A 143,539-nucleotide genomic window follows, 5' to 3' on the forward strand; every position below is an offset into this window, starting at 1 on the left:
GAGGAAGTCGGGCGACTTGCAGATCCGCGATCCGTGTAGGTTGAACTGTCGGTTGAACTCCAATCGCTAGTCGCTATGCTATGTTGCATACACGATTTCGGAGATTGATTATCGCTGACCATATTTTCCCGCTTTTATTTTTTACTCATTCCCAGCCTTCCTGCAGGGAAGTTAGGAATCCTGGGAACGAGGTTGGGGCACCATAAGCGTTTATGGTGCCCCAACCTCGTTCCCAGGGTTCCTAACTTCCCTGCAGGAAGGCTGGGAATGAGTAAAAAATAAAAGCGGGAAAATATGGTCAGCGATAATCAATCTCCGAAATGCAACATAGCGACTAGCGATTGGAGTTCAACCTACACGGATCGCGGTTCGCTTCCTCCAATTCTTGTTTCAACGGGATCACCTCTGGACAGTGGAAATAGCTCGCCGAATTCTCCTGCATTTGCTCAAGACGTAAGTCTTTTTGAACTTCTGAGTAAATCTATAAGAGTAATTTTATCAGTTGTCTGTTTTTCGCGGGAATCGAGGAAAGTGTAGTTTTCTAATCTTGATCGATCGAATGGCTTTGTACATTTTCACTTTCACTTTTGACATTATTTAGCTTACATCCGTACTAACACAATACTGTAACAAGTGAGTGATTGCGATCTAGATTTACGCTGAAAACTGGCAAATGATTTAATTTTATCGCCACCGTCCTTTAGCTTATTAAGCTAATACCTTCCTCTTCGTCAATTAATGTTTGTCGCGCTTGATCTGTTAATTTGTTGGAAAGCCAGTTTGTTTAATTAAGATTATGTAAAAAACCTTCATGTTTGATCGGCAAATGAAAACATATGCCAAAAAGTATGCCAACATTCAAAGATGTATTGTTGTACTCTTACAACACTATTATGGTTAAACCCCCAGCTTCCCGGAGGGGAAATCAGATTTAATGTATAAACAATTCAGCACTGGCCCAGTTTACAATTCTTTTTAACTCGTGAATGCGCGTAGCGCAATGAACGAGTTATAGCGATAGCTGACTGTCGACTTGGTTGGTTGGTTGGTCGGTCGGTCGGTTTTGTCGTTAACTTTCAGGCGTGCGCAGTGAATGAGTTTTAAATTCAATTAGTGGAAAAAAACACGCGAACATTTGTTGTTCACTGCGCATCAGGAAATTCTTATTCAATATGTAGAGAATAATTTGACGATCATTTAGTGCAAGAATGGAGATTTTTCGTTCAATCTGAGCAAAGTTACAAGTTTTTTCAGTTTTTCAGAAAGTCCGGGGTCGTAAACTCAATTAGAATTCTCTCATTCATTCTGTAGAGAATAATTTGACAATCATTTTAGTGTAAGAATGGAGATTTTTCGTTGAATCTGAGCAAAGTTATAGGTTTTTTTCGTTTTTTTCTACAGAGTGCGGTTTCTTTTAAGAATTAAAAATAATTTAATTTAGAAATAATTTAATTAAAAAATAATTTAATTTGTCAGTTTTCACGCGAAAGCGGAAAGTGCCATGTCACGCATCATTGACGTCGTGAACAAAATTATGCAAATTTCTGGTGAAATGAACACTTTAAGATCTTGTCAGCTTTCATAGAGGTTTCAAAGGGAAAAATGTTTCATTTTCGAAATTTGCAACTGGTAATTTATGGGGAAGCAAAAGGACGCGGTCGATAAATAATTCTTATTTAGCAAGAGCTTGTCATAGTTCATTATTTTTACTTGAGGATTACGTGGACTGAACTCCAAAGGAAAAATTTCACGCATTTATGTCGGGCATGAAATGTAATGCGATACTTTGTTGAACACATTTTCCTTTGTGAGATCGGCTTGCCCTACAGTAATTTTGTAATTTTAATTCACAAAAAAACTTCACTTGCCCATCGGGCAAGTGATGGTTAGAATCCACTAGCCCCATCGCAAAATCCAGTAGCCCCGTACTATCGGGGACACGAATTTGCATGACGTAGCTGCACATGGCGTGCTTCTATGAACTTTGAATAAAAAAACACGTGATTTTTTTTTAATCGGCGCATCAGAATACAAGAGTACAAGAATGGTTATTTTTCGTTACATAATCGGGCAAAGATATAGTTTCTTTTAGCTTTCAAGGAAGTTTCCGTAGCCATCTAAATTTCAATTACTATGTGTCATCTGCATTCACGAGTTGGCTCACAGGAGCCTTTAATTTTAAACACCTGCCTTTGGCTTCTAGACTGCATTTATAAAAAAACAAAATACATGTATAAAGCTTATATCTGGTGAAAAGACAGTTGAAACCGTTAATTGCATAGTGTATGGCACTGAAGGGCAAATGTGGTATGGAGCAATTTAAAGAAATTTAATTTTTTTGATGTTTTGAGCATTCATTTGACAATTTTAGTCTGAACAGTGATAAAAGGGAAAGGATCTACAACTTGACAATGTTTTTGAACAGGACATCTGAAACTACAATGTGAATTGGCTAAAGCAAAACACATTGGTTTGGTATAATTATAATCAAACAAAACAACCCCCCACAGTGCTGCTTGGCAGCTCGATAGACGTCCACCATTATCCACCTCACCTCCTTAAGGATGATGCCTGCTAATATAGAGGTATTTTTGTGCAGTTTATTACTATGTGGGAAAAGCAGATCTTAGCAAGGGCTATTGGAATCCAAAAAGAAAATATTTGGGGGTAACCATGCTTTTTTTAGGGATAATTAAGCAACAATAATTTTAAAAAGTGCTAAAATACAAAGCAATGTATGGCATTTTTTCCCAAATTAAAGCTTTATTATCTTTGAAAAATGCATGGTTACCCCCAATTTTCTTTTTGGATACCAAGAGCACTTGCTTAGTTCTGCTTTCTCTGCATAGTTTTAAATCATGCAAATGCAAATCATACATCGACACTTTAATAAAGGTTTATTTACTTTACTTTACTTTATCCCTGTATTAGTAGGCTCCACCCATAGTAAACCCGATTATCTTGAGATTCGCAGAACTGTGCGCAGTGGCAAAAGTAGGCATCGTCCTTAAGACGTGTTTCAAAGCCTTGCATAACAGCAACACATGGCCAGGCTATCTTCCGTTGGTAAAAAAAGCAATGCGTCAGGGAATTATGCTCAAGCAGGTCGATGAGACTGGTGGTTCCCACTGAAAGTGGAACTTTCCAGGAGAATGCGTCAAGGCTTTTTGACACTCTCCCAAGATGTATAAGAAACTGTATCAATTATGCAACTTTTTGTAGACTTTCGAAATCTTTCAAGACACCAACATAGACACCAACTAAAATATGATATGTTAGCTTTTCTGTAACAGTTTCATGTATAAATTAATTTAATATTTGTATATCTTGATGTATTTTTAATTAGCTGTTATTTTTTATTATTTAACAGAGAACAGCCACCTGGTGGAACTGTTTTATAGACTGTTATTATTATTATTATTATTATTATTATTATTATTATTATTATTATTATTATTATTATTATTATTATTATTATTATTATTATTATTATTATTATTATTGTTGTTGCTTGTTATTAATTAAGTTTAGTAGTAGGAGGAACAGGAGGGCTTGGAGCTGCCCTCCTCCTCCCCCCCCCCCCCCTTCCCTCTTACTACCCCTCTTTCCAGACACATCCTTTTATTGAGTACATTATTGATTGATTAATTGATTCATTATTTTCATGCATACATACACTACATACATACTGTAACCTGTTTAATGTACATTAGTGCAAATTACAATTACCTTACTGGATTTTAATAGATTAAAATTTAATATGCTGCAACTTGCAGGTAGCTTAAGCTAATCATGGTAGGTTAGTAGCTAGGATGATTGCATTAATTAGCAGAAAGAGAATGAAAACAGGAATTGGTAGGATTAAGTGCTAATTTTTATATACCTAAACAAAAGAAATGATTAAAATGAACAAAGAAACAAAGCAAATGGTTATCCAGCAAATAAACAGATGAAGAGATTAACAGATCCGAGAAAAGTGGGCTAATGAGCATAGTCTTTCTCCTCTCTCAAAATCTGCAGAGTTAGTTTGTGCATTTCTGCTTTGAAGATACGTATTTTAGACATTTTTAACCCATTTCATTATTTGGGGAGAAATGATAAATGTCCATCAAGTTACTTACATTATATTTGTTGTAACACAATGCACATGATCTATACTGTATAGGCTTGATTAAGTTAGTTTCCTTCATGTTTAGAGCATTGAACAGGGTGACGACATGGATGAGATTCCCAGGAACAGTGACCAAGCTGCTAAATACGAGAAAGAATTTCAGGAGCTTAGATGGCAAATCCAACACTTACAGGAGGCTGTAAACATTAAGGATTATTCTGGTAGGGCACTTTGTTAGTTGTTAAATAATTGTTACATTGTGTAACATTACAGATTCTCCTAATCATTATTTTCCATCTGTTTGTTGTAAATGTAGTTATCTTTGTTGATCACAGGATTGCCACGGTCGGGCAAAAGTCAAATTTTTTTCAATAAAGGAAAAGTCAGGGAATTTTGCATCAAGTCGGGGAAATTATTTAATTATATCTTCAAGTCAGTGAAAAGTTTGGGAATTTTATTTTTATCTTGCCACAAGGTTCGCGAATGAGTTTCCTTGTTTCCAAAGGTAATGTTGTTTCAAAAATATTTTTGAAGGAATTGATTTCTGCATCTTCTTCACTGGCTCTATTGCCAAAGGATTTGTCTTGAATGGCCAGGAAAAATTGCTTTGTGGTCTGGGAAAAGTCAGGAAATTTATTTTATTGTGATCAATGGCAACCCTGTGATCATTTCTTTTATTGTAACTCATATATGTAGTAGTGTATTGACGTATGTATCTGAATAAGAAATTAAACCCTGCCTGTAGCATGTAGTGAATGAACACATTCCAGTACAGATCATACGAATTTCAAACTTAATATATATTCTACTTTGGAACTCTGAATACCTGTACATGTAGTGAACAGTACTACAATTAAATTTTTCATTGAACATAAACTCTGGGAGAAAATGTCAAAGGGACAGCATGAAAAATGGAAAAACAAAAACAGAATACAGAATGAAAAAACAAATTTTTTTTTATAATGTTTTCCTGTATTTTGGTCTACATGTAGATGCCAATGAGCTGAGACGCAAGCTTGCTAGAGGTGAAGAAGAACATGCCAATAAAACCAGGCAATTCAATGAAGAGGTATGTACAGCTGTACTACCTGTATTGCTATACTGGTAACTGATTTGAATCATATGTATATGAGGTTATGCCCTCAGAGACACACCTGTGTAGAGGTGTATATGTATGTTTGGTTTATCAAAAGAGTTGACCACCATAAAGAGATTAGGGTGCTGTTTTGCTCTGACGAAGAGCTTAATGCTCAAAATGTCAACACTCAAATCTTTTTTTGGTGGCCAATTTACCTTCAGTTATCAACTCTGTTGATATTTACCAAACATTGGTTTCTACTTCCCACCAACACAGCACTGCATTTTCTTTTCTCAAACATGAATCCCATTTTAGTTTCTGAGGAGAAAGAGGTACATGTAGGACCTAAAGGTTCACAAACACAGCAAACAAAAGAAGAAAAAAGAAAGACCAAAAAATATTTATTAATATATGTATAGTAAAAAGACAAGTGGGTGGGAAAAGTTTAATGGGAAAAAGAAACCTCAAAAGTTTGTTTTCTGCACATATGCCCAAGCAAAAGCTTTCAAAATATTGACCTCCAGTATAAAGAGAAAGTTACAAACTTATTCCAGAAAGGTTTCAAAGTCAGGGAGTCAATAAAAAAAATTTGAGGGGTCACTTGACAGTAGCTCTGGTCCTCTCCAATCTTCTTAAGTTTACCATTTAATTTTCCAGGTCAGGATATTAGCAAGCTTTCTCAGGTTTTGACCTGAGAACCCTCTCTTATCAGGAACACTGAGTTATAAAAATTAATATGTAGTGTTTGAGCCACAACAACAGTAGGTAAGCAGTTTGGCTGCAATTGACATCACTGACCAGAGAGTCAAATAATGCACTTTTGGGCTACATTTATGTAGGGTTTTGCTAGAATTTCAGTAGTTTAGGGCTTAACCTTCCCTTTTTTATTTGAGAACTACATGTATGCTTGATCCTACAGATCATGGGGTTGCAAAGCCAAGTGCCAAAGCTACGTTCCTCTGTGGAGAAAGGCGAGGCCAACAGACAGAAGCTTGAATATGATCTGACCATTGCAAGTAGAACAGCCAATCAGGAGACGAGGGCAGTGGCAGAAATGGAAAGTGTACTGCAAAAGACAAATGCAAGCCTTAAAGGTATGCTGTGTACATGCTGCAATACATTGATTTTAAGAATTAATTAAATGGTATCGAAAATGGTTTGAACTCAGGACACACGTCATAAGTACGTAAATTATGATCATCCTGGTGAGTGTAGTCCTGAGAAGGACTGTTTGCCTTTGGGGTGACATGAACTGTCAATGTCACCTCAAACAGTCCTTCTCAGGACTACACTCACCAGGATGATCCTACGTGTAATTTATGTGCTTATTAAATGCTATTCTTAAAAGTGATACCCAGTAGTTCATTGTACTACAACACGTCTAGGTGAAGATGTAAGTAGCCTGCGAACAGCAGACGTATTTCCGGTCGTACGACCGGAAATACGTCTGCTGTTTGCAGGCTAAGATGTAAGGGGCTAGAGAACCACAGCATATACTGTGCTTTGACTAGTGGTCAACTGGGTTGAAAGTCATTGGTTCAAGACCTTTCCTTTGTCACTGATTTTTTTCTGACAACTAAAATTTAACTTTTCTCCACGCTGTCTCTGCAGTAGCTACCCAGGTGTACATGATAATTATTGTACAAATGGGTGACAGCAACCATCAGGGAAGGTTATCACTGTGATAGACTAGTTAGTAACCCTCCAAGGGAGTATTATAATTACTTTAAGCCATGGACATCACAGATACTTGAAAGTCTGTCTGATAGGCTACCGTTAGACTTGTGAGACTTACCTACAAATGTAACAGTCAAATAATTATGTTGAACAGTGTATTTAAAGTGTATATGACATTTGATCAAGTAAATAATTAACAATTATTCCACGAGCGCGCGTTGGATATGAGATGATAGATAGCCAACGAGGCGCGTAGCGCCAAGTTGGCTATAATCATCTCATATCCAACCAGCGCGAGTGGAATAATTGTTTTATTAAAAACAATCAAGAAATAATGCTAGATCTTGCTGATTTCGCTTTGCAAGAAGAACCAGAAGAGAATTTAATAATCGTTTTCACTCGGGCTTGGTATAATGGCTCATATACCATGGCTGCTGAACCAATCAAATCCCTGGAATTGCATTATACAATGATCCAGTTTTTAATAAAAGAAATTATGTCATGTGTACTATTTATTAAAACTGTAAATGGTTTGAACCCAGGAGTCATGTCATACAGGTACGTAAATTATGATCATTCGGGTGAGTGTTGTCCTGAGAAAGACTCAGGTTGCTCGGGTTGTCGAAATGTCAGTCAATGTCACCCCAAACAGTCCTTCTCAGGACTACACTCACCCAGAAGATCAGAATTTACGTACTTATGTACTATTGATTGTTCTTTGCATGAACAGAAAACATCAGTCAGCTCAAGAGGTACCTGCAAAATGTCGAGGAAACCTTGGAAGCAACCAGACAATCAGGCAAAAATGAGGAACACAAGTCTAATCTACTTCTTGCAGAAAAGGTATGAGCTGCAGTTTATTTGCTGTTCTGCAAGTTTTATCCTGACTACTGAGACTATTATGCTATAAGCAAGCCTGATCTGCTGCTACTGATTCTGGCCAACTTCTTAAACGTTTTGGGTGTATATTTAACTTAACAGTGGAATACATATAGCAATCATTTAGGGTGGAGTAGTATATACAGTACTCATCAAGGCTTTTTATACAATCTTGAAAATTCATTAAGTGCAAAGAGTCCCTGGAGGACTTTGTGTTAAGACTCATGGCTGGGTTGTGGGTATTCCTACGGACCAGCTGATCACAGTGGAGCCTCCTGGATATCCCAGGCACCCATCTTCCATACAGCCTAGCGAAGTTGTTAAATAAAGATACCCTATTAGTTGTGGCAATATAGGCTATATTGCCACAAAATAAAAAAGAGCAGATACTTATTTTGCTTAATATACAATGCATGGGGAGGACACCAGATAACTCATTGAAGGGCAGGGATATTATTTATGGTTGAGTTTATCATTTATTTATTATTTACCGGCACTATTATTATAACATTTTCGTGTAATCAAATTCAATTGTGCGTACATGCTTCTTATTCCCATTGTGCACGCTGGTAACGTCAACAAACACTACCATGTTGAAAATGTTATAAAACAATTGGTTCATACGTCAGCTTTGCATTCATTGAGATATGAAAAATGCTGGAAGTTTGGAAAGCACTCAAGAAGCTACATGTAGAGTTGCTCTTGGCCATGCCTCGAGTAACTCTTACGCATCTTTCTTGCTCTCCAAACTTCCCGCCTGCTTCATATCTCGATGAAGCACGCTGACGCATGAATCAATTGTTAATTTCTGTGAATGAATGAATGAAAGTTTATTTCCCATTATAAGTAACATAAGAAGTACATAGTGCAATTTACATTGAAGTCGGGAGGAAGACTAAAGAAACCCTTACGGGCTTTTACAAATTAGTCCCCCTTTGATTCAAATTACATTTTTAAGCTAAATTAATCAGGATATCAGGTTTGGTGTACAAATAACAGTAATAATAAAAGGTGCAAGTAAAATTATGTAAGTTAACGCCTATATCATAATCATTGAAAGAGAAGGAATTGCTTCATTTTCTTTTTGAAAACATGCTTGGTGTTGGATAAGATGTGAAGCAGAACCTCGGAAAACCGAAAAATGCATTGACACTGGACTCGCCAAATACTCGTTGCAGACAAACCGCCATCTTTACTGTCGACACATCAAATCAAAAGGGACTTTCGTCCACCGAAAAATTACCACAGGTGATGTCAAACAAGGTTTTCCGTCTCCGTCTTAATTGCTTTTTGTGGCAACATGCCTCAATTAGCTTGCCGACGAACCGTTTTTGAATGCTTTTCATTTAAAGTTTAGGTTGTCAAAGTTAACCGCGTCGAAAACCGCGCGAAAACCTCGAATCACGAAAAACTAAAAAAAACGTTAAATAACTCGAGTTATTTCGAGCATGCGCAGACAATTGTCTCCCTTGCTTTTGGTGCCTCTTAGAGCGGTTTTCAATTGAGTGTCGAAAGTAATTCGCGTTTGGTTTGGTTTTGCATTACTACGCTCTGTGATTGGTTAACAAAACTCGTGCCACTTTCTCAACCAATGGGAATCCAAACCAAAACCAATCGTGTTTTCGCCGGACGCGTTTTCCCGCGCTTGGCGCCGGTTACATGTATTTGCTTCGAATTCCGATTGGCTCGTTGTGTTGTTTACATCTGTTGCGATTGGCCAGAGTAATTACTTTGGCTTTGGTTTTACGACACTCAGTAGACCTTTATCACACGGCGGCCATGTTGAGTTTTGGGGCAATAAAAAGCTTTCTTTTTACACGGCAAGCTTCGGCCAGACGCGAATTCAGGGCGAGGCTTGCCGTGTAAACACAAAGCTTTTTATTCTCCTGAGACTCAACATGGCCGCCGTGTGATAAAAGTCTATCGGAAACTGTTCTAAGACTACTTAAGGACAAATTTGACAAACTGTCTGAAATTTCCACCTTTAAAAAATGAAACCAAATACCTCTGGAAAGTACTGCTTAATAGCTTTTATTTGATGGTTTTACCTAGAGACTCGAAAGTAAGAAACACCTTGTAACGCATAATAAACAGCGCCACGGAAACGTCTGCTCTTTAGCCTCCTTTTGAATTTAATTTTCTCGCAAAAGAACTCGTATTCTACGTAGTCGAGTAAGTCGCATTTTGTTCATTACGAAAAGAGAATTGGTCCGAAAGGAACATGGTTACCGGATGTACCGTGTATACCAATTCCGGAATAGTCCCAAAGAACGCGTTTATGTGTAAGGACTCTTTTTAATTTTTTTTTAATACTGAACTTACTCAACAGGACGGATGAGGGAAGGGGACGGTGAAATATCGTTGTATGACCAACATGACATCTTAATAACTTCACATTTTTAGGCGATTTTTGACTAAAACTGGTGTTCTCTCATCTGTGACAACCTGAAAACCATCGGGTCACAAGAGATGCGCACAACGTATGCGCATTAGCAAAAAGAAAGCACCGTCCTTGACCTAAATTAGGGAACTTAAGGAGGCTCGAGGCAGTTTTTTTGGACTTAGGGTGGAAGTTTTGAAATTACAATTTCGCATACAAGATAAACTTCGATCTCCTTCATACTACATCATCATCTCAACATATGACCAAAGTTAATTTTCTCATCAGTTTCCAAGCGACAGCTATTAGCATAGCAACGGAAGCGCATAGCCTCTCATTTTCAACATTGTCGATTATCTCGAAATCTAGTCAGACACTTTATGACGAAACTTTAGGGATTTAAACTACTCAATCTATACAACTTGTAGGCGAAATTAGAAAAAAATCTGTAAGAGCGTTTTCAAGTAAATAATGAATCAATTTTGACGGGGTGATTTTGTTTATTCCAGCATTTTTCACCAATATCTCTGGCAAAATAAAACTTGACACTTTGTCTTTTCTGTCAAAGGGTCTTTCCTGATAGCAAAACATTCTTAATGTATATTGAGCTTCATGGGTGTCTCCGATTTTAAGATATTTATGTTTGAAAACAGTTAAACTAAAGCGCAGATGAATGAAAAAGTTCCCACTTTGCATAAATCGAGATATCTTTAAAATGCCCCCACTGATTTTTCTGTTAAATTACAAGCGGTTAAAGTGAGAATTCTTTTCGATATCTGCGCAAGTTTTAGGCTCAGGAACCGAAATTGGTGTTAGATTAGAAGGCTGAATCTTGGTCAAATTTCAGTCGTTATTCGCTTTCTCCGAACAAGAATTTTATTTTGTTTGTCCAGGTCTATTTCACTGCTATTCACGTGCTTTGAATATTTATCATAACGTGAAGTCGTGCAAAAGGTAAAATTTACAATGAAAGACTTGAGAAGCAGGAGAAAACATGATCTTTCTTCAGCCAGTCAGAACCAATCATGAATTGGCGCATGCACTCGTGCTTGGCGCAGCTGGCGTCAGGTCCCTTTCTTCAACGTCACTTTCTTAACAAATTAGAAGTAAATCTGCATGTAAGCCAATCGTGACTTGTCGTATCCGTTTTCCACGCTTATATTTGCTTCTAAAGAGTGTATATACATATTTATAAAAAGTATATATACATATTTATAATGAACCCATCAGGGCCGGGTTGTCCGAAAGCCAACTAACACTAATCCCCAATTAAAAATTAAACAAGGTTTTCAAGAGCTAATTTTAACCTAAAAAAGTAATGGTAAAGAAAAGTCTAAGTTAAAACTAAAGGATAAAAATCTTTTGGAAGAATCTCTATTGATTAGTCATTAAACTTGAATCAAAGTTTATGTTTACCCAGGATTAGCTTAACCTAGCTTTGAACAACTGCGCCCAGAACTCGAAGTACAGCGAAACCCCGTTTATTCGACCACCTTCGGACCGTGAAAATGTGGTCGAAATAGTGGGGTGGTCTGATTAACGAGGTTGTAAACCAAGGAAATGACCGGACTTTCAATTCGTTCGGGGCACAAAATAGTGGTCTTAATAACAAGATGGTCGTAAGGCGGAGTTCTGCTGTAAATGCAAATTCTGAATGGCGTTAGAGCGATTTTCAATTGAGTGTCGAAAGTAATTTCGCGTTTGCTTTGGTTTTGCATTACTACGCTCTGTGATCGGTTAACAAAACTCGCGCCACTTTCTCAACCAATGGGAATCCAAACCAAAACCAATCGTGTTTTCGCCGCACGCGTTTTCCCGCGCTTGGCGCCAGTTACATGTATCTGCTTCGAATTCTGATTGGCTGGTTGTGTTGTTAACATCTGTTGCGAATGGCCAGAGTAATTACTTTGGTTTTGGTTTTGGTTTTACGACACTCAATTGAAAACCGCTCTATTGTAGAACTCAGTTTGGTTTTCCTTTTATATGTAATTGGTCAAAGATGTGGCAAAAGCTTCTTTTTCCAGACACGGAGGGTAGTAAAGCATAACGTTCTCTCTGTACTTCTTACCAGGAAGCAGAAAACACAGTGGCATCTAAAGTCAAAGAGCTTGCCAGGTCATGTACGGAATGCGCAGAGAAAGAAGCCACGATATCAGCCATGAAGATTGACATCCAGACGTTGAACAAGGCCATCGAAGAAGCTAAGAACAAATTTCAAAATTCAGAGGAGGAGGTAATCATTATCTTCGCCACATTAGTTCAAGTTCGTTTGTAAAGTTGAGTGTTCGATATTCTTCATAAAAGAGGGATTTGTTGATTTGTAACCCAGCTATTAATTTCCGCGTGCTATCAAATAGACCAAACATGTCGCGTGGTACAGAAGCGGATAGCGGTAATCAGGCGATAACCAACACCGATTTGATACCCATCGTTCGAATTTTATGTCCAGGAAAAAATTCAAAATGAAGCTCACATTTTTAGGGTTTTTACTTTTAAAAACTCTATCACATGTCATTAAATTTTGTAATCGAGTCAGCTTGCTTATTTTATTTACGGGCAATCACTGGGACTTCCCCATTATTGGCTGTTTTCTCTTGTCCACAATAAAGTGTGCACGTTTAAGAAATTAATCCGAGGGTTATGAAATAAATAAACGTTTTTCTAATAATACCCTTGGCTAAGATTTGGCCAACTGTTCATTCTTCGGACAAATCTTCTAGCCTAGGGTATTTAACAATTATTCCACGAGCGCGCGTTGGATATGAAGCTAAAGAGGCGCGTAATGCCGAGTAAGCTATAATCAGCTCATATTCGACAAGCGTGAGTGGAATAATTGTTTTATTTAAAACAATCAAGAAATATTGCTAGATCTTGCTGATTTCGCTTTGCAAGAACAACCAGAAGATAATTAGTGGTCACCATTTCTCGGGCATGGTATAATGGCTCATATACCATGGTCGCTAAGCCTATCAAATCCCTGGAATTACATTATACAATGATCCAGTTTTTTTTATAATAGCCAATATCGTCCGATATACCATCCACCTGAACGGGTTGATTTGCTCAATAAAGTCGTTATTAATAAATAACTTCTTGCTAATTTGTTTGGTTTGCTCTTTCTCTAGGCCACCAAAGTGAAGAGCGTTTTAACTCGTGAAGATGAGGTAAGACCCTCTAATCAATTCACTGAAGAATTTTTTTTAGCTATTTTTAAATTTTTTTAGCTATTTTTAAATTCGTTTGATCTTGTGAAATAATTTTTAGGTAATTTTATTTTTTATTTCATTTTTAATTTGCAGGGCCCCACTGAAAGCCGCCAAGGCGAGTGGGCTCCCTGGATAAATATCATTATTATTATTATTATTATAAGATTTTTTTTTTTAGATTTCGATATTTTTTTAGCCCTTATTGAGTGGCAGTTGATTTTAACTTATTGTTTCTTCCCAGTTCGTCGTTCATAATTCATGTCATTCTCGTAAGAAATACAGTTACTGTTCACTGACAACTGCTAACGATTACGGAAGCCTCCCATTTTAACAGTTTACTGTTCTTTGTAACATTAACTTTTGGCGGCAACGATGCATACATCACACATTTGATTGGCTGAATAATTTTTCCAGACCCACCGCATGTTCCTGTACTCACTTTACCAGCGGATGCTCACTGGACAGGTGTATGTCTCGTCACCAGACTCTGCGCTGTCCAGATATTCCTGGTCGGACATGTGTAATCTGGTTTCGGAGCAAGTGTCTGCTCAACTCAGTGAACTAAACAGAGCCAATGAGAGGGTTAGTATACTTCAAACCTTTGTGACTTAGATTGCGACCCATACCAGTTATTGGTCTCGGCTGAACAACGTTCCTGCAAGCGCGTTGTTTTATTGCAAAAGGTAGTTTCGCTCCACCGTACTTGTATCTCTCTCCAACCACCGCCTAGTTGTTCAACATACGAGTAGGCTAACCCAACGTTAGGGTCGTCAACTTTGATCCCAGTTTATTTGCAATGCAGTAACGATTTATCCAAAAAGTTTCCGCCTTGAAGACCTTCATTTTTGTCTTTGACTTCCCTTAAAACGTTTTCAACACCGAAGTGAGATTTCATCTCAGTTTACTTTTAATTGTGAATTGACTTCAATCGGCTTTCAAACAAACGGCCAGTTGAATAATTGAGCACTTGGGGAACCTTGATTGAAACCCGACAAAATGCAAGCGTGGTGGGAGGAAGGGGGGGGGGAGAGGGTACCTGTGCAACCATCTATTATCTCATTTGAGGGAGAGGAGGTAGGGGAAAAGTAAAACTCCGAGTTGCTCTTTGTTAGTAAAACCGGGAGACGCTTATTATGTGTGGCTCGTGCGAGACTTGACCTTTAGTGTGTTGTATTGCTTTATTTCACGTTCCTTTTTTCAGGTTCAGCACCTTGAGAGCGTTTTGTGGAGCAAAGAAGAAACTCTTCGTTATCCACAAGAAGCTCACGAGCAAACAGTGAATAAGGTAAGAGGTAGCTTTAATTAAACAGAAAATTCCGATTCAGGGATTTAGGCAGGTGTTGTTTCTTTTTCTGAGCTAAATCCCTCTACTGTTTTACAAACGATCAACAAACAAACGAACGGAAGGGAGGAAGAAGAAAGGAAGAAAGAAAAGAAGGGAAGAAAAAAAAGGAAGGAAGAAAGGAAGGAAGGAATGAAGGGAGGAAGGGAGCGAGGGAACAAAAGTGAGTGAGTAAACGAATGAAAGAAGAAAGCGAGAAAGGGAGGGAAGGAAGAAGGAGAGTTCATTAGTTGATCCATATTTGTACTAATGAAGTGTTTCTGTTTACCTCGCGTTTGACTTTTAATCATTTTTTCGTAGAAAGTAAGAAATTGTTTGTGAAGTATTTATGCTTTTGTGTTGCCTTAAAATGATTGTATGTCATTCAACTTTAAGGAGGCTCGAGGCAGTTTTTTTGGACTTAGGGTGGAAGTTTTGAAATTACAATCTCGCACACAAGATAAACTTCGATCTCCTTCACACTACATCATTATTTCAACATATGATCAAAGTTAATTTTCTCATCGGTTTCCAAGCAACAGCTATTACCATAGCAACGGAAGCGCATAGCCCCTCATTTTAAATATTGTCGATTATCTCGAAATCTAGTCAGACACTTTATGACGAAACTTTAGGGATTTAAACTACTCAATCTAGACAACTTGTAGGGGAAATTAGAAAAAAATCTGTAAGAGCGTTTTCAGGTAAATAATGAATCAATTTTTACGGGGTGATTTTGTTTATTCCTGCATTTTCCACCTTTAGATCGAATCGTTCAGAAAAACAATTTTAAAAGAACATCGAATAAGATGTTTCTGCATTGAGTGAACAAAAACAATCAAGAGAAAAATAAAAGATTAAAAACAACGACATACAAGTAAAGTGCTAGTTGACTGAGACGAAATTTGCCTTTGACTAGAAGAAAATTGAATTCTTTAAGCCTCTGTTACATTAGGTGATTTTCTTGTAACTTGTCTAGCAATTGTGTGGCGGCAGGAGCTGCACTACTCAACGTTTCGTACAAAGTGTTTCGCAACGTTGCAACAACTGCATGACACGTTGCGAGAAAAATTTTCTAATAAAGCGATGTTCGTCTTCAAGAGTACCTTACAGTGAGCAGCCAATATCGCAAGTAGAATTTAATGAAGCAGGCTTTTTGAGGAATATTAGTTCGGTGATTTCAACGGTAGTTTATTTTGCTAAAAATTTATTGAATATAAATCTTGACACTAATTTCTCAAAACAACTTTCCGTTTTTTATTCGTGGTTGCTGGCCCACAACCACTCTAGACGCTTATTGAGTTCACGTAATTGTTTTCTCTCTTTCTTGCACAGATGCTGTCTATGGTCCCCATCACTCGTTTCGAAAACGTTTGCGAGGAACTAAACATCGCTTTGAAACGTGAACAACAGGCCCAGGCCCTGCAACACGAACAGACGGCTCAGACGCAGGAGACGGGGGAGCGCCTGGAACTTCACGCCAATCAGGGCGAAGAAAAGGACGTCACACTTGCAGAAGCCGTCAAGGTACCAGTGAGATTGATAACAAATCAGGTCAATAACAATGTTAGTATATGATTTACTTCGGACTATGAAGACCTTTGAAGATGGCGTCTGCTCGGAATGTCAAATAAATTTTCAGTCAGTGTAACCAACAACAGTACTTTTTGGGACTACAGTCATCCGAATGGTCGTACTAGACAGACCACTGAGACTCTTGGGTCAAACCATTTGCTGCGTTTTTTGGTGATTGTTGTAAAACCAAAATTAAATTATTCGTTTTTGGCGAATCACAACAAACGTCGTTTGAACTGGATGTACCAACAAGCGCGGGAAAGCATGCAGCCGCTGGCAAGCGCGGGAAAATATGAGGCCGGTGTCAAGGGCGGGAAAACGCTCGTAAGTCAAATATGCTTCTGATTGTCATTGTGCTCAAATTGGTTGGAGCGAACTGCAATTTTCTTTTTAACTTTTGTTAGTTGATCTTGGCCTTTCAAGCCCGGGTAAAACGGCAACGATTTGCCAAGCATGCCGTACGCACAGGTTCTCTTCCTTCTATCTCCTCAAGCCAAAGAAGAGACCAGGTTATTTTCCAAGAGTCGCAGAGAAAAAAAAATTCTCGTTATCGTTTGTTCTGAAGCTCTCATAGGCCTTCGGCGACTCGTATGCTCACAAAGGATTCTTTTGGAAAGCGTTCCGATTTTCACTGGCCTTTATTGTGTCAATGGCCCTTAACTCGCTTATATGCTCACGCGCTCTCAAAACTTTTCATGACGCTGAAGATACAAACGTTTCTTGTGTTGGTTTGCAGGGTCTGAGTGAAGCCAAGATGGAGCTTCGTCGTAAAGAACACGTGATCCGTCAGGTGTCGAAACAGATGAGCTACATGGAAAGCGAGAAGAACGCTTTAGTAGACAGACTCGGCGATGCTGAAAGGGCCATGACAGCCGCGGCTAGGTTGGTAGAATTACGGCGGCAAAGGGCAAACGTTGGTTTTCATTCTGTCATGAAATCATATTTTTGCTTAAATTTGCGTCTTTGTTTCTTATTTTGAGTATGCTCAAGAATGTTCACTGCCTTGAGCTGTTTAGATGAGCGATATTTAAACCTTTGGATAAATTCTTTAATTATTTTTTCTTGGCTCTACGCTCCGAGCCGAAAGTAGAATCTTTATATATCTCAAGTTGGGTGTTGGCAGGGATTCGTCCAACGTGTTTCGCAACAGAGTTGTGATGCATGTTGAACGAAGAAAATTTCCTGGTGTAACAAGCTCTGCATATTCCTTCGACCTCTCTTCCAAGATCATCTATCTTCGAAACTGGAAGGAACCTAAATGCTTATTTTGCACAGCAAACAGCACCACGAAATTAGTTTTGCTAAAATGCTGCCATTTGATCTGTCATACTGTAGGGTCTTGTGTGCAGACTCAAAGGTTAGAACAACTTGGCTTAGGTTAAGTACAGTATGAGATAAGTCGAAGTGAAAATGAAGCGAGGATCATTTGATTTCCTGATTTAAAGTTTATCCTTATCCTTTCTTTTGTTTTAAGCAACTGGGCCAATGTAAATGCACCGAATACATCAACAGTGAAGGCACACGACACTCCATGATGGTATCCCAGATTATAACCCACCGATTAACTTCCGCGCGCTCTCATTGGATGAAACGCGTCACGTGGTACAAAATTGGACGACCGTTATTTAATAAATTTATTTATTTTATTTTATTTTGCCTCCATTTCTCCATTATATTATAATTACAACGATTTTATTTCTCCATTGTATAATAATTACTACGATTACAAGATCACAAGACTAAGAACTACAGGGGGGAAATGGAGAAGGGCAAAAATATAGGTAGACTAAATTATGTGCCCCTTGGGTTAATTTAAAATTCCCTTCAGGCAGCTCGTACATCGGATGATAATACCCAAGGCTGAGTGATTGTCCGAAAAATGAACAGATGACCGAGAAGCGAAGCTTCGAGGGTAACTGAAATGTTGACGGCAATCCTTCAACCGAAGGAACTATCATCCGATATACCAGCTCCGATTAATTTCTGAAACGTCCTCAAAATTTCACAGTTGTCCTCGCAGCTTCGCTTCTCGGCCATCTGTTCATTTTTCGGACAATCACTCGGCCTTGGGCATTATCATCCGATACAACAGCCGCCTGAAGGGGTTTATTTATTAGTTATAGCTGATTTCAGGCGTTCTTATTCTTGTCGTGTTTTCTTCAGGGAAAAAGAAGCCTTGATGGGCTATTTGAAGTCGGTCGAGAGAGCCCTGGAACAGAGTAAAGATCGAGTGCGGTTATCCAAGGGTGCACAGGGGCCCTATGAGCACAGTCTTCCCCAGCTCATTCTACCGGACGAGCGGTTGGCGATGGATAGGTTAAGCCTGGGCCCCGCATTATTATCTTGTCAGGTACATTACATATATAGTGTTACAACAAATTGTGAATGATTAGGGTTGAGGGTTGTCTCATTATTTGAAGACTATTTTGAGTATTTATGAGTGAAAGAACAGAACGGCTCATTTGTTTTCGTGAAATTTGATTGTCAAATGCTTATTTGCTTTACCTTCCTCTATTCAATAAGATAACGCCATCACTGCTGGAAGTTAATTTTGTCCATAATGTGATCCACTTTTATTCTCGTCTTCGGTAGTCAATCTCACTTTTTACCGGTTTCCTGTCATAGGTGAATTTCTGCTCGAAAAAATCTTCAGCTATGAGCGATCATGGACAGTTCGCCCCCGGCATGGTAATGTCTTTTGCCTTATTTTTGCTTTCTTCTTCTCTAAAGGGACTGACCTGAACTGACTCTAAAGCAACCTTGCCGTTGAAAAACAGCAATATTCGTAAATTTCATACAGAATATATTTAAAAACAATCAGTACAGCGTTATTGGCTATGGCTTGTGAATTCAGGAACCACTCATCACTCCTGGTCTTAGGAGCGTTTGTACAGTATTCCTCTGTGGAATAAAATGGCGCTCGGTCGTGTGTTTCATTTACTCTACTTTGCGCGAGAGAAATTAGAGACTACTCTAGAAAACCTAGAAACATTTAAATTTCTACGATCTGTCTTTGTACAGTTCGGGGGCCTGTTTCTCCAAGAAAATTTATCGGAACTTTCAAGAAACGCACGCTTGGAATGCACTATTAAAATTTCTCTGCTTTTCGCTCACTCATTTGTTGTCTGTTCGTTGCAGGGCGGTTTTGTCGGGAAGGATACATCACTGCATCGCTTTTCAAGTTACGGGGATGAGGAGAACTTGAAGAGCTTTGTTCCTTTGTCGTAAGTTTGCCTGTGTTTAAGAACCGTTGTCTGAGAAAACCGGGCAGGCGTCACGGATGGGGGTCGGCCGATTTCCTTCATTTTTTAGCTGTTTTCTAGTTTCGGTCAGTGATGTTGAAAGGCAATATTTTTATATTCAAACACCTTATAGTTTTCGAGATCTGACCACCCCCCAAAAAATCGGCCGTTACGGACGCGAAATCCGGTAAAATTCAAATGCTTAACTTCGGTTACGCGTTGAGAAATTACTCGCTACTCAAATTCTACCAACTTCGAGAATCTCTTATTTGGATAGTTTTTCTCTGATTCTAAGTGATCTCAAACTTTCTCGATGCGTTTATTACTTCAAGAGAGGAAAAATGATTTGCACGTAGTAAAATTCAAAAGATAAACATGTGTGTTTATTGACTTTTCGTAAGATCGTTTTCTCAAAAAGGCGGCCGTTTATGGTGAAAGAAAATAGTTGTAAGAAATCATTATCATCCCCTTAACACGAATAACGAAACTGAAGTTTGGGATCTACAAAATCAGAAGCGCTTTCAACCTTGATTTCAGGTGCATTTCATGCGTAATATTGGACAAAATAACATGTCACGCACATTGTCACGCACTTTTTATTGACAAAAATTTTGGCAAATTTTAATTTAAGCTGTAGCTCTTTCCCTGACAATTTGATCAGGTGCCGAAATAAGAGCCTCGATTTGTATTTAGAACCCAAAACTGGTCAATTAGCTCCCTTCTCCAATACATGTATATTTAATTTCTGATTTTTGGGATGTTTATATTCGATTCTTGTCGCTTTTAAAGTGTTGCTGGAACTCAGCTCGCTTTGAAGAGTGGCAATCTCACGAGAGAAACACAGTGTACAGCTTTCTCAAACGTTAATTTTTTACCAGAGTTTCTGAGAGTCATAAAAATTCTTGGTCTGACAGTGATCAAACCTTTAAAGAAATCGCTTAGTCCATCTAATTTTTTTGGGTCTAAATTGAACTGAGTATCTGAAATAATATTTCATTATATTATTCATTTTAACAGATTTTAAATATTCTTTTTTTTTAATACGTAGCAACGCACTATATCAAACAAATGGCTCAACAATCAACGAAGGAAATGTTCTGTATTAGTTTAGCTGATATTGATGCCTCAACTTATCTGTTAACATTTTTTAAATTTGAAATTTGCCTACAAATTTCGGAAAATAGTTCGACAAACATTTTTCTCGTCGGAATTCACTCATCATTAAAAACTGCGGGGAGATGTAATTATCAATATTTTCAAATTGCGCACTTTCACCGCACCAAGAAAAAATAGAAGTTCACGATTTCCAGAATGAGCTGTTCGTTTTAAAACGCAAATTAACCCTGTGGTCCAGTTCTGGAACAAAATAATCCCACGATCGTCTCAGTGAAATCTTGCAATCATGATTTACACAGCCATCTTTCCTCGCTTGGTATAAGTGGAAGAACGCGAGATCATCAAACTGTATTTGCTTGTGAACCGACCAGTTCCAGTTGGAGCGGGTAAGAAAAAGTCATTCTTAATGTTCCGGCATGAGAAAAGTTTGAGTGGCCAGTCTTCAGTTAATTTTTTCTTTCCTCCATAAACAATTCCAACGAGAGAGCCGCAATGTTGATAGCCTTGCAAAATATGACGATTTTTTAAGGTATTTGTAAGTCTTATCACTGACATCGATCAATTAGTACTTAGGAAAGGAAATAAAATTCTCCAGGTAAATATCTTTTGTTTCTTACTGATCTGGCGCAAGTCTTTTCATTGGAAGTGTTTGTTTGGGTAAGGTTTTTTTTTCTTATTCCAGGTTATTACATATAGAAATCGTGTCACCGTTTTCTGTAAAAGTAGCTTAAGAAATAGAAGGAAAACAAATCGACTTTTAGAGTTTCGTGTACAAATATGAAAAACTATGCCCGATTTCTGTAAAATGTTACCAAATGTTACCCCGCACAATCCTTGTCGTGTAAGGGGAGGGGGGGGGGGTGGGACCCTGTGTAAGGGAGCAGGTTTTTGCACCACCTACAATATATGATGATTTTTGCAGCTTATGACCATGCGGCAAAAGTAGATCTCAGTAGCAACATTTTTTGGTGTTCATAAAGAAAATGGGGGTAACAGCGGAGTTTTCAGAGATAATTCAATATATTACGTTGTGTCAGCTTTGTAGTAGTCTTTGGACTTCCCATCGTCTATTTTTTAAGTTTGGCTGATTAGATCTCCTGTGAGATCCAACGTACAAGCAAGCAGGATCTTCGTAAAAGGCTTTGCAGTTTTTAAAGTTATAATTCAGTAGCAATAATTCTAAAAAGATTTATAGTACATATCAATGCATGGTATCTTTTTTTCTTTTTCTAATTGGAGCTAAACGATTTAAGAAGAACGAGCGGTTACCCCCATTTTTTTTAATTCTATTATCCCTGGCGGACATTTGCTTTTCTTCGGATGTCATAAACCGCACAAAAAATACCTGTGCCTTTTCACGTTTCACATAAAATAGCGTGAATCTTTTGACTTTAGCTTCGCTTACTCGTCAAATGAAGCTGTTTTGCGACTCACTATGGTCAGTTCATGAAGAAAAGTGCGGTAACAGTGGCGGATCCAGGGGGAGGTTCCATGGGGTCCGGACCCCCCCGTAAGACCAGGGTTTTTTTTTTTGGTATTTTTATTTATTTATTTATTTATTTATTTATTTTTGTTCTTTTACTACTTGTTTGACACTTAAATTCTTGCATCGCAAGATATCATAGCATATCACTATTCAATTAGTTTTTTTTTTAATCATTTTGCCATAAAACTAAATTCTAGTGCTCTACAGTGCTCTACTCTGCTTTCTTTCAACCGGTTCCATCTGCCGTGGTGAAGCATGACAGTCTTCGTAATTTAGCAGAAAAGTAGCCTGCAGAACAGGCGTATCAGTGTTTTTTGCGTTTCTTTCAGGCGAGCGGAGGCAGGCACGAGGCAAGCGCGAAGCGTGAGTGACGCGCAACGGGAGTGGCTCTCTCATCGCGTTTGTTCTGCAGGCTAGTGGAAAGCTACAATTTGGCAACACGACTTACCTAGACCGTCCACACTTCAGTCTTTCTGGGTTAAAGGAAAGGCAATACTTTTGGAAACATCACACACCAAATTTACCACTACCGGGAAATCTTATGGAGTGTGTAAAATATGCTGACGGGGGGGACTCGGTGGTGTAGGGGATAAGTAATTTACCGTAAAAACGTTTCAAAAGTTTGGACCCCCCCCCCCCCCCCACTCCCTTCTATCCAAGATTCCTGGATCCGCCCGTGGGTACGGAGTGAGTTATGAACGATTTTTAAACAAGTCCCACTTGTTTTCAACAATATAGAAAGAAATATAGGAAGAAATACTTACGTAGTTCTCACGTAGACGGCAAACGCGAAATAGCCTGTTTTCACGTAGAAACAGCGACCGGCAAGCGGCAAAAAATGGCGGGAAAATCGTGGTCACGTGTTTATTTTCTGCCGTTCGCGTTTCACGTTTACGCGATGCTAACTCTCTAATATTTGCGCAAGCACCTTTGAGACTACGAAATTGTTTTTAAAAATTTACCAGAACACAATTAGCTGTGGTTGGTTAGTGTTCCGTGACATTGATGTCACCATGGCAACCAAGTTTTGACAACCCGTTTTTCAAGAGAAAAGAAAACTCATATTTTTAGCTGAAGAAAAATTACCTTTGTCACAGTAACATTTATGTTTGTAGGTCATATTTAATACTGTTGTTTTAGTGCCGGTCTGACGTATTGTACAGTGGCTGGACTCCTGACGGTGGACAGAAAGCAGTAAATTTAGCCCTCCCCCCACCCCATCCGTACTCCCTCCCCACTCTTGCCTTAAATGTCGAATTTGCCTATTTATTAAAGTGTCCAGAAACGTTAAAATAATTACGTAATGAAGAATTCAGTGTAATGTTTTGAAGCATTCTCACTCGTGTTTGGTCCGTAGTCATTCGAGGTTAGTCGTGGTCACTCTTGGGCACTCGGGTGTACTTTGAGACATGACGTTTTGTCTAAGCATTTGTAAGAGCTTCAAGGTGAAATCACTTTGTTCACATTGCGGTATGCACAATCTCAGTAATAAATCATGAAAACATCTATGTCTTTAAAACAACAAAGAACTGAGACGAGGCCTCGATGACGAGGCAATCCCCATATGGATATGTTGTATGCTATGCTGACTTCAGTAGAGGTTCTCTACAGAAACTGTACGTACTTGAATGATTTACTTATTTAGAACTGGTGGTTCTTTGGTCAGAATTGTGAGTTTGTGACTGAAAAACGTTTTAATGAAATCTACTCGCATACTTGAGCAAATGAAATGAAATCATATAAAAACCGAGCCGCTGAAATTGCCTTTTGAATGAAAATTAATTGAACCAGTGTTTTATTCAGAAGTTTAGCAAGATTTTAAAAAGCGACGCGATGGAAAATCCGAGAAAATAAACAGTCATAGCGTTTTACATTTAGGTATATCCATCAAACAAATGTAGTGTAAGTTTTTATATCCAAACTTGAAGAATTTGTAGCTAAAGTGTGCGTGACAATGTGCGTGACATGTTATTTTGTCCAATATTACGCATGAAATGCACCTGAAATCAAGGTTGAAAGCGCTTCTGATTTTGTAGATCCCAAACTTCAGTTTCGTTATTCGTGTTAAGGGGATGATAATGATTTCTTACAACTATTTTCTTTCACCATAAACGGCCGCCTTTTTGAGAAAACGATCTTACGAAAAGTCAATAAAAACACATGTTTATCTTTTGAATTTTATTACATGCAAATCATTTTTCCTCTCTTGAGGTAATAAACGCATCGAGAAAATTTGAGATCACTTAGAATCAGAGAAAAACTATCCAAATAAGAGATTCTCGAAGTTGGTAGAATTTGAGTAGCGAGTAATTTCTCAACGCGTAACCGAAGTTAAGCATTTGAATTTTACCGGATTTCGCGTCCGTAACGGCCGATTTTTGGGGGGGTGGTCAGATCTCGAAAACTATAAGGTGTTTGAATATAAAAATATTGCCTTTCAACATCACTGACCGAAACTAGAAAACAGCTAAAAAATGAAGGAAATCGGCCGACCCCCATCCGTGACGCCTGCCCGGTTTTCTCAGACAACGGCTCTTAATTCTAAGTTTTCTTAGTTGGATGTAATTGTTAGCCAAGTTTAATCCGAAAAAAGCCTTTGTGACTCGCTCCTACATATCTCACGTTAGTACCTTGACGTACGTTTACTCAAAGGACGTCAAAAACAACAACAACAACAACGACAAAACAAACAAACAACAACAAAAATAGTCAACTTGAGCTCGTGGAAGGCTTTCGCGTAACGATTCCTTGGAAGCAATTCTCGCGGTTTCAAGGCTCCGAGCATTATGATTTTCCTCCGTAATCACTATTATGTTTACGTCATCATCTCGTTCCAGGGCTCACCGTGATTCAAGCTCGTCTTTTAGGCCCTCGTTAGCCTCGACCAGCAGTTATCCCGACAAAAGTAAAGGAAGTTACCGAAGGTATATAAAATTCATTCACAGTTTCCGTGCTTCAGTTTAATTCCAGTAGTTTTCACTCTCGCTGACTCAATCTTCTGTCGTTTCAGTCCAAAACGACGCCTGACATCAAGCTACAGGAAACAAGGGAAACAACTGGGCCAAGACTTTTCGAAATTATTAGATCAGGGTCTTTGATATCAAAGATCTACGCAAGGATGAAGACAACTTCTGTTAGCTACATTTTAGCGGCTGTTGTCAGTGAGGTAATTGCATTTACCCTTCAGAGTTTCTCAGTTCAAAATACTACAACTTAACCAAAGGTCTCATTCTCAAAACTTCCACAGAATTTTCGGGCCGGAGAAGTTTTGTTTAAATCTATCAATCTGTCGAGTGCTGGTTTGTTTTTAGTACAAACGAGCGCAATGCGTTTCTTAATCTCGTGAATTTTGCGACGTTTTATTTTACTTTCACAATGCCGCCATTGCAATCGTATTTCTGATATATTTTGCATGAAAATAGGCCCGAAATGTTTTTGGGAGTACCAACAGTTACGAAAGGAAAGTGAACTAAGGATCTGGAAAACGTTGTTGCCGCATTGCCGCAAATTTTGCGACAAGTACACAAGTGAGTTTTGCTTTCCGCAACAAATTTGCGGCAACACTTCCGTAACTAATACTTAAGCCTTGTGTCAAGAGAACAAAAGAACGAACAACCGAACAATGCTCCCAACCCTAAAAACACATTGCAGCTGCAGCTTTACTGACATCTTTTGGTCGTTAAGTGGTCTTTGAATTAGTTTTCAACATTTCGCCACCCGCCAAGTCCTCTCACAAGTGGTATGTCCAACGTCCAGAATCCGGAAATGAAACACAGCGGCATCTTCCTTGCCTATTGAAAGCCTTAAATAAAACGAAATAACGTCTGAAAAATTGAATGCGGAAAAAGATTCGCATACACAATGATGCTATTTACTTAGCATTTTTCTCCCAGAGTTCATTCTTTTTTGTACTTCGCCATGATGAGATCACCCGAAGAGCAAAATTGTATCCTAACGGGTTTGACCTGTTCAAGTTAACAATAACGAAAATACTTCTACCCGCATGTATTTAACTAATCGAGGCGAGGAAAGAAGGAAAAACGAAATTACAAATATTATACTAAATGAAATTGTAAGTTAATTACAACACTAGCTGTAGTAAGGTAACTCTAATATTAAGGATTATGGAAAAAATATAAAGTATGAAATGTAACTAACATTGTAAATGCTAGTAAATTTAAGGAGAAAGAAAAGATGCACAATTGAGAGCTATTACTTTACATTGATAATTTGAGTAATCTCAAGATGGTCATCGTTTTCTGTGAGAATTTCCATGTCTTTTGTAAAGTAAATTTAGACGAAGTCCCGCTTTTAAAGTTAATGAGTTCAAAGTTTCCCCAATTATAAACAGATAACCTAAACCCTACAGCTAGTATACCGGAATGGCAGTGAATGCTGCCTTGGGGAGGCAGGTGACTGCTGTTATGATGAGAATAAGAAGGGGAGGTTGAAAGAGTTGAAAATGACCCATGGTGCTCATTTGAAACCGGAAAACACAGTGATGACAAGAAACGTGTAAAACAACGGAAATGTGTATTTAATGACATGTTGAAAGTACAAAGGAAACAGAACTTACAATTGTATTTGTTTGAAACTGTTAAATATACAATAAATTGTAGTGTGATTTTACTTAACGGTGGAACAGACTTCTGAGTTATACTTACTGTTACTAAGTAGTGAGCGTTTCTAAAACGCCCTCTATTAGAGTGATTACATAAAACCCGTGAAACAGCGTGACATACAAGGCTAAAAATATCGGACATTTGAAATGTTGTTTCCTGTTGCACTTGTTTATTTGGTAAGATAATAAATCTAACTTTTGTTTTACGGGGCGTATAAACAAACACCAAGAGATCAAGTTTGGAACGAGGCGTATAAACATGCACCAAGTGATCAAGTTTAGAACGAAGTGTGAAAATTCACACTAAACGAAGCAATGGAAAACTAAAGTTTACTGACCTTGCAGTGAATACAATGATTCGCGTAAATAAAAATCTGATAGAAAATAAAATGTTGTTTGCGTGTCAAGCATGTCATTGAAAACGACTAACATCCAGTAAAACATTTGAAATGCGTATGTTATTCACATATTCATGACTTAAGCTGAGCTAAAATGCAGTTTTGCCCTGCTGAAAAAAATATAATCAGAAGATTGCACGATTGGAATTAAATACGCTGTCTCAGCGATTTCGGCGCGGCCGGCTTCGAGAGTTCTAAAACATGGCGATGAACATGAATGATTCTTCTACAAATACAGTCCTTGTATGCATTATTTGCTTTTCGCATGAGGTAGTGTTCAAATTATAGTGTAAGTACGTAGCTTGAGTGCCTACGTTTTGTATTTAAAAATGAACAAAGTTGGAAATAATCAACGCAGATAAGCTTACGTAATCAACAACACAACTTTCAAGAATTTGCCTTCACTTTTACCAGCTTTTACCTCGAGGGTTCTCGAGGATATACCTGACGCTGAAATTGCAAATATATTGCGTTCTGAAATTAAAAGAGATTCAGTTTAGAAAATATAAACGAAGTAGAAACATTCCGCAAAATCAGGGGCATTCAAGACGACGAAAAATACTCACCTTGATTTCTCTCCCTTGCTCTGTCCGAAACTGGAAAAGGCAAAGCAGCGCGTTGCATTGTGGTGCCCACAAAATTAACCACAATTCCTTTTTCCTTTGATCTTTGCGCGACCACAATCCTTTGCATTTTGCAAGAAAGCTCTCACAAGGCCCCATAAGTATATTTCTGTGCCGATTAGAGTTGCTGCCTTGCTCGGTCGCTTCAGGCTCCCTCGCTGCGGCAGCAACAACCTAACTTCATTGACATCTTTTACTGATAGTGAAAGAGACGCTTTACCAGTTACAATGTAACATTTAATTTCTCTTAAGTTTTACATAAGAATCGGTTCTATACTGCTGAGGGATAAATCCTCGAAGAACGAACACATTTATGACTCAAATTCGCAGACACTACTGTTTGCCTTTTAAACAAATTGAGTACTGATAGTGAGATTTTGTCATGAAAACGCGCATCAAACAGCTCAAAATCGTGTTATATCAACGTAAAACTATCACTTGTACCAAACTGTCTTGGACATAACCCCATGCTACAGTAGCGACTCTCTCTTTGGAATAATGGAGATTTGTAGAGCATCAACGTAACCATAGGAAAGGTCTCAGAAAATAACCACAGGTATGTCCTGTCCTGGCGCGAACTGCCTTCGAAATCTCGTGGTTGCCATGACAACCAAGAGATCAAAAAGTGGCACAGAGAAATTAGAAAAATGGGGCCGATAGTGTAATAGCCCAGGTTTTCCCTAATCTAAGTCTAATATTGCTTTCGTAAATTTTTCCTCTTTTTTCTAAAGAGGGAATAATTTTCTAAGTTAAGAAAAAAAAAAAAAAAAAAGAAGAAGAAGAAGAAGAAACAAGATGCCTGCTACACTGGCATTACGCGTGATGCTGGGGCTGATTCATTTATTCCAACTGTATGCTTTGCCGATTGATAAGACTATCCTTGCTAGTGGAATAGTTTAAGTCACGACGATCGCGTTACGTTGTTTCCTTTGTGTTACGCGACTCAGAGTATCACCGGAAATTTTAGCCTCCCACGCAGACGTTCTTAGGGCAGGAACGCGTGACGAACCCCCAAGAACGTCTGCGTGGGAGGCTACGGAAAATTTGTGAAATTCCATTACGATAACGTAAGCTTCTCAATGACCTCTTTTCAGTCTCGCGTCGTGGTCTAAGACTGTCAAACAAAGCACGATTCCTTCGCCAGGAACTCACCAATTTCCACCGTTTTACGTGTCGGGTGCTTCTTAGAAGTTATTCTTTCGATTTACCGCTTCAAAATGGTGAAATTTCCGTTTGAAAACGGCACACTTGAGTCCAGAACATGTTGAAACAATATGGCGCGACTATTTAATCCGTCATTAATAAATATATCAAATGATGCATTCACGTCACACAGGTAGGGGTGAGTGGGTCCCCTCCCTCACGATATAAGCGACAAGAATGGATTTTGATTGGCCTGCTGTCGTTGAAGACAATCAGAACAATACATCCCGAGTAGGAGAGGGGAGAGTTTAATGAATAAACAAGATGCCTGCTTTACTGGCATTACGCGTGATGCTGGGGCTGATTCATTTTTTCCAACTGTATGCTTCGCCGATTGATAAAACTATCCTTGCTAATGGAATAGTTTGAGTCACGACGATCGCGTTACGTTGTTTTCCTTGTGTTACGCGACTCAGACTTTCACCGGAAATGTGTGGAATTCCATTACGATAACGTAAGCTTCTCAATGACCTCTTTTTAGTCTCGCGTCGTGGTCAAGGACTGTCAAACAAAGCACGATTCCTTCGCCATGAACTCACCAATTTCTACCGTTTTAAATGTCGAGTGCTTCTTAGAAGTTATTCTTTCGATTTGCCGCTTCAAAATGGTGAAATTTCCGTTTGAAAACGGCACACTTGAGTCCAGAACATGTTATAAACAATATGGCCCCAAATTTAATCCGTTTTTAATAAATAGATCAAATGATGCGTTGACGTCACACAGGTAGGGGTGAGTGGGTCCCCTCCCTCGCGATGTAAGCGACAAGAATGGATTTTGATTGGCCTGCTTCTGTTGAAGACAATCAGAACAATACACCCCGAGTAGGAGAGGGGTGAGTTTAATGAATAAATTAATGTACCGATTTGAAGCTACGACGAAGAAAAAGAAATCGTCCCGTTTTTAGACACGGTATGCCCCCTCAGGGCATCCCGCGTAATTAATGTACCGATTTGTAGCTACTACGAAGAAAAAAAAAAAAGAAATCGACCCGTTTTAAGACACGGTATGCCCCCTCGGGGCATCCCGCGTAATTAGAAATTCACAGGCTCGTAAGAGTCCGTAAATGAAAAAACTGAGGAAAACATTTTACCAAATAAGCGTGACACGGACGGCATCTCCTGTTTCACAGTACTGTGTAATGGATTGATTATGGATTTCACCCCAGCCCTACCAAACACCCCTAAGGGTTTGAAAAGGACCCACCTCGTCTGGGGTAAGTGTGTTGTCGAAGACACCAGCTGTCTCATGAACATTTACTCACAAAATTTTATTGCCTTTAAATTTTGAGTTGACACTGAAATATTCAGCAAGCAAGAGTCAGCATTGCTAGATAAACAAGAAAAGTGAGGTTTGAATCTAATTGTCATTTTCACTGCTGGATAGAGGGTGGTTATGTAATAAAGACACTATCTTTTGAGGTTGAGGAAGGGAGGTTGCAGGTAGAGACCACCATCTATTTTGTGGTTTTGTGGGTCCTGTTTGAGTATAGTAGTTTTGACCACTTCCCTTACAGTTAGGTTTTCGTCTGACGTCCAAATTCTGCAAATTATAAACACAACGCGAACGTCCATGATATTGAGAGCCATAACAAGAACAAAATAAGTTAGTAGTCAGTAGTTACAATCCTATCTATTGCACCTCAGGTCATTCATTTTTGTACAGAGCCGTTGTGAAATCATCACAAAAGGTTTGAGTTATCCAAAGTTTCTTTATTTTAAATAGATCACCTTAACTCAAATTTAGTCACAGAAACGCGCTGTCAGTTATCCGAACTGTGCATTTCAATCTGATGGGACCTTTTAGTACTAGGTTTCTTTCGATAGGTAATTGACAATCGAAATAGGAGATGACAAAGTGTTGTTTTGTGAGAATGCCTACGCGGTGTGGAGTGTTTGGGTTCTCCCACCAGCTCTGTACATCATTTTGCAGTGTAACCGCCGTGGTATTAAAATGTTGCTGTCAGCAATCTTAGTTATCACCATTTCTTTACCTCAACTTCACTTCTTTTAAGTGCTGGGTGCTTGGATGTCCAAGTAACGTATTTGTGCAATTGTCTTTCAAGTTTTTAGTCCTTACTGAAACTTCAATTATGGTTCAGTCGGTATCTGTGATGGCAGTAGAACTGGAGTGCTAGAGTTTACATATGAATGGAACAACCAAAGTTTATGTAATCGTATACGGGTTAGTTACTGCTTACATTCCAGGCCAATTGCAGTATTTTTCTTCTTTTCTTCCAAAGAACCTCACCTCCTTTAAGTTTGAAGATCCTCGTGAACGTTAAAAGTACACGCCAACTGATAAAGGAAGTGGATTTTTAATCAAAGTATCCACTGTACTTTACCCGCAATACAATATGTGCTGCAAACACTGGCGACTGTTGAAGTTCTGACGTAAAGAAACTTGTTATCCCATTTATTTTGACAATTGTTGAATTTGCTTTTGGCTGCGGACTTTTGCTGCTTTCTACACAGATCAAGTGTCGGGATCTGTTGAACAGATAGATGTGCATATATGTTACACTCGAATCTTCTTTCGTCTTCCCAGGTTTTATTGTTATTTGGCAGTATGTCACAATCCGATATTATACGCTTTTCGGAGTACAATACTTCCGAAAAGCACTGCGTTTCATCAAAAGTAAGAATACTATTCTGACGCCAGCTAGTCCGGCTGCTAACTTAGCTGACACCAAGGGTTTTGTTTTCATAATGTGAAGTAATAAACCCTGAAAACATTATATACCATATTTACACAGGATGCCCTGGGGCAGACAGCGTTAAGTTTCCGGTTCGGTATCGTTTTTTTCTTCATCGTTGTCACAAATTGTAATGAATAAATAAATTAAACTTGGATTTAACCCTGTCCTCTCCTAGAAGGGATTTTCTTTCCTCTGTTGTTGTCATTGTCTTCAACAGAAAACGGCTCAATCAGAATCCATTATTTGCGCGTATATTTATCGGTCTTACTAAGAAACGACAAAGAAGGCTTTTGTCACGTGCTTACACTTGATCTTTGTCGTTTGACCGTTAGTATCATTACGCCATGGGCTCTGTATGGTTCATGACGCTATAAAGGAATGATACAATAGCAGACGTGAGTCAGGTCTGTATCTGTGTGGCTTGGTCGTTACGTTATCATAAAACAATTTCTGGTATGATGGCAAGTGGCGTAACGGAAGCTGAAGGTTAGCTAAACGACACCACGCTATCCTTCTGACTAAAACTATTCAATTAGCTCAATCGCATTCCGCGTAAACGCCCATTAGCGTCTTGTATTTATAAAAAAAAAAACAGAAGTGAAAGAATACATTTGTTATGAAGAATATCCCGTGCTTCACACGGACGCTTTAATCCTCACGTTATCATCTTTGATTTGGAGACAGGAGCCGTTGGTAACACTATACTGATTGTTCACATTTGCATTTCCATTTATTTGTACGTTTAAACAGATTCTGACTGTGGGTTCATATCCCGCGTTCACGCCTATAGGCGTCATGCTATTCGAATAATCGCTCCCCTCGAATAATCGCCCCCACCACCTCCTCCTTGGCCTCCTTGGAACACTCATAGCCCTCTACCTCTACTCTCCTTCTTTCACCCCCCTGTCCCCTGTCCCCTGTCAAGTTCAAATTTTTATTTATAAACTTCGCCAGGGGAGAACCTCTGACAGGAGAGAACTCACAGAACGATTTTACGCCTTGGATAGGAAACATGGCTGATCGGGGACTCGGCTCTGACTCCGAGGACATTGACATTATTAGTTCATAAAACCAAATTGAGAACACTTTAAGACATTGTTGAGAACATTTACAAAACCCATTTTCTGCTTGTTTGGCGTGATTATTAATGACCAAACGGAACAATAAAACAAAATATATAGGGCACGACCTCCCGTGAACAGTATTAAAAATAATCGCCCCCCACCACCCCCCCCCCCTCGAATACTCGCGAAAAATACCCCCCCCCCCCCAAGGCTATTATTCGAATTAATGCGATCCAAACTCAACTTAAAAAATGTAGCAGTAATTGTTATTTCCTATTACGTATGCTTGAGCAAATATTATCTTAAAGACCCCCGCATACATGACAATTTTTAGAGCTCGAGATACAAATCGCAAGTGTAAACTAGCGGCCATGGTCGCGAGCTGTGGCTGCGATTTGGGGGAAATTTCAGCAAATCGCAGCAAATATTGCCCCCGAGTTTTGCCAAAATTGCACTGAAATCGGCGCTAGTTTACACTTGTGATTTTTACCGCAAGATGGAGTACGACGAAGTGCGTCACGAATCGCGCAAGAAATCGCCTGTGTAAATAACTCTCAACGGCGCAGAATCTGAGCAGCTGCAGGTCATTAATTCACTTTCTGAACTTCTTCAGGCAAATGTTTAGTTATTTCGTATCAGCCATAGCATTACGTAAAAAAGTTAAAATGTGGGTACTCAAACGAATTTATAAAAAAAAATAAAACAGAGGGAAGATCAAGAAGATCTGACTTTTTAAAATGTTGCAACCGTACTCTCAACGAGACTTTGATGGTTACATATAATGGCGTTTTGCCCAGAACACCCGGCCCCTAAGCGAGGCAACGAGCATCCCCCGCCCCTCAACTGTCCTGTAAACTCACTAGTAATTACCCACATGTTCTCATTTTCTCACGAGTGAGCCAGTTAAAGTATAAGCTTATAACATTTTTTGTGAATTCAGTTGGGCTTTGGCATGGATTCCCAAGCAAAAAAGTCCATTTTGAAATAAAGATGTGTTCATTTTATTATTTGTTTTACCGCTTGCGGAGGGGGACAGGGGGATTTGCGGTGTTGATGTTTTTTTAATGCGGTGATGCAGTGAATAAAATCTCCATTTGCGCTGTTGCGGTGATCTCAAACCCTACGGTGTGCGATGTTTGTGTTTTTCACGCTACGGTGTTCGGTGAAATTAAATTATTTGTGGTGCTGTGGTTTCTTGTTTGATCTTTTTCAGACCTAAATTTAGCACGTTAACTTCGTTAATCCGTGATACTTTATGACAAGCACGTACTATTGTGTTTAATTTTTAATAAAATACAGACCAACATTATCGAGTTAATCTTCAATATGCTTAAGCTGCCAATGCGAAGCTGTTTTCGTTAATAAATACGTAACTTGACAAGTAACTTGACCTCTGCCACCCGGAGCTCAGCCTTCTTTAGAAACGTGGAAATCATGGCCGAGGCCAGAGAAGTTAATCCTGGAAATTCTGCAAACAACGAGGCGGAATACATCATTAATTGCGTAGCTTTTTTCTACGAAGAAGGAAAAGGTGGCGAAAACTACCGGTCGAAAAATAAATTCAGATGTCGTGTCAACAGGGAAGAAAGACGGCTTTGTAAGCTAAGGGAGTGCATTTGGTAAGTTTGTAACGTTTACTAACAGGCGCGTAGGAGGGGGGTTCGAGGGGTTCGAACGAACCCCCTTTGAAGATCAATAATGACGAAAGAAAAACTTTTAAATAAAGTTCCTGTGGTCGAAATACATGAACCAAAGAAAAATAGAGATACAAACCCGTTCTTTAGGCCTTATGTCTTATCCTCAGTAAAAATAAGAATTGTCAAGAACCCTTGGAGATTAATTTTAATAACGTTTCATTTTTGCGGTAAAACCGCATCCGCCCGAAAAAGCCATAGAAAAGCATGCTTTGCGATACGTTTTGTTCTCTGAATGCGATTCACTTCAAACTTGATAGTTCAAGCCTTTTTGAGTTTCACGCGCAATTTATACGTACAAGTTCTCCTGAGAACATTCACTTGTGAATGTGAACGTTCCATAAGCGCAATGTGGAGGTTGAACAACTATGAGGTGTACCATGAGAGAGAGTAGACTGTCCGCCCTGGCTCTAATGCATATCAAATATGATATGCCTGTCAATCTTTACGAGATAGTCAATTTGTTCGAAAGCCTACACCCGAGAATGATGTAGTCTACCAGCTTGTAGCCTCCCACGCAGACGTTCTTAGGGGTTCGTCACGCGTGCAGAAACGCGTGACGAACCCCAAAGAACGTCTGCGTGGGAGGCTAACCAGCTTGGTGTATGACTATCAGCATATCGAATAGCTATCAGAACTTGACAGGGCGCGGAATGTACATTGAACTTTCTTGTTTAAGTGGAAACAATTATGCCGTCGAAGTGATGTATATAGCTTAAAAAGCTGCTGTAAAAAAAGTTGTGATTTGCCTAAAATGGGTCTCAAAATGCAGGAAATGAGGTTTCTGGGAACCTAAATTTTCAAAAATTCCCGGGGGAGGATGCCCCCGGACCCCCCTAGTCCGGTGGCTGAATGGTAAATTATTAAGAGCGACGCGGGAGCTTTACAAAGTCCGGGTCTGGCATAAATTGATCCTAGCCTATCTAACATTAACATGAAAGCAATCGAATTTTCCACCCTTGCCGCGAAATTAAGAATTTGTCTGATTTTTACACACAGGCGCTCTTAAAAGGACTCTTGTGACCCATTTATCAGCGAAAAGCTCTTTTAGCAAATTCTAAGTTTACGGTTAAGGATAATGAACACTAATCAAAGGTTCCTGTGAGCCAATTCGTGAATGCAGAAGTAAATAGTGGGAAGGTATAAAACATTGCTCGCATTGTGTTTGGTTGGCCCAGGACTCGAAATATAAGTCATAAAGGCTTAATAAGGGGCCTCACGGGAATTTTATTCCGCATCCTACGCCGCTTAGATTTTTAGCCGTTCCCGTCAGCAAGTTTGGGCTCCTTGAATAAATTTGTATTTTTAAAGAAAGTTTTAATTTGGAAAACTGTGTGGAGCCTTTGGAATGGTTGGCTTTTAAAGGCTTAAAAAAAAAGCAAATTAAAAGCAAAAAACAAAAACAAAATTCTCCTTTATCTCGGGAATCTATCTGGCACCCGTGACGCTACGATTTTAAAAAAAATCATGATGATGTTGTAAATATTTGTACTTGCATTAAAAATATAAAAAGCGATTTTAATGGTAATTACTTTAGACCGCCAAAAAAGGATACGCGAATGAGCAGGGAACACCGTCAGACGTTTCTCCATCATATTTTCTCCTTCCATTTTGGGCGAAATCCCTGTTTACTTGGACGACAGTCTCGGCCTTGAGTGGCTTCCACGCGGCGCTTATAGTCACCAAAATAAAGACGTACGAAGACTATATACATCGGTCGAGTTTTCTTTAGGCTATTTCTTTTAATTTCGAACTCCAAAAGACGTGAATTTTTATAATATAAGAAGGAGGGAATCTAAAGCGAGCCGTGAGGAGAGTACGCCACATTTGAAAGTTCACGACAGATCGATCAACTGATCGACCGAGTAACATGTACCCCACATTACGATAACTCGTTCATTGCGCATGCGTGCGTTTACGAGTTAAAAGCGCTACAGGAAAGTGAGAACATATGTTTTAAGATGCAACCTTTTATATTACCCAGTTCGGTCATTTTTTACGAGTAAATGCAATAAAAAGAGTATTAATACGGACTGGTTCACTTAGTTGATCAGCTGCAAACGCCCGGGAGACTTGAACAGCCAACTTATTGTTAAATTCGACTTTTTAATTACTCACGTTAGCGAAGAAACAGCCTTTGTCTTTGTGCGTTATTAATAACTAACTACCCAACATACAGGCAATAAGCTGTTGTTGTATTTGATTGAGTCATTCTTACCAATCACTTGGGGGGAGGGGTTGGGTGGGAGGAGTGCTGATGCGAACATGCTCCGTATGATTTCAGTCAAAGGCTATTACTTTTTCGTTCTCAACATCATTTGATTTGAACGAGTAAAACTTCAGTTCTGCTTGAAACTCAATTTATTAGGAAATTTAATTAAGAGCTACTAAAAACTTGGACGTAGACGGAACTAATTTTCGTTTTCATTTCGAACTTTAAGAAATGTCTCGCTCCTCCTTCTTATCCCCGATAACGCTTGCTACGAAACCTAGTAGAGCTACAAACATCATCAGCTGATAACATTTAAATTACGAATTGGAGCGTGGCTTGTCCACTGCAGCTGTTAAAACAGTAGATCGTCAAATGGATTGGAACTGACCACCTGAATCAACAGAAACTGTCCAGGCCATAGAATCAATTAACGTCAATTGGTTATTAATATTTTTTAATGAGAATGTATTTGATATGAAAAACACCGAAAAATAAAAAGTTTGAAACAACTAACGGCAAGAGCTTTTAGAATTTTTAAATAAAACTATTTTCACAACAATACTTAACCAACAAAAAGCTAAACCAAAACACTTTCAAGAAGAACGCAGTTCGTTGGCTGGGTAAACTATTTTCCGTTCAAATTATTGCGTTCATTTCGAAAACAGAATAGGCACCAAAAGCCCACGGAAATTATTTATTTTGTGAATTAATTCTCATCCGGGATAGTTCCCAAAGAACACTTCCTAAATAACATTGTCTGATTAAATTATATGTCACCGTTAAGCGGGCCTAATCACACTAGGGCGAATTCAATTGTTGAGAAAAAAAACTTGGGCGAGAAAACAAGTTGGAAGAAAGTTAGAAGGTTCTCGTTTTTGGTGCCGGTTACATTGGGACGAAATGTGTTTCCCAAAATCTGTTGGCTTGATACAAATTTAGTGCCAATCACATAGCACTTTTGTTACTCAGAGAGTTATAACAAATGCAGTTTTTGAAGCTTAACACTGCTAATATTTTTCGTTTCTTTCTTGGTTTCTTTCGTTGTTGTTGTTGGTTTTTTTTTGTGCTGTTGTATTCGAAATAAATTATATGAGGGAACGGTCAAGGGCGATTCAAGAAAGTGATTGGTCCGCCTTCCTACCTAATAGGAGGAGAAAAGAGTACGCATTTCAGCTAAGGATGAATATGGGCTGAATATGCTTGCGACGATTAACTATTCAACGGTGTGACTAAGCCACGAACACGATCATGTATACAAGACGAAAGTCAACTAGGTTATTTATTGACTATTGAAAATAAACAAAAACGTGTATCGTTGAGTTACCGCTTTTGCGGTGGGAATTCTCAGGCGAGCTTGTACGTAATTGCGCGTGAAACTCAACAAGGCTTGAACTATCAAGTTTGAAGTGAATCTCCTTTCAGAACAATGCCCAATTCAGAGAACAAAACGTATCGCAAAGCATGCTTTTCTATGGCTTTTTCGGGCGGATGCGGTTTTACCGCAAAAATGAAACGCCATTAAAATTTTGAATCTCCAAGGGTTCTTGACAATTTTTATTTTTACTGAGGATACGACATAAGACCTAAAGAACGGGTTTATATCTCTATTTTTCTTTGGTTGATGTATTTCGACCACAGGAACTTTATTTAAAAGTTTTTCTTCCGTCATTATTGATCTTCAAAGGGGGTTCGTTCGAACCCCTCGAACCCCCCCTCCTACGCGCCTGTGAGCATTCCTTGTTCCCTTAAAAAACACTATAGTGATCATAGGAGCAGCCAGACCAGGAAAAAGATATTTTTTTCCTGAAAGTTCAATTCAGACCATTATCATGACAGCTCTTAAGCTCTTATTTTTCTGTTTGTTCTGATTTGCCTTGCAAAAATGACGGTTTAATAGTTAAGGAAAAATTTGGTTGCGTTGAAGCGGCGCATTAGTTTCTTTGAAGTTTTGGCATAATTGCAAAACAAGTTTGGCACAAGATGTGTAACCTTATGGCCTTAATTAACGGCCATTGGTTATAATTTTATAATTTTGGCTTTCACCTTGTCATAAACTTGCCTAGTGAAAGACGCATTTGAACTATTTTCCTTATGGACTTTTTCGGCTTTTGTTTGTGAATGTCATTCGAAACCAAATGAAAATGAACATTTTTTTTAAATTGGTATTTAATTATCACACTTCAAGTTGTTTGTTCCATTAACAGTAAATTAAGTTCAGTTTTAAATCGAAGGTTATTAAATTTCGAGTCAATCGACTATAAATTTACTCATTTTAATTTGCTTATTCATATGAAGTTTTTTCTTCGAGCGATTTAGGTCTATTAAACTTCTACATAAGAAACCGAGAGATGTCTGTGACTTTGGTGAGTAAACCTTCAACACTATAATTCGATTTCATTGTTAAGGAAACTTTGTAAGTCTCTGTTCAATGAAGAACGCAGGATACACAGATACAGGATAAAGAAATTTGCGAGTCCAAATTTTACCTCAGTTTTACACAGCAGATCACTCACAAAGGAAATTTCATTTCACGCGACATAATAGTACATTATAGGAAATTAATTGCTATACAACGTTACCGTTATTTTGTGTGCATGTCAGAGTAAAATTATTACTGAAACACTGCTCACTTGTGTCAGGTGATAAATACTGCACAAAATTTGTCAGTTTGAATGTCAAATTGTAGGCAACATGATGCGGTGTGCCTTGTTCAATGTCAGAAGCAAGAATTATCGCTGAACCTCAGCAAAATTTGAAATAGTCGATCAAACTATTTTTTTATTTCCCATTGACGAAAGAAGAGACGAAAGTGTTACATACAGACATGTATTATTAAACACGTTGCATTATCAGTACACAAGGACTACACAAGTTTTTCGACATGGCATTTATAATTAACTTTGCTAAAGATTCTCCAGCGTCTATCTTCTTTTGATTACATTTTTGATTATACTATATACAGATATTGTTTGGTATACACAACACAAAAGTTAAGTTTCCTATGAAGTTTGCAAAACTGTGTGGTCCAGTCCTGTCGATAGAGTTTTGTCAAAGATAATTTCTGAATCACTCAGTTTGAAGGAAGTGGCATTATCTTCATTGATTAGAAATTTGCCTTTTTTTGTCAAGAATTTATTAAAATGTCTACGGCGTTCTTTCTCTTCAAGTTGAGGCTCGAAGGGGCAGGACTCAGTCATAAACTCCAACAGAATAATATTTGAAAGTACAAAAGGGCCGTTAAAAGCTTTCTTTTCAATGCCATGATGAAATAGAATCTTTGCGTATATATAAACACTTACTCAAGTTTAACCGATATATAATTTTTGTCTTGCAAGAGATAAACTGTACAAGCCCAAAACCAAACGGAGATATTTTAAACCAAATAATACTAATACGAATAAAACAGTCATGTGTATTTACCTATCTAGGCCTCTATTTTCTCTATTATTTTCTATTTTTTTCTTTCTTTCTTTCTTTCTTTCTTTCTTTATTTATTTATAGTCGCTAATTTGTACGGATTAACCGAGCTTGGTTTTGAGCTTGTCTATTGAGTTAAAGTTGGATTCGCAGACTGCCTTTTTTATGCTCGCAAAATGTTTCAACTTTATTTCCCTCACTGATAATGGGAGCTATAAAAGTTTAATTTGTCATTACAAGATTCTCAGTTTAGCTTTTATCGTTTTCTTCCTACAGGTGTTGTGTTTTCTGTGCGGTTTTGTGGCCAATCTTCCAACATCCTTCAGCCTGAATTGTTATACATGCCATGATTATCCAGGCTCCAGCGAGCCCTGCAGCAGTCCAACCGTGAAGCAGTGTGATTCCTACTACGACTCCTGCATTTCGTTTTCTGCCACAGTAGAGTACTATGGAATGACTATCCCAACAACCTATAAGGACTGCATGATATCTCAGCAATGCAACTCAACTGCACTTTGCGGCCATATGACGGACAACCTGCCTGACTCTGCGGTCCTGAAGCATTGTTCCGTGGACTGTTGTCACGGCGATCTTTGTAATGCGCAAGCTGGAGGTAGGCACTTCAGTTTACTTTACTTTGTTTCAACCCTTTGCTCTACATTCCACTCCAAGTCCACCCCACCCCATTGCACACCACTGCATTGCACACCACCCCACTTCATTTATATTCACACCACTCCACTACACTGCGTTCCATTCATCTTCACTCTACCCGCCTCGTTGGCTATTTGTCATCTCATATCCATGTTATTGGTGTAACAGAGGCTATTCCTCGCACTTTTTATAAATAACTGGATAGCGAGCCCGCTAGGTTTCCTAACATATGAAGCCGATTGTTTTGAAAAGGTGGTCGATGAACTTTCAGCGCTTTTCGTGAATTGGCCCCGAAACACAGATTTTTGGCCCCGAGAAAGTTTAGAATGGCACGAAATAGAAAAGAACGGAGAAAAAAAAGAAAAGCGTACCCAACCTTATTGTTTTATACTGGTGACTTTCGCACTCTCAAACGAACATGACTTGGTCGTGCCGATAGTACGTGCAACTCTGAAGTGCGCTTTCCTTAACATAAGGCCTGAAATTAAATTTGCTGTTTCAGTTGTTCAGGACTTTCGGTAATTTTTATTCAAGCCTTTAAGGCTGTATTTTTTTGTCGAGCCTATCACCGTTTTGAGCGGCAGAATTTCCGTCCTCCACGGAACATGCAACAATTAGCCCCCCCCCCCCCCCCCCTTCCTGAAATAAGCCTCTTAAACGTTTTGAAGGAATACAAGCACAAGGAAAATGTTTGGAATCTCACTGCAGGCTACTATCAGAATCATTTGGTCCTTTTCCCTTTAAGGGAAATGGGGCCTTAAGGTTTCCGTAATCTGTTACTTTTTACAAGAAGGCGTGATTGGCCCCAAGCTCAACCTACTAACGGTAGGAACGGTGGGTTATTCTCTGTCTGGGCTCTACCTCTTGACCAATCCGGCAAGGTTGAACCTGCCAGGGACCAAGGTCCCAGCCGGCATAGCTCTAAAGGTCACTGAGCCTCACAAGCTTCACCACCACGTCAAGGTGATAACCCACGGTGAAGACTATCAGAATAATGCTTAATAAATTATTATCTTTTGATAGGTCAAGCTAAGAGGGACACTCTGTTGAAACTGCAGGAAAAGAAGCGTGAAGCCAAAGGTCGTATGCTGATGAGGAGGACTGCAAAAGCGATCAGTGAATACTTGGCCAACATGGCGCTGACAAAAAATTGATTTGATTGGTAAGGATGGCAGAATCGAAAACCTTTTTTTCCTTATCTACACAGATTTATAAGAAAGCTATAGACATCCAAACCTCTTGAGAATCTTCCATGACAAATTTTCGTTGATAAATGATTTGTTCATGTGTACGGATAAGCAAAACCTTCTTTGATTAATCCGAAAAAGGGAACTACCGAGGACAGGTAGGAAACTCTTGCAGGGGATTACCTAGAGTGCGTTTGCCGGGGAATATATAATTGAATAAATTGTCGGGGAAAAAAGGAATCGAAAGACTCTTGATAGCTTTTCAATGAGGAATTTTCTAAAAAACCTTGACAAACAAATTTCTGGCCCCGTTTACACAGGAACATTTTGGATTTGACAAACGTTCTTTTACAAATAAAAACTGCGTGGCACTTTTCCAGTAGTTGTCATTGACGCAAAAATAGCACATTTTAATGGAGATTTGCTCGCGAATTTGGGAATTAATTCTATAGAAAGATTAATATTGTTTTAATAACAAGTGTCTACAATTCGTATCCTTTTTTCTTCCGCAGGCGAGATTCTGAAACAATCTGCTTTGGACTGGACCAGAAATGACAGAGTGAGGACAAAGGCGTTAGAATGAACTGCTTTTTCTGCCCAAAACTTATAACATTTGGGATTAAGATATTGAACTAGAAGTACGAGTAAGGGAAACTAAATAAAATGATTACATTCAAAACGTTTCATTCTTTAGCTGTGCTATACATTTGCTGTAGTCTAATTGACGCACCCATCCGATCAGTATTTGTTCTTAACTTTATTCAGCGCTTAAAATGCGCCTTCTTTGCCTTTGGCTAAAACTATAGTCGTTTCCTCGCTTCCGTTGATGCCTTGGTTTTCCCTTAGCTGGAAGTAAGTCGTTTAGAGAATGTGTTGGGTTGTTTCCAATCTAAAATACATGGCTGCACTGTGATGGGAGTGTGCCTTCAGTTACTAGGAGCTCTTTTATTACCGGTAGCTCAAACTGTCAGATTGCTACACTCTATCCTCATGTGAAGTTCGCGCTTCCGTCACCGTCGCAGTTGCTTAGAGTCCCTAGTGTTTGATATCGCGGTGGGGGGTGGGGGGGGGGGGGTTGGCCTCAGGCTCATCGGATGAGAAGAGTGGTGAATTTTGGTAAATAAGAGCGTTAAATTTGGGTATTCAAGGTTCCAAATAAATTTTAATGGAAAGCCGTTAATAAGGAATTGCTACGAACAGTAGATATAAACTGCACGATTTTTCAGTCCAGGTCACAAACCTTGTTGATTTTTTTAACGCGAGATCCCTCTCTTATCTTGAACGCTGAGATTAAACATGAGAACTGGATTCAATGTAATGTGATTATAAAAACTACATTACGTGAGATGCTTTTATTGCCTATACTCCACGTGATAAGTTGAATGGGAAAATTAAAGCAACAAATCTTTTTAATTCACTCTCATTCCTTTACGATAAAAGTAATTAGACATTTTAAACTATTTCAAACTATCTTAGCTACAGAGTATTAGTTCATTGTAATGAGTTTCATCAGCTCGAAATTCGATGCAATCTATATAATAGTGTGCCATCGTCTTGTTTGTTTTCTCTTCTGATTCAGTGTTGCTGATAGATCTGATCTGCAAAAAGTAAAAAAAAAAAACTTTGACAATTATTTAGAGTGTTTTCCCATTATGTCGCAAAGGCCATGTTGGTGTCCCAAAATAAAGAAATGGCGGCCATGTTGGTATCCCAAACTAAACCTCTGGGAATTGAACTCTATTTTGATGCAAATACTTTCCTTTGTTTCAGTAAACCAATTTGGCCAGTAGTCACGTGAATGATAACACTCTATAGATTTACCCTCACAATATTACCAGTTCCCTGTCGCCTTGATAGCTCGGTTGGTAGAGCACTGCACCGGTATCGCAGAGGTCATGGGTTCGATTCCGGTTCAAGCCTGAATTTTTGTTCTGGCTTTCTTTCCGCAACAAGTGCAGTTATATTCACAACTGCGACTGTCTTTCATTCACATAATTCTTTCATGTACAATCCCAACATGCAATATGTTCAGATATTTACCCTTGCAGTGCCAAGTTGGTTGTTTTGATTTGTTGAAAGCTATTTAAGAGCGGCTGTCCGTAAAAAAAACAAACATATCGCGGCAAGAGTGGAAAATTCGATTTATTTCTTTTTTCATAATGTTAGATAGGCTAGGATATAACTAAAATCACTGTGCAGTTTTTTCGGTGAAATATCCTTTTATTTTAAAGAAAATGCAAACAACGAAAATCCGTTAAAATCGCCATTTGAGGCGCTAAATTATTACACGGATTTGAGAGCCTCGCGTGCAAAAACAATTCATTCTACTATACCGCCTTTAAAACGCTCAAATCTTTTCTTAGAATCTCTAAATATCTGTTGGAATGACTTGGGGAAATATTGCGTTGTTCTGTGTATGCGAAATAATTTAATTTCAAAGGCATACAATTCACTACAGTAAAAGTACTTCGTGAATAAAACTAATTTTCACCATGTGCGAAACCTTCAAATCGATTAAGCTTCTGGTGGTTGAATGTTAGAAGGATGGTCTAAAGATTCCTGAAAAAATGTCTTTGGGCAGAGGATTAAGAGCGACGCGAGAGCTTTACAAAGTCCGTAAAAACTGCAAATATTTGACCCTCCGCAGTAAACTTTTAAGTTGCGGGTCAGACATAAAATATGAAAGAAATCGAATTTTCCACCCTTGCTGCGAAATTTAAAATTTGTCTGATTTTTACAGACAGGCGCTCTTAAATGGAGTCTTGTGATCCATTCATCAGCGAAAAACTCTTTCAACAAGAAGCTGTTTTCATCTTAAACTCGGGCCATATTTGACTGCGTGGTGCGTAAGCCTACAATCTTTTAGCAGTGATAACCTCCAGCATCGCTAATTCCCCCAAAAAGATAGATACAGAGATAAAGTGAGGCAATAAGTAACCACCAGATAGAATTGCATTTCTTGCAGTCAGAATGAAATACAGGGGAAAACGACATTTGTCATACGAATGCTTTTTATAATCCCCGGGCTTTAATCCTTACGTTTTCACCTTTCGTTTAGAGACAAAAACAACTTCTACGGTCCTGATATGTATGTGACGCCGGGTCAATGACGGATCGTAATTCCGGTACGATCTAGGGTAACGTTACGCATCACGCGTACGTCATCCTTGTACGTTTTTCAATGTTTTTAAACGTTTTTCAATGTTTTTAAATGAAATTCAGGGGAAAACATTTGTTATTTACCTTTCATTTGAAGACAGGAACCGTTTCTACATGATTGTTTTTCTATAGTAAACGTGAGACATCTTTATCTATCTTGGCCTGGGGGTCATAGACTGATTTAGTTGCCAAATTTTCGGTTAAACAAAACTAACCTAAAAAACACTCCGGTTAGCCTAAAGAGCACTCCGGTTAGCCTAAATAGCCCTCAGGTTAGCTTAAATAGCTCATCCCCGGTTAGCTTAACGGTTAGCAGTTTATGTTGGGGTTGTTCATGCCTCGCATGTTTTGTTCATGCCTCGCACATCTGCCTCGCATGCTTCGCATGCCTCGCTGGCTCGCACATGTTAATGACGCAAAGCCTTTCACTCAGTCATCTTGTCTGGTAAATGAATGACTTCAAACTTTGAAAATTATGGTCACCAAAGCATTCAACCTGAAGCTAATGTTAAAACATGCGTGCAAGTATGGCTGAAAAAAGTTCTGGTTGCAAAATAAGTTGGTGAAAAGCGCCCGCTTCTGTTCGCGACGCCAAGTTTTGACCCAAGCAGGCTACTTGGCGTTTCATTTTTAAAAAATGATTTGTCATTTTATTTTAATTTTTCTCTTTCTCTCTCTCAAAAAAGGGGAAAATGCCACTGAAATGCTCGAATAATGGTTGATGCTTTTAATTCACCAAAATGATCGAAAAAATGCTAGCATAATATGTGCAAAAGCCTAAATTTGCCCAAGGTAAAAAATGATAACTAAGAAAAAGACTGGATTGGTGCTGAAGCCTAAACGTCTGGCAGAATTTATCACATCTCTGGATGCCCCATGTTGCTGAATAAAAAATCCTTCTTCCTCATGTATTAAATGTGTCTTCTGTGACCTGAAATAATAATAATAAATATTATTTGTAGGCCCCTTTTTACGTACACTGTAAGTAAAAATGTAAGAAAATAATTAAATTTTTCTTGTTTATTTCATTTCAGGGGTTTCCTATGATAGTAGTATATTCTGTATGTGGAAACCTCATGGTGAAAGAAGAATCAAATGTGCAATCTTAGTATAGGTAGATTCTCGATTTGTCTGCTGTTATGGTTGATAAACATGTTTATTCCAACTTGGGAGTGTTCCTTATATGAAGGCAAGGAAATTAAATATACCTGAGACAAGTCAAGTTAGCTTAAAAGAAACTTAATATAACATGAGATTTATTGTGTAAATCAACATTACCAGACATATGCTATGATATGCAATAAAACAACTGTTCTCTTTTCTTGTAATACACGATGCTCATCACTCATTCTTGGATCATCTCCCAAAATAATATTTTGATTATGATCCAAGATTAAGAATCCAATTATAGTGTAGAATAAGATTAAAAAGACCAGGTGCATTTTTCTCTGCAAACTTTTCCATCTCTGAGGTTGTGTACAGTGCAAGTGCAATGTTGCCTTCATGGTGTTGGTGCAATGCTCTCTGGAATCTCTCTACCAGGTAATCAAATGAATTTTTGGAAAACAATAATGAAAAAGGGATGCAGAACTTTTTATCTTTATAAGTAGAAACTAATGGTCACCACATACTCCATCAAGATGTTTAAATAAACTCTCACAACTAGTACCATAAGAAATATGTGGAGGATAATTATATTATCCACATATTTAAATTGTGATCAGAATATGCATATTCATACTGGGGCTTAATTTCATTCCCTCTGGGGTTGGGGGTGCCTTTGTTTAAGTTACATTTATTCTCCTCTAGCAGATGAAAAAAATATATTACAATACTGATATTGCTTATTTTTATAGTGAAATATACATGTTGATGATCAGAGTAATCCTTCAGAAGGATGTTTGGTAGAAATACTGTTACTGAAATATCTCTATTATGTTATTGAGATTCTTTTATTTTTTGCTCAAGTAGTTGTGTAGTTAAACTGACCTGATGAGTCTTTGAAAACTGTTTCAATGCTGTTCTATACATGTCTTTCTACTAGGATATCTCCATGACAATTGACTTTCACAACTCCAAAAGAAGTTTGCTTTGTCCTCCAGGTGTCCTGATTTGGAAGCACTCTTCTACAATCTCTTTTATTATTATTATTATTATTATTATTAGTGTTATTTTTATTATTATTGTTATTGTTATTGTTATTGTTATTATTATTATTATTATTATTATTATTATTATTATTATTATTTCTTTTGCTAAATATATACAATAATTGGGGAAAATTACTTTAATTACTTTATTAAGGGTTACTATTTGGGGTTGCAAACTTAGCAACTTTAACAATCATGAAGTTAGCTTTGTATGTGAAAGTAAAAAGGCAAACTAAAAAATTATGGAACAAATAATATAAAGAGCAAGGCAGGGTATGTTTGATGAACAAAGGCCGTGCCGTTTGAATATTGGAAAGGAAAAATATATTTCTCTGACTGTGAAATTAGCCTTCCTCCCTATATTATTTGTTCTACAATTTATTGCTCCTTTACTACAGGATCCAGTACTTTTATTTTATCACGGCGGTCCTTGCAAGCACATCTACTGCTGTTCACTGAAAAATTATGCACAACCCAGAACCGAAATTCGGCCTCTTTCGGCTTATATTCTGCATGCGTGGTAAACTTTACTTCTTGGTCGACATTCTCAGCACATTTGTTGCAGCACCTTGTTCCCGGACGATAAGAAACATTACCCGCCTTTCCAACAGCGTCCAACAAGGCATAAAGTCGAGAAGGTATCCCGTTTTTGTGGAGAGCTCGAGAGTAGTTTTCCAGAGTGACCGAACACCGGTTGTTTCGTCCCAGTGAACCCGGCAAACTATCGAACCAACTGGAAGTTCAGCGGCTCTGGCTAACCGAGGTGTCAAGAAGTAATGACAGCCTCCGCATTTTCGTTTACCTAAACTTTTACCACACTTCTCGTATTGCGAGGAACAACATTTTAACACCAGGACAACAACAACCACGGACAACAAAACTTTTCTTTACAAGCGCGAGCAGGTCGCATCTTCGAGCATGGTTTTCGCACTTGGTGCAAGCACCAAACCCCTTGGTGCAAAAGTTTGAAAACAGCAAAATAAATTTACTCACCAGGAAAACAATTTTTTTGCTTAAGTTTGTTTTGTAACTCTTGAGTTTTGTTTTTAAACTTCGTGCGACGGGAGTTTTTTGTTTACGCAATAGGTTTTAATAGCTAACCGGAAATACAACACCGACCGGAAGTTTAGTGATTGGCACATGTGCATTGCGTTTTGCCGCTGTGTCCCCTAGATCGTACCAATCTCGTTCCCAGAGCCCTCGTTACCCTTGTCCAGCGGAGCGGGAAACGAGAGACTCTGGGACAGGAGGGAGTGATAAACTTAGGCCTGGGCGCCAATGTAGATATCGGCGTTGAAAAAATTCAAGGTGTCCGGCCATCGTGACGTCACACGAACGCCAGCCCGGGAATTTCAAAGAGACACATTTTTTTGGAAGCCGTTTGTTTACCTAAAGCCCAATATTTCAAGTGGTCCATAACAACACTATGAAAGAACTCAAGCTATGCTACATGCTATTCAATGTAAAGTATTCTGAATGCAATGCTGTCCAAAAAACTTGAAATTAAAGGAGAAAAATACCCAAATGCTGCGATCGATCGATCAGATGTCAACATCAAATTGTAGCAGGTTGCGACCTTTCATGAAGTGTATCTCACGAACCCAAAAATGTAGAGCATAGAGACAAAAACATAAGCTTAACTGGTATGACATCTTCCTAATTTCAGAAAAATTAAATCATATAACAATTTTATAAAAATGATCAGTGGCTTTAAACACCGTTCTTTGGCGGTTAATTGCCTGACAGCCGCTAAAACTAGCGAGAAAAACATCAACTAATGCGAAAAAAAAGCTCCCGTCGTAAACTGGTTAGGACCATTAAGTCGAATACTACTGGCCTAGTTCATATCTTAAGTAGATAATTGTATGATTGTAGTTTAAACCGCATAAAAATGCCAAAAAATGGTATATCAATAATCGGCGAGCAAAATGAACTGACGCGGAATTTCACGCGAGCTTCGAGCTTCCCTCTAAAAAAAAACATATAAACAATTAACAATTTATGGAAACTATCGACTTTACAGAAGGAAGTAAAAACTATTCGAAGATTCGGAGCCGACATACAGGATCAATATTGTAGCCTGGTAAGTGATCTGACCAATTTATTTTGTAATGTTAGCTTACATATAAACAGAACTAGCCGCAGTATGTGTCCTCGTTCAAGTCAACATGATCGTATTGAAACGCGAATTCTTTGAAAGACCAAAAACATTTCTTACGAAGGGCTTTTCGAACTAACATTGAGAAAGAGATGAAGTTCATATTTCCAGGAACCGTTGGCATACGGGCACGGTTTGATAAAAATATTGCGATAAAATAGCGAGGAAAGTCCGAAATGGTTGTTTCCTCGGGCGTCCGCATAATTCATCCACTTATTATTGATCTGTTTGTAGCAGCTTACTGATCTGTTTGACTACAATAAGCTCATTGAAGACAGATATGGATACACTAAGAAATGTTCCAGCACTGTCCTAAACGTGGATTTAATTCTTTCTACACATGCTTTTGTCAAAAATTCATCTCCTCATCAACACACTTTGTGCATCGTTCATAAGTGAATTAATGATGTTCTTTTGGTATTCCCCAGGCAATTCTGCAATGTTATCTTTATTTATTTACCGAGTAGGTCTGTCTCTCAATACTGAGCATTTCAGACTGCTCTAAAAAGAAATAATAAATAAATAAATAAATAAAATAGAAATAAACACAGCAACGAAATCAATAGAAAGAAACATAGACTGGTCAATCAACTGAAGAGACTACCTGTGCCAAATAGTAATGATGTCAAGGCTGGTATTCTGATAAACCAATTCATCACTGGTGGTTGAAACTAAACAACCATCAAACATTTCTCGTGTACACTGGTTATAAAGCTCCTTACAAATCTTCACATTGTCCTTGTACCTGGCCATGCTTTGAACACATTCAGAATATTTACACTTTCTGTGTGAACATTGTTAATGCACTTACAAATAATTAAAATCCCAACTCAATAACTGTAAGGAAAACAAGCACTGAGAAGGAAATGGAAAAAACTCATCACCCTAAACAAGATAAAGAAAAATCATATACTGAAAGGTCAGAAAGTGTTGTTAAGGACAGAAAAGTTCTGCAAGCAAAAGGCACTTGTCTATAGGATACAGTCAAAGGTATTTGATTATTGTCATAGTTGTTTATGTTTATTATTATAAGTCTTTTGATATGTACTGTAACATGCAAATTTTACTGAACAGACTAAATTTTTCACAACAAATATTGAGAGGGAAGGGCCTGGGTGAACAACAACAAGGGCTATGAGTAATGAAGGAATATGGTCTTCATAACACAATATTTTAATTTTTATAAATAATAGCACTCTACGATTCAGCCTACAACATTTTACTGGAAATTGTGTTCTTGTTTGATACTAGGCCCCTTCCCTCAAGAGGGGGGGGGGGTAGGATCTGCTCTTGACAGGTATTTATAATGTAAAACAGACACAGTGAGCTTTTGTCCATTTTTATTTCCAGAATAACCATTTAATTATAAATATCATGACCCACACCCTCTGTCTGGCTAAATATTGCATGGCCCACTCCCTTTTTGATGTGGCTACCTGCAACAGTCCTAACTTTTAAAAATGCCCAAGCAGCAAGACGTTCGTGACATTATTGACATAACATAATTTGAGCATTCCTTGTGACCATAGTTGATATACTGGATGACGATACAGAGGCTGGTAAAAAATGTGTCAAGAAGCACTGCCGGCCAGTAGACTCTCCTCTGCTGTACACATGCCACAAAGATGATGTTAGTGCCTCAGAAAAGTTTCATGTACTCCCTGTGAGTGCAACAGGAGACTTGGTTATCATTGCTTTTCTCTTCACTTGAATCAATACTACTAGGAAAGAAAATAGAAACAAGATTACAACTGTATGTACTGTTGTTTTCAAAGTTACTTTTACTTGCTAGACAGTGGTTGGCAGTAAGTGTTCAGTGGTCAAGAATTTAGTTTTTACGGTGTAACTATTAATAAAACAGCTTAAATTATGTGAAGTAACTTAGGTCTGAACTCCTGGAAAATGAAAAAGTATTCTTAACTAACTCAACAGTACTACAACAAAAAAGAGCATGAACCAAAACACTGGTTACTTGAAGCGCAAAAGCGAACAATTAGAGGACACAGTTTCTTCAAAGAGATAAAAGTGTCTTTTAACTGGGGTCTTTACTTGGGTACGTAAATGTAGAAGTAAAGGACATCGTTTAGCACCGCACTGATTAATTCAAACTTATCTGCAAACTGACTCGACGAATTCCACTGATCATTTTAATCGTTTATTCTTCGACATTATTAACACACTGGATATTTTGCTAGAATTATAAGCTACTCTGGAGTCGAGTGTCAAGTTGACTGATACTATCTATGTCGAAAAAAAACCAATTTCTCCGGGCGAACAAAAAAATCTTTCTGGCACAATTTTTCACACAGGGGGACAAGCCGAAACGCTTCGAAAACCCTTTCCGCAGGATTTTGAAATAACAATAAATATTCACTCACCTCTCCAGCAACAGAACAAGATTTTAAGTCTCCTTAATCAAATGACAAGCCATTTTCAAGCTTATATAATCAAGAAAAATAAGCTTTAAGTAGTGACACAGTTAGCGACCCGGCCGCCATTTTCGAGAATTCTTTGCATTTACACGCTCGCTTTGCCGTGACGTCACGATGGCCCGAGACCTCGAATCAGCCGCGCTCACGAGTTTATCACTCCCTCCTGCTCTGGGATAAAGCGATTTCGGATGACAAGATTCTTGTCATGAGTTCAACTGCGCAGGCGTAAGCATCTTGACAAAATGGCGACGAATGTCCACGATTGTATTGAATTTTCTGTGACAAAATTAGGAAATCCTAACCTAGAATTGAAAAAGAAGCAGTACGATGAGATTGGGGCCATTTGTCTGGAAAAAAGGGATGTGCCGGACTGTGTCGCCAACGGCTTTTGGCAAATCGCTCTGTTGCAAACTTGAAAGCGAAGGTAAACAGATCTAGAAAGACTCGATAGTCATCGTTGTGTCGCTGTTAAATGCAATAATCCGGGATCAGTTGCAGAAGTTAAAAGGCTGTGTGAATGTCTGTGTTTCAAAACAAGTATCGTGGAAGATGAAGGAGAGCAGAAGGTTACGGTCCCAAAAGATGTTAACAAATGTAGATTGCTGTTTGGTTATCCCGAGGTTTTTGTGGACAACAAAACCGTAGCGAAGATGTTAGGAATTTCAGAGGAGAGTGCGAGCGATAGTCATAGATGAGGCTTATTTGGTTCAACAATGGTATTTATATATTTTATTTAAAAAAATAAGAATGTTGTTTAGAATGTTGTTGAGTTATCATCTTTTATTTCATTAATCAAGGCCTCAGAATAAAGTTATCATTTAATTGCACATTTCTTGATTATTTGGCTAAATTACAGATTACAGGGCCACTTATTTACATGATAATAGCATCTATTGTGTTATGTGTGTCGTTCTTATGTGTGTGGACCAAAGTGGCCCTGTATTCTGTAGTTGCTTCAACATAAACTCTATAAACAATCAATGGTGGCTTTTGCTATATTATAGACAGTCCCTTGATGAGCAATCCGGCTTAGCCACTTATTCCGTCCAGGATCTAGATGTTTGCTGTTAGCTCAAACTCTAGTCCTACTGAAAAAATACATTTGGTTTTGGATAGCAAATAGAATCTGTCATTCAGGGTTTCCCTGTACAATGTTAGTATGATGACCCGGATGTTAGAAAAACCGATAATTTAACATTTTGCAAGGGTTGTGTAATTTTTGATCTGCTTCAATAGACTGCCTTAGCACCTGCATGGAACACCTCTTGAAATCACCACGTTACTGGAATTTTTTTTTGTAGTATATTAGTCTCTTGGTTACGCTAAACGATCTAACAAATCACCCTTGAGTAACCAATAGTGGGTGAGGTGCATGCCTGTAAATGAACTAAGTGAATTAACAAATACTTTTGTTTTCTGTTCTAAGATGCTCATTTAAGCCAGCTTAAGGGAAGATTAGGGTTCTGTCCAATTTGTTCCCTGCAGTAACACTTCTGGTCCTCACAGGAACTGCCACAAGAGCCACCAAGGGTGGTATAATAGATTCCCTGGGGCTCTCTGATCCAGTTATTGTTGAATCAAACCCAAACAGGGCAAACCTATATTATGCGTATCATGTTCGCCCCAATAGAGGAGATGGGAAACTTGAATCAATTTTGCAACCCATTGTTGTTGAACTGAAAGCTAAAAATAATCAAATGCCACTTATCTTAAGTTATGGGAATCTGGTAACTGGTGCCGAATGTTTCCTTTCCTTCAGCAACAGTATGGGTAAAGATCAGTACTACCCTTCTACTGCACTGCCTTTAGCAAAAAAACCAGGCTTTTCAGCCAGTACCATGCACAGTACCCTGAGCATGAACAAAATCTCATTGTTGAAGAATTAGTGAAGGAAACATGTATCCACGGCATACTTTTTGTGACCATTGCATTCGACCTTGGGATCGACTGTAACAACATCAGACGAGTAATCCACATTGGAGTCCCCCACACAATGGAGGATTACTGCCAGGAAGGTAGGCCGGGCTGGAAGAGATGGTCTCTCAGCCAGGGCAGATATCTTTTACAACTCCTACAATATCTCCAAATCAGAAAAAACATGTCTGATGAAATAAGGAACTTTGTGCAATAAAAACAGTGCAAAGGGAAAATGATTCGCAGTAATTTTGACCATGATGTCCTCAACAATCATGATCCTGCCCATGCGCTGTGACTTTCACAGTCTTCAGTGCAGGTGTGATGACTATGAGTTTGCACAAGCACTTGCAGACATAGTCGTTGACATTCCCCAAGAGCAACCAAGTGCTGTTCATCTTCTCCAGGATCAATCAGGTGAAGAGCTGAAGGAAACCATCATTGATGCTGAAGTAAAGACCCAAATCAAAATGTATCTTATTCAATACCGAGTCAACCTGTAACGAGAACTTGGCAGGAGTACTGTAGGTAGTGTGGGTCTTTCAAGTGGATTTTCCTTTTAATTGATTGATTTAGTCCTACAACACTTAACTAACACAATTAACTTCTGTTGAAAAGGTCCAAACTCTCTTACCTGTCTATAGCCATGAGATTGCTACAGATATTTTCTGTATTATTCAGAAGAATACCTCTGGCAACCTTGAATAATTATGGTAGAGGTGAAAGACCATGAAATTCTAATTTTAAGCCCTGACCATTAGGCTTATATTTGTAGGACTTTATTGTGCACAGCCAGAGGGTTTAGGGAAGGAGGGGGGGGGGGGGGGGTTAAAATATGTAGCTATCTCTGACAGTCCTTGGTTGGGCTTGGCAGATTAAAAGAATGATATTGTGATATTTTTTGAGAGGAGGCTTGTAATTCAAATTTTGTAGACAATTGCTAACTTGTCTGAGAATGTTTGGGTTCCATTTTAACATGCAATCTTCAGCAAAACCAGTGCAGACAAACATACATGTATGCATAGCACCCTTTGTTTAGCATGCACCCCTTTCCCCACTTGTCAATGTTGACTTAGAGGTTTAATGTAAATGTTATAGTCTAAAAATGAAAGTGATTAGAAACTAGTTTGATTTCTTTTTTTCTTTGTTTTTTTTTGTCAAATATTATCATAAAATGACAAAGGAAAACAAAATACAAGAATTTTGAGCCATTTCATCCAGGTACCTCAAAGGAAACAATATAATTATTTTTATTAAACATTCAAAATAAGTATCACTATGTGGACAGTCCATCAAAAGCCTTGTCTCAAACAACTATATAAACAGTGCATAGTTAGGTGCTGGGTACTCTGCACACATCACTGTTTCATATACTAGGAATAATAATAAATCTTGCATCCAAGCAAAGCCTGTACTGATAGAATTACAGCCTATTAAACCAATTTTTGTGTATATCATGCATTAAGCAACATTTAACTATATATGAGCACTGACAACAAGGATAATATAATTATTCCGTTGCTGATCAAGCTCGGTCTTACACATCAGAAAGTTACATTGTCAAAGTCCTTAAAATGTCGGTTACAATTGGCTGTGAATCATCAAGTTGGCTGGTTGGAACTCTCTCAAATGTGACACACTGAGCGATCTAATGCATTTCAGAGTTGCGATGGTTGCGAAGAATTATGTTGGCCAGAATTCTGAAATCGAAGTTCTCAAATACAACCTTCGTCTCTTGGCCAGACTTTATTAATTTATTTACATATTATAATTCACAAAGGTTTCCCATCACTGTGAATGTGCATGTGAAAGATTAAAAATACAAGAAAAAAAGCGGTGTTATTATGTCACAAAAGAATAAAGAAATAATAATATATATACAAAATCAGTGGGAGAGACTAAAATAGTTCGTCATAGATGGCTCATCTAATAAAAAAGAAGGTAGAATGTTCTATTCTTTTAAGGTTCTGGTAAAGAAGTTGTACTTGTAAGACGTTTGCCTTAATTATCGAGGACAGATTTAATTTTCATTCGGCCTGCTCAACGTGATCATCGCGTTTACCTGGTTTGGCTTCACGTTGCTCTGCTAGGGATGGACTTTCTGTTACCTTTTCCCCTGACCAAGCTTTACTGGTCTGAACGCGACTGCAAATTGTTTTAGGCGGTTAAAACAACTTCTACAAATTCTCCGGAGAAGATGTCGCCGTCACAAAACTTAAGACCCATTACACTCTCTATAAGACTTAATAGATTCTCACTCTCTGCTTTGGCTACAAACAAATCAATCGGGTGGTTTGCGAAGCCAGAAATCGGCCTTCTCTTTTCCGCCATTTTGTTGTTCGTTCCCAGCCCCGTCAGAGCCGAAAACGGTTACGCATGCTCAGATATTCAACCAATGAGAATGCGATCCGAAACGCTTTATCCCAGAGTCTCTCGTTTCCCGCTCCGCTGGACAAGGGTAACGAGGGCTCTGGGAACGAGATTGAGATTACGATCCGTCATTGACCCGGCGTCACATACATATCAGGACCGTAGAAGTTGTTTTTGTCTCTAAACGAAAGGTGAAAACGTAAGGATTAAAGCCCGGGGATTATAAAAAGCATTCGTATGACAAATGTCGTTTTCCCCTGTATTTCATTCTGACTGCAAGAAATGCAATTCTATCTGGTGGTTACTTATTGCCTCACTTTATCTCTGTATCTATCTTTTTGGGGGAATTAGCGATGCTGGAGGTTATCACTGCTAAAAGATTGTAGGCTTACGCACCACGCAGTCAAATATGGCCCGAGTTTAAGATGAAAACAGCTTCTTGTTGAAAGAGTTTTTCGCTGATGAATGGATCACAAGACTCCATTTAAGAGCGCCTGTCTGTAAAAATCAGACAAATTTTAAATTTCGCAGCAAGGGTGGAAAATTCGATTTCTTTCATATTTTATGTCTGACCCGCAACTTAAAAGTTTACTGCGGAGGGTCAAATATTTGCAGTTTTTACGGACTTTGTAAAGCTCTCGCGTCGCTCTTAATCCTCTGCCCAAAGACATTTTTTCAGGAATCTTTAGACCATCCTTCTAACATTCAACCACCAGAAGCTTAATCGATTTGAAGGTTTCGCACATGGTGAAAATTAGTTTTATTCACGAAGTACTTTTACTGTAGTGAATTGTATGCCTTTGAAATTAAATTATTTCGCATACACAGAACAACGCAATATTTCCCCAAGTCATTCCAACAGAAATTTAGAGATTCTAAGAAAAGATTTGAGCGTTTTAAAGGCGGTATAGTAGAATGAATTGTTTTTGCACGCGAGGCTCTCAAATCCGTGTAATAATTTAGCGCCTCAAATGGCGATTTTAACGGATTTTCGTTGTTTGCATTTTCTTTAAAATAAAAGGATATTTCACCGAAAAAACTGCACAGTGATTTTAGTTATATCCTAGCCTATCTAACATTATGAAAAAAGAAATAAATCGAATTTTCCACTCTTGCCGCGATATGTTTGTTTTTTTTTACGGACAGCCGCTCTTAAATAGCTTTCAACAAATCAAAACAACCAACTTGGCACTGCAAGGGTAAATATCTGAACATATTGCATGTTGGGATTGTACATGAAAGAATTATGTGAATGAAAGACAGTCGCAGTTGTGAATATAACTGCACTTGTTGCGGAAAGAAAGCCAGAACAAAAATTCAGGCTTGAACCGGAATCGAACCCATGACCCCTGCGATACCGGTGCAGTGCTCTACCAACCGAGCTATCAAGGCGACAGGGAACTGGTAATATTGTGAGGGTAAATCTATAGAGTGTTATCATTCACGTGACTACTGGCCAAATTGGTTTACTGAAACAAAGGAAAGTATTTGCATCAAAATAGAGTTCAATTCCCAGAGGTTTAGTTTGGGATACCAACATGGCCGCCATTTCTTTATTTTGGGACACCAACATGGCCTTTGCGACATAATGGGAAAACACTCTAAATAATTGTCAAAGTTTTTTTTTTTTACTTTTTGCAGATCAGATCTATCAGCAACACTGAATCAGAAGAGAAAACAAACAAGACGATGGCACACTATTATATAGATTGCATCGAATTTCGAGCTGATGAAACTCATTACAATGAACTAATACTCTGTAGCTAAGATAGTTTGTAATAGTTTAAAATGTCTAATTACTTTTATCGTAAAGGAATGAGAGTGAATTAAAAAGATTTGTTGCTTTAATTTTCCCATTCAACTTATCACGTGGAGTATAGGCAATAAAAGCATCTCACGTAATGTAGTTTTTATAATCACATTACATTGAATCCAGTTCTCATGTTTAATCTCAGTGTTCAAGATAAGAGAGGGATCTCGCGTTAAAAAAATCAACAAGGTTTGTGACCTGGACTGAAAAATCGTGCAGTTTATATCTACTGTTCGTAGCAATTCCTTACTAACGGCTTTCCATTAAAATTTATTTGGAACCTTGAATACCCAAATTTAACGCTCTTATTTACCAAAATTCACCACTCTTCTCATCCGATGAGCCTGAGGCCAACCCCCTCCCCCCCACCCCCCACCGCGATATCAAACACTAGGGACTCTAAGCAACTGCGACGGTGACGGAAGCGCGAACTTCACATGAGGATAGAGTGTAGCAATCTGACAGTTTGAGCTACCGGTAATAAAAGAGCTCCTAGTAACTGAAGGCACACTCCCATCACAGTGCAGCCATGTATTTTAGATTGGAAACAACCCAACACATTCTCTAAACGACTTACTTCCAGCTAAGGGAAAACCAAGGCATCAACGGAAGCGAGGACACGACTATAGTTTTAGCCAAAGGCAAAGAAGGCGCATTTTAAGCGCTGAATAAAGTTAAGAACAAATACTGATCGGATGGGTGCGTCAATTAGACTACAGCAAATGTATAGCACAGCTAAAGAATGAAACGTTTTGAATGTAATCATTTTATTTAGTTTCCCTTACTCGTACTTCTAGTTCAATATCTTAATCCCAAATGTTATAAGTTTTGGGCAGAAAAAGCAGTTCATTCTAACGCCTTTGTCCCCACTCTGTCATTTCTGGTCCAGTCCAAAGCAGATTGTTTCAGAATCTCGCCTGCGGAAGAAAAAAGGATACGAATTGTAGACACTTGTTATTAAAACAATATTAATCTTTCTATAGAATTAATTCCCAAATTCGCGAGCAAATCTCCGTTAAAATGTGCTATTTTTGCGTCAATGACAACTACTGGAAAAGTGCCACGCAGTTTGTATTTGTAAAAGAACGTTTGTCAAATCCGAAATTTTCCTGTGTAAACGGGGCCAGAAATTTGTTTGTCAAGGTTTTTTAGAAAATTCCTCATTGAAAATCTATTAAGAGTCTTTCGATTCCTTTTTTCCCCGACAATTTATTCAATTATATATTCCCCGGCAAACGCACTCTAGGTAATCCCCTGCAAGAGTTTCCTACCTGTCCTCGGTAGTTCCCTTTTTCGGATTAATCAAAGAAGGTTTTGCTTATCCGTACACATGAAAAAATCATTTATCAACGAAAATTTGTCATGGAAGATTCTCAAGAGGTTTGGATGTCTATAGCTTTCTTATAAATCTGTGTAGATAAGGAAAAAAAGGTTTTCGATTCTGCCATCCTTACCAATCAAATCAATTTTTTGTCAGCGCCATGTTGGCCAAGTATTCACTGATCGCTTTTGCAGTCTTCCTCATCAGCATACGACCTTTGGCTTCACGCTTCTTTTCCTGCAGTTTCAACAGAGTGTCCCTCTTGGCTTGACCTATCAAAAGATAATAATTTATTAAGCATTATTCTGATAGTAGCCTGCAGTGAGATTCCAAACATTTTCCTTGTGCTTGTATTCCTTCAAAAAGTTTAAGCGGCTTATTTCAGGAAGGGGGGGGGGGGGGGGGGGCTAATTGTTGCATGTTCCGTGGAGGACGGAAATTCTGCCGCTTAAAACGGTGATAGGCTCGACAAAAAAATACAACCTTAAAGGCTTGAATAAAAATTACCGAAAGTCCTGAACAACTGAAACAGCAAATTTAATTTTAGGCCTTATGTTAAGGAAAGCGCACTTCAGAGTTGCACGAACTATCGGCACGACCAAGTCATGTTCGTTTGAGAGTGCGAAAGTCACCAGTATAAAACAATAAGGTTGGGTACGCCTTTCTTTTTTTCTCCGTTCTTTTCTATTTCGTGCCATTCTAAACTTTCTCGGGGCCAAAAATCTGTGTTTCGGGGCCAATTCACGAAAAGCGCTGAAAGTTCATCGACCACCTTTTCAAAACAATCGGCTTCATATGTTAGGGGAGCAGGGTTGGCGCAGTTGTTGAGCACTCGCCTTCCACCAATGTGGCCCGGGTTCGATTCCCGGACTTGGTGTCATAAGTGGGCTGAGTTTGTTGGTTCTCTACTCTGCTCCGAGAGGTTTTTCTCCGGGTACTCCGGTTTTCCCCTCTTCTCAAAAACCAACATTTTGATTTGATTTGATTTGTAATTATTTGATTTGTGAATATTAGCTTTCTTGGATTGTAAAGCGCCTTTGATCATTTAGATGTTAAAGGGCGCTATATAAGTATTAAAAATTTTAATTTTTTAAATTTTGAAACCTAGTGGGCTCGCTATCCAGTTATTTATAAAAAGTGCGAGGAATAGCCTCTGTTACACCAATGACATGGATATGAGATGACAAATAGCCAACGAGGCGGGTAGAGTGAAGATGAATGGAACGCAGTGTAGTGGAGTGGTGTGAATATAAATGAAGTAGGGTGGTGTGCAACGCAGTGGTGTGCAATGGGGTGGGGTGGACTTGGAGTGGAATGTAGAGCAAAGGGTTGAAACAAAGTGAAGTAAACTGAAGTGCCTACCTCCAGCTTGCGCATTACAAAGATCGCCGTGACAACAGTCCACGGAACAATGCTTCAGGACCGCAGAGTCAGGCAGGTTGTCCGTCATATGGCCGCAAAGTGCAGTTGAGTTGCATTGCTGAGATATCATGCAGTCCTTATAGGTTGTTGGGATAGTCATTCCATAGTACTCTACTGTGGCAGAAAACGAAATGCAGGAGTCGTAGTAGGAATCACACTGCTTCACGGTCGGACTGCTGCAGGGCTCGCTGGAGCCTGGATAATCATGGCATGTATAACAATTCAGGCTGAAGGATGTTGGAAGATTGGCCACAAAACCGCACAGAAAACACAACACCTGTAGGAAGAAAACGATGAAAGCTAAACTAAGAATCTTGTAATGACAAATTAAACTTTTATAGCTCCCATTATCAGTGAGGGAAATAAAGTTGAAACATTTTGTGAGCATAAAAAAGGCAGTCTGCGAATCCAACTTTAACTCAATAGACAAGCTCAAAACCAAGCTCGGTTAATCCGTACAAATTAGCGACTATAAATAAATAAATAAAGAAAGAAAGAAAGAAAGAAAGAAAGAAAGAAAGAAATAGAAAATAATAGAGAAAATAGAGGCCTAGATAGGTAAATACACATGACTGTTTTATTCGTATTAGTATTATTTGGTTTAAAATATCTCCGTTTGGTTTTGGGCTTGTACAGTTTATCTCTTGCAAGACAAAAATTATGTATCGGTTAAACTTGAGTAAGTGTTTAAATATACGCAAAGATTCTATTTCATCATGGCATTGAAAAGAAAGCTTTTAACGGCCCTTTTGTACTTTCAAATATTATTCTGTTGGAGTTTATGACTGAGTCCTGCCCCTTCGAGCCTCAACTTGAAGAGAAAGAACGCCGTAGACATTTTAATAAATTTTTGACAAAAAAAGGCAAATTTCTAATCAATGAAGATAATGCCTCTTCCTTCAAACTGAGTGATTCAGAAATTATCTTTGACAAAACTCTATCGACAGGACTGGACCACACAGGTTTGCAAACTTCATAGGAAACTTAACTTTTGTGTTGTGTATACCAAACAACATCTGTATATAGTATAATCAAAAATGTAATCAAAAGAATATAGAAGCTGGAGAATCTTTAGCAAAGTGAATTATAAATGCTATGTCGAAAAACTTGTGTAGTCCTTGTGTACTGATAATGCAACGTGTTTAATAATACATGTCTGTATGTAACACTTTCGTCTCTTCTTTCGTCAATGGGAAATAAAAAAATAGTTTGATCGACTATTTCAAATTTTGCTGAGGTTCAGCGACAATTCTTGCTTCTGACATTGAACAAGACACACTGTTTACATCATGTTGACTATAATTTGACATTCAAAGTGACGAATTTTGTGCAGTATTTATCACCTGACACAAGTGAGCAGTGTTTGAGTAATAATTTTACTCTGACATGCACACAAAATAACGGTAATGGTGTATAGCAATTAATTTCCTATAATGTACTATTTTGTCGCGTGAAATGAAATTTCCTTTGTGAGTGATCTGCTGTGTAAAAAACTGAGGTAAAATTTGGACTCGCAAATTTCTTTATCCTGAATCTGTGTATCCTGCGTTCTTCATTGAACAGAGACTTACAAAGTTTCCTTAACAATGAAATCGAATTATAGTGTTGAAGGTTTACTCACCAAAGTCACAGACATCTCTCGGTTTCTTATGTAGAAGTTTAATAGACCTAAATCGCTCGAAGAAAAAACTTCATATGAATAAGCAAATTAAAATGAGTAAATTTATAGTCGATTGACTCGAAATTTAATAACCTTCAATTTAAAACTGAACTTAAGGACGGTGCCTACTATTGTTACTGCGCATACGTTCTGCGCATCGCGAGATACCCGAGTTTCCTATGGGTGGTGCCTACTAATACAGGAATATTTTTGCGCGGTTTAAAACTATACGGAGAAAGCAGAACTTACCAAATGCCTTTGGTATCTCAAAAGAAAATCTGGGGTAACCATGCATTTTTCAGAGAAAATTAAGCATTGATTTTGGAAAAAATCCCATACATTGCTTTATATTTTGGCGCTTTTTAGAGATATTGTTGCTTAATTATCTCTGAAAAATGCGTGGTTACCCCCAATTTCCTTTTTGGATTCCAATAGGCCTTGCTAAGATTTGCTTTCCCCGCATAGTCGTAAACCACACAAAAATGCTTCGGTATTAGTAGGCACCGTCCTTAATTTACTGTTAATGGAACAAACAACTTGAAGTGTGATAATTAAATACCAATTTAACCCATTAAGCCGAAACCGGCCGCGAAATCTCGCACGCAACGCGCAAGGGTTTCTCCCTCCCCTAGAAGGAGAAATTTTGTCCTCTATTGTTCTAATTGTCTTTGGAAAAGACTGACCAATCAGAATCCAGAGACTGCGCATATATTTTTAGGTCTTAGGGGGGTCTAGACACAAAAACGTTTTTGTCTTCCGAAAAATATCTGATTTCAGCCATCATGGCGGGCCGCGCGCTTCAGGCTTAAATATTCAAGACGCTAATTTCGCGTTTTCGGAAGGAAAACACAACTTTTCGAAACGGTAAATCGAAAGAGGAACTTTCAAGGAATACTCGACAGTTTCGACAGCGGAAATCCAAGCATTAACGGCGGAGAAATTATGCTTCGAGGAAAATTTGTAGATTTACCGAGGCGACGAGCTGGCGGACATCTCAAATAATTGTTTTCGCCATGGACTTTCTTGGTGATGTTCGAGTGTTTCTCGCAATGCAACTCACAAAGAATTACAGGTTTGATTGTGAATTTGTACTGAAATACTATTCTAATTGATCGATTTTTCGTATTCCGAACAGTTTTCGCAAAAGTTTTGAAAAACGTGCTCCGCACGGGTCGATAAATTCGCTTCAAAATTGACTCGCAATTGCTTCAAATTGCTTGCGAGTCGGTCGCCTCGCGGCAAAAATTATACGCGTTTTCTTCTAAGACCAATACAAAGACTTAGTTGAATAAATTTTTCATTTAGAAAAGCTTTATTGCCTGTTTTTCTTTCTATTTTCATTGATGAAACGTGACGACTGCCTAATCTTGCGTAAACAAACACGTCTTCTCGAGAGCGGATGAAATTACTGCCATGTGGCGCGAGGATCAAATTTCATCGAAATTTTCGAAATTTTTACCTCCAGGCTTATTTTTCGAGTAATCTTTAATTCGCAGCTACGGTATTTTATTCGAATAATAGAAATTCTAGCTATTATAGACCAAAGGAGTGCTGTTATTTTGACCCAGTAAGTTGTCTATTTTTACTGCACATTAGGTTAATGATTAACAAAATGCTAATTTGTGAAAATGTCAAAAACACGTGGGCTGCAATGGGTTAAAAAAAATGTTCATTTTCATTTGGTTTCGAATGACATTCACAAACAAAAGCCGAAAAAGTCCATAAGGAAAATAGTTTAAATGCGTCTTTCACTAGGCAAGTTTATGACAAGGTGAAAGCCAACATTATAAAATTATAACCAATGGTCGTGAATTAAGGCCATAAGGTTACACATTTTGTGCCAAACTTGTTTTGCAATTATGCCAAAACTTCAAAGAAACTAATGCGCCGCTTCAACGCAACCAAATTTTTCCTTAACTATTAAACCGTCATTTTTGCAAGGCAAATCAGAACAAACAGAAAAATAAGAGCTTAAGAGCTGTCATGATAATGGTCTGAATTGAACTTTCAGGAAAAAAATATCTTTTTCCTGGTCTGGCTGCTCCTATGATCACTATAGTGTTTTTTAAGGGAACAAGGAATGCTCACAGGCGCGTAGGAGGGGGGGTTCGAGGGGTTCGAACGAACCCCCTTTGAAGATCAATAATGGCGGAAGAAAAACTTTTAAATAAAGTTCCTGTGGTCGAAATACATCAACCAAAGAAAAATAGAGATATAAACCCGTTCTTTAGGTCTTATGTCGTATCCTCAGTAAAAATAAAAATTGTCAAGAACCCTTGGAGATTCAAAATTTTAATGGCGTTTCATTTTTGCGGTAAAACCGCATCCGCCCGAAAAAGCCATAGAAAAGCATGCTTTGCGATACGTTTTGTTCTCTGAATTGGGCATTGTTCTGAAAGGAGATTCACTTCAAACTTGATAGTTCAAGCCTTGTTGAGTTTCACGCGCAATTACGTACAAGCTCGCCTTAGAATTCCCACCGCAAAAGCGGTAACTCAACGATACACGTTTTTGTTTATTTTCAATAGTCAATAAATAACCTAGTTGACTTTCGTCTTGTATACATGATCGTGTCTTTACTTAACCTCGTGGCTTAGTCACACCGTTGAATAGTTAATCCTCACAAGCATACTAAGCCCATATTCATCCTTAGCTGGAATGCGTACTCTTTTTTCCTCATATTGGGTAGGAAGGCGGACCAGTCACTTTCTTGAATCGCCCTTGACCGATTCCCTTATATAATTTATTTCGAATACAACAGCAGGAAAAAAAAAACAACAACAACAACAACGGAAGAAACCAAGAAAGAAACGAAAAATATTAGCAGTGTTAAGCTTCACAAACTGCATTTGTTATAACTCTCTGAGTAACAAAAGTGCTATGTGATTGGCACTAAATTTGTATCAAGCCAACAGATTTTGGGAAACACATTTCGTTCCAATGTAACCGGCACCAAAAACGAGAACCTTCTAACTTTCTTCCAACTTGTTTTCTCGCCCAAGTTTTTTTTCTCAACAATTTAATTCGCCCTAGTGTGATTAGGCCCGCTTAACATCATCATCATCATCATTTGGTCCTTTTCCCTTTAAGGGAAATGGGGCTTTGCGTTCTTTCTCTCCAAGTGTCACGGTTTCTGGCACAGTTACTTGCTTCCGTCCATCCATTGAACCCAAGTTCTCCTCTTTCCTTCTCAACTGTTCTTCTCCATGTCTCTCTGGGTCTACCTCTCCTACGTTTTCCTTCTGGTGTCCAGTTTAGAGCTATTCTTGGGTTCTCATTTGCCTTCATCCTTAGTATATGCCCGATCATTTTCCAGCGTCTTCGCTTTATCTGATGGGAGATCTCCTCCATATTCGTCTTTGATCTTATCTCTTCATTGGATACTTTCATGGGCCAGTAAATTTTCAGAATGCGTCGTATGCTCTTGTGGAGGAAGACATTAAGCTTGTTCTCGTCGCTTTTGATTATTCGCCAAGTTTCGCAACCATAGAGTAGGACAGCCAATACATTGGATCTAAAAATCTTCAACTTGGTGTTAATGCTGAGTTGGCTGTTCCTCCAGATGTTCTTTAAGTTGCAGAAGGCTGCTTGAGCTTTCCCTAGCCTGGCGCTTATATCTTCACCTGCACCACCAGTTGATGTTACTGTGGCACCAAGATAAACAAACTTCTCAACCTCTTCGATGTCACTTCCTTCCAGATGGATCTTTAATCCAGGATTGACATTCCATTTCATTACCACTGTTTTTCCCAGGTTAATCTTCAGCCCAGTCTTCTTCCCGTTTGTGTTAAGATTTTCTAGCTTCGTTTGCATGTCCACTATCCTGCTTGCAACAAGAGCCACATCATCAGCAAAGTCTAAATCCTCTAACTTGCCCGTGAATTGCCATCTTATTCCAGTTTGCCTTCCTTCAAGAGTCCTTCTCATGACCCAATCAATCACAAGAAGAAAGAGAAAACCAGACATGCAACAGCCCTGTTTCACCCCTGTCCTTACATCAAACCAGTCGTAACTTCCAGAACCATCTACAACAGCACATTGGCTCTGTTCATACATTGCCTTTACCATCGTGATCAATTTTGATGGAATACCGTACTCTCCCATTATTCCCCATAAAATACCTCTGTCAATGCTATCAAAAGCTTTCTCAAAATCCACAAAACAAACATACAAGTTGGCATTCCATTCAATTACTTGTTCAATGATGTTTCTCAGAATGAATATCTGTTCAACTGTCCCCCTTCCTCTCCTAAACCCTGCCTGTTCTTGTCTAAGTCTGGTGTCAACAGTGTCCCTAATTCTTGTGATAATCACTTTGCCTAATACTTTTGCGGCCACAGGTAGCAGTGTTATTCCTCTCCAGTTACCACATTCCATGAGATTTCCCTTCTTGGGGAGGCGAATGATCAGCCCGCATCTCCAGTCATTAGGTACTCTTTCACTTTCCCAGATCTTCAAAAGCAATTCGTACAACACAGCTACTGTAGTTTCAATATCTGCCTTCATCAGTTCTGTTGTTACGCCATCAACACCACCAGCCTTTCCATTCTTCAGTTGTTGTATAGCTGTCCTGATTTCTGCATGTGTAGCGGGACCCGTTTCAATTTCGAGTGTTTCATAAGCTTCACTCTCCACTTCTGATCGCGTGGGGGGAGGTCTATTCAGAACCTCAGCAAAATGCTCCTTCCACCTTTTCTTTACCTCTTCCTCTTTTGTTAGTAGAATGCCTATTTTACTCCTTATGGAGTCTGTTCTTCTATTTGGTTTGTTGCAAAGCTGTCTTGTAGCATCAAACACCGCCTTCATATTGCCCGTTTTGGCTGCTTTCTCTGCGTCACTAGCAATCTGGTCAATCCAATTTCTCCTATCTCTCCTTAGTTGCTTTTTTACTTCTTTGTCTTTAGTTTGGAATTCCTCTCTGTATGTTGCTTTTAGTCTCTCTGACCTGGTTGAATCCACTTTCGCTTTACAAGATCTTCTTTCGTCAATTTTCTTCCAACTTGCAGCGCTTATCATGGGCTTAGTCTGTTTTTTCCTGTATCCTAGAACCTCCTCAGCTGTTTTCTTATAACTTTCCTTTATATTAGTCCATCGAGTCTCTATGTCTTGCTCATTGCCTTCTGCGCTTTCATCAGCTAAACAGCTAAATCTGTTCCTCAACTTAATTTGAAACTGCTGCCTTACTTCCGGTATTATCAGCTTGGCTGTGTCATATCTCCTGGAATTCCTTGTATTTCTAACTATCCCACGCAAACGAAGTCGTACAGTTGTGATAACTAGGTTGTGATCGCTTCCACAGTCTGCGCCTCTATAAGATCTCGTATCCCTCACTGATCTCTTGAATTTGCCGTTCACTGCCACATGATCAATTTGATTTCTAGCCCTCCCATTAGAAGCAGTCCAAGTGTATTTGTGGATGTTCTTGTGTGGGAACATTGTTGACACAATAGCTAAGTTGTTAGCTGCGCAAAAGGAGACAAAACGAACACCATTTTCTGACCGCTCATCTCCAAACCCATGCCGTCCCACCACACCATTTTCCCCTTCCTGCTTAGCCCCGATCTTAGCGTTCCAGTCGCCCATCATCATAATCATGTCATGCCTCGGAATCTCGTCAGTAACCCTCTGTAACATATCATAAAAGCTATCCTTTGTCTCTTCATCCGCCTCATTCGTTGGTGCATATACTTGAACCACTGTCGTTTTAATGAATCTTGATGTGAATCGTGCAGTCATAATTCTATCACTAACTGGCATCCAGCTCTCTAAGCAACCAGCCGTTTGTTTGGTCATCACAAGTGCAACGCCACTTTGGTGTATGTTATCATCTCTTCCCGAGTACAGAATAGTTTCGCCAGTCCGTGTCTTGAGCCGTCCAGAGCCAGACCATCGGCATTCGCTAATGCCCAGGATATCCAGGTTGTACCTTTGCATCTCCCTAACTACTTGGGCTGTTTTTCCCACGCTGTACATTGTCCTAACATTCCAATTTCCTATGCGGAGCATCTCTTTGGGGTTAGCAAATGACTTGATCAGAGTACAGGCTTCCTTTCGGATTGGGCGTGTACCCGTCATACCACCGTCGTCCCATTTGATGTATTCATCTTCTGGAGTTTGGCAAGTCGTTGTACTACTCCCGAGATAACACTCATTGATTCGAGAATTTAAGGTTTCCGTAATCTGTTACTTTTTACAAGAAGGGGTGATTGGCCCCAAGCTCAACCTACTACCGGTAGGAACGGTAGGCCCGCTTAACGGTGACATATAATTTAATCAGACAATGTTATTTAGGAATTGTTCTTTGGGAACTATCCCGGATGAGAATTAATTCACAAAATAAATAATTTCCATGGGCTTTTGGTGCCTATTCTGTTTTCGAAATGAACGCAATAATTTGAACGGAAAATAGTTTACCCAGCCAAAGAGGAATTGCGTTCTTCTTGAAAGTGTTTTGGTTTAGCTTTTTGTTGGTTAAGTATTCTTGTGAAAATAGTTTTATTTAAAAATTCTAAAAGCTCTTGCCGTTAGTTGTTTCAAACTTTTTATTTTTCGGTGTTTTTCATATCAAATACGTTCTCATTAAAAATATTAATAATAATAACAACCAATTGACGTTAATTGATTCTATGGCCTGGACAGTTTCTGTTGATTCAGGTGGTCAGTTCCAATCCATTTAACGATCTACTGTTTTAACAGCTGCAGTGGACAAGCCACGTTCCAATTCGTAATTTAAATGTTATCAGCTGATGATGTTTGTAGCTCTACTAGGTTTCGTAGCAAGCGTAATCGGGGATAGGAAGGAGGAGCGAGACATTTATTATAGTTCGAAATGAAAACGAAAATTAGTTCCGTCTACGTACAAGTTTTTAGTAGCTCTAAATTAAATTTCCTTAATAAATTGAGTTTTAAGTAGAACTGAAGTTTTACTCTTTCAAATCAAATGATGTTGAGAACGAAAAAGTAATAGCCTTTGACTGAAATCCTACGGAGCATGTTCGCCTCAGCACTCCCCCACTCAACCCCTCCCCCCAAGTGATTGGGAAGAATGACTCAATCAAATACAACAACAGCTTATTGACTGTATGTTGTGTAGTTATCAATAAACGCACAGATACAAGGGCTGTTTCTTCGCTAACGTGAGTAATTAAAAAGTCGAATTTATCAATAATTTGGCTGTTCAAGTCTCCCGGCGTTTGCAGCTGATCAACTATTAAGTAAACCAGTCCGTATTAATACTCTTTTTATTGCATTTACTCCGCGTAAAAAAATGACCGAACTGGGTAATATAAAAGGTTGCATCTTAAAACATATGTTCTCACTTTCCTGTAGCGCTTTTAACTCGTGAACGCGCGCATGCGCAATGAGCGAGTTATCGTAATGTGGGGTAAATGTCACTCGGTCGATCGGTAGGTCGATCTGTCGTGAACTTTCAAATGTGGCGTACTCTCCTCACGGCTCGCTTTAGGTTCTCTCCCTCTTCAATTATAAAAATTCACGTCTTTTGGAGTTCGAAGTTAAAAGAAGTAGCCTAAAGAAAACTCGACCGATGTATAAAGTCTTCGTACGTCTTTATTTTGGTGACTAAAAGCGCCGCGTAGAAAGCCACTCAAGGCCGAGACTGTTGTCCAACTCAACAGGGATTTCGCGCAAAATGGAAGGAGAAAATATGATGGAAAAAACATCTGTTGTTCCCTGCTCATTCGCGTATTCTTTTTTGGCGGTCCGAAGTAATTTTACCATTAAAATCGCTTGTTTTATATTTTAATGCAAGTACAAACATTTACAACAACGTTATAATTTTTTAAAATCGTAGCGTCACGGGTGCCAGATAGATTCCCGAGATAAAGGAGAATTATGTTTTGGTTTTTTGCTTTTAATTTGCTTTTCTCTTTTTAGCCTTTAAAAACTAACTACCCCATAGGCTCCAAACAATTTTCCAAATGAAAACTTCCTTGAAAAATAGAAAACTATTCAAGGAGCTCAATCTTGCTATAAACTTAGCATTTGTTAAAACGAGTTTTTCGCTGATGAATGGGTCACAAGAGTCCATTTAAGAGCGCCGGTCTGTTGAAATCAAACAAATTTTAAATTTCGCGGCAAGGGTGGAAAATTCGATTTCTTTCATATTTTAATGTTAGACAGGCTAGGATATAAAATTTATGTCTGACCCGCAACTTCACGTCGCTCTTAATCCTCTGCCCAAAGACAGTTTTTCAGGAATGTATAGACCATCCTTCTAACCATAGTTAATAAAAGGCAAAGGTTATGAAGCTTGACAAACTCCTTTGTTATATGTTTTTGTTAGCGTTTTTTTTGGCCTTGACCGTGCACAAACTACAATAGATTTTGAAATGTGTTGGAGCAACTGACCAATAGAAACGTTCCTGCTAAGATATTCAACTGTGGTGTGAACAGGATTGTGCACGGTCGCGGCCCTTCCAACATAAACTGCAGCACCATTGTTTTCATGGCAAAGTTTCATAACCAGTCCCTCAATTAACTATGTTCTAACATTCAACCACCAGAAGCTTAATCGATTTGAAGGTTTCGCGCATGGTGAAAATTAGTGTTATTCACGAAGTACTTTTACTGCATTGAATTGTATGCCTTTGAAATTAGATTATTTTGTATACACAGAACAACGCAATATTTCCCCAAGTCCTTCCAACAGATATTTAGAGATATTTAGCGCCTCAAATGGCGATTTTAACGGATTTTCGTTGTTTGCATTTTCTTAAAAATAAAAGGATATTTCACCGAAAAAACTGCACAGTGATTTTAGTTATATCCTAGCCTATCTAACATTATAAAAAAGAAATAAATCGAATTTTCCACTCTTGCTGCGATATGTTTTTTTTTACGGACAGCCGAATTTAACGCTTTTATTCACTAAAATTCACCCCTCTTCCCATTCGATGAGCCTGAGGCCACCCCCCCCCCCCCCCCGATATCAAACACTAGGGACTCTAAGCAACTGCGACGGTGAAGGAAGCGCGAACTTCACATGAGGATAGAGTGTAGCAATCCGACAATTTTAGCTACCGGTAATACACAGTGCAGTCATGTATTTTAGATTGAAAACAACCCAACACATTCTCTGAATGACTTACTTCCAGCTAAGGGAAAACCAAGGTATCAACGGAAGCGAGGACACGACTATAGTTTTAGCCAAAAGCAAAGAAGGCGCATTTTAAGCGCTGAATAAAAATAAGAACAAATACTGATCGGATGGGTGCGTCAATTAGACTGCAGCAAATATATAGCACAGCTAAAGTGTGAAACGTTTTGAATGAAATCAATTTATTTAGTTTCCCTTACTCGTACTTCTAGTTCAATATCTTAATCCCAAATGTTATAAGCTTTAGGCAGAAAAATCTGTTCATTCTAACGCCTTTGTCTCGCCTGATGAAGAAAAAAGGATATGAATTGCAAACACTTGTTATTAAAACAATCTTAATCTTTCTATCGAATTAAGTCCCAAATTCGCGAGGAAATCTCCGTTAAAAGGTGTTCTTTTTGCGTCAATCACAACTACTGGAAAAGTGCCACGCAGTTTTTATTTGTAAAGGAACATTTGTCTAATCCAAAATTTTCCTTTATAAACGGGACCAGAAATTTTTTTGTCCAGGTTTTTTTTAGAAAATTCGTCATTGAAAAGCTATCAAGAGTCTTTGGATTTCTTTTTTCCCCAACAATTTATTCAATTATATACGCACTCTGGGTAATCCCCTGCAAGAGTTTCCTATACCTGTCCTCGGTAGCACCCGGATTAATCAAAGAAGGTTTGCTTATCCGTACACATGGACAAATCATTTATTTACTTTTCTTTGGGCTGGGCTTTTTTCTCAGACATTTCACCTTATTATTAAGTGGGTGCACCCGTATCACATTTTCTCAAAGGGTAACACCCATTATTTCTCAACTGAGAATATGGTTAGTACCAGGAGGGAGGGGTCAACTTCGGCTTTTCGCAATCAGATTGCGGATAGTCTTCCAAAGTACCTTTCAGAAGAGTTAGAGAGGGTCCAAAGGAGGGCAATGCGCGTCATTTTTCCCTTCAAGCCCTACCAAGAAGCCTCTCTTCAGGCTGGTCTTGAAACTCTTTCAGCAAGAAGACAATCACTGACGAACAAGTCTTTTTCAAAGATCACAGAAGACAGGAATAATAAACTCAGTAGTGAGGGGCGCACCACGGTTTCCGGATTTTCGCGGGGGAATCTCATTAATACGCGGGGGAATAAATTAACGCGGATGACGTCACCGCCTATTGTCTTGATCACTCATTATAGGATGACGTCATATTTTATTTTAGCCTTACCAACAGGTTATGAACTGGTTTGACAGGTTTTATCAATGATGTCATGCTCTATTTTTAACTTATGGCAGTCATGGGCGTATCACCGATTTGACAGGTTTTTGAAGTTATTTTTGGATACATGACGTCATATTATACATACATACATACATACATACATACTTTATTGTATAGCTCCCCTTGGGGGCTCTTCCGTCATACATGAAAATAAAAATAACAATAATTAAAACTATTTACATTTGGATGGTAACATAGAGAGAAAGAAAAAAAATACGATAATAAAAAAACGTTGAATTAAAAAATCCTAAAAAAGTCTCTTTTTTAAAAACGCTACGTTTTCCCGTGTCTCTGATATGCTTCGATAAATTATTGTAGATTCTTTTGCTCAAACTTCAAAAGAATTCAACAAGGAGGGAAAGTGAGATCTTACTGTGGTTAAGAGCTTTCGACTGGCCATTAAAAACAATAATCTTCCAACTTAATAAAAATGATCAGTGGGTTTAAACGCATTTCTCCGGTACTGTCTTGTCGAGCGCTCGCGAAAAGAAAGGCGAAAAACATTTTTTCTAAAGCTATCGGAAAAGCTACGTTGCAAAGAAGCCTTCAGTACAAAGTAATTTACCAGTGAGTTGGTAATTGTTAATGGGCAATGGGGATTGCTTTTTTTGTTTAATTATCTCACAAAAACAGGAAAACATGACAAGACTTCTCCTTGCGAGGCCGAGCGGCTGACGCCAGCTTCAAGACAAAATAGCCCAAACATTCTGTATCTAAACATCAAAATTCTAGGGGCAATGCACAAGTTTTTTCCTCACACGTTTAGATTTCATAAGGAGGGTTCAATTATTCACTGAACTATTAAACAACTTCTACTCTTACATCATTTTACTAATGAAAATCAACTGACACAACATTTATCGTCTCCGTTGCTCATTCGAGCCAAATGTCAGTTTCACCAGTAACTTTGTATAATTAATAAGATGTAATTTTTCTGGCGCGGACAATCTCAGCTTTTCCGATCAGCGCAAGTACACGTAACTCTTCACTGCAATATTTTCAGCATAATTCATGATTGAAAATAAATGAACACTTACCTATATCGAGAAAAGAAGATTAAAAGTCTATTCAGCAAGAAAACAAACCCCATCCGGAGCCTGGCTGGAAAAAAAGTCGTTTTATGCAACAAAGTAGCCTGCGAACACAGACGTATTTCCGGCTGTCGAATATTTTTCGGCGGAGAGAATCTGGACAGCCGGAAATACGTCTGTGTTCGCAGGTTACAATCTTGGACAGAATAAAATGAAAAATTAAACCCCCACCTCCCCCCAAAATCAATGATGATTTCGCAGGCAATGCAAAACGCGCCATTTTCCCATCATTGAAATAGGGGGGAAGGGTGGTCTTAATTTTTCATTTGATCTGTCCAAGATTGTAGCAACAAAGTCGCCAGCGCCATTTTCGAAAATGGACAAAATCCCGCGCTTCATAGGAAGTGACGTCACGATGGCCCGTATCATCCGGACAGCCGAGCCAACGAGTTGACCCCTCCCTCCTGGCCTCGTCTGAAAACAGAAATAAAATTTGGGGACATACCGGTAATCATTTCAAAAAGAATTTGGGTACATACAAAATAAAAAGTGAGGACATAATAATTACCATATATGAATTACCTACCACCGTCTAATACCGTACCGCTGAACAAAGGCCCCCACTTGCATTTGGCGGCCATGATCTACACGCGGAGAGAAACAAATTCCACGTTTTAGAGCAATGGAAGGTAAGCTTTGCAATCACTGCTTGCATATATTACAAAGTTATGTATAATTCATTTATGGAAATACAGCAGCAAATATAAGCTTAAGCTTAAAGCTGAAATGCTTTGAAAAGAAAACTTTTGAATGCAGAGCTCCACACAACGCTGGAATTAAACTTGCCGGATCTCCCTTGTGAAAGCGGTCAGTGTAAAATGCAGACTGCAGATGGCAGACTGGGGGTAAAATGCAGACTAAATTAAATTAAATTTTGTTTGGTTGGGCAGGTTGTATCCCGGAAAGTATTCATTCATAAAAACCGTGAGAACTGCTTTCATTTTCTACGATTTTTTCGCAAGCTCTAAATTCCTTTTTCGTTACCTGCGCAACAGAAATCTTTTCATATTTGAATTCTACATTTACTTAGCTTTCTATAGAGACAAAAATGACCTCGATAGGACATATATTTACCGAGATACGAATTTTTGAGTCTTCTGTACTCGGTCTGTTTACTACGAATTAAATTAATTCACGGACGGTACATCCATCCGCGCACTTTAAATTCACCGATATATTTCGAAAGCACATCGCCAAATGCATTTTTTTTTTCAAAACTAGAACATGTTAATATCTTGTTGAGCGGTTTTTCTCTTTATTTCGAAGCGAATTCATAGAGAAATGATTTTTGAAAGTATTGGAAGAAGTAGGGCGCCGCTCCCCAAAAGTCACGCAGTGAAATCCTAAATTTTTTTTGGCAAGCCTCAAATTCCTTTTTTACTAATAACGCTACAGATATCTTTCTGGAATTCGAGGCATTATAGTCTTTATAATTTAGCCTGCGTTTTATCCTGAGTCTGCATTTTACCCCCAGTCTGCAGTCTGCAGTCTGCAGTCTGCATTTTACACTGACCGCTTGTGACCTCGTGTCAGGCGTCACTTGAACGTGAAAATACAAAACTGAATGCAAGGCTGGCACTACGGCAAAGGGCAGATTTATTAGTGGCCAATATTTCGCCTAATAGAATTAGTCTTCCTCAGGGCCAGAGCTATACTGAAGGAAAATATAGTAATGGCTCCTTAAATTAAAGTTTGAAAAATACATGGAAAAAAATGATTGGCTAATTTATGACATCAAGACATACATGACATGAGAAGCCTGTCATTTATGAACACAGTATTTTGAATAATTTTAAACTGAAACATACGCAATTTTATTTCCTCGGTTATTACCCAATTGCATCCGATGAAAATGCACTGTTTTGCAATCTCCATTATGGTATACAGTCATTTCAACTAACGTTGTCGGTTCAAAGCATAAAGCTAAAAGACAAGGCCGAAAGTTTACGTGGGATTTTTATGAATAAATTCATCAAAATCAGTCATGCCTGGAGAAAACAATAGGTTGTAATTAGCAGTACAATGACCTGCACGTGCAGGGATGATTTTGATGAAATTATTCATAAAAATCCCACGTAAACTTTCGGTCTTGTCTTTTAGCTTCATGCTAGAAAACTAGAAAACATATCCACAGTGGCGAAAAAACGAGAGCGAGTTTTGTGGCGATATTTGTAATTAGCCTCCGCAATGGCAATTTTAGTTTCATGTTCTGCTAACAGTTGATAGCGACGCAAAAAATCCTTGATTTGACAGAAACAAAATTTACAAGTATTGAAATCAGGATGATATGGTGGCTGAAATAATAACCTTATCCCACAGTCAGCTAGCATGTTCCTCAAAATAGGTTCCACGAACCGTGCATGATGGAATCCATAATTGTCCATTACAACACAGTCTCCGCGTTCAAGAGTTGCACTCCCATCCTGTCGTTCTAGCTGTAGGGCCTCGTCAAAAAAAGTTAATAATTCCATACCGTTGGAAGGGCCATCTAAAATGTTATAAAAATCAACCCCATTTATATAGTGTAATAAATTAATTGTGTAGTTCGAATTGGATGCGTACCGTTGAACTTCAAAGGCAGGTTCGCTGAGAACAGCGCTGCCATACTTTCTATTCCCTGTTGTTTTGATTACTCTAGATTCATCGAAAAAGTGTAAGTTTGTTGTCCTAAAGTTCGAAATTTCGGTAAGAAAAGCATCCACCGCTTCTGTCGCGCCAAGCGAAGTAGATTCGCGTGGAACAAGGGTTACTCTCTTCCTTGTCATGGCATGTTTTTGTGAAACTCTGTTTATTTGTGAGATGCTGGGGAGGTCAACTGGGTGAACAACGCCATCAAGGAGTAATCTTTGTCCGATTTCATTTCCATAAATGCTTGGGCTCAGGAGTCTGCTACATTCAATGTATTCGGAAACAGTCTGATCTATTTGGGGCTTCACAAAAGTTTTCGTTTGGGCTCTAAGAGCTGTATTCGACTCGTCGTAACGTTTGATGACTTTCCCGACGTAAGTATGACTCACTTGAACTTCCCGTGCAATTTGACGTTCACTGTGCCTGTCGTGATGCAGGTCTAAAATTCTATCCCTAAACTTCGTCGTCAGAGAGCGACTATTGTCATATATTCCACCGTTGCTGTTTTGTTGTAACTGGACATCAGCTGCAGAAAAAAAAATTGCAACGGACATGCCGATTGTAAACGCAAGCTTTGAAGAACTAGAAAATTAGAAAAGAAAACTTACAAGCATTTTTATCTTCATTCATGATTAGTCCGACGATAGATACTGAGCAAAGTGAATCGGCAAATTCCCGCGCTTTTTGTTACCAGCGTTAAGTTGTGGCGATTTTATTGGACAATTGAAACAGAAGCCATCAGAAGTTGTCAAAAAGATGTCAAAAAGTTGTCAAAAACTAATCAAAAAACTTTCCTAGGTGCCAACGGTAAGATGCGTAGCACCCGTACGAAAATTTCGGACCTGACAGAGGCGGAATCCGGCCTAACTTCGGCGGGAAAACCGTTGATAGAACCAAACATCAGAAAAACAAGAACCGAGCAAAAAAAATGTCTGGCTCCAAGGTAATAAGCCAGACAAATGTTATGCTCGTGTCTGGGTCACGGCAGCCGCACAAGACAGTTACAGGAACAGAACAAGAGCCAAACAACCTCAAATTACTTTTCCAAATTTAATAACTTTAATAAGTAGCTAGGCACGGGCCTGATAAGAGCCTGACACGAGATTGGAAAGAGCCAGACAAGGTACGTTTGGTTTCTTTGCAATGAAATTGATCGCAAAGACAATGTTAAGACTAGCTGTTACAGTGTCAAGGAATATAAATAAAGCGCGAACAGCATTGTTTATAAACACACCTGCATATGGTATTACAGTCATCACGCTTCTTGACGGACTGCAAAATTTGGAAATCCCAAACTGGACCCCATTCATGCAGGACGCTGATTGGTTAGCTTCGAGATCAATTGACAGTTACAGTTACTAATTTTTGGCGCTTGGAATGTTAACCGTGTTTTCAATGTGCGCGCGCGAAACAGTGCAATTGCAGTTACCGTCTTTCTTTTAGGCTTGTTAAGTTAGCAGTGAATTCTTCTTCCTCAGTGTTTTTAAGATCTCTTCAAGGATTTAACAAAGTTTTAGAATGTCGCTGTTCGCATGCCTTTATTTTGATTCAGACAAAAGTGTATATTAAAGCATTTTACATGTAAATGTAAATTGCGAGGATCTGAAAGCAAGCGAGATATATGTCGAATACATCTGCAGCCTGAGGAAAATGGAAGCAAGAAGAGGTTCTTAGCAATCATCCCAAAGGTTTAGGGGAGAGGTAAGCTACATAATCTTGTTATAAAATAAATGTCAGGCCTTTAGACTCGAATTTTTTTCTTTTTCGAAGGAGACTCTGCTCGCAGGGTAACCGAACTGTTCCAATGGCTAAATTCCATGTTCGGTAAATTTCAGCTGCCAAAACGAGGAGAGGTCGAGTTAAAATTTAGAAAGCTTTATCAATTACGATTTACATTAATTGAAATCGTCCGTCTTTTATCCGACGAAAAATTCAGTAGTGTTTTGAAATGTTATAAAGTATGACCGGCCGGGTGACCTCGGACCATCTGAGAATCAGGCTCTATGCCCTGCAAAATAATTAGACTGAACTCACACCAAAACACACAAAAGGCGAGTTTGCACTTTACTCATGTTTTTGGAACTGAATAAACTTGATTTAATATTCGCAAACCACAACATTCTCTGGATCGCTCTTCGAAAGGTCCGGCTCACGCAACGCGTGTGAGAGATTATACTCTTCGCCGGGGCGATCGGGCTTTGCACTAATTGCACACAAACGCTTGCAATTTAACTTGCGGCGCTATCATTTTTATATTGATAGCATAGCTTTTTTGTTATCTGAATGGATATTTAGAACAACTGCAACATCACAGACTTTTGCACTTGTTATTTTGCAGATTACGTGGCTTCTCGTCGCATCGAAAATGTCAAGGAGCAGCTAACTTCCATCGACGCCAACCAGATCATTTACGCACAAAACTGGGGCGGCGTGCAGCTAAGTGATCTATCTCCTGTCTATTCAGCAAACATATTTATTAAGGAACATTTGCTTTGTCGTATTTAATCTTTCGAGGATAATTTGAGCAAATTATAAGTACATTAGTAAGTTTCCTTCAATTAGTGCAATGAATGTGTATATTTTTTAATTAGTTTGACACATGCAAGAAAATAAGAAATTATCGCCGCAAAGTTGTTAATTTCTTTGAGATTGTGTATGTAGATTTAACACTGTATGGATATAGTAAAAACTTATTTTTATTGTATCAGTTTTATTCCATGAATCTATCAATAAAACATTTAATCGTTATTTCTATGTGTTTATATGCGTTGTACGGCCGTATTCAGGTTGGAGTAAGGCCGGATATATTTTTGCCGATTACAACACAGATTATTTACGTTGTCCGGCTAATGTCAGGCTCGTGTCATGCTCGTTTTCTGGTTGTTTACGATTTTTCGTGCCCTGCTCGTGTCTCGCTAATTCCCGCTCGTTTCAGGTTAGGTGTCTTGTTCCAGTTAGGTTCTTTACCGCTGTGTCCCGTTCTGCTCGTGTTCGGTCAATGTTGTGCCCGTGTCAGGTTGAATTGTCTGGCCGAATTCATGCTCCCGTTTGGTCAGACATTTTCGTATGGGTCAGTGTTACAGCTGTCAGTGACAGCCTTGTATATGATTGTATAAGATCCATTCAGTTGGTTTCTCATGAGCAAGTTTTATTCAACAAGTTGTCAGTTTTACATTTTTTACTTATTTGCATGTAAAGAGGACTCCAGACAATTTTTTGGTGAATTTGTTCAAAACTGGAATGACAGTTTTTGAGTAAGGAGACTCATCAAGAGAAAACTTGACAAATTTTGTCGCACACACGAGAATAGAAAAATTGTCTAATGCATACTTGTCACAGAAAACTAGCTTGTGTACACTACCCAGCCTTATTCCTAATGAATATTAATCATTGACTCCACACCTCTGTAACCTATCCAGTGATTCATTGATATATTTTTTTAATCTTATTGTTTTTCTTTTGCTTTCAGGATGATTGATGATCTAAGAGGGTCGCTTGTTTCTACCGAGGCAGAAAACAAGGTTTGCATGTAGACTGACATTTGAATTCTATTTGGCATGATATTTGAAATTTAAAACTGTATTCTGTTCTGTTACTCTGTTACTCTAAACACAACACAAATCAAATCAAATCAAATGTTAGTTTTTGAGGAGAGGGGAAAACCGGAAAACCTCTCGGAGCAGAATAGAGAACCAACAAACTCAGCCCACTTATGACACCGGGTCTGGGAATCGAACCCGGGCCACATTGGTGGAAGGCGAGTGCTCTACCACTGCGCCCACCCTGCTCCCCCTTGGTGGCCTCCACAAAGAGATGCAATTTACTGTAAAATTCAGAATATAATCTCAGGGCTTGTGTTCACTCCAAGATCTCTAGACTTAAAATTGGTTAATGTTTCAGCTGGGCTTTGTTTTAAGGAGAGCTTCAAAATTGGTTGGTCTTGACAGTGAAAAGTGCTTTAAAGTGTGAAACACTAAGCTAACTTGATCCATGGAACTGCTAACCCAAACAGTTTAAATGTGCTTGTATTTGGCTGGAATGGTTTATTAATGGCAGGATGTTTATGTTAGTCTGTGTAACTGGTGGGATGTTGAGGCTGGGAAAGTTTGACACTGCCACCTACAAAGGTTATGTTCACTTTGTGTCTCAGATTTTAAGTGGCTAATGTTTTAGAATGGGTGCTTATTTTCAAAATTTTCCAGGAATTTAAGGGGGCAACACTTCTTTGTTCTGTTAGCCTGTAAGGGTGGTTTCAATAATGGTGATGATGATGGTAGTGAATTGGTGAGAAAATTTGCGCTATTTCACAGTTTTATGAATGACTACTTTTTTGAAATTTGTTTTTCCAGTGAAAGCCTGGGTCTCTTAAACTCCTGGCTTCTATTTCAGGCTCTCCCACCACTTAAACAAATTTTGTACTGTGTAATATTTTTGCTGTTAATATCCGTAAATGGGAGAAAGCAAATAATAATAAACTAAATCCCTCCTTCCTGTGTGACACTGTATCTAGGACTTGACTGCTGCAAGGCATGATGTTAATGACATGGTGGAAAAACTGGTATGTGATAAAATGTTATTTTAATAGATAACCTAAATGGTTTGTATCGGGTGTGGCCCAGGGGAGGGGGACTCCCATGTGGCAGTGGCAGGGATACTCGTCATCTCTTGTTTGGGTGTAAATCACTCATTTTGGTTAGACAGGCATTCCAGGGAAAAAATCTCTCACTCGTCCGCTTGCTGAGACGAGTAGTTTTTTGACTCGGACAACTAAGACTCATGAAGCACTTGTCCAAAAGGACTAGTAAAACAATTTTTTACATGGTAATATTTTTTCATTCAGCTTTCTAAGGTCTGGAGTCAATAACCTGCATGAATAAAGTATTGAGAAGTGACTTCTTGTTAAAGTGCTGAAAGTATTTGTTTCTCTGTGAAATACTAGCTTGCAGTGTACGTGCACTCCACCCTTTTCATGGGAATCCCCGCACCCCCTCCCTCTCTCCTGGTATTTCCACCCTTAAGCTTGCTATTCAGTAAAACTCTGTAGAAGCAGAACAAACTGAACAGAGTAGATAATCAGTCTGGTATTGCAGTAGGATGGAGACTTTTGAACATTTTGTTTAATATGCTCTTGTAATGTACGCACCGGTAAATTTATTTAAACGTCCTAACTGTAATTAACACGAAATCATGACCAGTGGTTTCTGGAACAGAAACAAATAAATACACTGAGGCAAATGATAAATTACAAGATAATACTAACGAAAGGCAATAAAACAGCAATACGAAGGATAAACGGCAAAGGACAACATGAACGTACCTGACAGTGTGGATATATAAACTAACAACATAGGACAAGCGAAACTGAATTAACATGGAGACCAACGGCTAACAATAAATTTTGGCGCGAATGAAAATATTTAAATGGTCCACGAGGGGACTGGCACTAAGCGCCTACGATATACCGCTGGAATAAGTATTGTTGCAACAGCTCTGTTCCTCCCTCTGCATTCAGGGATTGTCATTCTGAATCTGGGCGTTATCTCTGAGTGTTTTCCGCTGACATGTACATGTACGGTGTAGTGTGAATTTAGTTTGCAGTTTGAGAGCATTGATTAGAAATTTAAAATGAGACGAAGGACAAAAACTGTGATTGGAAATCCTGAATGTATTATAGTGACTGGTTTGTTGTTTGTTGTTTTATGTTAATAATAATTTTTATAGGAAACAAATTGACCATAACAAAAACAGGCAACTTGGAACATCACAGAGTAGCTGCAAAAATGACTGAGTCAGGAACTAGTATCATAACATACGCTGCAATTTTTGCTTTTGTTTTTGTATGGCCTAAATGATTTATTTTCTATATACAGGTTGAAACTGCTAACCTTAATGAGCAGTTAAATGAAAAGCTCTTAGAGACCACAGGTGATGGGTTCCATGAAGATCAACGGCAGTTACAAGTGAGTGGATTTTTGTCAGGGAGGACTGCGTGCCTCAGCCACTATCTCATGTTCAAGGACCTTGTTGGTTCTCACCTGGCTCCTGGGGGTCCCCTCCCCTACAGAAACAAGGCTGAGTGATACAATTTATCTTGATATTTAAAATAATTAGGTGTTGTGGCCCTTAATGGCATCTCTGGCGGCAAGGCTTTAGCCAGAAAGTTGTCCAGGCATCACTTGGATAGTCCCCAGTTTTTGGGAAATTTATTTAAAATTTGCTTGATCCTTCAAAATATTTTCAAGAAATGTGCCCCTTGGATGCCCAACTTTCATTTTCTAGCTAAAAGTTTGTGTGGTGGTTTCTTAAAGTATTTGGTCAGTGGTTGCATGAAAGAAATTTTTGAAACAGTATTTGACTGAGGAACAAAATGCTTATTTACAAACCAGTCAAGCTTAAGGGAGGTGGTTGCTAGGAGAGGTGTAACTGTGTTATTTTTTTCCAGGTTGCTATGAAAGCCACTCTAGATAGATAGATAGATAGATAGATAGATAGATAGATAGATAGATAGATAGATAGATAGATAGATAGATAGATAGATAGATAGATAGATAGATAGATAGATAGATAGATAGATAGATAGATAGATAGATAGATAGATAGATAGATAGATAGATAGATAGATAGATAGATAGATAGATAGATAGATAGATAGATAGATAGATAGATAGATAGATAGATAGATAGATAGATAGATAGATAGATAGATAGATAGATAGATAGATAGATAGATAGATAGATAGATAGATAGATAGATAGATAGCAGTTTATTGTGAAAATACGCTTAGCTTTTGTGAGACCAGCAAGCTAGGCTCACCAGCTAGTTTACAGGTATTTCTCTCTAAAAGATGAAAAGGACAGGTAAATCTTTGACGTTGTTATTAAGTTTGTTTGCCATGAAATTTCCATTTGCATATTGTCATGACACCTTTAGATAATTGACTGGACCAGCTGGACTGTAAGAATCTAATTTTTCTTTTCTTTCCCTGGTTAAGAATCTGTGCATATCACCCTCGATCTAGAGTCTTAATTATTAGGTAGACCTCTCATGTACAGTGTACATCAGTAAGCTTCTCCTGATTTAGTTGATGTCACAAAAACTGATTAGAACATTGATTCCAACAAAACTGTCACCAATCAAAAAAGGCTAGAAATAGTAATAGAGACAAACAAAGGTTGAATTGATACTTTTTTTTTTTTACTATCAAGTACAGAAGATTGATCAAAACTCAAGAAGCCAAAATTTCCCATAATTATTGTTGAAATAAATGTCCATGGCACGTTTCAGGACAAACAGTGGTTAGGTCAGCATTTCCCCCTCTCCCCCCCCTCCCTCCCAGATGGGATGCTACTCCATCACAGTTCACTGATAGCAACTTTATGTTTCTTTTTAATTATATTTAACACTGATACAGCATCAAAAATCAACAAAAGACAAAAAAGAGAATTAATGTTATCTTTTGCCATAAAGATATTTCAAGTACAAGCTAAGGTACCTGAACTCCTATGTACCAGAACTCTACAATGGCGCTGACTGTCCCTTGTGTCTCAAAGTAAGTTGTTCTATTTCAGTTATTTTTTTAAAGAAGCCTTAGACAACAGCTAATACCCAGTTGCATATTTGACTGATAACTGTACAGACATGATAACAGGGCTGATGATAACTTACTTTATGCAATCTTATTGGAATTTCATAGAGATATGTGTCATAATTACATTGTTTAATAAGTGTTTTGTGAGATAGGCAAAGGGCACATGATTACCAGGAGTAGAGAGCCCTTACTGAAGCCCATAGCCTGGGTCTTGAATGAGTTTGAGCAAGTGTTGTTTCCCTGAAGCACATCCAGTAAAGGACATTTATTCAGCAAATTGTTGCTGTAATCTCATGACGGGTATAGAAAAGATAGTGGTATCTAAAAAACTTGTTGCCTTCTTTACATCAAACCCCAGGAAAATGGAGTCCTTATTGAAAGTATTGATGCCTGCTTTGGTCTGGCAAGAAAGAAAGCAAAAGGTGGAAATACGATTTCATCAAGGCATGGGGATCTACTGTTTAGTGACCAAGATGATGTAGATAATTTTGTTGACAATTATCTGCACTGTGGGCAAAAGTCTCCGGATCAAGTATATTTTGGAATTTTTTCTCTAGAGTGATCTATCAGATAATCAGTTTGGGCATTCGTTGACATTCTCCTACTGCACTGTGTAGTTTGTATTGTTAACAAAGTTTTCTGCAGTTAATGACAGTCACAATGAATGGTGTAAACATGTGCAGTACACAAAGGTGTGTGAATGAGTATCATTTCAATGAAGATATATTAGAACAGTAACTGCTGTAATGTAGTACTAGTTTAAGGACCATCTGACATAATATTACATGGAAACATTGAGATCAAATTATTGGCTTATAGTGTCAGGTTAAGGTGGCTCAATGCATGTAATTTTTATTGTATTTTGGTCTTTAATAAGTACTCCAGACCCATTTTATAAGTATCATTATTCCATTTACTTCAAATTTATGTGGCAGTCATTATTGCAATTGTCATGATCTAACAATTTTTATGCATGTTGTATTCAAGGATTGTAACAGATTTCATGCAGGTGAAGTCTTCCCTGCGCTAAGAAGTAAAGGAAAGAATCAACTCTTTGACAAGAAAGGAGTATTTGGCAGAGTCTGCAGGCATGACTTCCCAAAGAGTTTGTTAAGTGTTAAACATGGTGAAAGGTGAGAGGCAAAGCCATGCATAATTTTTGTAAAGGGCTCTTTTTATGAGATATTTAAAATTTGTTGGTATAATTCCCAAACTTTCACAACTGGGGGACTGTGAAGTCCATGTGAAAGGGATATGAATTTATGCTTGTCAATTTTTTAACAGGAGAACTCACATAGAATTTTACAGGAATTTAAAAAATATAATTATGTGAAACTGCCATGTGATAACCATCGCAGCATGAAACTTGCTCACAAAGGAACAAGACGAAGACGTCTGAAGTTACTCATGAAAAGTCGGTCTCCTCAGCAGTACTGAGATGTTGTGCAGTTTCTTTGAAGACTTTTTGTACAGGTTGCGTGGTCTAGCGATTATAAAGAAGACAAAATATGGCAAATGCCTTGCCTGGACCTTTTTTACTAACCGAGGAAGACATTCCGGGAAGTTCTCTTTTTGGTAGAAAACCGTCGACGCTGAAAAATTCTGAGTTAAGATTCTGGTTGAGATGTCGCGGAGACTCTTGCAAAGGAATGTCAACGAAGGCACAGCTCGTAAAAAGGTAATTCTTTCAACAGAGATGATCCCTGTGTTCGTTTTATACAGAATCAGGATTTTGATTTTTGTTTCCAGGGTGGAGGAATATGTAAGCAGAAAGTTGGATCAAATATTGTTGATCCAGATCCTGAAAGGATATACATGAAACGAAAGCTTCATCGTATGAACTTGACTTCAGAGAGATCAGCGGACGACAGTGCTATGGCAAGCTCGTCAACACCATCACCTGTGTCACAATGGAAACCGATAATACCATCGGATGGCTGGGGATTATCACTTGAAAAAGTGCCTCTTTTTACAAGGGCGGAGATGGACAGACATATTGGAATGTCTGGGAAGCATATTGGTGGCAACAAGCATGCACATCATTCTGTTCCCACAGGATTTAAGAAGGCAAAAACATACCTTGAAGAATACTTACATGCTACATACTTACATACTTACTTACATACTTACAGCAGTACTTTTACTATCGTGCCAAATGTTTTCTTAGTTTTAAAAGGAACGAAAGCCCCCACAATTTGATAATTGCTTTATGTATAATTTCTGGGGAGGTGCTTTTTGCAAATTGTGGCCCATCGTGTGGTGCCGGAAATTCCGGATTTTGTAATCACGTTTAAGCTTTGATGCTGAAGATTTGCAAATACACTCTTTATAACTGTAAAAATGTCACAGAACTACAACATGAGGCAGATGAAAACTGTTCAACAGCATGCACCTCAACCTTGCAAAGATGACATCAACCCCGGGTTGAAGGTATTTCATCTTACCCCATTATGGAAGTTTCTGTTTCCAAAACACAACTAGAGGGTGAACTCAAAAGATGTAGGATTGCATGTCACCTTTATGAAGCAAGGAAAGTTGCAGGAAATCAAAACTAAATGATTTTGTAGAAACTGTAAAAAAATATTGACCCCACTCTAGGGTTGATACAAACTTGTAAACTAAACACTAGTGCCCATGTTGACACAAGGTTTGGGGAAAGTCCTGCAGGTGCATTTGGATCTTACCAGCTTGCATTTCAGGAGCAAGTTATTTAGCTCCAATACAACAAGGGTCTAGAGTATCAAATTCCAAACCTAGTTATCCTTCTCTGCCATTGGATGATTTAAACGATGACTTTGTGCTGGATCTGCCTTTTGATCTGGATGCCATTGAAACTAAACTCTTGAATGAACTTAGGGTAAATAACCTTGGTGCAAAAAGATCAAAGAAAACACCAGGGGTCAGCACAATTGCAACGCTTGGGTTGAAGAACGCAGGTATCGATTTACAGCATCAAATTTTGGAAAGGTGTCCAGAAGAAAAAGAAACCATGACAAGTTTTGTAATGACATGCTGGATGCAAAACCATTCACATCAACAAGTACTGATCACGGTATTAAATATGAACCTTTGGCATTACAAGAGTATGAAAAATACATGCACAAGATCGGTCATCCTATAAAAGTGGAAAGATCTGGATTCTTTGTATCACCAAAACTGCATTTGGCATTTCACTTCAGTACAGTCTATTATTATCCGAGTGGAGGGATATTTTTCTTTGAACTGCTCTGGTATGTGTTTGTTTATCATTTCTCTAGTGGGCCACATGGGTATTATCCTTGAGTCTTAAATATAAAAGGTTGACCCAGGTTCAGGGTCCGAAATTGCGACTGACTGGTCACCAATGCGACCAAAAATTAGGTGTTGGCGACCAGAAATTTAGAGCTGGTCGCCAGCAGGCGACTAACCTTTCGTCCCATCAGCATTTGACATTCCAAGGTAAAAGTAAAGTTCCCGTGGACAGTTGTAGTAAAAAGAAGCGACGATTTAACGATCGCCATATTTACCTGGCGCCATATTGTTTCAGCGGCTTCTCCCAATATGGGTCTGGCACTAGCTTATTGATCGTCATTGCGTTTTCGTTCCGTTTCAACGAAGAACAGATACTTTAATTGTACTCTTAGTTGAGTCTAGGTATAGAAAGAGGGCCCCCATATCTTCAACATAGAACTTAATAGGATACCAGCATACTTCCTACTAAATGGAAATAATAAGAGAAAGAAATCCGAAGCCTTTGCAAGAACATTGGCAAACACGCTTTTTGAGATGTAGGACTCTATTACTGTTACACGGCTTTTGTGAGTCTCCTTTTATAGCTGTATGTATATTGTGTTAAATGATAACATTTTCTTGAAAGGTTTAATTTTGTGCCTTACTATAAATTAAGGTAAATTATACCCTGGCCAGAGAGATTGTTTTCTTTAGTTTGCGGCAAATTAAGAGGCAAAGCCGCGATCCTGGCGTGGCAAGCAAGAAACCAAAAAAAAAAAAAAAACCAAACAATAACACTTGCTTTTGGTGACCAAACCCTTCCATCTGGCGACCAAAATTTTTAGGTTAGTCTCCCTTAGGAAAAAGTTAATTTCGGACCCTGAGGTTATTATTATCCTGCTTATTGTACATGTAGTCTGAGACACTCCATACAGATAAGCAAGATGTTCCTCTGGAAAACCTTGTCTTAGCCTACATAGGGTTATAAAAAGTTCTTCCGTAGGATGTAGTAACCTTGGTCTACCTGGTTTTGGAAATGATTCTAAGTGCTCGTCATTTTCTCTAAGAACAGTCATGTCCTGATCTGTGGATGATGAGTGCCAGTAACGAATATTTTCGCCATCCTCACCAGAGTCACAAAAATTGTACAATGCATTGTAAAATCCAGTGTAAAATCCCATAGACTTATCATTCTTAAACCAATTTAAAGGGAAAGATTTCTTCTCAAAATTGTCCCACCGTGTTGTCAAATGGACAAGTTGTTGTTTCATTTCATTCAGCTGAATTACCAGAGCATTTGTTTTCTCCTTTTCTTCTTGAAGCTTGTTTTTCAGCTCCTCTATTTCTTTTTTCAGTTCAGACATACTTTCATCTTGCGTGCCTCTATCGTGGACTTCCAGCACCTCGGACGTTTTGTCAATCTTTTTGTTTATAGCAGCCGCTGTCACAAGTCCCCACATGGAATTGGTGTTTGCATTTGCCGCGTTCGCGGTACTTGTTTCCGACCCCTTCGCCACGATTTTTCGCTTTACAGGACTTCTTTTCTTCGGGGACTTCCTCTTTACTGGAGAGCCTTGCTTCCAAAAAAATATAGACGGCACTGCAGTCGGTTTTAAGTTTCTTTTACGGCCTGTAAGTGATGTGAAATAATCACTCGATTTAAAGTGTCTTGAGCAAACCCTCGTATGAACCGTCACTCTGAACTCTTTGCCAACATCTCTTCGTATGGCAACTATCCATTTCCTGAACAGTTTTCTGTCTTCAGGGAACTTATGGAAAGATATTTTAACGCCATACTCCTCTTAAACTTTTTTCTTACACCCAGGAACGGAACAGTTTTGAGGCATATTTCGGTCTATACTACCACATGTAAACATGTAAACATTGAATCGTGGCCCCCCGATGCCTCGCTCTCGTGCTACTCAACCCAGATCGTCTAAGGCAGCCGCCATTTTGGAATAAGGTGTATTTGATGAGTGAATTCTCAAAGGAAATAACCCAACTTCGTTTAGTTGAAATTAATTTGATAGTTCTTGCCATCCTCAGCCAAACAGTGTTGTATCTATTTAATTCACTAGTATCTGACTTTCAGCACAACTGTATCATTATATTATTTTTAGGTAAATCCATTGTTCCCAACGTTACTTTTTGCTTTTATTTTTACTAAAATTAGCATTCATAAATTACATATTCCTTTATGTTGATCACACTCGAAATGGGTTTTAAAATTATTTGTTTAATGCAATTTTTTTCCTAGGATATCATACTCTGTTTATGAGCTTAAGAAGCTGAGGGATACTATTACATCAGATTCACTGAAGGTCTTTCTTATGTATGACATTGCGTGCATGTTGTCAAGTCACTTGAAGGTCAGTACAGGAGAGATGCCAACCTCTGAAGTGCAAAAACTGTGGACCATTTTTTTTTCATTTAGCATTACACCCCCTCACCCTTGTCCACTTCCTCTCAGACACTTCCCTTTCACACCAAATTGTGAATGCACAACAAATGAACCCCAACTGAATGTTTGCTACATGTGCTGGTATGCCCTGGGCATATGGTAGGTAAAGTAAGATATATCTGCATCACGTTGGTGTCTGATGTACACTGTATCACTCTTGTCTTTTCAGAATAGTGGCCAAGAGGAGTTATTATCTGGTGTAAGCCTTGCCATACCAATATTTCATTGTTATGGACACAAAGCATCTTGTCAGGTGATTGCTAATTAAGATCTCTTGGGAAATGAGTGATGTTGTTGTTTTTTTGTATTTATTTTGTGATTAGCATGATTAAGAAATACATGTACAATGTATACTCTACCTTTGGCCAGACTTGCCTCTTGTATTGAAAAACTACCAGGGTATTTGTGAGACTCAAAACAAATACAGTTATAATAGCACAATCACAACATGTTTTTTTTTATGTATAATAATCAGTAGCCACCAAGTGATCTATCAGATAATCAGTTTGGGCATTCCTTGACATTCTCCTACTACACTGTGTAGTTTGTATTGTTAACAAAGTTTTCTGCAGTTAATGACAGTCACAGTGAATAGTGTAAACATGTGCAGTACACAAAGGTGTGTGAATTAGTATCATTTCAATGAAGATATATTAGAACAGTAACTGCTGTAATGTAGTACTAGTTTAAGGACCATCTGACATAATATTACATGAAAACGTTCAGATCAAATTATTGGCTTATAGTGTCAGGTTAAGGTGGCTCAATGCATGTAATTTTTATTGTATTTTGGTCTTTAATAAGTACTCCAGACCCATTTTATAAGTATCATTATTCCATTTACTTCAAATTTATGTGGCAGTCATTATTGCAGTTGTCATGATCTAACAATTTTTATGCATGTTGTATTCAAGGATTGTAACAGATTTCATGCAGGTGAAGTCTTCCCTGCGCTAAGAAGTAAAGGAAAGAATCAACTCTTTGACAAGAAAGGAGTATTTGGCAGAGTCTGCAGGCATGACTTCCCAAAGAGTTTGTTAAGTGTTAAACATGGTGAAAGGTGAGAGGCAAAGCCATGCATAATTTTTGTAAAGGGCTCTTTTTATGAGATATTTAAAATTTGTTGGTATAATTCCCAAACTTTCACAACTGGGGGACTGTGAAGTCCATGTGAAAGGGATATGAATTTATGCTTGTCAATTTTTTAACAGGAGAACTCACATAGAATTTTACAGGAATTTAAAAAATATAATTATGTGAAACTGCCATGTGATAACCATCGCAGCGTGAAACTTGCTCACAAAGGAACGAGACTGAAGTTACTCATGAAAAGTTGGTCTCCTCAGCAGTACTGAGATGTGCAGTTTCTTCGAAGACTTTTTGTACAGGTTGCGTCGTCTAGTGATTATAAAGAAGACAAAATATGGCAAATGCCTTGCCTGGACCTTTTTTACTGACCGAGGAAGACATTCCGGGAAGTTCTCTTTTTGGTAGAAAACCATTGGCGCTGAAAAATTCTGAGTTAAGATTCTGGTTGAGATGTCGCGGAGACTCTTGCAAAGGAATGTCAACAAAGGCACAGCTCATAAAAAGGTAATTCTTTCAACAGAGATGATCCCTGTGTTCGTTTTATACAGAATCAGGATTTTGATTTTTGTTTCCAGGGTGGAGGAATATGTAAGCAGAAAGTTGGATCAAAATATTGTTGATCCAGATCCTGAAAGGATATACATGAAACGAAAGCTTCATCGTATGAACTTGACTTCAGAGAGATCAGTGGACGACAGTGCTATGGCAAGCTCGTCAACACCATCACCTGTGTCACAATGGAAACCGAAAATTCCATCGGATGGCTGGGAATTATCACTTGAAAAAGCGCCTCTTTTTACAAGGGCAGAGATGGATAGACATATTGGAATGTCTGGGAAGCATATTGGTGGCGACAAGCATGCACATCATTCTGTTCCCACAGGATTTAAGAAGGCAAAAACATACCTTGAAGAATACTTACATGATATTCAAACGAACTGCGATCAGCAGTACTTTTACTATCGTGCCAAATGTTTTCTTAGTTTTAAAAGGAACGAAAGCCCCCACAATTTGATAATTGCTTTATGTATAATTTCTGGGGAGGTGGTTTTTGAAAATTGTGGCCCATCCTGTGGTGCCGGAAAATCCGGATTTTGTAATCACGTTTAAGCTTTGATGCTGAAGATTTGCAAATACACTCTTTATAACTGTAAAAATGTCACAGAACTACAACATGAGGCAGATGAAAACTGTTCAGCAGCATGCACCTCAACCTTGCAAAGATGACATCAACCCCGGGTTGAAGGTATTTCATCTTACCCCATTATGGAAGTTTCTGTTTCCAAAACACAACTAGAGGGTGAACTCAAAAGATGTAGGATTGCATGTCACCTTTATGAAGCAAGGAAAGTTGACAGGAAATCAAAACTAAATGATTTTGTAGAAACTGTAAAAAATATTGACCCAACTCTAGGGTTAAACTAAACACTAGTACCCATGTTGACACAGGGTTTGGGGAAAGCCCTGCAGGTGCATTTGGATCTTACCAGCTTGCATTTCAGGAGCTTGTAATTTAGCTCCAATACAACAAAGGTCTAGAGTATCAAATTCCAAACCTAGTTATCCTTCTCTGCCATTGGATGATTTAAACGATGACTTTGTGCTGGATCTGCCTTTTGATCTGGATGCCATTGAAACTAAACTCTTGAATGAACTTAGGGTAAATAACCTTGGTGCGAACAAGATCAAAGTAAACACCAGGGGTCAGCACAATTGCAACGCTTGGGTTGAAGAACGCAGGTATCGATTTACAGCATCAAATTTTGGAAAGGTGTCCAGAAGAAAAAGAAACCATGACAAGTTTTGTAATGACATGCTGGATGCAAAACCATTCACATCAGCAAGTACTGATCACGGTATTAAATATGAACCTTTGGCATTATGAGAGTATGAAAAATACATGCACAAGATCGGTCATCCTATAAAAGTGGAAAGATCTGGATTCTTTGCATCACCAAAACTGTTTTTCCTTGGATGTTTTCCAGATGGGAAAGTTGTTGATATTGCATGTCCTGAAGATCAGTTTGGTCTCGCTGAAGTTAAATGCCCAAGCTCAAAATTCAGTGTTTCTCCAGTAGAAGCCTGTAGTGACCCTAACTTTTATCTAGAAATTAAAGATGGGATACCTAGACTAAAAAAGAGCCATATTTCTTACGATCAAGTCCAGGGTCAAATGGCACTCACTGGTGCAAAAAGGTGTGACTTTGTGGTGTATACAAGCCGGGGGCTCAGTATTGAGAGGATCAATTTTGATGAGGAGCACTGGAAGAGAGTGCGAGCAATATTACAAAGAACCTATTTTCGTTACTTTTTACCAGCTGCAGCGAAAAAGAAATATGGTATGCCTCAAATGGCTATACTAATATTATTATACTAATATGATAGCTGATTCTCCTTCCTTTTGTGTTCATTCAAAATCTAGAGAAAAGAGACTAAAGTTTTCTCAAATGCGAATATGCAATCCATTCAATTATCTATACGTCTAAACCTGCAAAAGATTAAAATGGAAGCAGACTAATTTCCCAAAGAACCATACAGAGCCACTGTAATGCTTCCACAAATTTCTAGAAAAAATAAAGATCCAATACTAGCTCAGGGCATGGATTTAAGCATTTTGAGTGGATTTTGGTTGCCACCAGGGCTTATTTCACAAACTTCAAGGAGTTTCCTAAGAAACACTCAACCTGCCTCTTCACAACCTACAAAAAGATTAATACTTCTGGTCTACATTTTTCCGCTAAAAGGAGAGGGTTGCCCTCTTGATTCTTTACTGACTAAACCCAAGGCATTTATAATAAACTTAAATTGTGCCTTTAGTGCTAACTGAATATTACACACTGATAATGGGTTTTTGTAAGTTACAAAGTACAGCACACACAGTCCACATTTGGTTTACAACACTAAATAAGTTGAGTGGAACAACTCCATCCCAGATAGGAAAATTTTTTATCTTATTGATAGCTCTTTCAACATGGACCCTCAGGGAGGCAATTGATTGTGTTTTGACAACATCCTCTGCACTCATCTGACCTTGAGATCCTAAGAAAGGCGGAATGTTAAGCCCAACTCCAGAGGGTAGCAGGTCTTGCACTGTAAATCCTTTATCCGCCATAACTGAATCTCCATTGTCAAATTTTTGATCCAAAAAGCCACTACGAAGAACTATTTCTCTGTCTGAGATGTGTCCAGTATACAGCTGACTGACAAATGACAGTGCCCCTCCTGGGGTAATTCCTACTAGGGCTTTCAGCGTTGTGTGGTTTTTATAAGAACTAAAAAGTTCGCTATTTAAACGAAGGCTACAAGGCATTTGGCATTTCACCTCAGTACAGTCTATTATTATCCGAGTGGAGGGATATTTTTCTTTGAACTGCTCTGGCATGTGTTTGTTTATCATTTCTCTAGTGGGCCACATGGGTACATCCTTGAGTCTTAAATATAAAAGGTTGACCCAGGTTCAGGGTCCGAAATTGTGACTGACTGGTCGCCAATGCGACCAAAAATTAGGTGTTGGCGACCAGAAATTTAGAACTGGTCGCCAGCAGGTGACTAACCTTTCGTCCCATCAGCATTTGACATTCCAAGGTAAAAGTAAAGTTCCCGTGGACAGTTGAGTAAACGAAGCGACGATTTAACGATCGCCATATTTACCTGGCGCCATATTGTTTCAGCGGCTTCTCCCAATACGGGTCTGGTACTAGCTTATTGATCGTCATTGCGTTTTTGTTCCGTTTCAGCGAAGAACAGATACAGATATGCTTTGTGAGATGTAGGACTCTGTTACTGTTACACGGCTTTTGTGAGTCTCCTTTTATAGCTGTATGTATATTGTGTTAAATGATAACATTTTCTTGAAAGGTTTAATTTTGTGCTTTACTATAAATTAAGGTAAATTATACCCTGGCCAGAGAGATTGTTTTCTTTAGTTTGCGGCAAATTAAGAGGCAAAGCGGCGATCGTGGCGTGGCAAGCAAGAAACCAAAAAAAAAAAAAAAAACCAAACAATAACACTTGCTTTTGGCGACCAAACCCTTCCATCTGGCGACCAAAATTTTTAGGTTAGTCTCCCTTAGGAAAAAGTTAATTTCGGACCCTGAAGTTATTATTATCCTGCTTATTGTAGTCTGAGACACTCCATACAGATGAGCAAGATGTTCCTCTGGAAAACCTTGTCTTAGCCTACATAGGGTCATAAAAAGTTCTTCCTTAGGATGTAGTAACCTTGGTCTACCTGGTTTTGGAAATGATTCTAAGTGCTCGTCATTTTCTCTAAGAACAGTCATGTCCTGATCTGTGGATGATGAGTGCCAGTAGCGAATATTTTCGCCATCCTCACCAGAGTCACAAAAATTGTACAATGCATTGTAAAATCCAGTGTAAAATCCCATAGACTTATCATTCTTAAACCAATTTAAAGGGAAAGATTTCTTCTCAAAATTGTCCCACCGTGTTGTCAAATGGACAAGTTGTTGTTTCATTTCATTCAGCTGAATTACCAGAGCATTTGTTTTCTCCTTTTCTTCTTGAAGCTTGTTTTTCAGCTCCTCTATTTCTTTTTTCAGTTCAGACATACTTTCATCTTGCGTGCCTCTATCGTGGACTTCCAGCACCTCGGACGTTTTGTCAATCTTTTTGTTTATAGCAGCCGCTGTCACAAGTCCCCACATGGAATTGGTGTTTGCATTTGCCGCGTTCGCGGTACTTGTTTCCGACCCCTTCGCCACGATTTTTCGCTTTACAGGACTTCTTTTCTTCGGGGACTTCCTCTTTACTGGAGAGCCTTGCTTCCAAAAAAATATAGACGGCACTGCTGTCGGTTTTAAGTTTCTTTTACGGCCTGTAAGTGATGTGAAATAATCACTCGATTTAAAGTGTCTTGAGCAAACCCTCGTATGAACCGTCACTCTGAACTCTTTGCCAACATCTCTTCGTATGGCAACTATCCATTTCCTGAACAGTTTTCTGTCTTCAGGGAACTTATGGAAAGATATTTTAACGCCATACTCCTCTTAAACTTTTTTCTTACACCCAGGAACGGAACAGTTTTGAGGCATATTTCGGTCTATACTACCACATGTAAACATGTAAACATTGAATCGTGGCCCCCCGATGCCTCGCTCTCGTGCTACTCAACCCAGATCGTCTAAGGCAGCCGCCATTTTGGAATAAGGTGTATTTGATGAGTGAATTCTCAAAGGAAATAACCCAACTTCGTTTAGTTGAAATTAATTTGATAGTTCTTGCCATCCTCGGCTAAACAGTGTTGTATCTATTTAATTCACAAGTATCTTGACTTTTAGCACAACTGTATCATTATATTATTTTTAGGTAAATCCATTGTTCTCAATGTTACTTTTTGCTTTTATTTTTACTAAAATTAGCATTCATAAATTACATATTCCTTTATGTTGATCACACTCGAAATGGGTTTTAAAATTATTTGTTTAATGCAATTTTTTTCCTAGGATATCATACTCTGTTTATGAGCTTAAGAAGCTGAGGGATACTATTACATCAGATTCACTGAAGGTCTTTCTTATATGTATGGCATTGCGTGCATATTGTCAAGTCACTTGAAGGTCGGCACAGGAGAGATGCCAACCTCTGAAGTGCAAAAACTGTGGACCATTTTTTTTTCATTTAGCATTACACCCCCTCACCCTTGTCCACTTCCTCTCGGACACTTCCCTTTCACACCAAATTGTGAATGCACAACAAATGAACCCCAACTGAATGTTTGCTACATGTGCTGGTATGCCCTGGGCATATGGTAGGTAAAGTAAGATATATCTGCATCACGTTGGTGTCTGATGTACACTGTATCACTCTTGTCTTTTCAGAATAGTGGCCAAGAGGAGTCATTATCTGGTGTAAGCCTTGCCATACCAATATTTCATTGTTATGGACACAAAGCATCTTGTCAGGTGATTGCTAATTAAGATCTCTTGGGAAATGAGTGATGTTGTTTTTTTGTATTTATTTTGTGATTAGCATGATTAAGAAATACATGTACAATGTATACTCTACCTTTGGCCAGACTTGCCTCTTGTATTGAAAAACTACCAGGGCATTTGTGAGACTCAAAACAAATACAGTTATAATAGCACAATCCCAACATTTTTTTTTTATGTATAATAATCAGTAGCCACCAAACATTTGTTTATTACTGATACATGTATTGTTAACTTCAGGTCCAGTTTAGTCCGAGGCGAACAGCCAATATTGGATTGACAGATGGCGAAGGTGTTGAAAGATTTCAGTCTTACCTGCGTCAGTTCTCTACCATCACAAAAGAAATGCCTGTTGATAAAAGAGCTGACGTTCTCACTGATGCTTCGTTGCATTTTGGTGAACACTTGTTTTACAGATTTGGTATGAATAAACACTTGAAATAAAATAATAAAATAAATGATAAGTCTTTATTTCGTAAGGTGCAGCATAAACACACATATCCTAGGTTACAAATATTATGAGAGTAAAAAGCAAGCTACAGTACATGAAAATTAAGGAGCAAACTCGTATGTAAAGCCATTCCCAGCATTCTTTCTCTCTTGGGGATGTGTATTTTTCTTCTCCTTAGTTTTAACAGTTAATTGTAAAATCATTATTCTGGCAGTTCCGACCATGATAGCAAAACTTAAGAAGGCGTCAACTTTGCTGTCTACAGTTGGTGAAGAAATTAGAAAACTTATTGTTGCATTACCAGGTATATGATATAATTTTTTGGTTTATTTCCAAGCAGGGCTCAGCTTCTCCTGGCTAACATTAGTGTTGCTAATTTACCAGTGTGGTCCACATAAATATTATTTTCCATCCAAAAGAAAACCAGACCATTTAATGCTAGTAAGTTGTTGTAAAAAGAGAGTCAACTGGTGAAGGTACAGTAGATATTGACTTTAAACTGTTGACTTTCTTTGGGTACATTGTACATTTACAGTTTGAAAAATAATTACTAAATTGTTAAGTGTTACAAAAAATTATTACGTTTTGTTACTTCAGGATATATAAAGCGGAAACTGAAACTATAATAATTACTTTCAAGTGTGGTTTGATATTTCAGTTGAAAGCTACAAACCTATTTTGGCATTTATTTTTAAGATGGCTGTGACTTGGACACAGTAAGGCAGTGGATGGACAATGAAATGTCAGAGATAGTCCCAAGAGAAAAAGGCAGGTTATACTGTAAATAAAGGTTTAGTTTTTAAAGCATACATACATGTACAATAATTTTAATGTCCATCCCCCACCCAGCCTATCTCAAACACTTAAGTCAAACAAAATACAGTTTGAGGTTAAGCTCCATGGCTCTGGGTAGCCAATAGTAAATTGCTGAAAACATACTTCAAGGGATCAAAATGGGCTAACAGTAAGCGTGATCAAGATAGATGTGTGTTTGAGTTAACGAAGTTCAAAAACGGCCGGTATATGAAATATTTCTCAGATGCAAAAGTACAATTAATTAATATGCGGTGCTAAGAGACTTTGAGCTCTCAATGACTAACATTGTAACTGTAACATGAGTTGTCATTCGCAAGCAGCATGGTCTTATTATTTCAAGACCCTCAAGTTTGTGAACTAGCTGGTCATGATTTGGCATCATGTTGGATAGCTGTCACTTTATAGCAGCAGCAGCAGCAGCAGCAGCAGCAGCAATAACAGCAGTTGTAGTATCAGTCTCAGCTAGTATATTAGTGATTATTAAAATAGTAAATATTTGTTCCAGATTTGTCTCCTCAGTGGGATGAGACCTATGTTGAGCTTTTGGTGACAGCTTCTAAACTAAAATCCCAGATTGCATATGCTAAAGAACAAGAGCCTTCTCAAGTAGACATGCTGGAGAGAAAAATATCAAGGTCAGGGCTCGAAATAATTTCCGGAGAGTCTCCGGACATGATGACCGGCCCAATTCATTTTAGCTCGGTCACGTACTGTTTCTGGCCGATCAAATTATATAAAATAAATAACCCTTAAAACAGGGGCCCATGAACCAAAACTGGCGTTATATATTTCCAAATTTGAAAGTCTGGAAATGTTATTTATTGACAACTGCCAAGAAATTTCTCAGGAAAGTTATAAAATATCTCCCTTTAAGCAACACAAACATCTCAAGCTTTTGTGTGTGGCACACAACCGAGAAGCTCTTTCCGTACATTGTGTTGTTGAGCTGTTGAAGTACACTAACAGTAAAGTACTTTTAGATATTCGAGGGCATTACTTCACACAAGAAGACTTTGATTACATCACTCGGGAACATTACAATGCACAGGATAGAATCAAAGAAGTTGGCGATTATCAACATATGATCACATGCCTGCTGCGCGGCTTCCCGTGACTTGACGTAGTGTATGCACATCCGGCTTTTACTTAACTCACAAATCTTTAGATATATATATTTTTCTGTAACACGTTCCATGACAATCGCAACCAGTTTTTCCTTGAATGTTCTTCATTTTGTGTTATCTCTATAGGTCAATAATATCTGGCACACGTTAAAATGTTTGTACGTTGATTCAGGTTCACGGATGTTTATCATTGTATAACCTTTTATGTTTATATTACGCACGCCAAAGATAAACACACAGATGAACTTGCGAAGATTTGAATAACTATTGGTTTTTGTAAAGTATAGTTCCTTTGCTTTTGTACTTTGATTATATTTATTCTGGGCTGAGGCATTACTTTATATGCAGGGAGAAATGCAAAACTTGAAAATCAACTAATAAAACTGAATTAGGAATAAATTATTTTTAACTTTGTGACCAGAAGTGCGTGAACCCCGATGTCTGTTTTCAATGCCCGGATTGTAAACAACGGTTCTTGTTGCATTTCACCCAGGATTTCAGATTAAAGTTCCGCAAATGACAATACACAGCGACTTGCTACAACTGAATTAACTGAACAGCATGGAAATTTTTAATTTATTTCATTTTCAAAACGATCAAATGTGACCGGTCAACATGACCGGCAAGACGAAAGGTTGACCGGTCAACTCCCAAATCAGTCCGGACATTGTCCGTTGACCGGCCGTTATTTCGAGCCCTGCAAGGTATTTTCTGTTTTTGGACATCTATAGCTTTAAATGAAAGAAAGACCAAATGGTGATTCACAAAACTGACCACAGCTGTTTATGGGAGCAAAACCAATGTTTTCATGAGAGGACTTGACAGTTGCAAGAAGAGCTTGGACATAGCCCACCTCAACAGCTGGTTGTTTTTAGTTGATACCCTATTTTAAAGGCGAAGTATCATGCAAATTTGTTGTCATTAAAAAAAAAAAATAATAAAAAAAATGTTTGTCTTTCTGCAGAAACAAAGAAATAATTGGCAAGTTTGTTATAAATTATCACAAAAGTGCAATAAAACTGTCGATTAGTGGCTCTGGCCAGAGACAGAGTAGGCCGGTATGGTTTGAAACTTGAAAAATGCAAGGCTAATGTTTTTTAAGTTATTCCATTTTTGTTTCCAAAATGTGCTAGAACAGATGACGAGTTGTTCCTTTCTGGCATTGAGTTGATTTCTTTCCTCTTGTCTTTCTAGAATTATTTGGCAGCTGATTGAAGGTCTTATTTTATCATTTTTAACAAAGATACCAAAAACCCCATGATAACAGCTTCCCCAGTTTCAGTTGTTTACATGCTGAACCTGGTAATATTACAATGAATCTGATCACCATTTTTCTCTTTCTTTTCTCCTTTTCTTTCTTTTTTTTTTTTCAGAAATGAGAAGACCCTTGCAGGGTTGGAGAAAAAGCATAGCATCAGAGTACGCTGGCAAGAAACTGGTGCTACCTTTCAACGTACACAGCAGCAATTGACTATAAAGAAGCGAAACAATGAAGTACTTAGACTACAGAAGATGGCTTCAGAAAGAATATTCCTCTTGGAGTTAAAAACAAAATATGCAGGTCTTTATACTTTTTTTTAAAGTAAGATATCAAACTTGTTTGAAGAGAGTTGAGTGTTTGATTAATCTTCTCATCCAAGAAATTTATAAAACAGAAAATGTTGAAGTCGCCAAATCAACTCTTATTAACCCTTTCAGGACGACCCCTGCAAATATCGTACGAATTCGTACGATGACGTAAAATGTGTCTATAGCAACGCGTTTTTGTGTACCGGTTCCGAAAATACCCTGGGTTTTCCCTTTAGGCCCCGCCAATCATTGTCTTACCCTTTGTTTGTCCTCTTTTGCTATTGGCTGCGGTATGCTTTGGTTTGCAGTATTGTAGTGTTCGAAAATTCAAAATGGCGTCTGCGAGTAAGCGACCACGTGTAAATATTCCTCTCGAAGAAATGGTTGAAATGTGTGCTCGTGATCCAAATGTTCCAGAAAGTGATATCGACAGCGATACTGGAGGCTTATCGAGTGGAGAAGAATTCGAACTTGATCGGCAACTGCAAAATTTGACCGATTCAGAGGAAGACACGAGGTAAGTGTTCGGGTAAACAACCCGAGTGGTGACGTGACACGTTTTATTATACTTTATATAAGAAGTTATTTCTCAGAAGTAAGCGACGTTTTAGGCAAGGTTTAGTCCTTACAGGGATCGAAATTACTTTGCCTCATCATATTTGTTTACTATAAAGCGGTATTTTAGCATCTTTTGAGGTTTTGGCCTGAAAATATTGGCTTCTTTGCGAGCAGCTGATCTTTCGCGGCAATTGCGAATTTGATCTTGGTAAACACCTATACGCGTAATATCCGCAAAATATTCGGAGCGGCACGTAAGGACATAATTTGAGCTTTTTCCTTTGGTTTTGGCTAAATAATGGAAAGCTTGTAAATAAAAGTTGACTTGTATAGTCCTAAACGATTTTATGGGCGCTGGTTTGATTCCATAAACATAAGATTCTTCACTTCGTAATGAATGCTTATTTTATATTATGCCTGTGGCAAAATCGAAGTTCTATTATGTTTGGATAATGTAATTCCGGTTTCCTTAGCGTCTTTCCGTTTCCCTTTACTCGCAGCAGTTTATTTTGTAGCTTTTGAAATTGAGGGGAATAATTTTACTTGTTTTAGTAGCCGATTTTTTCCCGTATTTGCAGGCTAAAGACACAAGTAATAGGAATCATTATTTTATGATTTGAAAATCTTAGGTCTCAGGGTCATGAGGGCAAATGTGTTTATTTTCAAAGCAGCTTCTCTTTATTTCTTTATAGCATATTTTTATCACACAAACAAGCCTTTTTATAAATGTTGTCTTTTTCAGGCTTACTTCAAAGTGCAAAGTTTACCATATGTATATACAGTTCTTGTGAGGTTGATTAGGTGATTTCTCTCCAATTTTTTTTTTCATTCTTATTGTTTTAGTGGTGAGAATCCCCCAGAAAATCTCACTGAATCCTCTCCAGGGTCAGATCAGGAGAGTTCTGATGTCAGTGATGATGCTGACCCTGATTTTGTTGCCCAGGAAAGAGGAAGGGGATATGGTAGAGGAAGAGCAAGAGCAAGAGGAAGAGGCCGACCAGCAGCCCCACGGGGTAGAGGAAGGGCTAGAGGAAGGGCTAGAGGTGCTCATGCCAGGCAAGTGGTCCCACCAATTGCTGCACAACCGTACAAGAGCTATGATGACCCTGACCCTGGCAATCAACTCCCAGCCTTTGTACCGAATCGTCCACCTGGCCTCCATCTGATTGGTCCAGTAGTGAGAGGTGCTATGACGAGAGCTGTTGACTTCTTTCAGCTGTTTTTCACCGATCTCCTTCTGCAGCAGATCTGTGATCACACTAATGCTTATGGCTGGGTGGAAATTGGGAACAAGCCTTACTATGCAGATAGGTATGGGGCTTGGAAAGAAACCACTGCTGATGAGATTGCTAAGCTCATTGCACTGATTTTGTACTGTGGACTTGTCCCAGTAGGGTACTTTCCTCTTTATTGGAGTACGAAAACACTATATCATGGTCTGTGGGCACGTAGCATTATGTCACGGGACAGATTCAAAGCCCTGATGGGGATGTTACATGTTGTTGACCCAGCAACAGAAGATGAACATGACAAACTTCGTAAAGTAAGGAGCCTGCTGAATGTATTCAAGGAGAAGTGTAAGTCCTTGTATCAGCCCTTTCAAAATGTTGCTGTTGATGAAAGGATGGTGAAATCTAAACACCGCTCAGGATTACGGCAATACATAAAAGACAAACCGACAAAATGGGGGATCAAGTTATGGGTTCTAGCCGATAGTGCAAATGGGTACACTTATGACTTTGATGTTTACACGGGGCGAAGCCCTGATGACCAACCACCGAGTGAACATGGTTTGGGTTACGATGTAGTCATGAAGCTTGTGGAACCACTGGTAAACCAGGGCTACCACCTCTACTTCGACAATTTCTACTCTTCACCTAAGCTGGTAAAAGATCTCTTTGGGCTTGGAATCCCTTCCTGTGGCACTGCAGCTGAGAACAGAAGAGGGTTTCCAGACTCTATGAAGAAAGGCAAAGAATGGGCAAGAAGGAAAGACCGGGGCACAATGAGATGGGTGAGGGATGCAGAATGTTTAGCACTTCAGTGGAAAGACAACAGACCAGTAACCATGTTAACCACCATCCACAAGGCCGATGAGTTTGTGGTTATTGAAAGAAAACAGAAGATTGCTAACAGGTGGCAAAATGTTCAAGTTCGACAGCCAAAAGCCATTGAGCAGTACAATGCTTACATGAATGGTGTTGATCGGTCTGATCAAATTATTGGAACTAACACAGCCCTGAGAAAGTGCATGAGGTGGTGGAAAACTCTGTTTTTCCACATGATAGACATAGCAGTGGTAAATGGCTTCATCCTTTTTCAGCTTCACCGTGCTAACAATCCTGACCAGGAAGAATTGAAACGCCCGCGACAGTACTCAACAAGAGAGTTCAGGGAAGAGCTTGTTAGGCAGCAGGCTGGTCTTGAGGAATATGGTCTGCCTCCAGTCTACAATCCCTCTGCTAAGCAGCCTGGAGACTTTGAGGCAGTCCATATGCCTAAGTTTGGGGAGATCAGGAGGAATTGCAAGGTGTGCTATGATGAAATGAAGAAGGAGTTGAAGGTCGGCTCATACTGTAGTGCACCTCAGTGCCAAGTGTACTTACACTGCACTCAGAAACTAAACTGTTTTGAAGTGTGGCATTCCAAGAATTATGCTTACAGGAAATAACTTATATTTATATTTGTAAATGTGGATAGTAGCTCTGTTATGATCTTGACTTCTTTTTTTACTGGTTGGTGCACCTTTTCCAAGTAATTGTCATACTAATTATGTACCTTTGAGAGCTGTCTTGCCCAATCAGATTTTCTATAAGAATCCAGTAATTTGTGACAGTTTCAGTTGTAACATCTTTTATTTCAATGATGATAATACTACATAAGTAAGAAAAAAACAGACAGGTGTTTTGATTGCAATATTTGTACCCGTGATTTAGAGCTGTTATGTACCTTAGAAAATGCGCGAAAAAAGGCATTTGAACTGTTTTCATGATAACTCTTGTAATATGCGTTGGATTTCTATCAAATTTTTGCAGAAGTTGTATTTTATAGAAGGCTAAAACTTCTTTTTTAGTAGTTTTTGAAATGATGTAAAGAAAAAAAGTTAAGAACACTTTACCACAAAAACTGAGCATTGCGTGACACTTAAACTTGCATACATTAGCATAAATTATAAAATTAAAAGAAAATCATGACAAGATAACAAACTATTCATGATGTCCCTTTATTCAGCTTTAAAATGATGCATAATATTGTAAAAATGGATGCATACTTAAGAAGTTATACCTCACTAAAGGAGAGAACCCCAAAAAGTCCATTTTTTTGGTAGGCCAGAAAAGGTTAATACCACCAGAACGATTATGTTTTTGCATTGTTTTACAAGAACAGCCATAGTTGTGTAGGTTCACAGCAGATTACTTGCCATGAACTATAGACTGTGGTATTGAAGCTTCAATACCAAACATTAATTGGGAGAGTGGGGTACTACAAAATATGATTGTAAATGGGGTGGCCACCAAAAATTGCTTTTTGAAATATTCCTCTTTATAATTTTTGTAGATCAGTTAAGACATATTTAGAGCCCTCAACTTCATTGCCATGAAATTTGTTTCCATACATGTAATAAAAGGTATTTTCAGTGTAAAAAGGAATGAAGATAGGCCTGCGCAACTCCCACTCGCGTGTTTTTAGCCATGTCCAGTTATAGTTTTGCTCTAACGAGTATGTCTTTTAGGGAACGCCCTCTCTTGTATGAGATAAGTGGCGGTTCCTTAAAAATCTCTCTGAGCTTTGGTTGTTGTTCTATTAAATGCCATTTGCTCATGAGGATTTCCTTTAAGTTTGGCACTGATGGATGATATTGTGTAAGTGTTACAAACGGCAAGATTCTTTTATTTTCTTTATTCTTTTGTTGGAGGGCTTGTGGTCTGTCATGAAAATTTGCTTGTGCGAGGTTTTTTTGATAAACCCTTTAGGGTAACCTCTCTCTGCAAGGTGCGTTTTAAAGGTTCTAATTTTCTCTTTAAATAATGTTTTAGAAGAGTTTGTCCTCAGAAGTCGTTAAGCCTCTCCTTTCACAAATCCCCTTTTGACACCGGTTGGGTGACAGGACGAGAAATATAATAAATAAGATATTTTAACAGGGAGTCCCAGCACAAAATGTGGTTTTCAGTGAGGCCCTGCATAAATCTAACGTAAGAATACAAAAAAAATTACAAATATAGCTATCTAAAAAATAAAAAGTAAAAAGGATAAAATCGATAAAAGAGTCTACATGTTTCTAATAGGACGTCTAAAAACTAAGAAATTAGAAATGTTCCTTATGCTGTCTGGGAGAGCATTCCAGTCATCTACCGCATGACAAATAAAGCGATGCTGTCCCCATGAGCGCTTTGATTGTGGTTCACAGATGTAATTACTAAAACGAGTGTTATAATCATGGATGTCTTTAAAATGACTAAAATTAAAATTCCAATCAATCAGACCATTCAAGGACTTAAAAACTAAAAATAGGCGATGAGATCTTCGCCTTTTTCCAATGTATCCCAACCAAGTAGATCAAGGGCTTCTGTTGCTGATGAATGTTTTGGCATATTTAAAATTAATTTAGCTGCTTTATTCTGGAGTAATTGGATCTTGTTCATCAGTGTGGTGTTGGACTTGTCCCCCCAAGTTACATCAGCATAATCAAGGATTGGCAGCACCATGGCTTTTACACCAACAGAAACCTTTCGCGAGGTAGAAGAGGCTTGACCTATCACTGTCATCTGGTAACGAGAGGATAGGTAAGAATGAAACCACTCAAGATTATTGCTACTTATTCCGAAAGATTTGAGCTTCCCGAGTAAAATGACATGGTCGACAGTGTCAAAGGCCTTCTTCAGGTCAATGAAAACTACGCCATTTACTAAACCTTTATCCATATTACTTAGCACTTCATCGGTAAACTGCGTTAGAGCTAAAGCGGTAGATCTTGCACGTCTAAAGCCAAACTGGTTCACAGTAAGCAGATTATTGGAGTCAAGGTAGTCGTAAAGTTGAGAATGAACAGCTCTCTCAATTACTTTACTGACTGTGGGCAGGATAGAAATCGGACGATAGTTATCTTTACCAGTCCTATCACCTTGTTTGAAAAGAGCAGTCACTTTCGCACATTTCCAAGAAGATGGGAAACGGCCCTTCTCAAAAGAGAGGTTTATGATATCCCGCAGAGGTGAAGCGAGTACACTTGCTGCGTCTCAGAGTAAACGTGCACTAATGTTAACTAGTCCTATCGCCTTGTTGGTTTTCATCAGGCGCAGCTGCTTTTCAAGGAAGGCTGACGTCACAGACTTGAGAGAGAATGATGAGTCGGGAACTGTACTGCACCGAATTGGTTTTGAACCACTAAAGGCCTTTGCAAGCCTCTTGCCAATGCTTGAAAAGTGATTGTTTAGAGTTTCTGCAATACCTTTAGGGTCAGTCTGCAATTTTCCATCACTAAAAACTGCATTTATTTCATTGTGGTTAGAAGGAAGTGTCTCTTTAATTGCTTTCCGCATCTTGGAGCTGTCACCTTTAGCATTTTCTATCAACCGACAATAATATTCCGATTTGAGCTTCTTTTCCTCGCTGTTCGCACAGTTCCTCAATTTTCGGTACATTTGCCAGTGGTACTGTGAATTGTTAGACTTCTGAGCCTGTTTCCAGTGGTAATCTCGATCACGCCGAATTTTGAGGAGTTTGTTTGTAAGCCACAGTGTCTGTTTCCCCTTCACACGCTTTGATTTTATCGGCGCGTGGTCGTTTGCAACGCCATTGAAAAGACCTTCCCATAGGAACACTGCATCATCATTAAAACAAGGATACTCGAGCAACTTTGGGGGAAGTTTCTTCACACCTCCCTTGATAGTACAGAACACAATGCTATGATCACTGATGCTTGACTGCAGAACATCGGACTGCACGATCCTGTGAGTGTTGTTAGCGAATATCAAGTCTATCGTGGTGCTAGAATTCTCAGTGACCCGAGTGTATATTGAAATGTCTCAGTCGGCTTGAAGTGGGTTCGCACATCACATACTGATTTTGTTTCGAATCTTGCGCCTTTGTAGATGATGGGGTCCAAGAAAGTTATTTCAGTATCTGAAACTTCAGCCGTGAATTTGATTGTAGGGTGGTGTTTGTTTGCTTGTTCAATGAATTGTGTAATTTCTCCTCTGTTGGTGTTCCAGAGGGAGAATATGTCGTCAATTTAGCGTTTCCAAACGAGTGGTTTGATTGCGCTTTGGCTCATGATTTCAGTTTCAACTCTGCCCATGAAAATATTGGCAAGGGCGACTGCCATCTTTGTTCCCATGGCGGTTCCATGTGTTTGGAGATAATTCTTTCCATTAAACTGGAATGAATTTTCTTGTAAAATAAGCCTGAGCGCTTCTTTAAGTAGTAGAGTAGGGATAGGAGGTTTATTTTCATAGAATGCTTCGTATGCTCTGCATACTGTTTGGATTCCTTCCTCCTGCGGTATGTTTGTGTATCAGGGCTCCAAATAATTTCCGGAGAGTCTCTGGACCAGTGACCGGCCCAATCCATTTTAGCTCGGTCACGTACTGTTTCTGGCCGATCAAATTATATAAAATAAATAACTCTTAAAACAGGGGCCCATGAACCAAAACTGGCGTTATATATTTCCAAAAAAGTTAGAGCACTTTAAAGCACTCATTGTCAACAACAAAAGTAAATGACAGCAGCAAAATGAAAATAAGCTTATGTGTACTAATACGTACTGTACACTGTCTGTAAGACTAACCTGCAACACGTTAAATATCGTTATCGTATACATTAAATTTGTAAATAAGTAAATGCACAGTAAATGCCTCCAAATAGAATGATTTCTGGTGTACGTATCACGGTGTAAGATCTTGGCCCAAAACTCCGCCAGTAATCCATGTTTATACTCCTCATTACAAGAGATTCATTCATTGAGAAAAGCTTAGTAACCAGGCTTTTAACTTGGGTGTGCGGGAACCGGAAGACACATCGAGTATTCAAGAAATATGGTAAAATTTGAAAGTCTGGAAAGGGAACCGATTGGAAAAAAATAAATGAACCATAATTAGTCTATTTAATCACTTTTTTCCGTGCAATCAAAATGAACCATAAAAATAATCAATCTATCTAATCACTTTGTATTTTGCCGTACAACTACTATTGTTTATTATTTTTATTCACTGTGTCTTGTGCGCTGTTTTCTTTCAGGTACGGAAGAGATTATTGACTGAGTAAAAATATCAATGATCTTATAACACTGTTAAATTCACGCTTAGCCGCTTAGCCCAACTGGATTGGAAGGCATTCGGACATCACAATGATCTGTTCAGTTGCACCTATATTATTTATATAATGAAATCTAAATGAATGCCATTATGATCAATCTATTCTTTACTGTTTCTTACACAACAGTATAGAAATTGTGTGGTTGCTTAGCCAAACATTGAAATAAACATAAACTCACGCAGTGACATTAAACTAACAGCAAGTGTAATGTTAAAACTGTTACAGTATACTCAACTGACTAGAAAGAAACAGAAACCCACATTGACAATAATAGCTGCGAAACAATAGCGACGCCCCCTTTGGGGCCTGAGCCACAGCTTTGCGAATCAATGTCAATGACAAAAAATGTTACGAATTTTTTCTATTCAAGCTCATCTAGCTCTGTTATTAATGCATTCGAATCTTCGCCTATGTCTGCTTCTTCGTTTCCACTGTTTTCCTCATCCTCTGCTGAACTCTCTTCAGTTAAAGAATCGTCAATTAAAGCCTGCGACTTTTTTGCAGCACCTTGGCTTTTGTACTTCTTCCGTGTTTTCTGATTTGGTCGGCGGTGAGCACTTGATAGCCATGATTAGATGGCTGGAGTAGGATCGTAATCTTGAAGCTCTGGGCCCTCTGCCCAAATTGTGACGAGGTTATTAAGAGTGCTCTCGCTGAGTGTTGCCCTTGTTTCTGGCTTGACACGATTCATTAGGGAGAACAGCCTTTCCACTTTGGCATTGGAGATTGGGATGGCAAACAGAAGCTCTACCAAAATAAGCACCATGCTCCACTCGTTACTTCGACCCGAGTCGAAGATACGTCTCCACACACGAAGGAAAGGTGTTTTCGAGGGCTCAAGGTACCGTTTTGTGTAATCAAGTAGATGATTCCACTGATCCAATAAATCGCCCAGCGACCTCACCCATTCAAGCCGGCCTTCGACAGTGGTTCTTTGAAGTGGTCGTAAAGTTCAGTCACACAGTCTTCGGCAAACTCTAGATCCTCTTCCCCGTTTTCGTTTCTTCTCTCCCACCCTTCGCAATTCAGCACAGTGGCTGCCATGAGGACGTGTTTGTTCTCAGCAATTTCTAGCCTTGTCTCCTTAGCCTCCTTAATTCGGCCAAGCAACATCGTTTTTGTGTGTTTGGCAGATTCTTTTGCAGCCTTAATAGATGGCAAGGTGACGTTCTGGTACTGGAACTGCCCATCATTTTCTTGAACTTTTTCCAAAAAGCGCTTGACGGTTGGAAGATCCTGAAGGTCTCTCCATTGCAGACGTTCTAGCTGCTTCTTTGCTGTCTGAATATGCGCTACTGAAGAAACTATATCAATTTCATCACCTTGGAAGCGAGTGACAAAGCTTTGCCTGGGCTGAGCAACTCGATGAAGAGGCACGCTAAAATTGGAATTCTCACCTGCTGCCACTTTTTCAACCAGCCTCGAAACTTCATGCGATCTGCTGCCTTGAACGATCTGTCCTCGGACATTTGCTGGAGATGCTGCAGATAGAGGCCATACTTGTCAACAACAAGCTGCAAAGCACTTAGCTTGTGAGTTACCCAACGGGTCCCTAAAGGATAAAAAGATACATTTTACTCATGCTAGTCTTAGTAATTTAAATTTGATATCGTACTTAACTAATCTAAAAGAGATATTCTAGGCTACTTATGGTGTTGCTTCAGAGGGAGGGGGTGGGCTTAACGTTTTGGGATGTGCTGATGTTTCAAAAGTGTTAAATAAAAAATTGCGGTGCATTCTGCTTATTACCACAACGTTCATGGTTGCAGAGTTGACTTGGTGATATTTACTAGATATTTTTCAATGTCTCAATTTTAGGCATATATTTTAAAGATGCAAAATGCTTTCACAGTTACCACAGGCACATTTTAGTCTTACTCCTCCTTCTTCAAATTCAAAGGATTCACCGTAAATACGATGAAGATCACGCAGTTGTCTCAGCTTTTTGGGAGAATTTTCATACTGGTAGTACAGACGCAGAAGCACGTCATCTACATCGTCAAAGACAGTTCCCCTAAGAGCGTCTTTGAGGGAGAGCTCCAGTCGGTGAGCCACACACCAGATGTAAATTACCCAAGGAAGAGTACTTTTCAGAAGGCCGATGACACCATCTTTGTCACCACGGTTAACTGAAGCATCATCAGCGGCAAATCCAACCAGTTTTTTTTTCAAAGGATGCCTCGGGGATGTTGACGGCTTGAAAACTTCTCTTTATGGCGCTTACGATTCCTGCAGCAGGGTCTGGAAGGGGGGTCCTGAACCCGCATTCCTGCTCCTTTTTCACGAGAATCCCGAATCCCGCACTTTTTTCACGGCTTTCCCGAATCCCGTTTTTCTTTCCCCAAAAATGCATTAAAAAATGCATCAAAAATTTTCCGCAAAAAACTAATAAAGTTAAAATCAGTTGTAGATTGGTCCTTTCGATTTATATTTTGAAATTACGCCTGTTTTAAGGTTGCTGTAAAAAATAAACAGCTTTTGTACCTCAATACGATGGGACAGCGTGATGGGTCTTCCTGTACGCATGCGCACTGTCCTTGATAGGAAGTTTACAGGAACAGCCTCGACCGCCTCTTCTTCGTGGGTGCCACTGTCTTCATCGTTGCTGGAGTCTGAATCATACTCTGACAGCTGGTCATCGATATCATTAGCTAAACTGGGTTCGTCGGGGACTCGGTTGCCGACAGGTAGCTCTTTCCTATACATGTTTAGAGGAAGAGTTCCTGCTGCATGCTTTGTGTTGTTCTGACGAACCGAAAGCTGTCTGACGGCTTTGCCATGTTCGCTGGCCCACTGGCGCATGGAATTCTGGTCCTGCTTAGACATCGCATGCACGGGAAGACGCTTTATCTTTGGGATATCCCTTAAGAGTACCTTTGTCTGGGGAACCGGATAGTACGAGTTAGCATGAAATAGTAGGCTGACCACTTTGTTGCTCGTTTTAGAGACTCTTTCATGCTGTTGCCAAAGTCTCTGGCATATTCTAGCAGAGTACAAGTCGGGTGCTTGAAGTGGCTGACAGCGTGCACATTTTCAACCTGAATTGTCAAGCACTCCTCTGGCTTAATAGACAATCCTGGACTCAATGTGTCAGTGTTCTTATCTAGCCTCTCTAGGCCCTTCTCCAACAGACTGAGGGATACAGCTGTCTTCGCAGAAACGGTTCCCTGTGGACCATTGGTTGTGCTTGTTATATGGTTACGTGATTTCACGTTTTCAGTGGTTCCATTGCAGTAAGAGGAAACTGCCTTGACCATCTGATGTGCCTCCTTAAGTGTACAATCCTCGTGTTGTTGGTTCTTGTGATGCACCGAGAATGCACGGTACAGCTTTCCAAGGTTCTCTAAGAACTCAACAGTTCCTTTGAGATTTGTTACTAGCTTTATCGTACCAATTTGGCCATTGGTTACGAATATACTAGCTCCCTCGGTGCAAACGCACATTGGTTGGCCAAATGTGGAATGACATCCAAAGCCATTTTTGTTGCTCTCCTCCTCGGTCGCGGCGATAACTTTCACTGCACCCCCATTTTGTAGTATCTTAAGCTGCCTGCTGTCTTGGTCTGTAAAGGGCATGGTTCTATCTTGGAGTGCAGAGATGGAGTGTATGCGCACGATGGGAGGGGGATCATTCTGAAGAACAACAACTCTCTCCAAGTTTTTCTGTGCCATACTGAACTGCCAAAAACCTTTGGTGTCTGCAACGAAGAGATAATTTTGACTCCCAAGGCACATGCTTTGAACGCGCTTGCATCGTTCAGGATACGGAAGCAATAGTTTTACCGATCCGCACAAGACATGCCCATTTGAAGAAACTGTGATAGTGTACACCTCACTCGTCGTATCGGAGGCACAGGCCATGATACCTTCAGTAAGATTACAGATACTGGATGGCTGTGTCCAATTTTAGCAGCTGACCGTCCGGTTGCAGTGCCTGGCATTCAGTTTGTAGGTGTTGTGTTAGTCTCTCCTTGAGGACTTTCACTGTTCCTTGACCGGAGAGATTTCGCTTCGTTAATTCATTAACTAATGATGCACGATCCCGCAGTCGAGCAGGTCAAAGGACAATCTTATCCTCTAAATCTACAGCAAGCAGTCCTATATCGCGCTGGCACAAAATCGCTGCTCCAACTTCCTTCAGATAGCACGCACTCCGAACTTCTGGTAATCCTGACTTAACGACGTCCAAACGAACAGGATTGTGAAGGTCAGCTTCCACAAGGCGCAAGGTTTGCTTCAAAGGATTCACATCAATAAACAGGAGCTTTCCTTGCTTTCCAAAGGTTATAGCCACAGGATGTGGGTACATACCGATTTTGTTGGTTTCTGAAAACCGATACTTTTCAGGGACCATCTGGTGAACTACAAAGTCTACTTCCCGTAATGTGTCTATGACACTTTCATTAGAGAGCCGTAAAATTGGGTTGACTGCCATTCGGTCTTTGTTTTGAACATCCTCTGCACGCAATAGTCGCCGCAGTGGTTTTCGGATGTCAGGGTTGTTGTCATCTCTAAGGGTCTGAATAACTGCCAGGCAACTTCGCCCTTCCCTAAGCACAATGAACCAATTGCAGAAGCTGCATTTGAGGCTTTTTTCTACATGGACACCATCAGGGAGGAAAACCAAATATTGCAAGGCTGGGTCGATGAGCTTATTGTCTTGCCGTCTGGCAATCAAGTCCATTGCTTTTTTATTACCTTCCTCACAGTCTGTAGTAAGTATCAAGACTATACAATGGATACATTGTTCTCCGGCGTCAAGACATCGCTTGCAAGCCCTGAGGCTTGGTATGTGACTGGGCTGATTTTGCACAGCACACAGTGGGCATGGTTTACCGCCGTCTAAACATGCCCTACACGAGCTCACGCAAGCGTCAACCGCGCAGGGCAGTACTGTATTGTCGTCAGAACGAACTTTCTCAAGACAGGCTTTACAAATTTGAAGGATTTTGGTTTGTTCGATAAAAAAGTCTTCCATTTCTTCTCCTGTTTTCCCCGATTTCGTAAAGTAGCTTCTTGCAATGGGCATACTCACACCATTACAAAGGAAAGTAACAAAAAAAACATTTGCTTTAGTAAGGATGTTTGTCTTCAAAAACTCCAGAGTTGGATTTGGGTTGTCTTTAACAAATTTTAGATCTACATCTTGGTTCAGTCCAACATTTTTCTTGACTCGATCATCAAATTGAATTCCCGGCTTAAGAGCTGTGCCATCATTTTCCAGGGCTATACCTATTACCTATACAGCAACGTTTGATGTTTCGTCCGTCGCAAGTGTCATAAAAGCAAGTTGTAAATCTTTAAGAACACCGCTTTTGGTTGTGTAGCCTCCTCTCAGTTTATCGCATGTTCGTTTTGAAGGGCCCTCGAGATTAAATGTTGCATCTTCAGCTTTCTTTTCTCCTCCTCTACCTTGCCCATGATACATGGGGCCTCTTAGGAAGTTCACAGTGCTCCCTTCTCCTAAATATTCGATTGTGTTAAAAAATTCAATCACTTCTGGATCATATTTGTGATCATACCTAATAAGAACTTCAACTGTGTCCTTTAGGTATTTGTACATAATTTTGTCTTTAGGTATTATTATTCCTGTTCAGCGAAACAAAAGGTTTCTTTTGTTTCTCGTTCAACAAAAGATCTCCAAAGGAGGCCGCTTGGAAAACTGAGTTTTTTGCATACGTTATTTCTCGAAAACGAAGAGCAAATCAACGAAAAAAAATACAGGGCAATGTTTGTTGACTGAAACGAAGCTCACATGCAAAAATTGAGACAAATCCGAGAAGAAAAAGAAAACGGCCTAAAATTCGACATAGGTCGGTTATGCTCTCAGCCCTTCAATTAGTTTATCTAGTTTGATACACACATCATCCTAATGTAATTCCCATTGGCGTCATCATGGTACACTTCTCAACATATGCGCGGCCTTGCGTCCATTTGATAAAGTGTGCAAGTCAGATGGGGGAATCATGCACGCGCTATGTTATAATAAAACTTTTTTACAGAGAGACAACACCATAATAAATGTATATTTATAAGAGCTTATTGAAGTTTAATGAAACTTTAAGATTAAACCTCTATGAGAAACCACTTTCACCTTTTTTTTGTACAGAGAATTTTGTAATTTATCAGGATCAAAACCTGTTTTCCAGGAATCATTTACTTTATTTTCACTATGTCATAAAAGAATCGGTTCATGCTTTTAGCTGTGCGTATATCGAGTTATGGATGCACTTGGGAAGTTTGGAGAGCGCTCAAGAAGCAGGAGTTGCTCTCGGCTACGCCTCGAGCAACTCTTATGCTTCTTTCGTGCTCTCCAAACTTCCCAAGTTTGTTCTGTGCTTATTGGATGCCAGGCTCGTTCTAGCTGTTCTAGGTTTCAGCCACGTAGTGAGGGGACGTTGTGCTTCACGCGCTTTTGGATCTTCACTTGAGGTTGCGGACAAGAGAGACTTTTTGAGACAACTGTCGTAGTGCTCTGAAATAAACAACATAAAAACAAACGTTAGTTGAAGTGGTACGACTTCACTTTACTGTACTTTTTGTACCGCTTTGCTTTACTTTACATGCTTTACTGTGCAAAATGACCCCCTGAGGCAAGAAAAACGTTTCCTTTTTGCCATTAAGCAATAAAAATGCGACTGAAAAACGTTCACTCTACTGCTTCATTGGAATAAAAAGGACGGAACCACTGTTAAAAGGCTTCAACTACAGGCCTGCCATGTGGGCGTTTAATTTTTCTGTACTAATTATTGACATGTTTTAAAAAGTTGTCAAACGCATGATATCGTTTTTGTTCTCTTCTTTTATTCATCGCTCGTTCGCGGACTTCAATGTTCATGATCAAGTACAATATTGTAACATACTGTGTTATGGTATTGGTGGGTCGTTATATCTGTCAGATAACTCCAACATTACAGCATTTAACAGTATTTTTTGTTTGCTACTTACTTCGCTTGAAGTATTTCGCTTGACCCTTCCATATGCGGTCTGTTGGAAGTTCAAGTTCAGCAGAACACATTCCACATTTAGCTTTAATACCACACGATGTTGTGGAATTGCCCAGATTCAGGAACAAAATAAAATAACAGGTACACCTTTCATGCAAGTACTAGTACTACTTGGCTGACTTAATATATGAAATTTGATACTAGCAAAAAACTATAAAAAGTGTCCTTCTAATCCTTTGTCGCTCCAAATTTAGCAGGACAACATAGCTGATTTCGTAGGCAGAAACAAAACTTTCCGCAATCAGGTGTCCGTTTGCGTGTGTACCCAGAGTATGACTCGACTTTTTTTTGTTGAAAAAAAAAAAATTATAAAATAAAAACTTGATTGCTTTTTGCTTTTTGTGTACAAAATACCCTGTTTTAGCTTCTCCAGCTCCTCTTCCTGGCGCTTACTTTCTTTCTACATTTTTCCCTTCTCTCATCTTTCTGTACAAGTCCTTGTCCTCTTGAGAGGACACTCGCTTTTGTTTCTTGCGTTGCTGGCCTCCACTTCCAGCTAGACCTACTGTTGCAGCTGGGTTGGTACCTGTCTTTCCAACCAGCTGAAGAACTGGGGTTCCAGTTACCCACGCGGTGAGTCGCTGAACCACTGTAACTGTAAACACATTACTTTATCAGTTTTTTTCTACACCTTTCACTGTGTGTATTTTATGTCATTACACGAATCACGTATTTTCTACCAGCTTTAGGACGGGAACACCAGATTCCCAGGCAGTGACTCTTTGAACAACGGTTACTGCAAATAGTTCAAAATCAACGTCATACGTACTGTAGATTCGTATACACAGTATAAGCATACAATGGCCAGAAGGCTGTAATGTTTAATTTACAAGTTCAGTTAAAAATTTTAGCTGCGAGTAAGACGCAGAATTTAATAAATGACCCAGTCCGTTCGAATGTTAAAACGGGTAGGTGTGATTGTTTTACTTCTTTTACTTAGTTACACAATAACCAGGGGCTGAAATAATATGTAATTATAGACCGCTGGCCTCCTGCTGGAGCAAAGAAAGATGCAAACAAGTTTCACTGGGCTAAAAATTGTGAATACAGTGTTAATTTAATAGATATAAAACGAAGGAATTATTTCCACAAATAGAGCAATGCCTAAACGATAATAACTGCTTTATGATGAAGACGCATTGGCGATGTCAGTAAAATAAATAACAACTGACAATCATATACTATAAATTCGGGGACTATCAAATATAAACACGTATGAAGGACTTACCTTGTAGCATTCCACTTCCATCACCAATGTTGGCAAATTCGTGTTTCCACGCATCCTGTGTCCTTATGGAAAACGTCCCAATACCACCACCTACCGCCTTATGTACTTGCGTGGTTGAAACGTCCAGGCTTTTCCCCAAGACTTTGCTCCGAGCAATGTCCGCTAGGCCAGTATAATCATGGACGTGCCGCTTGAAAATGTTTAATTCCCAATGGTTCTCTTTTGATATTGGCACACTAAATTTTTCTTTGTGAATCGGCTGGCCGGAAGTTTGTCCAGACTCTGTTGTCAGATAAAAGGACACCAAAACTCGAATTGTTTTAACGGGATCTGCGCTATTCGCTGCCATTGCCTCCAATGATCTGATTGTTGAACCATGCGAGTTTGAGGTACGTGCAGAGTTAACGATTAGCCTATTGTGAAATGTTTAATCGTAAAATACTGTAAAAACCATTAATCCATGAATCTGTTGACAGACGTAACACCAGCCTACTACCGGAAACATGCCAAAGGGAACTTTTGTAATAAGTTAATTGATATATGAGCCATTTTTAGATTCTCGCTTTCTCGCAGACAGGCAAAAAAATCACGCATCCTGTACCCAAATTTTGGCAAATCCCACTTCCCGGGGAGCAGTCATCCGGAATCCCGTCAAGGTATTTTGCGTTTTCCCAAATCCCGCACCATTTTTGGGTCAGATCCCGGGTCCCGGGAATACCCTTCCAGACCCTGCTGTACCATCACCGTGTTTCAAGTCCACAAGCCTGTTAAAAACAAACTTTACCTTGTTATTGATATAGTAAAAATTAGAAATAAAGATTAATGTTCAGTAATCCTTAAACACCCAAGAGTAACATAAGCTGTATGATACAGTAAAAGCGTATTTAAGAACTTAAATAGCCTGAATTTGTGCTAATGACCATTTCTGTAACAACTTGTTTAGGCTAACTTGGGAAAATGCAGATTTTTATTTGTGGGTTTTTACTGCATCCTGAAATGAAGCACTTCAATAATTGATTGCCAACCTTACAAATGCAATCACTACTTGAACTGTGTCCCGTCCAGGTGGGTTTGTCTCCAAGTATTGTACAAAAATGGCTTCCTTCTCTGTTAAAGAAGCATCCTCGAAGTCATCTGTCCGTACACTAAAAAAATAAGCAGTGGATAACTTCTCCCCCAGTTTTCTAGCCAGTTCTTCACCAATGTGAGCAATGAACATATTACAACTCTTGTCGCCTATGCTTTCCCCAAGTCTACCCCATGCTTTTCTTCTAGATTTAGAAGTTGAGGGTATTTTGAAAGAGGCAATTCTTCCTTAGCAACAAAGTATGCAACTTCGAACTTAGTTTTTGTCCTGGCAAGGTCAGTTGACTGCATATTGGCGAAGCCGGTTGTAATAAGTTGCTGTCGAGAATCATTGGCAGTTTTCATAGACTCCGCTCTTTCAAAGGCATGCTGTCGCTTCGTTTCTTTCAAATGCAGGTCCAGCGCTCTCTTATGTGGCTCACCTCGAGCATGGTCCTCGGCGTTGCTTAAGCAAAGGTTGGTAGACCCAGTAAATGCCCAAACAGTAGAAAAGTTTTTCATTCCATTTATCTTGTCAGCGTGTGATTTGCATACAGAGCAATTTAAACTCATTACACAATCTGATTTGTTCTTGTCAGCGTTGATAACAAGCCACTCGCTTGCCAGGTGTGTGGCCAGGGCTGTTGCTTTCCAACCATTGGTTGCTGTCACGGATAATCTTCTGGGTTTCTTGGTTGATGGAGGAGTTGATGTGGATGTTGATGGCAATTTTTCTAGGCTGAAGGTGTCTTGAGGTTTCGATCTGGGCGTCTCCAATGATGGTTTCGCAGGGGCTTCGTTTTCACATTAAAGAAAGTGGACAGACTGGATTGTCGAGGTTTTAGTGCAGTTAAAGGGTCAGAGATTTAGCTTTCCTCGCAATAACCTGGCGTTTCAGAGAACAAGATACAGAGCATACATTGCAAATTCGGATTTTACATCCAATGCAACGTTACATGATTCCTGTTCGTCCACACTTTGTACAATCCATCACCATCAATTTTGTTTGCCGCAATTACATCTAGTTAACTGTATATAATTATACTGGTAGTCACGTAGCGCAGATAGGAGTAATTTTACGAGCAAAAACTCTACACCGTCGCAATTGTTTTTCCCTATTTTGAATAGAAACTGTGGAATATGTGAAAATATGTGAAATATTTTGGGCAAGGCGTGAAAAACTAATTTCTTATCAGCATTTTGCAACTTGCCCAAAAATTACTATTTCGCAGTTTCTCTTACGAGAGTGTCCCCTCAAGCATAGTACAGGTTTTGTTGTTATCATTACATTCCAAAACATTAAGAAACATGATCAACACTTTACCAGACCTGGTTTTTGCCCTGATATTCAGTTTTCTCTCCGAAACTGAGAGAATTTGTACAGCGACGCTTGTATGCAGGAAAATGATGCACTTGACATTAAATGGTATGACGTGATTCACAGCAGCACTGTCTGGAAGAAGGTTGACGTTGACTTTCAAAGACGAATTACATCAGGCATATTGGAAAAATTTATCTACCCAGGAACGAGAGAAGTATTTTTAAGCGAGTGCCACAATTTCAAGTGGAAGGATCTCTGTCGTATTTTAAGTTGAAGCAGAAAACTTGAAGTTTTGGTTCTGGCCTGGATTGGTTACAAGAAACAAACTGCAGTTCCGGCACACTTTACAGAGGTATTGAACATTGGGTACCTGCGTTTTCTGCAATTGAGTCACTGTAAAGTTACCAGCTCTTTGTTTGGAATGCTTCCTTTAACATGCTCAATTCTAGAAATGTTATTTATTGACAACTGCCAAGAAATTTCTCAGGAAAGTTATAAAATATCTCCCTTTAAGCAACACAAACATCTCAAGATTTTGTGTGTGGCACACAACCGAGAAGCTCTTTCCGTACATTGTGTTGTTGAGCTGTTGAAGTACACTAACAGTAAAGTACTTTTAGATATTCGAGGGCATTGCTTCACACAAGAAGACTTTGATTACATCACTCGGGAACGTTACAATGCACAGGATAGAATCAAAGAAGTTGGCGATTATCAACATATGATCACATGCCTGCTGCGCGGGTTCCCGTGATTTGATGTACTGTACGCACATCCGGCCTTTATTTAACTCGCAAATCTTTAGATATATATATTTTTCTGTAACACGTTCCATGACAATCACAACCAGCTTTTGCTTGAATGTTTTTCATTTTGTGTTATCTCTATAGGCCAATAATATCTGGCAAACGTTAAAATGTTTGTACATTGATTCAGGTTCACGGATGTTTATCATTGTATAACCTTTTATGTTTATATTACGCACACCAAAGATAAACACACAGATAAACTTGCGAAGATTGGAATAACTATTAGTTTTATAAAGTATAGTTCCTTTGATTATATTTATTCTGGGCTGAGGAATTACTTTATATGCAGGGAGATATGCAAAACTTGAAAATTAACTAATAAAAGTGGATTAGAAAATAAATTATTTTACCGGAAGTGCGTGAACCCTGATGTCTGTTTTCAATGCCCGGATTGTAAACAACGGTTCTTGTTGCATTTCACCCAGGACTTCAGATCTAAGTTCCGCAAATGACAATACACAGCGACTTGCTACAACTGAAACAACTGAACAGCATGGAAATTTTAATTTATTTCATTTATAAATGTGAGCGGTCAACATGACCGGCAAGATGAAAGGTTGACCGGTCAACTCCCAAATCAGTCCGCACATTGTCTGTTGACTGGCCGTTATTTCGAGCCCCGTGTATAAGCTCGTTACGTCCATTGAAACAAAAAAAGTTGTCTTTCAGATATGATCTCTGCTGTTGTGCTATAGGCTGAAGAATTCTATCAACAAATGATGATAGTTTCTCTGAAGGGCCATCACATCCTGATATTATGGGTCTCCCGACTGGCGTCGGTTTGTGAATTTTAGTAAGTGTGTAGAAGACCGGAATTCAAGGCGGGTTTGATCTTTCACCAAGCCATTTTTTAGTTGTTTCGTCTATTGGTTTTTGTGGTAGAGTTCATTAACTAGTTGTAGAACTCTGCGGTTTGTCTCCTCTACCATTGGTTCTTCAAGTGGTTTGTAGTGTTCTTTGTTATCTAGTTGAATTTGACCTTCTTTGATTTTGGCGTGTATGCTGAATACAACAGTGGTCGTCCCTTTATCTGCCTTTTTAAGGTTGATCTCCTTGTCGTGCTTTGAGGCCTTGAGTGCCTTTTGTTCGGCTGTTGGCAGATTATGTTTTGGCTTTGTGGGTTTGGTTTCTGCAAGTTGTATTTAACCTCTTCTAAATAACTCTCTAGGGCAACTGATTGTTGTATCGGTAGTTTCCACCTAGATTTGACATGGAACGTGTCGCTCCAGCGATTCGCAAAGAACACAGTCTCTTTTACCGATGTTTCCAGACTTTTAATAAACTTCAACTGGTCTCTCAACACCGTGAGAACTAAAGATAAAAATGTTTACAAATCACTCAACTTACGAGATTACACGGATGAAAAATAATTGCCACGCTAAACAAAAGGTAAAAATTACAGTTTACCCAAATGGATAAAAACAATTAAATGAAAACGCTAAGTACAGTGACATTGACTTGCGTTAATATAAATGAAAATTAGAAAACAATTCAAAGCAACAAAACTGAAGTTACAAGCGTCGCTCAGTAGGCATACGCTAATTGAAACATTAACTCGTAATAGCAAAAGCAGCAAAATATTTACCTTGGTGCTGCCTTCGAATAACTGGAACAATAGTTTCTACTGTAGCTTGGTGAACTTTAACTTGGACTTTCTTGAGCTTTCTTGCACTTAAAACTTTAACTTAACTTGGACTTTTTACTAACTTCTTGAACTTGCTTACGACTTGTGACTTGTGACGAAAAACTAAAGGCAGTTTGACTTTTTACTTAATTTGCGCTGTCGCGTGCCCTGTCGTGATTGTGTTGTGATCGGCAAGAGCGCGCGCTATTTAAATCACACGCTTTCTAGAAACTTCTAGATAGTTCTACAAAAGCCAAAAAACGTTACTTACGGAAAACTTTTACTTAAGTAACCCGATTTCTAAATAGATTCCCGGGTTTTCTTAAACAAATAACAACTTGATAAAAACAATAATATAAACAAATGCCGTGACTCTTACGGTTTCTTGCGGTAGCTACACTTCCACCAAATTATTAATGATTATCTGAGGGAACTTTCACAAAATCATGAATAATCTCACGATATCACTGAGAGAGGAGTCACTGTAAATGATTTCAAACTACTTTAATTTAGATCAGCTTCCTCTAAGAGAGGAACCACTTTCTGGATTGGCCTTATGATTATGGATGATTGGGAATTGTTTCTCTCCTTCTCGCAACCTTTAACACCCAGCTTGATTCTGACCGAGCGAACGGGACCATCTTCATCTGGCGTTTTCTCCATAATCTTGCCAACGGGCCACTCATTTCGTGAGGTTTCATGTTGCACAATGACGATATCTCCAATCTTCAGATTTCTTCTTGGTACTGACCATTTTTGCCTCGAATTTAAGGTGAGAAGACACTCCTCTTGCCATCTACCCCAAAACTGCTCTGCAAGATATTGTACCTTTCGCTATCGCTTTCGGGCGTAGATATCTTCTCAGATGAAATTCCCGGGTGGTGGGGAGATTAACTTGCTCTTCATGGTCAACAGATGATCTGGAGTTAGAGGCTCTAAACTCTTGGGGTCTTTCAGGGTTTGGCAGGTCAATGGGCGGCTGTTGATGATCGCCATAACTTCATAGATGGTATGAACAATCTCGAATGATGTGCCAGCACAAGGATTTCCTATTGATATTTTTAATTCTGAAACCAAAATACAGTACCGCCTGGAACTATTGACCCATCAGGACTAGGGCATACCTCGTCTTTACCGTGGGTAGTGGCCGCGCGTCCACCTAGGTGAAAACACGGTCGTTCCGCGGTGAAGACGAGGTACAGTGTGCCGCGGTAAATTTGCCGCGGGCGAAAAGACGAGGCGTGCCGCGGGAAAGAACAATGGGGACTGGTTGCATTTCTAAAATATTAGCGTTAGCGTGAGTGAAGACATTTATACTGCAAGTGTTTGAGGTGCGAAGAATCGGTGTTTAATTGAAGGAGTAATTTGAAGTCAAAATGGCGTTGGGTAGGTTGCGTAATAATTCAAATATTGAAATCCTGAATCTTTGCCCAGGCAAATGTCTGTATTCCGTCTTTTCAGAGATAATAAAAGTAACTAACAATCCAACTCTTGAAAGAAGCTTGTTACATGTATCTCCGAGGGTATGTTAAATACGCAGTGAAATACGTGTACGTTGATTTACCTGCTTTTTAAAACACTCAGTGTAAGTTTACGAAAGAGAGTTCGCTGAATTGTCTTAAAAAATCCTTTTTTTTAAATTTAGTTTTCTTAATATGTTCATTTCGATACAAGCGACGGGGCAAACGTCTAAATTAACCGTAATTTGCATAGGAGCAAGTTTGACATTTGTTTTGCACTCGTGGGAACCGCTGCTTCTGATTCGTCAGCTTTTTTTGTACGTGTCCGACCAAACGGCTGCTAAAAATATCACCTGAATTTTAGAGCAAGCTTGTGTTCTAAAAAATCGGATATTGAGAGGGAATATTATTCTTGTTGCAGTGCCAAGTTCATTTTAAAAGAAAGAGGTTTAAAATAGACTGTAGACACAAGCGACAAAATTTGCGAAGTCGACACAAGGGTTTCAAGTTACAATAACATCGTCACGCGCGAACATATGTTTTATAATCCGTAAATTTCGTGGGTCAGTTTTTTTTTCTTTTGCTTCTCCTAACTTAATATTGAAATAACTTGGCAAAAAATACAAAGTAAACAGCGTACTAACATTCTGGAACACTGCCGTGTTGCATCAAACAGCTTGTCACGTCAGGAGTCCGAGTGACAATGACCGACAATGTGTTGGAATTGCAATTAATCGGGCGCTGAGCGACACAAAACATGCCGAAATATTATTTGTTTTCAATTTATAAATGATTTTAAAAGGTCTGGCAAACGGAACTCCACAGACTGTGTCGAAAATTCAAGTTTGCTTGTTTTTTCTTGAGCAAATCTGCACGCTTCGAAGCGTCGATACTGAATATTGCGCATTGTCCACTAGAAGTCGTCAAATATTTTGGGTATACCGAGTTTTGAGATATTAAATCAGAATCTTCCTCAAAGGATTTTTCAAATGTGTTCGAATACTCGAAAACGGATTCTCATTTTCTTCAAATGGTTCAAGCCTACAAGGGCCGAGAAGCGTATGTGTATCGCCCATGATTGTCCTCCGTAGTTAACATTCTTCGGTGCGATTTTGCCATTAGAAGCTGACGAACCAAAACACAAAGCAAAGGAGACAAAAGCGTATTCAAACTCTACCGCGTCTTTTCTTTACCGAGGTTTTACCTAGGTAAACTTTCACGCGGCAACTTTGGAGCCATACCACAACAGAACCGAGGAAAAAAAACGTCCTACTGCGGGAATACCGAGGGAAACCCGCGAGTAGGTCCCACGGCAACGACGCGGCAAATGGGTCTATAGTTCTAGGCGGTACTGTACATGAACCAAGATTTGAGACGATTTCTGGCAACATTCCGATCATATTTGAGGCGTTACAAAAATTGCTCAAGAGTCAGAAAACGTGAAATTACAACAAGAAGGGAAGAAACTACAATTTAAATGAAACAAAATACAAATTGAAATGATGTCTAAATACCTGAAGGGTAGATCCTCATGCAGCAAATAAAAACACAAGACGAAATAAATGGTCTACACTGTCGGTGTACGTGTATATGCTGACCGCATGTCGAACTCAAGATAATGGACAATGAACAAAAGGTTACTTAGTGTCAAATGAAATGTGATCTAAAACACGTTTCCTTGATCGGAAGTGCCTTCGTATTTGTGGCAATAATCAGTTAATAATCAATGTTCAAATCAAATTTACAAAATAAAGTCCAACATCATTTATAACAAATCCTCCGGGGGGACGAACTGAGGAATGGGAGGGGTCACTCGGCTTCCATGATGATGCAGCATTTTTGCACAGACCATTTGTATTCGCCATCCTTAGTCTTGACCAGGACGTTTCGGACAACACCATCCACACCAGGGTAGACTTCCTTGACCAGGGCGAGTTGCCATTTTCCCCGCGAGGACGTGAAATCAACAAGTAGCACAACATCTCCAACTGTGAGTTGACGTCCCTTCGTTTGCCATTTTAACCTGCGCATAAGTGTTGAGACATATTCCCGAAGAAAGCGTCTCCAAAACTGCTGGGCGAGATTCTGGACGAACGCAAAACGCTTCCTGGGATTCGCTGACTCTTCGAACGGCCCCTGAGGAACACAAGGTGAGGCGCGACCAAGGAGCAGGTGATTTGGCGTCAGCGGCTGGGCATCGTTTGGATCACTTGACAAATAACCAAGTGGCCTGCTGTTAATAAGTGACTCCACTTCTCAAACACTGTCGACATCTCGTTCCAAGAGAGGACTTGACTTCCAATTGCGACACGCAAGGATCGCTTTGTTTGTTTGGTGAGACTTTCGTAGATTCCTCCTTGGTGAGGGCTGTGTGGAGTAGTGAATTTCCACTGAATCTCTGTTTCTTTCACTGGGAAGCTAAGGACATCGGCTTGTGGATTCCATCCCACGCCTAACGGTTTGACTCCTTTGTCTCCATCTAGATTGACAGGACTGTCCGAGTTAGTCTTTACGTCGGGAATTTCCTGACAGGATTCCATCACAGACTCATGGGTTAGTTTCTTGAGTGCATCTTTCGAAGAAGACAGCCACTCCTTTATCTTGAAACTTCCGGTGTCGAGTACCCTGTCTAGTTCCTTGATTGTGTCAACTGCTTTCTTTGGTGTTGGACAAGAATGAATTAAATCATCCATATATCTGTCTCTACTGAGAACGGTAGCAGCATTTGGGTTGTTTTCCTGGTTTTCCTTTGCCATTTTGAGCATTACAAAACTTGCCATGTCCGGTGACGGTTTGTCACCGAAGGTAACCCTCTATAAGGCGTACGTTGTAGGTTTCTTTGACTGATCCAAATTTCTCCACAAATACCGATGAACGTGCGTGTCCCTACCCTTAGGGTAGGCGAATTTGCAAGTACATTTTCGATATATCTCCAATGAAACCCACTGGCTCTTCACAAAAGCGAAGCAGAACTCTGAGCAAATTTCCAATGAGGCAGGGACCCTTGTGTAGGAACGAGTTCAAGGAAACACCTGGATCAAACACCACTCTCAAGGGGGTACTCTTCTTTTCTGGACGGTAGACTCCGTGGTGAGGCAGGTAGTATACTGTCTTACTGTTAGCATTTACTTCATCTTCGGTTATAGGCGAGCCCAGCCATTTTCTCGTACTCCATGATCGCCTTGTTGTACATTCTTGCCTTTGCTTCATCCTTTAAGAGATTTTTTTCCAGGGAAAGTAGCCTCTTCTCTGCAAGCGAGTAGTTTTTGGGATATGAGGGATTTATCTTTCTTCCACGGAAGACCAATCGTGTAACGGCCGTCTTCTAGTTTGCAAGAGCTTTCCATCAACTCAATTGCTTCCTTGTCTTGACGAGAGATGGCCACCTTTGGACAAGGACAGTCTCTTGCTTGAACTCCAAGGGTTTCAAACTCATAAAATTTCTCGAGATTTAGAGTCTGGACAAAGTTGATGGCACAGACACTGCTGGAATTCCTCTGGTTGTCAGACCCTATTACCAGCCATCCTAACTCGGTTTTCTTTGCTACCGGCTCGAAGGGTAATCCTTGACGTGTCTCGTCCTCGGCATGTAAGTGGGTGTATTAGACTCCTAAGATAACGTCAACAGGACCGGCCTTGTGAGGAAAGTTAAGGTCGCTGAGATAAGAAAAGGAACGTAGCCATTGACGATCCAGGGGCAGAATATTCAAAATTGTTTTCTTGATTTCATGAGCTTCTATAGTGAACTCTTCACTGGACTCTAAGGGAGAGATTCAGAACTTAACTCTTCTGCTTTGTGACTGCTCTATTCTTTCGCCTCCGACCATGGCCAAGTCTATCAGTTCTCGCTTTCCTTGCAACCCAAGGGCTCGGGCAAAGTCTTGTCTGATCACCGTTGTGGCTGCTCCGCTGTCAATAAGGACGTTTCCTTCTCTGTATCGGCCGTTTGCTGCTGTAAAGCGAACTCTCACTATAGGCAAGACACCGTTTTTATCCAAAACTGAAGCTACCCCACTGGCAGTAGAAGGGTCGGCGTGGAGCAGGGGATGGTGGTAGTGATGGCAACCGTTACGCCAACATAATTTCTTCGTCCGACATTCTCTGATCATGTGTCCTTTGCCAAGGCATGAGAAGCACAATTTTGCCTTTGTCACTAACTCAAAACGCTCGTTGACTGTGGAATCCGTCAGAGTAGGACATTCCGGTGCTGCGTGTGAACCCTTGCAAATGTGGCATTTCAGCGGTCTGGATCTTTGAGTAGAGTGCACTCCACGTCCTCCTTTGGTTTGTCCTCCTCCTCGGGAGTCTCCACTGGACTCGCTCCTCTGACTCCTCATCTCATCTTGGATATCACCGAAATCTGGGTCAAACTCTGCCCTGACGCGCTTTCTTACAAATGCACCGATATGGTGCAAGCTCGGAACTTCGCCTTTCTCTCTTAAGTCTGCCACTACACCCTTCCACTTCTCGACTAGATTTTGTGGTAAGCGCATGATCATTCTTCTTAAGTTCTCATTGGCGTTGATGTCTGAGTAATAATCGAGGCGATGCATAATGGCCAAACAGTTCGTAATGTCTAGAGAAAATTCCCGCAGAGGTTGCCTGTTGCTTCTCGTTATTTTTTCTCCCTTGGTAAGCTTGTTGACTACCGCTCTGGCAATGACACTGGGCTGACCAAACTGTTCCTTCAAAGACTTTAGGGCTGTTGCATACATGGTGCCCTTTGAACCGAAACCCGCTAGTGCTCGTTCAGCTTCCCCCTTGATGTGCATGCGCAACTGGATCATTCGTGCATCGTCAGTAAGATGCGTCTTGTCGTGAATGTGGATCTTGAAGTGGTCCACGAAATCTGTGTACGATAGGGGATCTCCATCGAAGTCCGGGATCGTGATTGACGGGATGTCTTTGTTAGCTTCCAGCTTCAAAAGAGCTTCCGCAGTAGTGAGGTTAATAGTTACGGCGGCTGGTAATACGGTCTCTTGAAACTCCACCAGATCGTCTATCCACGCATCGAACGAAACACTCTTGACCGGACTCTTGGCTGCTGTTGTGATTGGGCTGCGAACTAGCGAGGTCAAGTCGTTACCTCCCGACTTTGTCAGTTTACTTGCGTGACCATTTGTGTTTTCTTCTTGTACTTCAACACCAGTAGAAGCTAGGTTATCGCTGACATTGTTTTCGTGATCAGAGCCTCCGGCTACGCTATCGCCTGCTTTAGCTTGATGATTCGAGCCTCCCGTTAAACCATTGGTAGCTTGATCCTGATGGTTGGAACCTCCAACCAAATTGTCGCTTGTGTTAGCTTGATTTTTTGAACTTCCGGTTAGATTGTCGACTTCGTTAATTTGATGACCCTTGGCCGTTAAATCGATTACAGGATTTTCTTGACTCGTCTTAGTCTTGGAAGCAAGGGCATTTTCAACTTCTTCCTCGATCGAAAATACGTCGTCCGTTAATTCGTGCTCCCATTGATCCAATCCATCAAACTCGTCTTCGTCTATGAACTCATATAGCTGCCCATGTAGATTTCGCGCAGTTTCGAAATCGTCTCAAAGCTGTTTCACCTCCTTCTCCAAACGTGGTTTCTCTTCAGCTGGCTTGCCTTTTAAAATTATCTCACAGATGCGCTTGATCGATAGCGTAATTCGTCGACAGGCCGACTTTCTTTTGGACTTGTTACAGTATTGTGCAAAAGTAATGCAAACGAAATTCGACGAATTTCATTCTTTGTTCTCCCGAACTTTCGAGCGAAATTTTGCACGAAATTTCGCACAATTTCAAGCGAAAAGTTTCACCTTGAAACGATATTTCGAGTGACATTTCGTGGAAATATCGCACAATATTTCGGAAGGTCAAACGAAAAATCGATATTGCAAAATTCGCAGAAGCGAAAATTCGCGCAACAACTACCGTAAATAAGAACTTGAGCGATAGCTTCCGATCACACAGCCGAGAGGTTAGCCCCAAAGCCTGAACCAAACTTATCATAATTTGACTTGTACACGTTTACTAACAAATGAATGACAAACTTAATAGAACAACAACGGAAAGATCACCTACCAGCTTGAAATCAAACATGTAAGCCCGACTTGTTTGCTTGCGTATGTAAGCTTATTTGAAAATCGCGCAAAATGTAAACAAAACACTTCAGTCGATCGTGGCATATTAGAAGTTGCAATGTTCCTTGACCGTTGCCGCTCTATTAAAACATGATGCCAACGAAATGAAAATGTAACCTCTGATTGAGATAAGTCCATGTTCAGTTTCTAAAAGTATTAGAAATATAATGATTAGGATAAAGCAGAATGTGCTGCAAAATGGAACAAAACGAATTGCTAATTGTGGTTGTTTGACCAACGAGTCGACAATTCAATTCAGTGGACGGAAAGTGGTGCCTAAATTTCAAATGTAAATTCCATAACCACACTCTTTTCTACTTGCGTTTATAATATGCAGTGTGTAATGCTAATGAAATGAAAGGAGTTCCCCGAGAAGGTTCCAATCAAGGAAATGATGTTTTTCGAAGTTTTGATTCGAAAGATTACATTAAGAATGTGCAGCGTTCTGGTTTAGCAAAGTTAAAAGCGATCGCACGTGTTTCCATTCTCAGCTTGTAAAACAGCGGCCGAAAAAGTCGCATTTTTTAGTTTCGCCTCCTTCACTGTTAAAATTAGCTTTAATGAACAAGTAATCCAGTCATCTGTCAGAGAAAGACATGGTTACAATCCGAAAACAGTTGACAGAAAATGAAAAAAAACGTGACATTGCCTTTGGAGCTCGATAATATTTATGCAAATTTGTAACGCTACGCCAAAAATGTAAACATTCACGTCGGCTTTTACTAGTAAAGTCTGCTCAAAGGGAAGCGAACGGTCAAGTTAAGTTTCCCCGGTTTCTTGCCGAATTCTACCGTAAATGTTGTGCGTTTTAAGTAAGGAGATATTCTTTTTTTGGAAATTTTCATTCGAAAGGTTCAACTTCAATCAAGTATAATCTTGCGCGGCGTAAACTTACGTGTACTTGCGCAGCGAAGATATTTCAGAAGCGGTCGTGCTACATTCCGCAAAATAAAAAGCCGCAATCTTGCACAGTTTAGCTCGTTTCATTGAGTTTCAAGGTTGATAAAGAAGAATTGGTGTAGCATATGAAAAATTTACGCATGCTTTTATTTCACAGCGATGAACGGATGTGTTTTTAAAAAAAATATGCGGGAGGAAGAAACGCGCCGAAACAGGTCACTGGATAGAAACGAAAATTCGCTCGTAATATCGCTGAGTTCCACGAAATATCGTTGTTGCTTAAACAATAGATCTCACGAAATATCGTCGACAAATCGCTCGAACTATCCCAGAGTGCGGCAAAATTTTGCTCGAACTATCGTGGAGCGAAACGAAATTTCGCCCGAACTATCGCGGAGTGCCGCGAAATATCGTTCTCGCTCAAACAATAGGACTCGCGAAATATCGTCGAAAAATCGCTCCAAACGAAATTTCGCTAATTATCGTCGAATATTCGCGAAATTCGCCGAATTTCGTTTGCATTACTTTTGCACAATACTGTAGCATTTTCTGGCTGAATTTCTTCACCGCCTGCTGATCCTGACATGTCGGAATTGTGTTTGTCTGTCATGTCCAAGCCGTCAGTGGACTATCCCAGATTAATCATGCCAAGGAAAACGTTTCCACTGTCCTTCAGAAGTTTTGGTATGAACAATCTCGAATGATGAGCCAGCACAAGGATTTCCTATTAATATTTTTAATTCTGAAACCAAAATACATGAACCAAGATTTGAGACGATTTCTGGCAACATTCCGATCATATTTGAGGCGTTACAAAAATTGCTCAAGAGTCAGAAAACGTGAAATTACAACAAGAAGGGAAGAAACTACAATTTAAATGAAACAAAATACAAATTGAAATGATGTCTTAGTACCTGAAGGGTAGATCCTCGTGCGGCAAATAAAAACACAAGACGAAATAAATGGTCTACACTCACCGTGTACGTGTATATGCTGACCGCATGTCGAACTCAAGATAATGGACAATGAACAAAAGGTTACTTAGTGTCAAATGAAATGTGATCTAAAACACGTGTCCTTGATCGGAAGTGCCTTCGTATTTGTGGCAATAATCAGTTAATAATCAATGTTCAAATCAAATTAACAAAATAAAGTCCAACGTCATTTATAACAATAGAAAAAGGTGCGAAGAGATGACGTGTCAAGTCTTCCCTTGAAACCTGTGAGAATATCATTGAGGATGCTTCTGGTTGTCCTTATTTGCCTTTCCCATACTCTTCCCCAATGACTTGAACACGGAACATTCATGACGAAATCACAGCGATTCTTCGTGAGATATGATTGAATCTTATCGCCGTCCAGCTCCTTTAGGGCACTTGCGAGTTAGCTTCTTGCTCCTACAAAGTTTGATCCTGGATCAGACCTTAGCTGCTGGACAGGTCCTCGGATGGCAATGAAGCACCTTAATGCGTTTATGAAGGCATCGGCCGTCATGTCATCCAACTCTTCTATGTGTACTGCGCGAGAGCTCATGCAGGTGAATATCACTCCATATCTCTTCAAATCTTTGCGTCCTTCTTTGACGATAAACGGATTAAAACAATCCATTCCACAATACGTATCCGGAGGGGTGGACTCTACTCTTTCTTGGGGGGGATCAGCCATCTTTTGACCTTCAGTTGATCTCCTTTGTCGTCTACATCGCACACATTTATGGATGTGTGAGAATACTGCAGCGGAAAGACCCAGGACCCATAATCCGTTAGAACGAATCTCATTCATAGTCATTCCTTTTCCTTGATGTCTCACCTTCTTGTGAAAATGACCAATTATCAGGTCGGTGATGTGAGAACTTCTTAGTAAGATGATCGGGTGCTTCAATTTAAACGGCAAAGTGGATTTTTTTAGTCTTCCTCCAACTCGCAGCAAGCCATGATCATCAAGAAAGGGATCTAACTTCAGGAGAGGACTATTCTTTATGAGCTTGCAGTTTTCTCCTTGGTTTCTGAGTCTTCTTATCTCATCCTCGAAAGCTCTGCGTTGCACCTCCTTGAAGACAAGTATTTCAGCTTCTTGTCGTTCAGCTACCGATGTGATAACTGTTTTTGGCTTGTTCTTGTTTGAGAGTCTCTTTTAGGTATGAAACTACTCCTACTGCTTTGGCCCAGTCAGAGAATCTTGTCATACAGTCGACGAGGCTAAATGAACTTTAGGTCGTAGTTGCGAGGACGGTGGATCTAACTTCTGGGTCCCCAATCTAAATGACAGGAATTCGTTCTTCACCAAATGAAATTTGTTTCTCCCACAAAAAGGCTGGTCCACTGAACCAATTAGACTTTATTGACTCTTGAACGCTTAGGCCCCTGGATGCGTGGTCAGTGGGGTTGCTTTTGGTGTCTATGTACCGCCATTCCTTGGGATCTGTGTTGGACCTTATGATCTGCACTCTATTTGTTACGAATGTATAGAATCTCTTGGCCTCGTTGTTGATGTGACCAAGTACTACTTTGGAGTCTGTCTAGAAATACTGCTTAAGGCTTGCGTTGTTCAATTCTTCTTTTAGCATTATGCCAATCTTAGCTGCTTCAACTGCTGCTGTAAGCTCCAGTCTTGGTATGGTGGTTATCTTCGATGGAGCGACATGAGATTTTCCCATTACCAGTGCAACGTTAATGTTGTGGTGTTCATCTTTGACTCTCAGGTATGAGCACTGTCCGTATCCAAAGGTGTTAGCATCTGAAAAATTGTGCAACTCGTAGGTCTTTCTTTGACCTGTCATCTTTGGCTCAAAACATCTTGGTATTTTCAGCTCTCTTAAGGTTACTTACAGGGAAGGAAGGGCGAATTTTTCTCAAATGAATTTTTTTAGTTAATTGTTGAAACAAGAAAGGGATGCAAAGTTAGTGAAAACAGCCGTTAGAAATCTCCAAAAGAACGGGAGCTATCTGAAAAACAAAGTTTTGTAGGAAAAGCGGTGAGCGAGTGAAGGTGTCATAATCCAATTTATGCAGGACTGTGTTGAGATGTTACGCGGCAAAATTTACCCGCGATCTCGAATTACCGGCAAATTTGCACAGTTTTGTCTACATTGTGTTCATCGCATGTCACGGCGTTGTATGTAAAATTTTACTGTGAAACAGCGTTCCATTTTGGATTCAAGCATTGTGTAAAAGGTTGTCATGAAGAAAGCGAAACTAAAAAGTCGCCTTGGGTGACAGTTAAGAAAAAACCGGGCCCAATAAAGGTTGAAAAATCATTTGACAAAGCCAATAAACTTCAGCTGGGGGAGAGCAACAAGGGTTCTTGGTACAACCAGTCAGATTTTCTATAACTGCCTTGGCAACAGAGAAATTCGAGGACGATAAATCGGATAGTGGAGGGTCGAACATCAGTTCGGAGTCCGAAATCGAAGATGCCGGCAACAATCCAGCCACTTACGCGTTGTTGACCGGCTGAAAATAAGCAGCGAACCTCAGCGCGAAGCCTCGTGTACTGATAGCAGTGAGAAGTGCGTGCCTCGTGTCAACTTCGCTGGGGCTGCCAGTTCCATGTTCTGCGTCTATCTGCCATTTTCTTCTTTGTTTTGGTTTTGCCGGTGGCTCTCTTGCGCCAGACTTAACTTTTCCCGTAAAGAAATTGCTTTACAATATTACAGTAACACTAAATGCTTACAGAACTCCCCAGGGAATGCATCTTTGTGTTTGATTGGCCGGCGGCGTGAGTGCGTTGACAAGTATTTTAATGAGGTGCAAAAACTCGGAAAATGTTTCAAGGCTGAAAACACGGCTTTTGTTTTTGCACGAATTCCCCATCTTCAAATGAATTAATAGGGTATGTAGATTTGCCAGATTTCAACAAAATTTGGCCAAAATGGTTATCAGACATTAATGCATCAAAGTGTGTCAGGCTTTTACGAAATTCAAAATATTTTTTCCTTATTATCTCCTGATTGATATTGTGCAGTCTGTTTGGTTGTGCGCTTTTACATGAGAGTGGTTAATTCAGCTAAATACATGTCGCTAGTATTGAGTTTGCAGGCCTCTGAGCGCCTATGTATCCAACAAAATAAAAAAAAAACATTGATATTTTCACAAACTTCAATTTATCAGCTTTAGGGACGGACCATTAGAAAAGTGATGGGGGGTGGGGGATTTTCAGTTTGCAGGAATTTTTTTTTTTGCTCAGTGCTTGTGCAGGAATCTTTTTTTTTTTGTTGCTTTCCAGAAAAAATAAAAAACTTTAAATAAAGGATTTTTAAAAAGAGCTGTACTTTGTGGGCTTGGAATGATTACCTTTAACCCCTGAGACAATATCTAAAAATTACAGCATAATGGTCAAAACGAAACAAAAACAATGAAGTTAGTGTCTAAGTAGTATCTAGTGCTAGTAGTAAAATCAGCCTCATACTTAAATAAAAGACTGGTCATCATTTTAAAATAATTTAAATCAAATTTCATGTACGGTCTGTTTATTCATTGTTTACTTTTTAACACATTTCAATAACAATTGATTCAAAATTTTTCAAAACTGTTGGCGCCAAGAAATCTTATGAAATATTTCATAACAAACACTTCAAGTAGTATATAATCTCAATTTACTTAAAACTTAAAAGTCAAATTCATGGTGGGATTGTTAATGTTTTTACTTAATATTACATGGATACTCTTACTACAGACACAGTCCCCTTTGATTTTATACACGATAGAGTATCATTAGCACAGTGAAATGTTGATTCTTACTTTATATCACAATGATTAAAATGCAAATAATATGTATCAGACTTATATGTATGATCTTGCTTCTTTTAATATATTTTTGTAGAATGTTTCATTTATGTGTTGGTGCTACTATTACTAGAATTTGTCTCTTTAACACTTGCGTTATAACATGATGCTGATGAATGAAACTATTCAATTCTTTCCATGTGTGCCTTTCTCATACACACTGTACTTTTACTAAACATACTTAAAGGATACATTTACTGCAAAAGCTTCTCATAGATATAAACGCAGTGTGAAAGGAGGAAGCCTTGTGGGGTGCATGGTTTCCCTCTACATTTTTGCAGTCCCTTCCCACTTGTGTTCCTCTCCCACAGTCCATCACAATGGTGCCAAACTCCATTGACCATCAATGCGCCTCTATAGTGCCCGCCACTCCAAAATGTTAATCCAAAGAGATGGTACCTGTTTGGTAAAATCGAAATATTCAAAATTATGATTGTTCAAACTTAATAACTTGATATGTAGTACCCTACAATACATGAACTACTGAGATAATACTATACTTTAAAAAGGGAAAGATGAGACCCACCTTTCACACAAGATTTCCACAGTCTGGTAGCTGGCTACATTCTGTCAAAATCCCTTGACGAGCAAAGATGTCCACTGACATCAAAAGGAATGGTGGGAAAGATTTTGCACCTCTCTGAAATACCCTTCTGCTGTTGGCTCGCTACCCACCACAGTAGGATTGAATGGTTTCCCTTTGATCAATATCAGAGAATATCATGCACATGTAAATATATGGGATAAAAAAATTAACGTAATAGGCCATTTTTCGCTACATTAAAATTCAGCTCGGTAGCGAGGCCTAGTGGAAACAAACAAAAAGCCCAATTTTAATAATTATAGCGAAAGTGGCTTATTGGGAAAAAGTTATTGCCATTCCTATAATACTTAATTATCAAAACTGGGTCATCATTTCAAGCCAGGGCTTCTTCAGGTTCTAACATTGTTGTACAACATTTGTTGATTCGACCTTGTCAGAGTGTCTAGCACCCATGTTTGTCCGAAATTTTTTTGTTGGAGCAATGTTTGAGAACTTATCAAACATTCATCTGACAAAAATGTTGGACAAATATCGGATGCTAAACGGTCTGACAATGTCGCATCAACAAATATTGTACAACAATTTTGGAACGTGTAGCCCTAGCTTGAGGAGTTACTTAAATATTGAGCAAGAACTTGGGCAAATAGCTTCCTTTAATAAAATTGCGGAACATATTAATTTTACTTTGGACTAAAAAATAATACAAACTGTGTTTTATAGCCAACTAAGCACTCCCCTGCTGTTCTTGTGATGATGGTTCATATAAGAAAGGGGTCTCAAGTCAAAATATTCTTAGTAAAAGGCCAAAATATTAAACCATGTCGAACATATTTACACAACACTAAAAGCTTCAAGCAAAACTCTTAGTACTCACACAAGTTGGCCAGTTACTGGATCTTGCACAAAGCATGTGCCAAGAAAATGACTTGCACCTGGGGGGAGGTTGGGCATTCTTTCTCCACAAGTGTTTGACTGGTGGTCGGTTTCAATCCACTGTGTCAAGAACTCCTGTAGAAACCCTGGGGGGGGGGGGGGGTGGAATTACTGGATTGCTAGAACATAAAGAATCACATCTCACTGAGCTGTATTTAAAATTTAATAGGGGTTCATACAGAACAAGTTAAAGACTTTTAGTAAAAAGACAACTATCTTATGTCAAGTACATGGGAAGCGGTTTGTCCAGATCTTCTGGGCCAGGAACCCATGAAAAAAGTGGCTGACAATCTAAAAAACTAGAGACATGAGCTTTAAGTTGCTAGTTTAAGTATACCCAGCTTATGAATAGAACAATACAGAAGAAACAAAAATATTATATACCTTAAAGTCACTGCTTTGGAACAGATCTGCTTCACACGAGATGGACAGTGAGCAGATGAGCATGTGCTTGTAAATTTAGTCTCCAAGGCAGAGTAAAGTCTTGACACAAACCGCTCTTCTTCATTTCGCCAAAGATCAAGTTGTGAAGTCTGTGAAAGATTAAACTGACCAGGAAACAGCTTCAGCCATTCACATTTGCCTTCTGAAAAGTTTCCATCATCAAACATATTGCAGATTGTAACAAGTGTACTGACAAACAGTTCTGGTGATCTTAATGAATACTGGAAGAACTTGCCACGTGTCTTCATCAAAATGTAGAATATGGTCAAAAAATCATCTATAGGGCAGGTGTTCACAAGTTTGACTGGTCCTTGATGTGGCACCATGACTGTATTACCCCAGGGAGGAACATGGAGTACAGCTTGTGCAGCAGTGATTTGTCCAGAGTAAGGTACTGACAAGTGAATTTTCTGATGTGGTGCATGCTGCCTGCTTTGATCCACAGATGAATAGAAATGTTTCTTGAGTTCTTCAATTTTGTTCACCTTTGTAAACCCTTTCTTTTCAGTCTTTCTTAGGAAGATTTAAATTTGACATCAAATAGAGATCAAGTTAGCAGACAAATAGATTTTCCAGTTTATTTGTTCTAATGAGAATGTCCCAATCAAAATCATCACAAGTTTTCGCCTTTTCCTCTGCTCTTGCACTTGCATTTGTCTTCTTTGAAATAAATGCCTTGATTTTGGCATCGTAACGCCGTTTGAGCTCTTTTTCAACAACATCCCTGAGATCTTCTCCAGTGTATTTTGAAACAAACTCGTCCACAGATGCCAACATCTTAGCAAGTATATCATAAAGTGAACACTTGCCTTTCAATCTAGATGGTCCTACAAGCGTTTAACCGGACTTCTTGAAAATGACTCAGTTTTTTAAATTTTGTAACCATAAAGCACTCTGTGGCCCAACAATTAAAACTACAAAGCGCTTTATGGATAAGCAGATATGCTGGAAGCGTTTTACTGACAAAATCGTTTTTCTTCAAAACTAATTGACCTATTGCTCGTGATTATTGGGTTTACTACCAGTTACAAACACAAAACAAAATACTGAGTTGTAGTAAGGGTAAATTCCAGCCACTACACAAAATGTGGGGTTGGTTTGTTGTTCATACAAAACAAACTTCCATAAAAAAATTTAGATTTTCAAAACATTAAAAAGGCCATTTTGGGGCATTCTGGAAGAAATTTTCTGTCATTAAAACACTAAAAGGTATTTTCTATAGTAATTCCTTAATCTCCTTCTTCAAGAATTTTTTTTTCCGTCTCGGCTTGCAAGAATTTTTTTTTCGGGCATTTTGGCTTGCACTAATTTTTGTTTTTTGTATTTTCCCCACCCCCCTCCATCACTTTTCAAATGGTGCGTCCCTTACAGTGATATATAGTTTTCCGTGGTTTTATCGAAAGCAGCGCGTGTACGCTAGATTTCCCTGAAGGCACTCGCGAAACATGGCAGTAACCTTAAACGGAGAAGATCTACCTTCCATTGCTCCCACCTTGGCCTGAGTTCTTCGGGCAGTGGATCGTCCCAACTGATGCCCTTCTGACATACTTCTTGGAGAATCTTCTTTGCTCTTAGGACCATGGGGGCAAGGAATCCAATGGGGTCATAAATGGAAGCTACGGTCGACAACACTCCTCTTCTAGTCAGGGGTTGATCTTTTAGGATGATGGAGAAACCAAAGCAGTCTAGCTCTACTGACCATTGTACACCGAGAACTCTTTCTATAGGGAGGTTTTCTGATGGTAGATTCAACTTGATATCAACTGCTCTCTCACTCTTTGGTACTGACTCGAGTACTGAACGATCGTTGAGACGAACTTGTGTAGACGACGGCCGCCACTTTTACAAATTTCTCGAGCTCCTTGGATAAGACCTTCTGCTTGCTCCACAGATTGTACACTGCCCAGTTCGTCATCTACATAGAAATGATGCGTCATGAACTGAGCTGGTGCAGGGTACACTTCCTTTTCTCGTTTCGCCATGTACTTGAAGGCGTAACTGGCACAAGCAGGCGATGAGGTCGCACCAAACAAATGCACTTTCATTCTGTACTCTTTGGGGTCTTGGCTGACGTCGCCGCTTGGTCACCACAGAAATCGCAGGTAATCTCTATCTTCTTTGTGTACGACAAACTGATGGAACATTTTCTCCACATCGCAAGTTATGGCGTAGGGATATCTTCTGAACCTGCACAGAACACCGATCAAGTTGTTGGTCAGGTTTGGTCCGCTGAGCAAATGGTCGTTCAGAGAAGTTCCCTTGCACTTCGCTGAATAGTCAAACACCACTCTGATTTTGTTTTTCTTTAGATGATAGACACCATGATGCGGTATATACCACTTTACGTCTTCTCGATCAACTGCTGGGGCTTCTTTGGCGTCCCCTCTGCTTAAAATTTTATTCACAAACTTGATATAATCTTCTTTATACTTTACAGCTTTTAGAGATCTTCTATTCAGGTGCTCAAGTCGTGTGAGTGCAGTGGAGTGATTGTCAGGTAGTAGAAGTCGTTCTTTAAACGGTAATGGCATGTCATAGTGTCCAATCTCTGCTCTTTTGATGCCTTCTTCCATGATCTTTAGAAATTGCAGATCTTCTTGTGAGGTTATTTTTCCATCTACCTTCTCATGAAAGTCTGACTCGAGGACACGTATTACTTCAGCCAATGTTACGAGTAGTACTTCTTTTACAGCAACTCTGTGGTAAAAGGATCTTCCACTGTTTACATTAGCAGTGCCTATGATACTCCAGCCGAGATCTGTTCTGATCCCATATGGCTCATTGGACTTGCCAGCAACAACTTCTCTTGGGGTTAGTGCTTCAGAGCAGTCGTATCCGATAAGTAGACCAACGTTGCAGTCTAACAAGTCTTGCCTTTCGTCTTCTATTGCTCGTAGGTGATCCCATCTCTTAGCAGTGGATTTTGTAGATATGTGACCTTCATTGGTGGGAATCACAGTTCTTGTATATGCTGTAGGGATAGGGATCTTGAGATCGGAATTATATCCTCCAACTTGGAGACTTGAGACCTTTTCGCTGTTAACGAGTAACTCTTGACTGGTGATGGTGCTTAATCGAAGTTTCGTCGGCCCTGTTTCTGCGCCAAGCTCGTCACAGATTTCCTTTAGAATGAACGTAGCGTCACTCTGTGTGTCTAAGATAGCGTAGACCAGGAGTTCCTTGTCAGGTCTAGAGCTTGATGATAACCACACAGGAACTATCATTGAGGTGCTAGTAGTTGAAATACCTTGTGTGCAAAGTTGACTTGGGAACGCTCCTGGATTCACTGTCACTTCTGTCTTCTTTCTTCTCTGGGGCACATGGTTTTCATGGAGACAGGCGGGATGCTTCTTCTTGCACATAGAGCAAGTCAATCTTTTTCGACAAGCTTTGGACACATGACCTTTCTTCAGGCATCCAAAGCAGAGTCTGTTTTCTTTGACGACTTGAGTCTTTTCTTGACTGCTTCAGTCTTGAACTTTAAACAAATATCTAAGTGGTGATCTGTCTTACAGAATGCGCATTCCACCTGTTGTCTTGGAACTCCCTTTGGCTCTCTTAAATTTTCTTCAGTTGTCTTGGCAGAGAAGATAGTCTTGTTCCCTTTGATATCTTTGTTTCTTTGTTCCTTGTGTACGTTGTCTGACATTTCTAACTCCTTCACAGCGTTGCAGGAAGAAATTGGGTTGCACTCCAGATCGGCTTGGGAAGTGACAAAGGTGACGAATGCCTTGAAATCAGGATACGTTTTGTGTTCTTTCAGGTTAGTCCAGCTGCTAACGACCAAAAAATGGTTCAATTGTTCGTTTCATGATAAAAGCATGAGGTTAACAGGCTTACTAACCTCTGTGAGACAAACATTTTCTGATGTGGAGCCATCCCAAACTAACACCCAGAGCCACGTAATGCGCATGTCAGAAAATGGCATATGAAGCCTTTTAACATGGAAGCAAGGCTGATGTAAAATACTGAATTCTTGGCGTTCCTTTGGCTTCTCTGTTTACTTACTTTCTCTCATTAGAGCACATAACATAGTGCCTTTGAATATAAAAAAGTCATGTGACTGTTTTGTCTTTGATGAACAGCAGGGCATCAGCAACTGATTAGATGGTTAAGATTTAATAAATCCTTCTTCCTCCTCGGAAAGTACTTGGATGTCAAATGACTTGAAATGATTTTTGACCATTCTCTAACTGAATTCTGATTTTAAGTTATTAGAAATATTCACCCAAAAACACATATTAACGCATGCGCAAAAAGTAGCATATTGGAACTGTGCACGAAATCAAGGCTGAGATACATTATCGAGTTACTTACGTTTAATTGAGATGATGTGCTTGCCAAAATGTCAAGATCTGGCTTTATATGACTTGTAGTCTTGGAAACTGTTTAAATTAAATTTCCCTTACAACTGCCGAAGGTACTTCAAGAAAGTGGGCTGGAATTTGTGCCCCTTTGGAAGCTTCAGAGGCTGCAGGAACAGTATTTGCACAGTGTACAGTGTGTAAAGGTACACTATTTACCCCACTATCAACCCCGGGTTCCTCATTTGTTGGAGCTGCCCAAGAGAGAGAGCTGTTGGGAGGAACGAATCGTGTGCACTTGTGGAGCCTAGGTTTTAATCTATATTTTCCAAGTACAAGGTCCAGCAGTTGTAAACAGATCACCTCACAGTTCTGGAGGACATGCAACGCCATTCTTTTCAAACTGTGTACAAACACTGTTTGAAATTTTTAAAATTTTTTAAAGGGTTATCCAGTGAGCAGCACTTCTGCGAACTACTTGTGTAGTAAAACGTTTTTATTTTCTCCTACGCGTTTCGTGTGACTAGCGCACACTTCATCAGGGAGTTTTACAATACTAACAAGTATGCCCATATTTATACCTAGCACAAATAAAGGAATTTTACAAATGATAAAAACACACCTACGGATACGCGTGGCAAAGCTACGCCTGTATTTGCGTCCAGGAAATAGGCGGCAAGAATTTTAAATGCGTGACATATTTTGAGCGTTAAATAACTAGTTGGGGTCCAGAGTTTTAGCTTAAAACTCTGGACCCCAACTAGTCTACTAAACAATTACCACAATTTGTTAGTACACGAGTCCACAAGATAAAAGAAATCACATCCTCGAATACATGGCGATTTTGCCCAACATCGATGAATCCAGCCGACTTGTTGACTCGGGGACTTAATACCAAAATGTTCAACGAGAAGAAACAGCTATGGTTTCAAGGGCCTCCATGGCTGAGAAACCCAGAGGACACATGGCCTCCACAACCCGAACCATCATCAATCCACACAGAGTACGAGAACCCACAATTGGCAGTTACAATTATGGCAGATATTAAAGAAAATCCCAACATACTGAACATCATTGAGTTAACAAAATACAGCACCCTAACGCGCGTAGTCAGAATTACTGCCTTTCTTGTCCTTTTTGCAAGAAAGTGGAAAACACCTGAAGCTTATAATGATAACATTCTCAGCACAAAAGAAATGCTGGAAGCCAGAAATTTGTTACTCAAAGCAACTCAACAAATAACTTATAAAAAAGAAATATCATACCTAAAGAACGGAGATAAATTCAAAGAACCTGCCATCGTGCGACAACTCAACCTTTATCTTGACGATGAGGACCTACTTCGCTGTCGTGGATGGTTACAGTACACAAATCTACCCTACGATACAAAGTTTCCCATTCTCATGCCAAAAGACAATTATTTGGCTTCACTGATAGTCCAATCTATGCACAAGACGGTTATGTTTTTGAAACATTAACTCAGCTAAGACAAACATATTGGATTCCACAAGGTTGACAGTTGGTTAAAAGAATCATCTCCAAGTGCACAACATGGAGAAAAATCCAAGGACCACCATTTCGATCTGTACCTACACCACCTCTACCCAAACCGAGAGTTCTACAATCACAGGCCTTTCAATTTACTGGCATCGATTACGCAGGTCCTCTTTATGTTCGCGACCAAGGAAATCGAACTTCATCCAAAGTTTACGTTTGTCTGTTCAGTTGTGCCGCAATACGAGCCGTACACCTCGAGTTAGTAGAAGATCAGACAACCCAAGGCTTTCTTAGGGCATTCAGAAGATTTATCAGTCGACGTGGAGTTCCCAAATGTATCATTTCTGACAACGCAAAAACCTTTAAAGCTGGAGCTCAGGAACTCCAAACGTTGAAAAATCAAGTCCTCAAGCCAGATGCATCACAACAGTTCCTCGCCAACCATAACATAACATGGAAGTTCATAACAGAACGAGCCCCGTGGTGGGGAGGATTCTACGAAAGACTTGTTGGACTAGTAAAAAGATGTCTCAAAAAAACTATAGGCAAAGCCTGTCTAAACATTATTGAACTTAACACAATACTCATTGAGGTTGAGGCAGTGTTAAACAGCCGTCCCTTGACATACCCTTACGTGGACATTAACGATGCCTCTCCTTTGACCCCATCACATTTCTTATGTGGACACCGTCTTCTGGCATTACCAGACACAAGAGTTAGCGTCCAAGAATCAGATCCAGACTACATTCTGCCTGATGTTTCTACAAAAGAGCTAACAAAGAGAGCAAAATATTATGAGAAAACGATACAGGCTTTCTGGACACGTTGGCAAAAGGAGTATCTGACAAGTCTACGTGAATATAACGCTCATCAAAGGAAAGTGTCAAACAACACCACAGTTTCTATAGGAGACGTTGTTCTCATACATGATAATATGCCACGTAATCAGTGGAAAATAGGTGTCGTTACTGATTTACATAAAGGGAAAGATGGATTTGTCAGATCTGTATCTTTAAGAATAAGTTCTGGTAATACACTGTTAA

General features: G+C 39.2%; 9 protein-coding genes, 3 long non-coding RNA genes and 2 pseudogenes across 13 annotated transcripts in view; 6 read left to right on the plus strand and 8 right to left on the minus strand.

The window, feature by feature from the left end:
• Positions 1-259: 259 nt before the first annotated feature.
• LOC146460385 (uncharacterized) lies at positions 260-26,277 on the plus strand. Its single transcript, XM_085088158.1, has 16 exons — positions 260-453; positions 4,197-4,332; positions 5,104-5,180; positions 6,109-6,283; positions 7,597-7,709; positions 12,197-12,358; positions 13,251-13,289; positions 13,746-13,913; positions 14,533-14,616; positions 15,988-16,179; positions 16,964-17,109; positions 18,391-18,577; positions 18,853-18,915; positions 19,366-19,451; positions 24,909-24,995; positions 25,082-26,277. The coding sequence occupies exons 1-16, from the start codon at positions 295-297 to the stop codon at positions 25,167-25,169; spliced, it is 1,962 nt and encodes a 653-aa protein (XP_084944284.1). The 5' UTR covers positions 260-294; the 3' UTR covers positions 25,170-26,277.
• Positions 26,278-26,587: 310 nt separating this feature from the next.
• On the minus strand, positions 26,588-27,877 carry LOC146460386 (uncharacterized). The gene is made up of 2 exons (XR_014857632.1): positions 27,657-27,877; positions 26,588-27,564 (listed from the first exon to the last, which is right to left on the minus strand). It is a non-coding gene; the product is annotated as an uncharacterized LOC146460386 (long non-coding RNA).
• A 10,923-nt stretch (positions 27,878-38,800) lies between these two features.
• On the plus strand, positions 38,801-57,870 carry LOC146460387 (uncharacterized). 2 transcript variants are annotated; one of them, XM_085088170.1, is made up of 4 exons: positions 38,801-38,944; positions 40,275-40,611; positions 41,676-41,814; positions 57,664-57,870. In XM_085088170.1, the coding sequence occupies exons 1-3, from the start codon at positions 38,930-38,932 to the stop codon at positions 41,804-41,806; spliced, it is 483 nt and encodes a 160-aa protein (XP_084944296.1). In that variant the 5' UTR covers positions 38,801-38,929; the 3' UTR covers positions 41,807-41,814; positions 57,664-57,870. The 2 variants fall into 2 exon arrangements, with proteins under 2 accessions (XP_084944296.1, XP_084944295.1); XM_085088169.1 differs by lacking the exon at positions 57,664-57,870 and adding an exon at positions 42,352-42,532.
• On the minus strand, positions 42,351-71,068 carry LOC146460388 (uncharacterized). Its single transcript, XR_014857635.1, has 2 exons — positions 71,039-71,068; positions 42,351-42,556 (listed from the first exon to the last, which is right to left on the minus strand). It is a non-coding gene; the product is annotated as an uncharacterized LOC146460388 (long non-coding RNA).
• On the minus strand, positions 50,633-54,854 carry LOC146460389 (uncharacterized). The gene is made up of 2 exons (XR_014857627.1): positions 51,685-54,854; positions 50,633-51,024 (listed from the first exon to the last, which is right to left on the minus strand). It is a non-coding gene; the product is annotated as an uncharacterized LOC146460389 (long non-coding RNA).
• On the minus strand, positions 58,583-62,339 carry LOC146460390 (uncharacterized). Its single transcript, XM_085088168.1, has 4 exons — positions 62,197-62,339; positions 60,516-60,852; positions 59,287-59,425; positions 58,583-58,749 (listed from the first exon to the last, which is right to left on the minus strand). Exons 1-3 carry the CDS (start codon positions 62,209-62,211, stop codon positions 59,295-59,297), a joined length of 483 nt encoding a protein of 160 aa, XP_084944294.1. The 5' UTR covers positions 62,212-62,339; the 3' UTR covers positions 58,583-58,749; positions 59,287-59,294.
• Positions 71,069-77,737: 6,669 nt separating the features above from the next.
• LOC146460391 (uncharacterized) lies at positions 77,738-100,714 on the plus strand. Its single transcript, XM_085088159.1, has 12 exons — positions 77,738-78,027; positions 78,665-82,286; positions 83,795-83,876; positions 84,274-84,447; positions 84,903-85,048; positions 89,383-89,494; positions 89,756-89,839; positions 96,867-97,047; positions 97,292-97,381; positions 97,774-97,845; positions 98,399-98,528; positions 100,391-100,714. The coding sequence occupies exons 2-12, from the start codon at positions 82,255-82,257 to the stop codon at positions 100,596-100,598; spliced, it is 1,311 nt and encodes a 436-aa protein (XP_084944285.1). The 5' UTR covers positions 77,738-78,027; positions 78,665-82,254; the 3' UTR covers positions 100,599-100,714.
• On the plus strand, positions 85,055-87,333 carry LOC146460392 (uncharacterized; annotated as a pseudogene).
• Positions 90,653-93,510, plus strand: LOC146460393 (uncharacterized; annotated as a pseudogene).
• Positions 100,715-111,322: 10,608 nt separating the features above from the next.
• On the minus strand, positions 111,323-113,647 carry LOC146460394 (uncharacterized). Its single transcript, XM_085088198.1, has 2 exons — positions 112,610-113,647; positions 111,323-112,323 (listed from the first exon to the last, which is right to left on the minus strand). The coding sequence occupies exons 1-2, from the start codon at positions 113,484-113,486 to the stop codon at positions 111,323-111,325; spliced, it is 1,878 nt and encodes a 625-aa protein (XP_084944324.1). The 5' UTR covers positions 113,487-113,647.
• A 12,972-nt stretch (positions 113,648-126,619) lies between these two features.
• On the minus strand, positions 126,620-129,483 carry LOC146460395 (uncharacterized). The gene has a single exon (XM_085088174.1). It carries the CDS (start codon positions 127,756-127,758, stop codon positions 126,745-126,747), a length of 1,014 nt encoding a protein of 337 aa, XP_084944300.1. The 5' UTR covers positions 127,759-129,483; the 3' UTR covers positions 126,620-126,744.
• A 1,890-nt stretch (positions 129,484-131,373) lies between these two features.
• On the minus strand, positions 131,374-132,769 carry LOC146460396 (uncharacterized). Its single transcript, XM_085088199.1, has 2 exons — positions 132,650-132,769; positions 131,374-132,105 (listed from the first exon to the last, which is right to left on the minus strand). Exons 1-2 carry the CDS (start codon positions 132,767-132,769, stop codon positions 131,374-131,376), a joined length of 852 nt encoding a protein of 283 aa, XP_084944325.1.
• A 6,010-nt stretch (positions 132,770-138,779) lies between these two features.
• Positions 138,780-140,057, minus strand: LOC146460397 (uncharacterized). Its single transcript, XM_085088200.1, has one exon. The coding sequence runs from the start codon at positions 140,055-140,057 to the stop codon at positions 138,780-138,782; it is 1,278 nt and encodes a 425-aa protein (XP_084944326.1).
• Positions 140,058-141,898: 1,841 nt separating this feature from the next.
• Positions 141,899-143,539, plus strand: part of LOC146460398 (uncharacterized) — a 1,811-nt gene continuing 170 nt past the window's right edge. Inside the window, exons 1-2 of the mRNA XM_085088202.1 lie at positions 141,899-142,362; positions 142,725-143,539. The exon at positions 142,725-143,539 is cut by the window's right edge and continues 170 nt beyond it. Of these exons, the coding sequence (XP_084944328.1) occupies positions 141,899-142,362; positions 142,725-143,539 (1,279 nt within the window). The remainder of the gene's footprint in view (positions 142,363-142,724) is intronic.

The sequence above is a fragment of the Pavona decussata genome, unplaced genomic scaffold (assembly GCF_977016875.1).
Source record: "Pavona decussata unplaced genomic scaffold, jaPavDecu1.1 SCAFFOLD_213, whole genome shotgun sequence".
In the NCBI taxonomy this organism is placed as follows: Eukaryota; Metazoa; Cnidaria; class Anthozoa; order Scleractinia; family Agariciidae; genus Pavona; species Pavona decussata.

Excerpts from the sequence above, each read along its gene's own strand:
- LOC146460397 (XM_085088200.1), bottom strand. The coding sequence starts at position 140,057 with ATGTGCAAGAAGAAGCATCCCGCCTGTCTCCATGAAAACCATGTGCCC.
- LOC146460395 (XM_085088174.1), bottom strand. The coding sequence starts at position 127,758 with ATGATCCAGTTGCGCATGCACATCAAGGGGGAAGCTGAACGAGCACTA.
- LOC146460390 (XM_085088168.1), bottom strand. Across the intron at positions 59,426-60,515 it reads TTGTAATGCGCAAGCTGGAG|GTCAAGCCAAGAGGGACACT; the intron begins GTAGGCACTTCA and ends ATCTTTTGATAG.
- LOC146460394 (XM_085088198.1), bottom strand. The coding sequence starts at position 113,486 with ATGCCCATTGCAAGAAGCTACTTTACGAAATCGGGGAAAACAGGAGAA. Across the intron at positions 112,324-112,609 it reads AGGATTACCAGAAGTTCGGA|GTATCATGGCCTGTGCCTCC; the intron begins GTGCGTGCTATC and ends ATCTTACTGAAG.
- LOC146460391 (XM_085088159.1), top strand. The coding sequence starts at position 82,255 with ATGGGTTCCATGAAGATCAACGGCAGTTACAA. Across the intron at positions 84,448-84,902 it reads GGCAAAAGTCTCCGGATCAA|GATTGTAACAGATTTCATGC; the intron begins GTATATTTTGGA and ends GTTGTATTCAAG. Across the intron at positions 85,049-89,382 it reads AGTGTTAAACATGGTGAAAG|GATATCATACTCTGTTTATG; the intron begins GTGAGAGGCAAA and ends TTTTTTTCCTAG.
- LOC146460385 (XM_085088158.1), top strand. The coding sequence starts at position 295 with ATGGTCAGCGATAATCAATCTCCGAAATGCAACATAGCGACTAGCGAT. Across the intron at positions 454-4,196 it reads CTCCTGCATTTGCTCAAGAC|AGCATTGAACAGGGTGACGA; the intron begins GTAAGTCTTTTT and ends CTTCATGTTTAG. Across the intron at positions 14,617-15,987 it reads ACGAGCAAACAGTGAATAAG|ATGCTGTCTATGGTCCCCAT; the intron begins GTAAGAGGTAGC and ends TTTCTTGCACAG.
- LOC146460396 (XM_085088199.1), bottom strand. The coding sequence starts at position 132,769 with ATGACAGGTCAAAGAAAGACCTACGAGTTGCACAATTTTTCAGATGCT. Across the intron at positions 132,106-132,649 it reads ACAACATTAACGTTGCACTG|AACAAGCCAAAAACAGTTAT; the intron begins GTAATGGGAAAA and ends CTCTCAAACAAG.
- LOC146460387 (XM_085088170.1), top strand. Across the intron at positions 40,612-41,675 it reads TTGTAATGCGCAAGCTGGAG|GTCAAGCTAAGAGGGACACT; the intron begins GTAGGCACTTCA and ends ATCTTTTGATAG.